Source organism: Lepidochelys olivacea, assembly GCF_965140295.1.
Source record: "Lepidochelys olivacea isolate rLepOli2 genome assembly, chromosome: 20".
Lineage (NCBI taxonomy): Eukaryota > Metazoa > Chordata > Testudines > Cheloniidae > Lepidochelys > Lepidochelys olivacea.
Window position 1 is genome coordinate 21,319,641 of NC_140430.1, and position 133,318 is coordinate 21,452,958.

The 133,318-nt window shown below is 64.6% G+C and overlaps 7 protein-coding genes across 11 annotated transcripts in view; 4 read left to right on the top strand and 3 right to left on the bottom strand.

Moving 5' to 3' along the window:
• Positions 1-8,097, top strand: part of S1PR2 (sphingosine-1-phosphate receptor 2) — a 10,260-nt gene extending 2,163 nt beyond the window's left edge. Inside the window, exon 2 of the mRNA XM_084609866.1 lies at positions 5,071-8,097. Coding sequence (XP_084465992.1) covers positions 5,168-6,220 — 1,053 coding nt within the window. The 5' untranslated portion in view covers positions 5,071-5,167 and the 3' untranslated portion in view covers positions 6,221-8,097. The remainder of the gene's footprint in view (positions 1-5,070) is intronic.
• A 13,835-nt stretch (positions 8,098-21,932) lies between these two features.
• On the top strand, positions 21,933-54,827 carry DNMT1 (DNA methyltransferase 1). Of its 4 annotated transcripts, none has more exons than XM_084610360.1 (34): positions 21,933-21,986; positions 28,947-28,989; positions 31,185-31,292; positions 31,748-32,012; positions 33,213-33,285; positions 34,274-34,361; positions 34,525-34,565; positions 35,670-35,721; positions 36,154-36,237; positions 36,320-36,429; positions 36,798-36,916; positions 37,463-37,555; positions 38,075-38,226; positions 38,927-39,114; positions 39,842-40,031; positions 40,689-40,786; positions 41,752-41,899; positions 42,976-43,091; positions 43,616-43,817; positions 44,458-44,591; positions 45,230-45,403; positions 46,469-46,690; positions 47,455-47,647; positions 48,321-48,411; positions 48,991-49,119; positions 49,887-50,169; positions 50,887-51,028; positions 51,342-51,508; positions 51,723-51,900; positions 52,260-52,455; positions 52,860-53,023; positions 53,371-53,487; positions 53,897-53,987; positions 54,444-54,827. In XM_084610360.1, the coding sequence occupies exons 1-34, from the start codon at positions 21,940-21,942 to the stop codon at positions 54,479-54,481; spliced, it is 4,536 nt and encodes a 1,511-aa protein (XP_084466486.1). In that variant the 5' UTR covers positions 21,933-21,939; the 3' UTR covers positions 54,482-54,827. The 4 variants fall into 4 exon arrangements, with proteins under 4 accessions (XP_084466486.1, XP_084466485.1, XP_084466487.1 ...); XM_084610359.1 differs by lacking the exon at positions 21,933-21,986 and adding an exon at positions 22,117-22,184; XM_084610361.1 differs by lacking the exon at positions 21,933-21,986 and adding an exon at positions 26,233-26,292.
• Positions 54,828-58,083: 3,256 nt separating this feature from the next.
• On the top strand, positions 58,084-64,667 carry EIF3G (eukaryotic translation initiation factor 3 subunit G; the record flags this gene model as incomplete). 2 transcript variants are annotated; one of them, XM_084610693.1, is made up of 11 exons in its annotated part: positions 58,084-58,217; positions 58,901-58,947; positions 59,922-60,083; positions 60,166-60,254; positions 60,711-60,770; positions 61,249-61,353; positions 61,632-61,821; positions 63,643-63,750; positions 64,026-64,162; positions 64,284-64,390; positions 64,570-64,667. In XM_084610693.1, the coding sequence occupies exons 1-11, from the start codon at positions 58,198-58,200 to the stop codon at positions 64,583-64,585; spliced, it is 1,041 nt and encodes a 346-aa protein (XP_084466819.1). In that variant the 5' UTR covers positions 58,084-58,197. The 2 variants fall into 2 exon arrangements, with proteins under 2 accessions (XP_084466819.1, XP_084466820.1); XM_084610694.1 differs by lacking the exon at positions 64,570-64,667 and having other exon boundaries at positions 64,284-64,394.
• A 313-nt stretch (positions 64,668-64,980) lies between these two features.
• On the bottom strand, positions 64,981-74,793 carry LOC311510468 (uncharacterized protein). Its single transcript, XM_084610130.1, has 14 exons — positions 74,665-74,793; positions 72,182-72,352; positions 71,777-71,878; positions 71,244-71,294; positions 70,727-70,897; positions 70,487-70,563; positions 69,655-69,762; positions 69,079-69,202; positions 68,773-68,851; positions 68,521-68,650; positions 68,194-68,357; positions 67,284-67,705; positions 66,858-66,985; positions 64,981-66,134 (listed from the first exon to the last, which is right to left on the bottom strand). The coding sequence occupies exons 1-14, from the start codon at positions 74,680-74,682 to the stop codon at positions 65,180-65,182; spliced, it is 2,700 nt and encodes an 899-aa protein (XP_084466256.1). The 5' UTR covers positions 74,683-74,793; the 3' UTR covers positions 64,981-65,179.
• A 3,933-nt stretch (positions 74,794-78,726) lies between these two features.
• ANGPTL6 (angiopoietin like 6) lies at positions 78,727-85,287 on the top strand (the record flags this gene model as incomplete). Its single annotated transcript, XM_084610131.1, has 8 exons — positions 78,727-78,934; positions 79,516-79,572; positions 81,779-82,407; positions 82,526-82,661; positions 83,336-83,529; positions 83,983-84,304; positions 84,475-84,706; positions 84,969-85,287. The coding sequence occupies exons 2-8, from the start codon at positions 79,554-79,556 to the stop codon at positions 85,285-85,287; spliced, it is 1,851 nt and encodes a 616-aa protein (XP_084466257.1). The 5' UTR covers positions 78,727-78,934; positions 79,516-79,553.
• A 1,357-nt stretch (positions 85,288-86,644) lies between these two features.
• Positions 86,645-93,785, bottom strand: SHFL (shiftless antiviral inhibitor of ribosomal frameshifting). The gene is given in 10 exon segments (XM_084609985.1): positions 86,645-87,556; positions 88,222-88,277; positions 88,279-88,362; positions 88,494-88,647; positions 88,650-88,839; positions 90,866-90,904; positions 91,120-91,164; positions 91,461-91,510; positions 91,838-91,979; positions 93,633-93,785. Coding segments are annotated over 10 exon segments (993 nt in total). The 5' UTR covers positions 93,660-93,785; the 3' UTR covers positions 86,645-87,350.
• An 8,535-nt stretch (positions 93,786-102,320) lies between these two features.
• The window catches only part of LOC311510758 (complement C3-like), a 35,262-nt gene continuing 4,264 nt past the window's right edge, over positions 102,321-133,318 (bottom strand). The window contains exons 6-41 of the mRNA XM_084610727.1: positions 132,134-132,216; positions 131,890-131,977; positions 131,492-131,594; positions 130,047-130,164; positions 129,279-129,394; positions 128,419-128,556; positions 127,452-127,652; positions 126,255-126,452; positions 125,912-126,076; positions 125,520-125,649; positions 124,909-124,983; positions 124,376-124,570; positions 121,686-121,809; positions 121,274-121,359; positions 120,719-120,864; positions 120,161-120,373; positions 119,727-119,778; positions 118,834-118,920; positions 118,094-118,297; positions 117,886-117,961; positions 117,293-117,455; positions 116,003-116,098; positions 115,111-115,264; positions 114,503-114,675; positions 113,442-113,606; positions 113,000-113,059; positions 111,702-111,792; positions 111,461-111,512; positions 110,747-110,834; positions 110,323-110,409; positions 108,047-108,152; positions 106,751-106,840; positions 106,221-106,304; positions 104,554-104,637; positions 103,742-103,877; positions 102,321-103,162 (exon numbers count right to left, since the gene is read on the bottom strand). Coding sequence (XP_084466853.1) covers positions 103,027-103,162; positions 103,742-103,877; positions 104,554-104,637; positions 106,221-106,304; positions 106,751-106,840; positions 108,047-108,152; positions 110,323-110,409; positions 110,747-110,834; positions 111,461-111,512; positions 111,702-111,792; positions 113,000-113,059; positions 113,442-113,606; positions 114,503-114,675; positions 115,111-115,264; positions 116,003-116,098; positions 117,293-117,455; positions 117,886-117,961; positions 118,094-118,297; positions 118,834-118,920; positions 119,727-119,778; positions 120,161-120,373; positions 120,719-120,864; positions 121,274-121,359; positions 121,686-121,809; positions 124,376-124,570; positions 124,909-124,983; positions 125,520-125,649; positions 125,912-126,076; positions 126,255-126,452; positions 127,452-127,652; positions 128,419-128,556; positions 129,279-129,394; positions 130,047-130,164; positions 131,492-131,594; positions 131,890-131,977; positions 132,134-132,216 — 4,363 coding nt within the window. The 3' untranslated portion in view covers positions 102,321-103,026. The remainder of the gene's footprint in view (positions 103,163-103,741; positions 103,878-104,553; positions 104,638-106,220; positions 106,305-106,750; positions 106,841-108,046; positions 108,153-110,322; positions 110,410-110,746; positions 110,835-111,460; positions 111,513-111,701; positions 111,793-112,999; positions 113,060-113,441; positions 113,607-114,502; positions 114,676-115,110; positions 115,265-116,002; positions 116,099-117,292; positions 117,456-117,885; positions 117,962-118,093; positions 118,298-118,833; positions 118,921-119,726; positions 119,779-120,160; positions 120,374-120,718; positions 120,865-121,273; positions 121,360-121,685; positions 121,810-124,375; positions 124,571-124,908; positions 124,984-125,519; positions 125,650-125,911; positions 126,077-126,254; positions 126,453-127,451; positions 127,653-128,418; positions 128,557-129,278; positions 129,395-130,046; positions 130,165-131,491; positions 131,595-131,889; positions 131,978-132,133; positions 132,217-133,318) is intronic.

Below are 133,318 nucleotides of genomic sequence, written 5' to 3' on the forward strand. Positions count from 1 at the left end.
TGAAGGGGATTCTCTATTTCCTAGTACCGAGGAGAGGATAGAAGTTGATGAAGTGCAGGTAGGAGGAGAAGAGAAACAGTCAAATGAAAACGAGTCCCAGTCGGTTACATCCCCTGAAGGCAGATGCCTTTAGTTAGACTTCTAGCACTTGTACACAAGCGTCTATAAAATGTGTCAATATTCCGGCATCACAGACTCTCGGTGGAACAATGATAATCAGTGGGACATGGGAACACCAGGGTGCCAATAGATGGAATGACAGAGCAGGCTCGATGTCTAGTTGGCAGCCGCTATCAAGCGGAGTGCCCAGGGGTCGGTCCTGGGGTTGGTTTTGTTCAACATCTTTATTAATGATCTGGAGGATGGTGTGGATTGCACCCTCAGCAAGTTCACGGATGACACTAAGCTGGTGGGAGAGGTAGATACGCTGGAGGGTAGGGATAGGGTCCAGAGTGACCTAGGGAAATTAGAGGATTGGGCCAAAAGAAATCTGAGGAGGTTCAACAAGGACAAGTGCGGAGTCCTGCACTTAGGACGGAAGAATCCCATGCACCGCTACAGACTGGGGACCGACCAGCTAAGCGGCAGTTCTGCGGAAAAGGACCTAGGGGTGACAGTGGACGAGAAGCTGGATATGAGTCAACAGTGTGCCCTCGTTGCCAAGAAGGCTAATGGCATATTGGGCTGTATTAGTAGGGGCATTGCCAGCAGATCGAGGGACGTGATCGTTCCCCTCTATTCGACATTGGTGAGGCCGCATCTGGAGTACTGTGTCCAGTTTTGGGCCCCCACTACACAAGGGATGTGGACAAATTAGAGCGAGTCCAGCGGAGGGCAATGAAAATGACTATGGGCTGGGGAGCATGACTTACGAGGAGAGGCTGAGGGAACTGGGCTTGTTTAGTCTTCAGAAGAGAAGAATGAGGGGGGATTTGATAGCAGCCTCCAACTACCTGAAAGGGGGTTCAAAGAGGATGGATCTAGACTGTTCTCAGTGGTAACAGATGACAGAACGAGGAGTAATGGTTTCAAGTTGCAGTGGGGGAGGTTTAGGTTGGATATTAGGAAAAGCTTTTTCACGAGGAGGGTGGTGAAGCACTGGAATGCGTTACCTAGGGAGGTGGTGGAATCTCCTTCCTTAGAGGTTTTTAAGATCAGGCTTGACAAAGCCCTGGCTGGGATGATTTAGTTGGGGTTGGTCCTGCTTTGAGCAGGGGGTTGCACTAGATGACCTTCTGGGGTCCCTTCCAACCCTAATCTTCTGTGATTCTCTGTGTGGCTCTATATGTGAGCGAAAGCATACAGTCAAATATAGTAAAAATCTTAAATGAATCTAACGGTACCATAGAAAATTGCCTGCTTGAATAATAAGAGTCTAGCAGCAGGAATGTACTTCTGACCCCCGACCAGCATGGCCACGGTGATTGTGAAACAGCAGGGAGAGCAGAGAGGCTACAGAAATAGAAAACTCAGTAATAATGAGGGATTGCAACTATCCCCATATGGACTGGGAACGTCCCCTCAGGATGGGATACAGAGATAAAATTTCTAGACCCCATTAATGGCTGCTTCTTGGAGGGGCAATTCTTGTTTTAGTCCTAAGTGGCGAACAGGATCTGGTCCAAGAGGTGAACGTAGCTGAACGGCTCAGTCATAGCAGCCATGATGAATTAAATTTAACATCCTTGCAGTGGGGGAAATACCAAAACAACCCACTGCAGTAGCATTTGACTTCAAAAAGGGGAACTACACATATTTGAAGACACCTGTTGAAAGGAACAGTCCCAAGAGTGAAATGCCTGCAAGCTGCATGGAAACGTCTGAAAATCACCATAATAGAGGCTCAAATGAGCGAGATACAGCCCAAATAAATGCCACCATGGCTAAACAGCAGAGTAAGAGAGGTGGTTCGAGGTAAAGAGGTGTCCTTTAAAAAGGGGAAGTCAAATCCTACCGAGGAAAATAGAAAGGAGCGTGGCCTCGGGCCCGTCAGCGAGTGCCCAGCTACAATCAGCCAGGCCAAAAAAGAATTTGAAGAGCAACTAGCAAAAGACACAGAAACTGACAGCAAATTTTTTTAAGTGCATCATCAGCAGGAAGCCGCCAAACAGTCAGTGGGGCCCCTGGACGACCGAGGTGCTGAAGGAGCCCTCGAGGAAGCCAGGGCTGTTGCAGAGAAGCGACATGAATTCTTTGCATGGGTCTTCACTGCAGAGGATGTAAGGGAGACTCTCACATCTCAGCCATTCTGGTTAGGTGGCGGATCTGAGGACCTGGCCCAGACTGAGGTGTCAGTAGAGGAGGTTTTGAAACAACTTGATACGTTAAATAGTAATAAGTCACCAGGACCAGATGCATTCGCCCAGGAGTTCCGAGGGAACTCCAGTGTGAAACTGCCGAGCTACTAACAATGGTGTGTCACCTCTGGCTTAAATCCGCCTCTGGACCAGGTGCCTGGAGGGGAGCTAATGTGATGTGGATTTGTAAAAAAAGGCTCCAGGGGCAATCCTGGCAATTCCAGGCTGGTAAGTCTGACTTCGGTACCGAGCCAATTGGTTGAAACTACAGCAAAGAACCAAATTATGAGGCATAGAGATGAACTCGGTATGTTGGGAAAGAGTTAAGACAGGAAGTCAGGCCTTACCAATCTATTAGAGTTCTTGGAGGGGGTCAACAAATGCGGACAAGGGGGATCCAGTGGATACAGTGTACTTAGATTTTCAGAAAGCCTTTGACAAGGTCCCTCACCAAAGGCTCATAAGCAAAGTCAGCTGTCACGGGATAAGAGGGAAGGCCCTCTCATGGATCAGTAACTGGTTAAAAGACAGGAAACAAAGAGTAGGAATAAGTGGTCAGTTTTCACGGTGGAGAGAGGTAAATAGTGGTGTCCCCCAGGGGTCTGTACTGGGACCAGGGCTGTTCAACATATTCATAAATGATCTGGAAAAAGGAGTAAACAGTGAGTTGGCAAAGTTTGCAGAGGATACAAAATTACTCAAGATAGTTAAGTCCAAAGCAGACTGTGAAGAACTACAAAAGAGATCTCACAAAACGGGGTGACTGGTAGATGAGATTCAGGCCTGATAAAGACAACGAGGGGTCCTTGTGGCACCTTAGAGACTAACGAATTTATTTGGGCATAAGCTTTCATGAGCTATAACCCACTTGATCAGATGCATGGAGTGGAACATACAGTAGGCAGGTATAAATACACAGCACATGAAAAGATGGAAGTTGCCTTACCAAGTGGGGGGTCAGTTCTAATGAGGCCAATTCAATTAGGGTGCATGTGACCTATTTCCAACAGTTGACAAGAAGGGGTGAATATCAACAGAGGGAAGATTACTTTTTGTAGTGCTAACAAGGCGAATTCAATCATGGAATTGAATTGCACTTGAAAAAGTAATTTTCCCTCTGACTGGGACTATTCAGCTTGGAACAGAGAGAACTAAGGGGGGATCTGAGAGAGGTCTATAAAATTATGAATGGGGTGGAGAAAGTGAAGAAGGAAGTGTTGTTTACCCTTCTCGTAACAAAAGAACCAGGAGTCACCCAATGAAATTAATAATCAGCAGGTTTAAAACAAACAAAATGAAGTATTTCTTCACACAATGCAGTCAACCTGTGGAACTCACTGCCAGGGGATGTTGTGAAGGCCAAAAGTATAACTGGGTTCAAAAAAGTATTAACTATATTCCTGGAGGAAAGGTCCATCAATGGCTTTTAGCCAGGGTGGACAGGGATGCAACTCCATGCTCTGGGTGTCCCTAGCTTCTGCTTGCCAAAAGCCGGGACTGGATGACATGGGATGGGATACTCTATAATTGCTCTGTTCTGTTCATTCCCTCTGGGGCACCTGGCACCGGCACAGCCCAGAGACAGGACACTGGGCTAGATGGACCATTGCTCTGACCCAATCTCGCTGTTTTTATGGGCTCTGCCCAGACCCCAGCCGAGATCTGGGCCCCATTGTGCCGGGCGTGCACAGACCCACAGGGAGAGACGACCCCCTGCCCTGAAGAGCTCACACTCTAAGTAGATGGGAGGAGGGGAAGAGGTTCAGAGAGGGGCAGGGACCCCCCCAAGGTCAATAGCGGAGCTGGGACTAGAACCCAGGTGTCCTGACTCTCAGCCCATCCCCCCTCCCCTGCCAGATGGAAAGGCTCCTCCCCTCACTGGGGTCACCAGCCCAGCTCTGGTGCAGGGGATGTGATGCTGGTTGACCCCAGCTGAGAGCCTGGCCCCTTACTGAAAGGGAGCAGCGGGGCGTCACTGTGACGGGGGGGGCAGCTCTACCATGGCCCCCCCTCCCCACTCGTGCATGGCTGCTGCAGCTGCCTGGGGCTGGCAGGAGGCGGGGCTGAGTGTAGGGAGTGCAGAGCTGGCTGCCAGATGTGTGCTGGACGGGGCGTCCCTGCTCAGGGGGACGGGACCCGCCCTGGGACAGGAGCTCCGGTAGCAAAGGCAAACAGGCGTCCCCCGGGGGCGACGGGACAGTCGTTTCGGTCCCAGCCGAATGCCCGGCCTCAGTGCCGGGATGGCAGTGCCGCCTGCGGGAAGATGCACCATGGCTGGGGGGAGAATGTGCCTGGTCCCTCGCGAGCCAGCCAGGCCACTGCCCGGCAGTCGGAGAACTGGGAGGGGTGGGGGTGAAACGAAGGTGGAATGCACTGTACGTGGGGGAAGGAAACTCATGCTACCCAGTGGGCTGTTAACCTGCAGGACTCACCTCCGCAGGGTGACGTTCCTCGGGCGAGGGACTCCGTGAGTTTGGACAGGTGAGGTGTCCTGTGCCCTCCGCCCCCTTTCCGCGGCTGGCGCCCAGCTGGGGCGTGGAGCTGTCGGCAGCGCAGGACGGATGGACGGAGGAGGGAGATGGAAAGAGATTGGGGGAGACGGACAGGGAGGAGGCGGCATGCCGGAGGGCAGGATGGCTGGCTGGCTGGCTGGACAGCCAGCGGGGGGTCAGTCCCTCCCCTGTTCTTGCTCTTACTGCGCCGCTCATTGTCTCGGAGCCGCTTTGCCCCCCACCCCAGTCAGCGCTGACGCCGTCTCTGCCTTTGCCTCCAGGTGCACCCGCCCCCAGTGACGATGCCATGGCCTGCGCCCCGTGACGCCGAGCTCCGGGGCCGGGCCGCGCTGTGACCGGGGCGGCCCACGGGCAGCCATGGGGAGCATCTACAAGGATTACTTCAACCCGCTGAAGATCCGGGAGCACTACAACTACACCAAGGGGCTGACCGAGAGCCAGCTGACCCCGGGGCGCAACCCCGTCTCCGTCGCCATTGTCGTCCTGTGCTGCCTGATCGTGCTGGAGAACCTGCTCGTGCTGCTCTCCGTCTACCGCAACAAGAAGTTCCACTCGGCCATGTTCATCTTCATCGGCAACTTGGCCTTCTCCGACCTGCTGGCCGGCCTGGCCTTCATGGCCAACGTCCTGCTCTCGGGGCCCTACACCTTCTCGCTGACGCCGGTCCAGTGGTTCGTGCGGGAGGGCACGGCCTTTGCCACCCTGGCGGCCTCGGTCCTCAGCCTGTTGGCTATCGCCATTGAGCGGCACGTGGCCATCACCAAGGTGAAGCTGTACGGCAGCGACAAGAACTGCCGCATGGTGCTGCTGATCGGGGCCTGCTGGGTGATCTCGGTGGCCATCGGGGGCCTGCCCATCATGGGCTGGAACTGCATGGGGCAGCTGGAGGACTGCTCCACCGTCCTGCCCCTCTACTCCAAGCGCTACATCCTCTTCGTGGTCACCGTCTTCACCGCCATCCTGCTCTCCATCGTGGTGCTGTACGGCCACATCTACTGCATCGTCCGCTCCAGCCACGCCGAGATCGCCGGCACGCAGACCCTGGCCCTGCTCAAGACAGTCACCATTGTGCTGGGGGCCTTCATCATCTGCTGGCTGCCAGCCTTCATCATCCTCCTGCTGGACACCTTGTGCGCCATCAAGGCTTGCCCCGTCCTCTACAAGGCGGACTATTTCTTCAGCTTCGCCACCCTCAACTCGGCCGTCAACCCCGTGATCTACACGCTGCGCAGCAAGGACATGCGCAAGGAGTTCCTGCGGGTTCTCTGCTGCTGGGGCGGGGCAGGGCGCGGCAAGCCGGCCAAGCGCTGCATGGTGCCACTCCGCGGCTCCAGCTCCCTGGAGCACGGCACCCAGAAGCAAGAGCTGCCCACCTCGCCCATCCTGCGGGAATGCACCACCTCGGTGTGAGGCGCTGCAGAGCCGGCTGATCGGTACGACGGGAGCCGGCCCGGAGCCGGCCGTCCCACGGGCCGTGGGAGGCTGCAGAGCGTGGCTCTGCCGGGGCCAGGGGGGCGGGGACTCTCCGGTTACTGGCAATCTGGTTCGCATGATGCCGTCTTCCCGAGCGCCGCCCACTCCTGCCGGGATCCCGCCTGCTCCCAGCACGGCCTCACCCGAGCCGCACGCCCACGCTCACCCGGCGTGCGCCCGGGGGCTGGGCGGAGGCTGCCTGGGTCCATGCCCGCTGGCCCAGGGGCCTTTCCGGCGGCTGCCCTGCCCTGCTGGGAGCTCAGCTCCGCCCTGGTCTGCCTGTGGGGTGGAACTGCCACCTGCCCTGCTGGGGAGGAAGCCCTGGGGCGGGAGGAGGGGTTTGCTGCCCTGAGCCCGGCCCGGGGGGCGTGGGGGGGTCTGTGCACAGTCAGGACCAAAGCCTCACTGCCCATATTTTCCCTGGCCAGCTGGCAGCATCGGGGCACCAGGTACCCTCGGCATGGCGCCCAGCCCTGAGTGGCAAGCAGTCGCTGTCCTGGGCAGGATGAACTGGGGTCCTGCTGCAGCGCTGTCCCCGATGCTCCTCTCCCCCCGGGACGTGCAATTGAAACCCGTTGGGGCGGCCTCGCCCGCCGACCTGGGGGTGGGATGGGCTCTTGCAGGGGCCAGGAGCGCTGCTGGGCTGTCCATCGGCCCCTCCCCATCTGTCTCTCCCCCTCCCTGCAATCCATGGGCCTTTTCGTCCCTGGCTGCCTCTCTGTCCCTCCGTCCAGCCCAGACCTCGCTTCGACAACAGGGTCTGTTTGCTGGTTGTCTTCAGGTCTGTGTAGCTGTCTGTCCGTCCCTACAGTACCTAGCCGTCCGCCTGCCTGTCTGTCTGGGGTCCCCTAGGGCCCCGCTCGCCGCAGCCTCGGAGCCCCCAGCTGCAGTCGGAACAGGCTGGGTGGGGAGCGGGGCAAGAACCCTCCAGGGCCCACGCCTGGTTAGAGCGAGTGTCTGTCTGTCTGTCTGTGTGGTGCAGTGTGTGTCTGTGTTGTGTGTGTGGGGGTGTGTGTGTGGCAGGGGGTGCAGCTCTCACGTGCCCCCCGCTAGGCCTGGCCCAGGTCTCTGCTCCGCCTGGCGCTGGCAGCCCAGGGGCACAGGCCTCTCCTGGCTTGGGGCTTCGCTGGGTGCCCTCGGCGGGGGCCGCTGGGCGGGCGGGCGTGTCCCCGGCCTGACTGGGAGAATGAATCACGGTCCGATGTGCAGCAACGTGCCCGTGAGGCGCGGGGGTGTGGGGTTGTTTTGTGAATGAGAATGGAAGGCGGGCGTGGGAACGTCAGCCCTACCCAGCACGTGGGGCGGGGGGGTTAAGGTTTTTAAAATAACCCGCTGCCCCCGCCCTGTCCCGGGCACAGCCTGCCCCCCCGGCCCCCTCCGGACGTGGTGCCGGCAGGGACCTGGCCAGTGGGTCTGGGGTGTGCGTCCTTGTGTCCCGGCGTGTCCCCAGGTCTGCTGGAACCGTTTGTGCAGTGGGGGGCTGAGAGCCAGTGAAGTGATCGAAACCGCTGCAAGCCAGGGGTTGCAGGGCTTCCCCCCCCCCATTCCAGCACCTCTGCCTTCCGCTTTCACGCCTGTCTGTCCGCTTCTCCAGCCTCGGGGTGCTCTGGCCGAGGGGGAGGCCCAGTGTCACGTGAGTGCGGGGTCGGGACCTGGTTCTTTAGTGCGCACGCAGCGCCGTTGGGGTGGGGGGCAGGGAGGACGCACCCCGTCCCTGGCAAACACTACAGGAGCCCCCAGGTCTGGGCCGCACGAGCCACCTCTGGACAAATGGCCCTTGGCACCAGTGGGATTAAAAGTTTGCTTCTGTAGTGGCCACTTGTCCGTGTGATTCCTCCTCCCACCCCGGCCACGTCATTGCCCCCTGCACCTGCTGCCCACACACGCTGTGGGGTCCGGTGCTCTGAACCCGCCCCCGGGCCGTGAGAGCAGCACCCTGGGGTGGGGAGTGTTCATGGGGATCAAGGAGAGGTGTCTCATTGTAGAACCAGGACCCAAAGGGTGGGGGGAGGGAGGCCCCGGGGGGAGGGGGGTCCTGGGGCAGACGGTCGGGGGCAGGGATTGGTTCTGGGGGCAGCAGGGTGTTGGGGGGAGTCCATGGTATTGGGGGGGCAGGGCCCGGGGATGAGTGGGAGGTTGGCTGGCAGGGGCCGCCCATGGCGCGGGGGAATCGGGAACCTGTGGTCAGGCCACTTCCCCTCCCACTTTGTTTCGGGGCTGACAGATGCTGTTCTGCTTGCCATGGGACCTAGTCTCAACCCCCCAGGCTGCTGCAGCGAGTTGGGGGGACAGGCTGGGCCCCAAATCCCCTCATGTCAGAAGCCAGGGCTGGGCTAGCAGGGGCTGCGGGTCAGGAGTGAGGGGCACCGGCAGGGCTGGGCTAGCAGGGGCTGCAGGGCTGGGCTAGCAGGGGTTGCGGGTCGGGAGTGAGGGGCACCGGCAGAGCTGCGGGGGGCTGGGGGGGGCAGGGCTGGGCTAGCAGGGGCTGCGGGTCGGGAGTGAGGGGCACCGGCAGAGCTGCGGGGGGAGCCCAGGGCTGGGAGAGCAGGGGCTGCAGGTCGGGGGTGGGGGGCTCGTGTTAAGTTGCCCCTTTGGCCGCAGTGAGTTTCCAAATAGCGCCCGTGGCTGGAGCCGGCTGGGCCCCTGTCGCTCTGGGTTTCCCGGGGCTCCGGGCAGGGCAGGTTTTCCAGGCCCGGGGCCGGCTCAGCACTTGGCCTGCTCTGGCCTGTCCCGCTCTCATGGCTCCTTTCGCTGCGCCGACTGGCGGGAGGGGTGGCTGCGTTGCTGGGGCCGTGACCGGGCCGGCTGGGGCTGCTGGCTCCGAGTCCATCCTCTGCTTTCTCAGAACAGGACGTTTCAGACGGAGCATCGCTTCCTGTTGATGCCTCGGGGACCCGCTGGGCAAGGAGCGAGACGGGGAGGTGCAGCTGGGCCGATGGACTCGGCGTCTGCACCCGCTTCCCGGGGCTCTGCATGGCCCCCGGCCCCCTCTGCTCCAGGAACGGCAGCCCGGGCTTCCCCGGCTGGCCCTGCCCCAGAGCTGCTCTCCTCACCCCCGAGTCGCTCCCTCTGCCCTGGGAAAACGCCTCCACCCATCCTGTAGCGCTAGCAGGAGGCTGGGGGCGCCTGGCCAGAGAGGAAAGGGGTATGGGCAGGGCTGGGGGCCCTAGCTGGAGAGGGAGGGGGGCATGGGACAGGGCTCGGGGTGTTAGCGAGGCCAGCCGGGCTCAGCAATTGCTGATGTCTTACGTCATCTTCTCTCTATGAACAGCCCCCTGCCCCCCTCCCTGGGCCCACGTCGGCTCCTGCCAGGAATCGTGCGGAGCTCCGTGTTTTCCACGCCCCGGGAAGGCTCCGTGGAGCAGCTGGGGCAGGGGAAGGCAGGATTCGCGCCGCTGGCTCCACCCTCACTCCCGCTGGGGCGAAGCAGGATTCAAGCCCGTGGGGTCTCATGCTCCCCCTGCCCCCCCCAAGTCCATCAGCGCCTGATTTACCCAAGACAGGGCTCAGGGAGACGGTGCCTATGGGGCTGGGGTTGTGACCTGGAGGGAGGGACCCCGGGAGCTGCTGGCCAGGAACGGGGGCTCGCAGGACTGGGTGGGGGGAAAGCCAGCGGCTCAGATCCCCGGACACCCCTAGCGTGGCGCAAAGAATCAGCCCCTCAAGCCTCCTGGCCTCACTTGCAAGCATCTCTCTGGGGAACAGGGGTCTCCGGCCCTGTTGCTGGCAGCCCCGGGATGGATTTGACCCAGGGTGCGAGATGCTGGCACCCTGTCTGGGGGAGGGGGGTGTATGGGAGATGGGGCCCCGGGACCGAGGGTCTTTGCTGTCAGTGACAGGAGCCGGGCCCCTGGGACCGAGGGAAGGTATCTGCAGGGTTTTACCCGGCCCTGGTGTGTCGGCTGCATTAGAGCCCCCGGGGCTGGTGGGTTCCTCCGGCACTGGGGTGGGGGGTGTCACCCTGCTCAGGGCGTCTCTAACCCCCGCCCCCACTCCTAATGCTGCCCTGGCAAGGGGGTCTGGCGTTCCCTCTGCTCGCAGCCAGGCTGCGCCCCCTTGCCCTCAGGACTCTGCTTCCCCACCGAAGCCCAGGGCCCTCGCAGCCCGTGGCGGGGTGGGGGGTCAGTTGGAGCCATCAGGGGCCTGGTGCCAGCAGTTCACAGCCGGGTGCAGCTTGTCCCCGGCCAGGCCACTGGCTGTGGTTCACACCCTGGCTTCGCACAAGGGTTAGCGGCTGCAGCTAGAGCCCTTGGCCAGGGGTGTGCCAGGCACTGGTGGGGGGCATTTCCATGGGTGCTGTGCACCAGACGGGGCCGGGCCCCCAGGGCAGAGGGTCTTTGCTGTCCGCTGGGTCTGCAGGGGCTGGGGGACTCTGGGGCTGGAGCTGCGACTTCTCCTGCTGCTTTCGTTTCCTCCCAGGCTCGCTCCCCAGCCATGGCGTGGCCCAGGGCCCCATGTGCTGAGTGACAGAAACAAGTGGAAACACCCCCCTCCCCCCACCAGCTGGTCTCCGGTTCTGGGTGAGCATTGACAGCTCCGGCCCCAGGCAGCAGGACAGTTGGACCTTGCCAGGTAGCAAGGGGGGGGCAGGTAGGGGGGTGACAGCCTGGCTTGGGGCTGGCCCTTGGGGGTGGGGGGCAGGCAGGCAGGTGCCAGCCTGGCTGGGGGTGGCCCTTGGGGGTGGTGCAGAGCCAGGGGAAAAGCAGAGGCTCAGGGAAGCCGCGGACGTGCATCCTTGCTCCATCTGCCTGCTTTCCCGGGGCTGGGGGACAGCACTGCCTGGAGCCCTGCGAGGAGCCGCTGGCCCTGCCCGTGGCCCTGGGAATGGCTTTCAGTGGGGTTGGGGTCTCGGCTGCTCTCAGCGTCCTGACGCTGAACTTTAAATAGCCGCAGGCAGGGCCCTGCTTCCTCTGGCAGGGTCCCCAGCAGCTGCCGGCCTTCGGTGGGGGGCCCAGGCGGGTCTGGGGGCCCTGCCTGCTCCAGCCTGGGGACGGCCGGGGACGCCGCCCCCGCATGGGCGTTCGAGCGGCTGGGGCGGCGTTGCCAGCGTGCCCAGCACCCGAGGCCGCTTCTGCCAGCAAATGTGGCCCGTTAGCCCCGGCCACCCTCCTCAGTCTGGTCAGCAGCTGAACCCTGCTGGCAAAAGGCTGGTTCCCCTCCTCGGTTAGAGCCAAGCGTGTGCCAGCCGCGGTCAGGGAAAGGCCGGAGGGTTTTGTCGTTGTGTGAAAGCAGCCCGAGGGTGAGATCAGGGCCACGTCATGGCGGGCGCTGCACTGACCCCTCCCGTGGCCAGGCCCCCGCAGGGCCGGGCGCTGCCCAACACACAGGGCGAGATGCTCCCTGTTCCAAAGACCTCCCAGTGTGAATGAAGAAAGGGTGCAGGGGAAAGAAAGGGTGCAGTGTGAATGAAGAAAGGGTGCAGAGAGGGACAGGGCCGTGGCAGAGCTCCGACTAGAGAACCAGGTGTCCTGACTCCACCCCAGGGCCCTCCCCACTAGCCCATGCCTCCGGTCGGGAAAGGGCTGTTCCAGCGGGTGGGGTCAGCCCCTGCCAGCGCAGCCTGGTGCTGACTCACAGTAGCGGAGACCCTGGCCCCGCGAGCGTTTCCCTCCGGGGGGTGGCAGGACGCGGACCCCCTCGGGGGGGGTCCCCTGCAGCAAGAGGGAAGCACGCTGAGTGCCTTGGTCACACGGAGTGCAACCCGCCGATGCTACTGAGCCAGCATCCTTCCTGTCTGTGCTGGGGATATTGCGGTGATCCTGATCAGCGTGGGCGGGGGGCGGGGAGCGATCCCTGCCGGGGGCATTAATAACACGCAGAACACGCTTCCCCCGGCTCCTCGCCCTTGGGGAGCTGAAATCCTGGCTCTGGCCCAAGTGCTGAGCTCACGAGGGCTCAGCAAAGCACCATGGCCCAGGGGCTGCGAAAACCTGGGGTCCGTGTCATGGCAGGAGCTGGGCACTTCGGCAGCTGGGAGCTGTTCTAAAATGGCCCCTCCCTGGGGGGCTCTGCCCTGGGCCCCATTTCCCGGGGTTCAGTTCCCACACGCTCACTCGCCCCAGCGACGGCAAACGGCTCAGCCAGAGAGGAGGTGACAGCGCGGTCCCCACGCTGTGGCAGGAGCCTGCAGCGTGGTGCATTTCCTGTTTTCTGCATGGCTGACTGATCTGGGTCCCTCTTTTCTGGGCCTGTGCAGTTCCTCACATCTCACAGCTGGGCCGCGGCAGGGCCACCCGGGAGCCAGCGCCTGGCGAGACAGACAGTGAAACTCGCTGGAGGGCCTGCGCTCCCGCTATGAGTCGACGCGTGGGCCCGGGGCAGTCTGCCGCGTGGGGTTTGGGTATGACTCCAGCGGTTAAAGAATTCTCTTTTTAAAACCTGCTATGAACAGTTAATAAAGCTTTTAAGCTGCAGGCCAGAGGATCTGCTGGTCTGAACTCTCCTCGACCCATTTACACCAGACCTGGAGCCTCACCGCCGGTCTGGCTCTCGGCCCTTCCCTGTCCTTGCCCGGGGCTGCCGGGTGATTTGGATTTTTTGTTTTATTCAACCCCGAGTCAAACACAAACTGGGCTCGTTCCACTAGAAGAGGGAACAGCCTGTTGTCTGCCTGGGACACGGAGCGTCTCCTTCACTGCCCTGTCTGTCCAGCCCCCAGAGCAGGGGCTCACGGTCATGGCTGTGAGGGCTGCGGGGCAGGGCATACACTGAACTTCCATCATCCTCCCTCGCTGCTGCTGGGTTCTGACAGGGAGAACAGACAAGGACGCTTTCAGGCCAGGGTTAGCAGAGGACCTGAGGGGTTCCTTGATTTTCGGTCTCTAGTTCTCTCGGGGCCACCTTTACTCAGGTTTTTCTGCACCTCACACTGCAGAGCACCCCCCCCCCCCGTCCCAGGGCCTCAATGCAGGTGCCTAACTCACCTAAGTTCTTTGTAAACCCCACCAGGCGCCTAGCTGCTCCCCTTTGCACATCTGGCCCTCTGGCCCCTTCGTGAGCCCCCCTTCCCTCCCCCGGGACGTGCAGAAAGCGCAGTTCGGGGACAGCCAGGCAAGCGGCGTTATTCCTGCCCAGTTTGATCCTCCAGCCCGTGGAGCAGGGCTCTCTCCCGGCCCCTGAAATCAGGGCTGCAGGGTGCGTGGGCCCAGCAGAACAGCCTTCATCCCCACACCCCGCAACCACATCCGGGAGGGTCCCCAGAAGGAGTGCAAAGCAATTCCTCCCGCCCACACCCCCGCCAGCTCCTGCTGGGCCGGAGAGGGAAGTGGTCGGGGCCTCTTGCTCTGTCAAAGTGCAACTGGCTGGAGTCTGGACTCCGTTTAATAGCGGGAGGCCTTCGCAATGCACCCCTCCCCCCCAGTGTCTTAATTTAAACAGCCGTCACCCCACCTCCCCCCCCCTGCTGCAGTCAGCACACAGCTCCAGGAAATTAAAAACCACTCCGCATTCCAGCTCTTGCCACTCATCTCCTGCGCCTGGTCAATGTCCTGAACCTCCCCCCAGAGCGCAGGGCGGGTTTGGGGGGCGCAGCTGGCAGTGCCCGGGTCTCGGAAGGGCGTGGAAATCAGGCCCTGTGAGGGCGAAGTGGGTTGGGAGCCTGGAAAAGGAGTCACCCCAAAGCGCCAGGAACTTGGAAACACAGATCTCGAATCTGCAGGCCAGATTCCCCGGGAGGCCACCGGGCAGACGGTCCTGGCTGCTTTCCTTACTTGAGCCTGGCTTTTTGAGCTAATGGGAGAGAAGCAGCTGAATGGAAGGCCAAGCTGTGATGGCAGGGGCTGAGGAAGGGACCAGCTGTTGGAAGAGCAGATGGGACCATGGGCAGGGAACGAGAACCAGGGCATGGAGGAGGGGGTTTGCAAACCCTGGGTTCTGGCTTCTCACTCTCTTCCTCTGCGTTCCTGGATCCGGCCAGGACAAGGCACGGAGCTCCCAGAATAGCCTGAGAAAGGCTATTCTTGGGGCTTGGGCCTGGCACCCCAGGGAAGCAGGAAGTTCTGGGACTCCTGTGGGAAAGGTTGCTCTAATGAGACCTCTTGCTCCAAATCAGAACCCACAGGGTCAAATTCATCCCAGATGCAGCTCCAGAGTGTGACAGACCTGGGGCTGAGTCACCCTGGGAGGAGGTGGCTCTGAACCACCTTTGTGCTCCCTGTGTCCTGACACCACACCGGGGCCTGGTGTCAGAGCAGCCTTGGGGCTGCTCTAACTTACACTCGGCCCTGGGGAGCAGACAATGACCAGGTCCCCCCACCATCACACTTCATAGCCCCTTTGTGCAATCCGCCGTGGGCTTACAGCATGTGTAGACGCATTGCAGCATAGACAAACCGTGGGGAAGGAGTGATGCTCCCTGCGCCCTGGCCAGCTCGGGAGAAGTACGTTGTCCCTGGTGTGGACACTGGCCTGTGGGATTGTTCTGAAATCCTGCTGCTCTGACGCACCCCTTGACTTACTGCCTCCCACTGCTGCCTTTTCGGATCCTCCCCCAGTTCCCCAGTCATTCCATCCCTCGCGCCCACATGCAGATTCTGACTGGAAATTACTCATGGCCCTTGCGAGCAGCTGCAGACACGAGTGGTGTGTGTGTGATGCCAGGGTCACGAGGCTGGCTGTGGAAAGTTGGGCAGGCAGGGCCCTTGGGAAGGCTGCTAGCCCAGCCCCCAGCGCTGAGGCAGGGCCAAGTTACACCTAGCCCAGCCCTTGCCAGGCATTTGGCCACCTGCTCTTAAACCCACTGGTGACGGGGATCCCGCAACCGCCCCGGGGAGCCTGGCCCACAGCGTCACCACCCTGAGCGTTGGATCGTTTCCCCGGATCTCTAACGAACCCTCCCCGGCTGCAGACAGAGCCCCAGACTCCTTGTCCTGCCCCAGTGGCCCTGGAGAACAGACCCTCTCCCTGCCCCAGCCCTGCGCGTGTGAGGCCAGTTCTCAGGGCCCCCCCAGGCTTCTCCTCTCCGGACCAAACAGGCCCAGGGTTTGTAACGTTCCTCGCACGCGGGCTGGCCGAACCTTCGCTCAGTCCGGCCGCTCTCCTCTGGGTGCTCTCCAGCGTGTGTTAGAATCACGACACATTGAGATAGAAGGCCAGAGCCAACAGCCGTAACGTCACCTACCCAAACGACACACACACACAGACAGCATCCTCATACCCAGCAACTCACAACCGCTTCATAGACCCCGCCCTGGACTCCTTTGTACAAGATTTGGTGCAACTACAGGACCTTGGTTGCAACAATGATCTATACGGTCCCAGTTCATGTCAATAACGTCACACCCTTCCCACGTGCAGGACTCTGCACTGGTCTTTATTGAATTTCAGCTTGTTGATCTCAGACCAATTCTCCAGTTTGTCACGGTCGTTTTGAATCCCAAACCTGCCTCCCGAGTGCTCCCAGCCCCTCCCACCCGGGTGTCATCCGCCCATTTCTAAGCGCGCTCTGCACTCCACGATCCACGTCGTTAATGAACATATTGGATAGTCCCAGACCCAGGACTGACCCGTGCAGGCCCCCGCTGGATACATCCCCCTGTTTGACAGGGCCCTGTTGAGAACTGCTCCTTGAGAACGTCACACGGGACAGTGTCAGATCCAGATTGTTCCCGTCTGCTGCTCCCCGCTGTCTGCTAGGCCAGGAACCCTGCCCACGGCTAGACCCACTCCCCTCCGTAGTGCAGCCATGTCACGCCAGGGCCAGCCGCACCCTGTGGAGTCCCCGGCAAGCGACTGGCCATGTGGTAAGACAGCGAGGCCTCTTTGATTAACCCTTCCGAGAGCGGAGCGTGGCCCTTTGAGCTCGCTGGGCTAAGATCACTCGCTCCCTGGACTCCGGGGGCAGAGCGAGCACTACGATGAGGGAGAAGAGCTGCTCCCCTCAAAGCGCAACGGGCCGTGTCTGCGGCCAGCCTGGGCTCTGGTCAGTAATAACCCCCTGAAGTCAACGGGGTGGTTTGTGGGGCAGAGGAGGGCGACTGGCCGAAGAAGGGCCCTGCACTGAGACCTGGCCACTTCTGGGGTGGAGCACGGCCACTGAAGAGCGCACCGTGCTGCCGTGGGGGAGGGGGTGACATTTTGCCTGGAGATGCTTGGGCAAAACCTTGACTCTTGAGCAAAAAAACCAAAGCAGGAGCTTGGTTCGAAGGCGTCTCCCAGAGGCCCAGGCATGCTCCAGGGCGTGACCCAGCCTCTAGCTATCTGGGGTCAGGAGGGAACCTCTCCAAGAGGCAGCTTATCCCTTGGCTGCCTCCTGCAGGGCTTCACGCCCCTGCCTCGGAAGCGGCCGGTGCTGCCCCTGCCAGCGATGGGACGGGGGGCGAGATGGGCCCGGACAGTCCCGCATTTGGAGCGCCCGGTGTCGGCATGCGCATGGCTCTCCCCTCGAGAAGGATGAAAACTTGAGCCCCAGAGGACCCCCCCCCCGGAGCAGCCGCTGACGGCAACGTGGAGCCACAGCCCCCAGGGCGGCCCCGGCACGGTCCCTGCAGGGCGCTCGCACCTGGGGCTCTAAGGACGGGGATGGGGCGCGAGCCCTTAGCCGCCGGAACTCAGGCGCTAGTGAACGCAGAGCACGGCTGCATGCCAGGGAGCACGGCACCAGGGCCCGCCCCTCGTGCAAACCTCATGCTGCCACAAGGATGCGCCCACCCCTCATACACCCCAGGCCCATGCCCACTCCCCGGGCAGGTTTGTCTGGGGGGGGGCGGGGGACATTACTTGCTCTCCCTAGTGGCATCGCACGTCGCCCCCCTCCATCTGTTCGCTGCGATGCCCCCAGCCTTCGGGAACTGCGGAGGATCGCGGACAACGAATGTCTCCCCCTCCACCGGCACCATCACAACAGCCCTCGCCACCGCCAGGAGCCGCGGGAGCCCTTTCGGACACAGGCGTTTCACCTTCCACCCGGCGGATGCTGGGAAAGCCAAGTGGCGTTCACAAGAAGTTGCAAATCAACCCCTCGTGAAAGGCCCCACGCAGAGGATCCCCGGGTTCCATCTCCCACTAATCTCGGCCCTGAACCACAGCCACACGAGCCGTGCCGGATGCGGACGCTTGCTGCACGGAGAGAACCTCGGAGACTCCCCAGTGTGCAGCTGTGGCCGCGGAGCACAGAGTGGCTCAGCGCCGGGGTCACAAATACGCAGGAGGCATCCCAGGGCTTCTCTCCGCGGCTCCAGACGCGGGTCCCTGGCTGCGCCACCCCAGGGCAAGATTAGCTGCTGCTCCCCGCTACGTCCGCCACACGAAGAAGAAGGAGAAGAAGAGGAAGGAGGGTCTAGGCCTCCGTTTCTCCGGGCTTCCAGTCCTACAGCCCGTCCTGGGGTTCAGGTAGCTTGGGGTCTTTCCCAGCTCCAGACGGGTCCAGGTCAGGTCTCTCTGGTTCCCCGCCTCCACCATGGCTGGGGTGCAGGGCTGCCACCTCTGAGGCGCAAAAGAAACAGGACATCCAGGATGGTCCTGGGGCCATAAAATTGTCCAGCCCCCTGTGTGCATTGAGCACCCGGGCAGATTCCTCAACAAAGGGACGCTCCTGGGGAAACCTGGCCGGGTGGCAGCTCCCGGTGGCACAACCCCTGCGTAGCGGAGCCAGGGCCTTTCCTTCACCCAAGGTTCAAGCCCAGAAATGCTCTCACTGTGAAGAGGCAGATCCCCGCTCTCAGCATCCTGCTCTGCTCCTGGGGCACTTCGTACAGCCCTCAGCCTCTCCCCAGCTCCACACCAGCCTCCGCCATCCTAGCCCAGGACTCTGTGGTCACAACACCCCCACCCAGCACCTCCTGCCCCCACCCGCTGCACCTTATGGATCTGATCTGGGGCTCATGGGTCCCCTCTTAGTCAGCTGTGCTGGGGTGACACCTGCCACCAGTCCCTCCTGGGACATCAGACCCCCTCCAGAAAGGACTGAGCAGGGCCGTGGGTCTGCGCCCCAGGAACTGGCCTCTAGGGCTTTGTCCAGAGAGAGCCACGTGTAACCGTGGCTGCGAAATGTGGCTGCGTTGGAGCCGGGGGCTGTTATCTTTGCCTGTGCGGACAGGAAAAGAAAAATGTTCAAATACATCTGGCCTGACCCTCAGCTACCCCATTCCTGGGCTTCGGGCAGGGCTGCGGGGGCTGTGAGGCCCTGCCTTAGTGTTAGTTAGAGCAGCCGCAGGGCTGCTCTAACACACGCTCTGCCCCCGTGGCCCTTGGGAGGCAGAGCATGGCCACAGAACAGTGGGCTCGGGCCATGCCCCTCATTCAGCCCCTACACCAGGGGCTGGGAGCAGGCCCTTTCTGCCAGCTCCACACCGGCCATGCAGGGGGACCCTTATGGGGTGGTTTGGCCATGCTGAGGCCCCTGTTACGTAGCCTGAAGGGGCCTGAGTGTTGCTACGAGCAGGGGCCATGCCAGGTAACCCTGGGAGGGTTGTGCCCCCGTAACATGGTTCTTGTGCCAAGCTAGTGCCCTGAGGGTGACCTCTGTCCTGGGCAGGGCCCCATAGCCCTCCTGACGGCAGGAGGCCTAGGCATCACGTCCGGCCCAGCTTAGGCCTCAGAACGAAGCCGACTGAGCCCTTCGTTTTCCCTGCAGCCGGCCCAGGTCGTGACGCTCGCCTCCCCGCTGCGCGATGCGTCCGTCAGGGTGCGCCCTGGTCTAAACACAGCAGGTGTCCCAGGAATGCCTCTGCCCTGCCACCAGAGCCAGCCTCTGCCCTAGCTCCGAGGGGCGGGCCGGGGCTGGGGGCTTGTGTCTGCAGCTGGCTCCTGCCCTTGGCGGGCACTGCCTGGGGGGGACGGGGAGGACGTGCTGGATACAATTGGCCCCTGCTGGGCCTGCGGCCGGTGAAAGCAGCCCGGCTGCTGGCTTTGCCCGCCCAGGGCCGCGCCTGGGATTTGGCACCCGCGGCTTGTGTGTCCTGTGATGGAGCTTGTGCTGGGGGACACCGAGGGCCCAGCCCCAGCCCCAGGGTTCGGGGAATTCCACCCCGGCCCCAGAAACCTGCCATCAGTTCGCAGCTTGTGGGAGTGAGTGTGGGCGGCCACGCGTCTATCTAAGGGACTTGTATGTGCACGCGTGCGTCTGGCGGTGCGTGGGTGCGTCCGTGTGGGAGTGTCACTCTGTGTGCACGTGTGTGTGTGTGTTTCACAGTGCATGTCTGTGTCCGTGTGTGACTGTCACTCTGTGTCACGGTCTGTGGACGTGTGCGCGCGTCTGGCGGTGCGCGTGTGTGTCCGTGTGTGTCACTCTGTGTCATGGTGGGTGCGTGTCTGGCGGTGCGTGTGCGAGCGTCACTCTGTGTCCCGGTGTGCGCGGGTGTCTGGTGGTGCGTGTCTGGCGGTGCGTGTGCGAGCGTCACTCTGTGTCCCGGTGTGCGCGTGTGTCTGGCGGTGCGTGTGCGAGCGTCACTCTGTGTCCCGGTGTGCGCGCGTGTCTGGCGGTGCGTATCTGGCGGTGCGTGTGCGAGCGTCTCTCTGTGTCCCGGTGTGCGCGCGTGTCTGGCGGTGCGTGTCTGGCGGTGCGTGTGCGAGCGTCTCTCTGTGTCCCGGTGTGCGCGTGTGTCTGGCGGTGCGTGTCTGGCGGTGCGTGTGCGAGCGTCACTCTGTGTCCCGGCGGGTGCGGGTGTCTGGCGGTGCGTGTCTGGCGGTGCGTGTGTGTCACTCTGTGTGCACGAGTGTGTGTGTGTTTCACAGTGCGTGTGTGTGTCCGTATGTGACTGTCACTCTGTGTCCCGGTGTGCGCGGGTGTCTGGCGGTGCGTGTCTGGCGGTGCGTGTGCGAGCGTCACTCTGTGTCCCGGCGGGTGCGGGTGTCTGGCGGTGCGTGTCTGGCGTTGCGTGTGCGAGCGTCACTCTGTGTCCCGGTGTGCGCGTGTGTCTGGCGGTGCGTGTGCGAGCGTCACTCTGTGTCCCGGCGGGTGCGGGTGTCTGGCGGTGCGTGTCTGGCGTTGCGTGTGCGAGCGTCACTCTGTGTCCCGGTGTGCGCGTGTGTCTGGCGGTGCGTGTGCGAGCGTCACTCTGTGTCCCGGCGGGTGCGGGTGTCTGGCGGTGCGTGTCTGGCGGTGCGTGTGCGAGCGTCACTCTGTGTCCCGGTGTGCGCGTGTGTCTGGCGGTGCGTGTGCGAGCGTCACTCTGTGTCACGGTGTGCGCGGGTGTCTGGCGGTGCGTGTCTGGCGGTGCGTGTGCGAGTGTCACTCTGTGTCCCGGTGTGCGCGTGTGTCTGGCGGTGCGTGTGCGAGTGTCACTCTGTGTCCCGGTGTGCGCGGGTGTCTGGCGGTGCGTGTGCGAGCGTCACTCTGTGTCCCGGTGTGTGCGTGTGTCTGGCGGTGCGTGTGCGAGCGTCACTCTGTGTCACGGTGTGCGCGGGTGTCTGGCGGTGCGTGTCTGGCGGTGCGTGTGCGAGTGTCACTCTGTGTCCCGGTGTGCGCGGGTGTCTGGCGGTGCGTGTGCGAGCGTCACTCTGTGTCCCGGTGTGTGCGTGTGTCTGGCGGTGTGTGTGCGAGCGTCACTCTGTGTCACGGTGTGCGCGGGTGTCTGGCGGTGCGTGTCTGGCGGTGCGTGTGCGAGCGTCACTCTGTGTCCCGGTGTGCGCGGGTGTCTGGCGGTGCGTGTCTGGCGGTGCGTGTGCGAGCGTCACTCTGTGTCCCGGTGTGCGCGTGTGTCTGGCGGTGCGTGTCTGGCGGTGCGTGTGCGAGCGTCACTCTGTGTCACGGTGTGCGCGGGTGTCTGGCGGTGCGTGTCTGGCGGTGCGTGTGCGAGCGTCACTCTGTGTCCCGGTGTGCGCGTGTGTCTGGCGGTGCGTGTCTGGCGGTGCGTGTGCGAGCGTCACTCTGTGTCACGGTGTGCGCGGGTGTCTGGCGGTGCGTGTCTGGCGGTGCGTGTGCGAGTGTCACTCTGTGTCCCGGTGTGCGCGTGTGTCTGGCGGTGCGTGTGCGAGCGTCACTCTGTGTCCCGGCGGGTGCGGGTGCGGGGGGTGCTGACGCCCAGGGGCAGGGCCATGGTGCAGCCCGGGATCGGGCGCCATCTCCCATCCCGGCCCGGGGGGCAGGAGCCTGGTTCCAGAGGTGGTACCCGCCCTGGCCCCTGCCAGGCCCCTCGAGGTGTCGCCAGCCGGGATCCCGCCGACGACATTTACCCCCACCCTCCTGTTGCCGAGCAACGGCCTGGGGCCCTGGGAGAGTGGTACCACCCCCCCATCCGCGTGGTACGCCCCAAAGGCCTTCCTCTACTATCCCCTTGATGGTATATCCCAGCTCCCCCTCTGCCTCAGTTTACATGGCACATTCTCTCCCCCCCGTAAAGGATGGTACATCCCAACTGTCACCCCTCTGCCCTAAGTGCACTTGGTACCCCCCACTCTCTCAGGTGTGGTACGTCCCGTTTCCCCGCAATATGGTACATCCCGTGTCACACACTTCCCTTCCGCGCATCGTTCTTCCCGCCCCCCGCCCATTATGGAAATTAGGGCGTCCCCTCCCTTTGCCCCCCTCCCCGGGGAGCACGTGTGCCATCCGGGTTCCTGTGGTGCCCCCCATCCCACCTCCAGGATGGTACATCCCGCCACTCACTTCCACCCCCTGCCCTGGGCGAACATGGTACATCCCACCCGCTCTGTCTCCGGGACCCGCCTGCCGAACCCCGGCTCCCCTCCCTCATGGTTTGTCCCACACCCCCCCATAGATGGTACCGCCCCCCCGCAAGTGGTACCTCCCAGCCCCGGACGGATGGTATGTCCCTGCCCCCGTAAATGGTACCGCCCGCCCCCCTCCCGGATGGTTTGTCCCGCCCCCTCCCCCCTCCCTCCCCCCGTGGCTGGTTTCCGCGCGAAATCGTCTCCCGGCCCCTGGCTCCCGCCCGCCGCCCCCGATGCCGGCCCGGGCCGCCCCGCTGCCCCCCGCCCCGCTGCCCGCCGAGCTGCGCAGGCGGTGAGTGCCGGCCCCGCCTCCGGTCCGCGTCCGGTCCGAGCCACCCCCCTCCGCGCCCCCGTCCGGTCCGCGTCCGGTCCGAGCCACCCCCCCCTCCGCGCCCCCGTCCGGTCCGAGCTCCCCCCTCCGCGCCACCGTCCGGTCCGCGTCCGGTCCGAGCCCCCCCCCTCCGCGCCCCCGTCCGGTCCGAGCCCCCCCCTCCGCGCCCCCGTCCGGTCCGAGCCCCCCCCTCCGCGCCACCGTCCGGTCCGCGTCCGGTCCGAGCCACCCCCCCCTCCGCGCCCCCGTCCGGTCCGAGCCCCCCCCTCCGCGCCCCCGTCCGGTCCGCGTCCGGTCCGCGCCACCCCCCCCTCCGCGCCCCCGTCCGGTCCGAGCCCCCCCCTCCGCGCCACCGTCCGGTCCGCGTCCGGTCCGCGCCCCCCCCCCCCGGTCCGCGCCCCCCCCCGGTCCGCGCCCGGTCCGAGCCACCCCCCCCCCTCCGCGCCCCCGTCCGGTACCCCGGTCCGAGCCACCCCCCCCGGTCCGCGCCCCCGTCCGGTCCGAGCCCCCCGCCCTCCGCGCCCCCGTCCGGTCCCCCGGTCCGCGCCCCCGTCCGCGTCCGGTCCGAGCCCCCCCCCTCCCCGCCCCCGTCCAGTCCCCCGGTCCGCGCCCCCGTCCGGTCCGAGCCACGCTCCCCCCTCCGCGCCCTCGTCCGGTCCGAGCCACGCCCCCCCCTCCGTGCCCCCGTCCGGTCCACGCCCGGTCCGAGACACCCCCTTCCGCACCCCTGTCCGGTCCGAGACACCCCCCGCGCGCCCCCGTCCATTCCCCCAGCCCCCGTCCGGTCCGAGACACCCCCCCGTGCGCCCCCGTCCATTCCCCCGGCCCCCGTCCGGTCCGAGACACCCCCCCGTGCGCCCCCGTCCATTCCCCCGGCCCCCGTCCGGTCCGAGACACCCCCCCGTGCGCCCCCGTCCATTCCCCCGGCCCCCGTCCGGTCCGAGACACCCCCCCGTGCGCCCCCGTCCATTCCCCCGTCCGGTCCGAGACACCCCCCCGTGCGCCCCCTGTCTGGTCCAAGGCACCCCCCCGCGTCCCCGTCCGGTCCGAGCTGCCCCCTGTCTGGTCCCCGTCCGGTCCGAGACACACAACCCCCCCATGCACCCCCTGGCCGGTCCCCGTCCGGTCCGAGCTGCCCCCTGGCCGGTCCCCGTCCGGTCCGAGACACCCTGGTCTGCCCCCCCGTCCGGTCCCCATCCAGTCCGAGCCGCCCCCCGTCCGGTCCGAGCTGCCCCCTGTCCGGTCCCCGTCCGGTCCGAGACACACAACCCCCCCCATGCACCCACTGTCCGGTCCCCGTCCGGTCCGAGCTGCCCCCTGTCCGGTCCCCGTCCGGTCCGAGCTGCCCCCTGTCCGGTCCCCGTCCGGTCCGAGACACCCTGGTCTGCCCCCCCGTCCGGTCCCCGTCCGGTCCGAGCCGCCCCCCGTCCGGTCCGAGCCGCCCCCTGTCCGGTCCCCGTCCGGTCCGAGACACACAACCCCCCCATGCATCCCCTGTCCGGTCCCCGTCCGGTCCGAGCTGCCCCCTGTCCGGTCCCCGTCCGGTCCGAGCTGCCCCTTGTCCGGTCCCCGTCCGGTCCGAGACACCCTGCTCTGCCCCCCCGTCCGCCCCCCGTCCGGTCCGAGCCGCCCCCCGTCCGGTCCGAGCCGCCCCCTGTCCGGTCCGAGCCACACACTGTGGGGACCAGATTCCAATGGGGGACCCCCGCACCCACCCCGGTCTGAGACACCTCGCGCCCCCGACTGGTCTCCGTCCGGTCCGAGACACACACACACCCCGTGCCCCTGTCCGGTCCGAGCCACTCCCCCATGCGCTCCCCGTCTGTTCCGAGCCACCCTCCCTCCGGTCCCCCGGTCCAAGCCCCCGTCCGGTCCGAGCCCCCTGCACCCCTGGTCCGGTACCCCCAGTCTGAGCTGGTCCCCCCCCCATCCGGTCCAAGGCCCCCTGGACCCCCATACAGTTCCCGTCTGGTCCGAGGCCCCACATCTGGTCCGAGACACCCCATCCGCACCCGCCATCCTGTCCGCGCGGTCTGTGACCCCACCACGCACCCCCTATCTGGTCCGAGGCACCCCCGTCCAGTCCCCCCGGTCCTAGACACCCCCCCAGTGCCCCTGTCCGGTCCCCCCCGTCCGAGACACCCCCTGCACCTCCCTGTCCGGTCCTCCCCCAGTCTAAGTGCCCCCCGGTCCGAGACCCCTCTCCTCCAGTCCCCGCCCGTGCGGCCACCCTAGTCAGGTTCTCCCCCACAGACCCCGCACATTGAGGTCTGATTCCCCCCTCAAGAGGGCAGTGGCCCCCTACAGACCGTTGCTGTGGGGAGGCTATTGGGGGGCTGGGGGTTCCCCCATTGGAGTCTGGTCCCCACAAACTTAGGCCACCCCTTGGGCTAGTGCATGGGGTGAGCCCTGCTGAGCTTTGCCCCCTGCGGCTGACAGACCCCGGGTTGGGGGGCCGGGTGTGTTTGCCCCCAGGGGCTGAGCCCCGGCCTGGGAGGGGGGAGCGGAGGCGGGGAGGGAAGCATGTGTCTCCCCCGAATGGGGTCCCCAATCACGTGGGGTGGCACGTCCCCCTGGGCTACGTCAGGGGGTCTTAGGAGTTATTTTATCTGGCCCTGCCTCCCCGCACCTTGTCCTTTGCTTGGGGCCCCCTGTCCTGCTGGGAGCCCCAGAGCCTATAACGGTGGATCCAGGAAATGGGAGGGGGGGTTAGACCCCATCCTGTTTTCCCCACCCCTGTATGGCACCAGGCTGCTTTGTCTTTCTCCTTCCCAGCACCGCGTCCCCCACACACGCAGCTGTTTAGGACAGGAAGTGAAGGAGAGCCCAGCATCCGATCAGAACGTGGGGGGCATGTGGTTGGGGGGCAGCAGGCAGCTGCCTGTGCTGTGCAGGAGGCCAGGGTAGGTGATCCTCCAGCTGCCCATGGACACCCATCCTTCTGCAAATGACGTGCCACGGGCCGGGCAGGACCGCCCTGCCCTCCATTAGGGCGCCTCTGGGCTGCCTGGGGCTCCCTGCTGCTCTGGCCAGGCCAATCTGCTCCCAAAGGAAATGTACCCTCCTGCCCGTCTGCAATTAACCTTCCTCGTTATTACCACCCTCACCCCTTAGGCAACTGCCTTTGTCTTGGCACGACCCTGATTCAGCAGGGGGCGGATCTGATATATGGGGCAGCCCCTTGGCGCCAAGAACCTGTTTCCTGTTAGCTGTTCGGCCTGACGGGGCAGAAGTCTGCTGGCTCTAGTGTATCCAAAGCCCTATAAAGCTCTTTTTATTTTCCCCAGGCCATTAGGGGAGAGGAGAGGGAACCAAAGAAAGTCCAGAAAACGCTCCCGCTCCCTCTCTGCACCCCCACCAAACAAGTAGGCATGGGGCTGAGTGGTTTAGAATTGCAGGTTGTTACTTCCTGAGATCAGAGACTCTGTTTTCCCCTTTGGGAGGGTCTGCCCGTGTGCAGGATATTAACTGCCCAGGCGGGTGTGTTCTGCTCTGGATCTGGGGTCAGACTGGACGCTCGTTCATTAAAATAAATGACTTCTCTTGATGCTGGTCAGATCCGCTGTGCTTCTCCTAGGCCCCTTAAATCTGCTTCCCTTTGTCACTCTCTGGGGCCCCAATCCTGCTGTCCAATCCACCCCTGCCTGTGTGCGGCTCTGGTTGCAGACTGGAGGGTGTGTGGTGGGGGTACAATATTCTAGTTAGCAAACCAGGCCAGGGATGTGCAATTAACATCAGCGGTGGCTGCAGAAGAGGGAATCTGTTTCCTTCTTAATTTTGCGTCGAGCTGCTTGCGGCCCGACCTCCTGTCTGGAAGAACGTAACTCTCCTGTTTTCCTCTGCAGCGAGCAGTAGCAGGGCCTGTGGCGGCGATTGTGTGTAGCACGTGGCGTGTGTGCACTTCCTGTGAGAATTTAACCCAGGTCCCTCACTGCTATTGTCCGTTCCGCTCGGCTTCTGTCTCCCCCCTTGTTCTTGCGGTGCCTCGTGCTTAGTAGAAGAGGAGACGGTTCAGAGGACTGCGTATGCTGGTCTTGTTGCTTCGCCAGCAGGCCACAAAGCGATCCAGGTGCACTCGGTGAATTGTGGGGGGGCTGCGCTGGCCCAGTTGTGACTCTTGGGTTAAAGGTTTGCTGTCCAGAGCAAACTGAGCCCGCTGAGCATGGCTGTGCAACCCTGAGAACAACCTTCCCTATCAATAGTGGGAGCAATTTTCCGAAGTATCTGGGAAGGGAGCAGAAATGTTGGAGTCAGACCCTTAACTAAAAAGATGGATCACAGGCAGCCTGAAGCTACTTTCCTCTGTTTAGCTACGGTGCCATTGGTCCGTCCTCCCCCCTCCCCTTAAAATACTGGTTAACGAAGCAAAGGGAATCGGGACTAGTTGCCTACAGTTAAGAGAAGCTGCAGGAAGAATGCGTAGTGAGGCTTTGCGGGGTGTGTGGGGGGAAATGAATGGCTTTGATTCCTGGTACTGCTGCTTAGCCTGGTGCTTTCAAAGCCCCTGTGCTTATGAGGCCTTTCGTTTGCATTCTGCTGTGGGGGGGGCTGGGGCGCCTTAGTGGGAGCAACAGCCAGCTGGCTTTCTTAGCAACTCAAACCATGGAGCGGGCACTGAGAGAAACTGACAGGCACTCAGTTACTCATGGTCTAGTAACAGTCCCTGTAACTTAAAGAAAACCCTGCCATACAATGCGCCGTGGGTGGGGCGCTGAAGCTGAAACAGTACCCTGAGGGCGCTGGATTGCGAGTCATCCAGAGCTTGCTGTAGGTGCACATGAGGTGAAGTTAGGGAGACAGGCTAGCTGCAGTGTCAGTAAATGCAGGATGGGCTTGGGTGGTGGGACCCCGCCACATGACGTGCCCAGAACCAGGAATAAACGCCCCATGTCTGCGTCTACGGGTCTTGTCGCTGAGCAGTAGTGTTCTGCAGGACGCGGGCCAGCCCTAGGTAACCAGGGAGTGGCTCTTGGCGGCGGTGCTCTGGGACGCTTCCAAGGGGCGAGATTGTTCCTCAATGGGGTTGGGGAATTATGCCATTCCCTGGTGTAGCTGCCCCTGTCCAGTCGTGTTCTTGCATGTGTATGTGACAGAAGCAATCCAAAGTTCGGGGAGGTTTGCGTGTCCTTCTGCAAGGCCTGTTTGTGCATGTGGAGGGAATGCTGGGGCACTGCTGAATTGCGGCTCCTCTCCTGGAAATGGTCTTTCCTTTGTTTTTGCTAATGGCTCCTGATAAGCCTCTCCCCTGTCTGGGCAGAGACCTGGTGTCTCCATTTCATTTCATTTGAACTCTGTGTGCGCCTGTAATGAGTCATTGACCTTAGGAATTAACTCTTAATTGATGAAAGGACAGCCAATGGCATTGCTTGGCAACTGATGCCCGGGCAGCAGCTAGAGGCGAAAGAGGAGAGTTGGGGTTGAAATACACATGTGCTGAGCCGTCCATTTGAAGGTTGCGAAGAACTGGCTGGGCCAGGGACCGGAGGCTGTTTCTGGTGTCTCTGGTGCGAAGGAATGTCCTGTAGGGTCAGTTGGTGGCCGGTGAGTGTATGGCCAAAGTCATCGCTGTTCTCCCTCCTCTAGAAAGTCACCATTGTTCCGGAAATCCGTGTCTTGTCACGGGCTCCATGCATCGTATTGAGAGAGACCCCTCTCTGCTCTGAAGCACTAAAAGGATTTCTTCTATCCACAGCTTGGCTCTGGCTCAGACGGAGAGCTTTCCCCAAGGGCCAGACGCTATCCTGCGTCCGTTCTGCTCTGTCCAGGCCCGTATCTGAGCCTCATCGCCACAGCGTCCACACAGCCAGGCTTGCCGAGGCAGGAGGAAGTGCTCCGACGGGGTCTCCTGAGTGTGTTCTCCTCTAGAGCATGGCCAAGGGATTTCTGATCCTTTGCCCTTAGCTGTTGGGTTTTGTGCAGTCCTTGGCAAGAGCTGCGATAAGGCGAGGCCTTGGCAGTGAGTCACGGCGTGGTCAGGGACGCAGCGATGTTGTCAGAGCATTGGGACAGCTATGTAAATAGTGAGATATCCATGCAGACCTGGAGCCAAAGCATGGCCCTCCGGTGCAGCATTCCCAGAGCGTTAGAAGAGTATCTCGGTGACAGATGCATATACCTTGTCCGTTGTGGGGCCTCACTCGCTGGATGGAAGTCTTGTGGCAGCCTTTGCTGCTTAGAACCAGGTCTGCCACATCTCATAAAGGAGAGGGTGATGAGACACCCCTTGCATTGGAGATTAGCGAGCATCCAGGGAGGCCAAGCCCCTTTCCCTTGCTTTTGTGTGGGCAGCTGAAGGGACCTTTCCATTTGTTGCTTGAGCTGGGATTTTCCCAGAAGCCAAGGGAAGTGAGGCATTGCAATCCCAGCCCTAGAATTTACTATCGCTCTTTGTTTTGCAGGGGAAAAGTTTGAAAAGCGGCTTAGACTCTCTAAGTTGTTCCGAGCCCTAACAGCTTTCCAAGAGATGCTGGCTTCCAAGGGCTCTGAAGTCACGCAGTGGCTTTTGAAAACTGTCCGCAAGCCGGTATCTGTTGAGCTTGCACTTCCAGTGTCACCATCCACTATGCCAGAGACCTTTCCCATCCCTTTCCTGCAGTGGGAGGCCATAGAAACTGTACCCCTTCCCCTGTTTCTAGTTGGGGACGCAAAGGAAATGTCCCAATGGTTACCTTGTTGCGTTGCAAGTGGGGAAAGAAACTATAACAAGTCACAATTCTCTTGCAGGCTCCAAGACTTGGAGAAGGAGGAAGATGGGCTGAGTGAGAAGGTAAGGTTCTCTTTCGATTCTTGGTGCACTGCCCATTTCTGCTGATCAACGCGTTTCCAAAGAGGCACCCACACTTTTATGGACTGTCTTGAATTGTAACTTTCATGAAAGGGGCTTTTGGTACTGCGCACACATGGCTTTTATTCTGGTGCTGCTCCCCAGTGCCCTTCTGTACAACAGTATTCCTGCTCTGCAGCCACGCAGTGGGTATTTCATAAGGTGTTTCTGTCCTCCTGAATTTGCCTGTGTATCTTAGTCAGGCCTGCCAAGCAGTGTTAATTTGCAGAAGTGACTTCAGTGGAGTTTAGCTGATTTCTCAGCTGTATCCTGCATACTTGGCCCAAGAGTCATGTCCTCTCTGAAGTCTGGCTTAAAAGTGTGATTCATTGGTGTGGCATGGCAGCTTCTGGGGCCTCAGTTGCATTGTCTGTTTGTATTACAGAAGGTCCCAGAGGCGCAACTGAGGTCAGGCCCTGTGTGCCTGGTGCTGCACAGACATAGTGAGAGAGGGTCCCTGCCCTGGGTCGCAACAAGGGTTTGGCTAGTCAGGCCTAGCGGTCAGGGCTGGTTTCGGAGACCAGGGGCCTATGTCAAGGGTCAGACCCGGGGCTGGCGCCTAAGAGTGCTAGCCGGAGTTCAGGACTGGGGTCAGGGTCCGAGTACTGATGCCAGCGGGTGGCAAGGAAGCCAGAGATGGAGGAGAAAAGTCAGGGTCCGAGTTCAAGTACCAAAACCTGGGGGCAAAGGTGATGTTAGAGTCCAAGTACCAAAGCCAGGGCTCGGGACCGGAGTCCCAAGTTCAGTAGTGGAAGCCGAGGGTCCTGCTCGTTGCACGGCTGCTTCCTGGAACTCCCCCGGACCAATCGGTACTGCAAGGGAAGCTGTCAGTCTGGTCTTCCGAGGCGGTATTTCCTGTAGTCTTCATCTCCGCAAGGTCCATGTGGTCATGTCCACAAGCAGATGGTGGCTGCCAGGTGGTGACATGGAGGCGCTGGCCTTCCTGCATCCCGCAGACCTGGGTTCTAGTCCCATCCCTGCAGAGCCTCGCACCTTGAAGAGCTCAGTCTAAGTAGACAAGGGCTGGGAGGGGAAGAGACTTGCCCAATGGCACCCAGCAGGTCAGTGGCAGGGCTAGGAAGAGAACCCAGGTGTCCTGAGTCCCAGGCCCATGCCCTCCCAGCTGGGTCGTACTGCTCACCCTGCCCTCGTACTGAAAATCAGCGTGATAAATGCCCCATTGCTGGGGGGCTGGCTCTGGAGTCCAACTTAATAAGGAGCTAGGAAAACTTGGTGAGAAGGGAAGCCGCCGATTGCCCCACCGGAGCAGAGCAGTGAACGCTGCAGACTTGTTTCGGTAAGAGCCTCTCTCGCTCATCCGCTCCCGGCTCCTCAGATACATGCTCCTGCAGTGAGGTCATAGCCTGTATTTATTCTATCAGTCCGTTTCCATAGAAACTGCTGTCATGTCACAAACTGGGCTTCGTGACTTCACTACAGAGCTGGGTAAGAGGAGGCTGGAAACTCGGCCTGCACCATTAATCCTGGGGATGCGCCACAGTGGCAAGAAGCTTGTAGGGGGCGGGAGGGTTCCCAGGAGGCTCAGATGAGGGTCGACATGCCCCAGGGCAGGGTGGATTTCGCAAAGGCGTGGCTGAGCAGAGAATATGCTGCCCACAGGTTGCGTCTGGAGGCTGCATTGGTAATGATCTCTGCATTAGGGATATTGCAGCTGTAAACCCCTGAGCAAGAGTAAATATTATTGGGATAACCAGGTGTTCTGGAAGGGCCATAAACGCTGCTGCTCAGAGCGTAGGTTTGGACCTCTTAACTACTGGGGTCAGGAGGGGAACCCCCCCCCTTACTGTCTCTCCCAGGGCTTCATGCACCATCTTCTGGCACAGCTGGTGCTGGCCTCTGCTCTGGCCCAGCCTAGCAACTCCTCTGGCAATATTGCTATGAAACACCAAGGCTGCTCTCCGCTATTGTAGTGAAGGAGGGTGTCCCTGCATACGGCAGTAAGGCAGCCCAGTTCTCAGTAATAGGCTGGCTCCTTCTCCTCCACCATGAGCTTCGGGTCGCAGAAGCTGCGTGTGCCCAGAAGGAAAGGCATGGGAGCAACCGGTGTCTGTGCGGCTGGGGGAACTGGCCGCAAGCTGGTTGCTTGTAGCACACGCTCCTGCTCCTTGTCCCCTCAGGAGTGCGTGAAGGAGAAGCTGAGTCTGGTCCATGGCTTCCTACAAGCAGATGCACAGAATCAGCTGAGTGACCTCGAGACCAAGCTGCACAGAGAGGAGCTGTCGGAGGTGGGGCATTGAACACAGCTTCTCTTCCTTCCATGTGTGTGCGTGCGTACACGCACCCCTGCCTGCCTGCATACATGGGAAGGAGGGACCAAGACATAGGCGCTCAAGGTTCCTGCCTGGGGGCCCTGGCTTCTGTAGTCAAGTGATGGCTCAGAATCTCTGATTTTATTTAAAAAAAAAAAAAAAAAAAAAAAAGGTAGATAAACCTGAAAATATGAACCGAGTATAACAGCTGTCTGTCTGAGTCTGCAGGCAGCCTGAAACAGCCAATAGCTACAAGGAGTGTGAATTGCCCCATTCATCTTAACTCTGAAGCCTGCTGCCACCCAAGCAGGGGCAGGACCGCGGCCTGTGGCCAGGGTGGGGTATGTGTTGGATTCAGCCCTTGGAGGGCCAAAGGGTAACTGGGGAGCTTTGTGGTAGTCCTGTGTTGTAACTGTGCCTTGCTCCTGTAGGAGGGGTACCTGGCCAGGGTGAAAGCCTTGCTCAGCAAAGAGCTGTCCGTGGAGAATGGGGACGCCTCAGCGCTCGGCCAGAAATCCAACGGGTGCTCTGAGAATGGCGCCTACGGCAGTGACGAGGACTCAGAGAGAGCTGGTCATGAGGGGGAAGAGGACAGCGCTATGGAGACGGAGGAAGCTGTGGCATCCTCCTCGTCATCGGCAACCATGTCAAAAACCCGCAAAGCCAGGAGGAGCAAATCCAATGGCGAGAACAAAAGTAATGAGCTGGCATTGTGCTGCCCTAGCAACCGAGACAGGGTCTGCGGGTTCTGCCCCTCGAGCCTCGCTTCGCAGTGGAGTTCCCTTGCTGATTCAGGGCAGCCTTACTGAATCCTTTCTAGACCCTCAGCTGAGATGGGGCTGCCCCTCACCCAACGCTCCTCAGTGCTTCACCTGAGTACGACTGGCTCACCACTTCCCTTGGGGAGGCTTAGAGGGAATGGCTTGGCTAGCAAACTCCCCTTTGTGGCTGCCTGGGCGGGATGGCCAGCTAGTTTGCATGCTCGCCGCGCCCCTTGGGAGCTCTTCCTTGGGCTCATGTAAAAGCCTGCTTGGCTGTAGGCACCTCTCGGTGTAGAAGTGGGTACAAATTTCTCCTTGGCATCCAATAGCAACCTCACCCCACTTGCTGTACCCTGCTGCAATGCAGAGGGTCAGACTCCTGGGGGCAAGAGACATGCTGCCCTGTAATGTTTGGTTTCATAACCTCCTGGTCTTGCTCTGTTCACTCCTAAAGCAAATAAAAAATAAGCAGAAATCTCTGTTGCGCAGGAGCTTTGGAAGCAAACTGCTCCGATTAAATGCTGGGTGGTATATTGCCAGAGCTCTTTAGCACAGCAGAGGCGCTTATCCCTGCCAGTTAAAGAATGGGAGGCGGGCAGGAGCTGTGCTCCGGTTTGATGTGTCGGAAGGAATGTGGCATAGCCGCATTTCTCCACTTGGGCACAGGGGAGTGCTCGAGCACATGGCGCAGGAATGGCTGGTGTCAGACGTTGATGGCCAAATTCTCAGCTATGCTGAGGCCCTTCTGTGCGGCTCTGGCTTCAGAGCAGGTGGAAGCAGACCTCTAGTATCCCCCCTGCGCACAGGGTCCTCCCTGGTTGGTGTGGAGCTGGTATCTGTCCAGTTCCCAGAGGTGGGGGCTGGTTGGGGGCATGGCTGGAGTGCACAGCCCTGTGACTATTCTGTCCATCCCCGGGGCCCGTGGGAAGCAAAGTGTGAGCTAGAACAGCCTCGAGGTGGGGAGTGACCCAAATCTGCTGCTGCCCCATAGGCTGGTATGGAGTAAAGGAAAATCGGGCCCTCAGGGTCGTTGGTGAGTATGCTTGAGTGACGCAGGGCCTGGGCTTTTCTCGAGCTATGAATGACAACAGTTCTTCTCCCTGCAAAGTAATGATTGCTCTTTTTCTTCGGACAGAATCCCCAGCCAGCTCAAGAGTTACCCGGAGCTCTGGCAGGCAACCAACCATCCTCGCCCTGTTTTCCAAAGGGTCAGTACATCCTGCAGCTCCTGGTTGTGCAATCCTGGTGCAGCTGGACTTTCACAAGCGATTTTTGTTGGTTTTGAGATGTATACGTGTTTTTTTAATCTCTTAACAGTTCATTGGCGTCCTCCCTCTTCTTCGTTATTCTCTTTGCATGGTGGCTCATTGAGTAGTTGGTACGAGTTCTTGTGAAAGATTCCCAGTGGGCTAACAAGGTGGATCCTAATATTTGCAGGTCCATGACAATCTAACAGCCTCTAATTTGCACATCCTGTAACCAGCAGGGGAATGACCTGAAGCTCAGAAAGGGACACCTCACCCAACAGATTCTCAAGATATCTTAGCACAGTGGGGTCCCAGTCCTCGATGGGCACGTCTCTAATACACCCAGTGTGCAGTGCCTGACACCCCAGGGTCCTGGTCCATGGCTGGGGTGATGGTAATATCAGCTGATAAATGTTTCATTTTGATAGACTAAGTTACGTTTATTAGGGTGAGAAGGAAGCTGATGTTCTCTCTATGAAGGTCAGAGGTGTGGTGTGGGCTAGTGGGTAGGTCTCCGGGCTGGGACTTGGCAGAACTGGCTTATGTCCTGGCTCTTCCACTGGTCAAAGTCACCTCCCCTCTCTGCCTCTTTCCCCTCCTACCCATTGTCTGTGTAGATTGTTGAGTGTGTTTGGGCAGGAATTGTCTCATGTATTCGTGTAGAGCTTGGGCCAGTGCGGCCCGATTTTAGATGCTACTAAAATGCAAACAGTTAAGAAAACCAAGGTGTAGTGGATCAGAACAGCTTAGCTGTAGCTTGTTCCACGATCAGTTTTGTAACAGCAGCTGCTGCTATTGGCAGTGCCTAGACAGCCCATTAAAGCTCCTTTCACAAACTTCAGGCAGACTGTGCTGTTTGGGTCTATTTTGCCATGGTCTTCTCTGAAAAGCCATTTGCTCCTTTCAAAGAATTGATCTTTCTGTTGGTTTTCACCTTTAAATCCAACAGATCCAACAAACGCAAATCGGATGAGGTGAACGGAGAAGTGAAGCAGGAAACGAATCCAGAAAAGGAGGAAGAAGAGCTAGAAGAGAGGGTACGTCTGGTGCATGTTTGAAAACAAATTCTTAAACAGACATCTCATTAGGCTGTCAAGGAAGAATAGTCAGGCATATTATTTCTGCTGCGACTCCCATTTCCTTAGTTTGTAAAGCTGATGGGCTCTTACATGCATTTCTTTCTTTTACCTCTACTTCAAGGAGCAAGATGAAAAGAGAATTAAAATTGAAACCAAAGAAGGGTAAGAGCAGCTAAAATTTCTTTAATCGGGTGTTAGAATGTTCTGGCTTGTGTGTGCATGGACTAGATGACCTCTCGAGGTCCCTTCCAGTGCTACGATCTGTGTATGTGCGTGTGTGTTTCTCTTTGCAGAAGTTTGTCACGGGGTCTGTTGTGGCAAAAGACCAAACAAAAAATCAAAAAGATTTCTCGCTGAGTTTTCGTGTTCGTGTTGGACTTCATCACCCTAAACGTGGGGAGGCAGAGAAAATGCTAAAGAAATGGAAGCAATTTAGTGTCTGAAAGAAAAAATGTTACTCTGATAGTTTACTAATTTATAAAGCGTCTGAAAATAGAGATGAGTGATTGGGTCTGGCTCCGTGAATCCCTTTTTTGTGCTTCCAACTGTGAAGTGTTGCTGTGAAAGGGCCTCATGGGGACCGTTTTCAGCAATGCCCAGGTGTCCTGTTAAGCAGGAAACTTCGGGCTTGTCTGTATGCAAAAGTTGTATTTCTTTGTGCCTCAGTTTCCCTGTCTACATACTGATGATGATGAGATTGAGCTGTTTAGTAAAGTGCTTTGAGATCTGCGGATGCAAAGCACTCAAGAAGAGCGAGGGATTATTATTATTTAACTCTACGGGTATAGTTAAAGCAGTACAGCAGCCCCCTCCCCAAGCGTGAATGCGGTATTCTGGCATAGCTTTCCTTGTACGGGGATTGTTTACACTGGTGTAAAGGCTTGCCTGCACTTGGAAACCAGCCGGAACATCTCTCTGTGTGGATGGTTTTATTCCAGAATAAGAGTGCCTTTTTCCGGTTTAATCTGCTTTCAAAGTGGGCTAAGCGGAACCAGAAAAAGGGCTTCTTCTGCTTCCTGGGCCGAGGGCTGGCATGCTGGAATCTGTGAGCGGATGGTGTGTGAGGAGTTCAGTGCTTTCCTGTAGCACAAAACCGCTTCAGCTAGAACGGCACATTTGTTTTGTGGGGCATCGGCAATGAAACATTTGCGTGTATTCAGGTCTCTCGAACAGCTGAGAGCACTAGGTGTGCGGGTGGTGGAATAGCCTCGGTTGGCTTTTTTGCCCTATACCTTCATTCCTTGTCTTGATGTATTTTGTGCCCAGGTCTGAGATAAAAGAGGAAGCTACGCAGGTTAAAACCGCACCGCCTGCTAAAGTAAGTGGTTTTCCCTGTTCTTGTCAGCACTTGGGCCCTGTCCGAGCACTGCTGACAGCTTTTCGACTGCCCGGAGTGGCAGCGAGTCCAGAAAAAATACTCCCTAGCGCACATGTCACTCACGGCTCCGCGTGATCTTTAAATGCAGCATTTACAGCACAAACAAAACGTACCAAGAGGGCATGTGTGTGTTGTCGGTGCAGCGAGCCCTTCCTCATGCCACGCCTGGCCAGGTCAGAGAAGTTGCTAAACACCTGGTCCTAGACACCGTGTGAGGCGCTGGGGACTGTTTTACTGCTCCAGATTCCTGGTAGATAAGGACTGGCCGTCAGCGTGGGAACATACAGTGATTCTTACGGAGGGCTGAGGCTGGTAAATGGCAGAACTGTTAATGGGGAAAGCTCCTGATGTCTTGTGGTGTTTCCCTTGCAGACCACTCCTCCCAAGTGTGTTGACTGCAGACAGTACCTGGATGATCCCGATCTCAAGTTCTTCCAGGGGGATCCCGACAATGCGGTAAGCGGCTCGTCGCTTGGGTTTAGAAACGTGGCCATGCCGCTGGGCGTGCGGGTCCAACGTGCCCCTCTCTCTTTCTCAGCTGGAGGAGCCGGAGATGCTGACGGATGAGCGCTTGTCCATTTTCGATGCCAACGAAGACGGGTTTGAAAGTTACGAGGATTTGCCCCAGCACAAAGTGACCTCCTTCAGGTAAAGGCTTCTTGCGCTGTTGCAGCATCAGTAGTTTGGCAGTGCTGCGTTTGTAACCCCTGGGGCAAATCAGACCCCTGGGGAGGGGCGGCGCGCGCTCTCTTCTGCACAACGTGGAGAGGCTTTGTTCTGCCCTGAGCACTACTCTGGACGGTGAGACTGCTTCCCCGGGCATGTAGCCAGGAGCTTGGTTCACGGGCCTGCAGTTCCTGCTTGGTCAAGGGAAGCGTGTTCGACACAGGATGTGTAAATGCAGAGCTGTTTGCAGGGAGCCCTGGGTGCTGGTTTAGGCTGAATATTAAGTGTGACATCCTTGAGGTGTTGAACAGCGAGCAATCGGGAAACCTCCTTTCTCTTCTCTCGCACAGCGTCTACGACAAAAAGGGTCACTTGTGCCCGTTTGACACCGGCCTCATAGAGAGGAATATAGAACTGTACTTCAGTGGTGCTGTGAAACCGATATACGACGACAACCCTTGTCTAGATGGTAAGTGTCTTTCGGCGCAGAGCTGGGGGCAGACACCGGCCTGCCTGGCACCCTGGGACTTTCTCAGTCTGTGTCCTGAGGATCAGTCCAAAGGCCTTTGTGCTGTCAGTGGAGTCCTGGCAGAGCGAGGAACAACCTCTCCTCTCAGGTGACGTTGCTCGCGCTGGGTTACTGCCGTGGAGGACGTTGCTCAGTTATGCTTGGGGTGGGGTCCACATGGCAGGGCTGACTCTGAACAGAAGTTCAACAGCCTGTTAATGGCAAGTGTTTTAAAAGCAGCTGTCTTCTGATCTGGGCCAGTAACTCAGTGTGAGGGCCTGGTTCCCCAGGGATCTGCAGTGGGTGCAGTTCGCTCCCACAGTGAGCCGGTCGCACTTCTCACCCACTCTGCTCTGGTGCCAAGGGCTGCATGGTGTGCGGCAATGGAGAATCTGGCCTCTGGGCAGCAAAATCCGAACCCTTGTGGTGTGTTCCTGGGTGGGGGTGGGTGGGTGTATGTGTGAGAGAGAGAGAGAGAAAGAAACATCCTTGCTCTTTCCCGCTCAGGTGGTGTCCGAGCCAAGAAACTGGGTCCCATAAACGCTTGGTGGATCACTGGGTTTGACGGAGGAGAAAGAGCCTTGATTGGCTTCACTACAGGTAGATCCGCAAACTGGGGGTTGTCAGGGGGCTTCTCCCTTGCGGGGCTGGTGAGATCCCTGTGTTCTGAGGGTTAAAGACTCGAGTACCCATGAGGGTACGAAGCTGTGGGGTGGGGAGTGGGAGCCAAGGCACTCGATAACCACCGAAGCGGGTTGCTGCAAATTAATTGCTGATGCTGGGGGGTCCCTCCTGTTACGCGAGCCACGCAATGCTGATTTTACTCTGGGCTTGTCCATACGCAGCTGCCCCAGTGTAACTTGAGAGGGGTTTTTAACTCTTGCCAAAGATCATGTGGATGCTCCCGATTAGGAACAGGGTGATGCTAAACAGAGCTAAGCCACTCTTGAATTGAAGTGTGCATAGATGCTTGCGGGACTGACAGGACTCTGCTCCTGAGAGTCCTTTACACTTTTCCCATCGCACGTTCCTTAGCTTATTTGGGCCTTTCAGCTGTTTGCTAACCTGTTCCGTAAAGCCCCTGCGGTCACTGTCTCTGGCAATCTCTCTCTGCTTCAGCCTTTGCGGATTACATTCTCATGGATCCCAGCGAGGAATACGCTCCCACCTTTGCGTTAATGCAGGAGAAGATCTACATGAGTAAAATAGTTGTGGAATTCCTCCAGAACAATCCCGATGTCAGCTATGAGGACTTGCTGAACAAGATCGAGGTGAGACATGGCCTGCCCGTCCTCTGACTCGCAGGGTCTCACCGTTAGGTTCCCAGCCCCCGGGGCACTGCGGACAGGAGCCGAGGGGTCACGGCCGTGTAAATGGCAGGGTGTGCTTGGCGAAGTGACAGAAAGATTCCAGGATGTGTCCTGCTATGGGAACTGCTGGACTAGTTGACTCTGAACTCTTGGGCCTTTGACACTGTCTGTCCTAGGGTGTGTCCATCTGCTCCTCCCCCTTGAACGGGGTGTGGGTGAGAGGCGAGGAGATCGACTTTTATTCTACTTGTGGTTTGTCTCTCTTTACTAACCCCTCTGGCGGGTGGCGCTCTGCCTCCGGTTCTTACCCTCTGCTCCACCGTACGGTGAGGGTGAATGCCGCTTGTCCGCGCAACTCTCCTACAAGGCCTCGGCCGTGCTCAGGCCTAGTCTGAGAGCTGATGTGACCTGTGGTGTTGCCCTATCCCCACTGCATGAGGGTGACACTGGGCCTCGCGGAGAGAGTGAGAGGCCTGCCTTTTCAGTCGCTATTGGCGAGTTTGGGGGTCCGCCCTGAGTGGCCTGCGCCCCTGCGTCTGAGAACCAGGGACCCGAGGCGCTGGCTACCTGTGAAAACGTCCGTGCCGTTGTGCGTAGAGCTGCAGTGCTCTCGGGTGCTGTATGTGGGGATGTCCCATGACCCTCCGCTGCGTCTCTCCAGACAACGGTGCCGCCCGCTGGGCTGAACTTCAACCGCTTCACGGAGGACTCTCTGCTGCGGCATGCCCAGTTTGTGGTGGAGCAGGTGGAGAGCTACGACGAGGCCGGAGACAGCGACGAGCCGCCCGTCCTCATCACGCCCTGCATGAGAGACCTGATTAAACTCGCGGGGGTCACCCTGGGGAAGAGGTAGGCGGGTGGGAGCACAGCGAGGCGTCCTCCAGCTGCTGCCACCCTTGGCCCATGCTCTGTTGGGGCTTATGCAGGCACTGCATCTCAGGCCTTGCCTCGGCCCAGCGCTATTCCACTTTGAATTCACGCCCTACCTTGTTCCGGGGTAACTTCCCTGTCTCTAGACAGACCCTCAGGGATCTATATGCCTGCGCGGGGTGAGTTGCCGTAAGGGGCTTGGTTAGAAAGGAGAAATACTCAGCTTCCTAAGCCAGTCTAGTCTGGTGCAAAGAAAATCCCCTCTGCGTTGCTGTTTAGGGAGCCAGGGCGGTCTGGTGGTTAAAACAATGGGCCGGGACCCAGGAGTCCTGGTGTCCATTCCCAGCCCTGCCACCGGCCCCCCCATGCAACCCTGCATCTCTGGGCCTCAGTTCCCCATGCGATCCTTCTGTCATCAGTCTGGATTGTGCGGACCCTCTCTTATGAGTGCGTTTTCAGTGCCTGTTAGGGGCTTTTACTGCCAAGCCAACAGTTACAACACGGTTTATCATGAGATGCTGTAGCATGTATTGTGCCGGCTTGCTGCAGCTGGCAGAAGTGTGCGGGAGTGTGTGTGTGAGGAGAGTGGTCAGTGGCGTTGCACGTAGCCAGAATTTTTCTGTCCCGGTCTGTGGCGGGAGGGGGTAATGCCACCAGTGTGGGACCCTGCTGCAGAGGATAGTGTCTGAGCTGCTCTCCGTTCCAGGCGAGCCGCGAGGAGACAGGCCATTCGGCATCCCACCAAGATAGACAAGGACAAAGGGCCCACCAAGGCCACCACAACCAAGCTGGTGTACCTGATCTTCGACACCTTCTTCTCGGAGCAGATCGAGAAGAACGAGAGAGAGGAAGACAAGGAGAACACCATGAAGCGCCGGCGTTGCGGCGTGTGTGAGGTAACCAGCAGGTTGGGTCAGAGCTGAGCTGTGTCTGACCCCTGGCTTTGGGACTCTGGATGCTGGGAATCAGTCTTGTCTAGCTCTGGGGAGAGTGCTGGGGAATGGGCAAGGCTGGCTGGCTTCCCTCTGCCCCTTGGGCTGTGTGGCTGGCTGGAAGTGGTGTCCCGAGGGGAAAGGCTTAGCGGGGTGAAGTTCCCCTTTCTGGGGGCAAAGCGTCCATTTCCCTGCAGCCTGAGAAATGGCAGCATGCTAAGGGCGAGAATTGTCTGGGGAAAGGAAGGAAGCTGTGCTGTGTCAGGGCAGGCTCTGCTGCACTTTCAGGGTGGCCAAGCAATTTTCCTTCAGGCCTGGTTCTCCCGGAGGCCCCTTTGGCACCTCCTAAGCCAGACAGGGCTGCTCCGTGGCAGGAGGATACTAAGGAGCAACATGTGGCTCTCCCTCTTGGCTCCAAAGCCTCTTCTAGTCAATGTGAGTCTTTCCACGGGTTTTGCTCATGCCCACAGTCTCCTGTTGGCTGTGGTCAGGAGCAAGCCATGACGGAGCTGAGCTCCTGCTTCCTCTTGAGAGCGCCACGTCCTCGGGGACAAGTTACTCCTACGGCTCCTCCACTGTTCACAGGCACTCAGCCTTCTCCTTTCTCTCCTCCTCCTGCAGGTTTGTCAGCAGCCCGAGTGTGGGAAGTGCAAAGCCTGCCAGAACATGATCAAGTTTGGCGGTAGTGGCCGGAGCAAACAGGCCTGCCTGCAGAGGAGGTAACTGTCCCAGAAGGTGGTTCTGAGCGCCTGGGGGCAGTGCAGAGCCCAGGGGTATAGGTGCTTGGGGCCAAGCAGGGGGTTCCTCTACTCCTGGGGGCAGTGGACTTGACTGTGCAGGGAGTCAGCAGTCTCCTGGCAGGAAAGAATCAAGAGCTGATCCTGTCTGGTCATTCCAATCCCGGGTAGTATCAGAGGAGGGGCCCGTCTGGTCTGGTCTCCTGTCTCCAGCAGGGCCAGCACCGGCTGTGTCAGACAATAGTGCAAGATCCCCTGCAGCAGACAGCGATGGGATAACCTGCCCCTGGGGGAAATTCCCTCCCGACCCCCAGTCACTAGAGTTCAGCTCATGCCCTGAATCACTAGAGTTTATGGCCCTTCCAAAATGCTCGGTAGTTTGAGAGCTTTCCCGGTGTAAGTCTGGATACTCGTTAGCCATTCAAATGTGCTCTCATTACATTGAACCCGCTGTGCTCTGTGTCGATGTGACGAAGGGATGTAATACGCACGCTAATCTCGGTGACAGGTCCTTTCTGTATCAAGCCAGACCAGACCCAGATAGTGATGTGTATGTAAAACCGGAACAGAAGGGAGTGAAATTCCCTCCTCTCCCACTTCAGAACTGGCAGTGGACTGAGTGGGGCAGGGAGGGGACAATCTGCCCGTCTCCAAAGGGGGTGAGCGTGGAGGACGCAGCAGACTTGCTTCGGCAGCGTGTCACAGTGCGGGCTGGGCTGGAGCTGGGAATAATGGTCGGAGTCTCGGGGTGCGGGGGTGGAATCTGGGGCTGCAGCAGCATCTCCGACGGGAGACGGTGGAAGCCCCGGTGTTGGGATGGGCTGGACAAAGCACTGGGGAGCCTGTTGAAGGAGCCGACCCTGCCCTGGCGAGCCGTGAGGACCGAGTGTGTGGCCCAAGAAGGCCCTGTCAGTCACCAGGTGCACGGACTGTCACTCCCACCCTAGGTGCCCCAATCTGGCCGTCCGAGAAGCAGATGAAGACGAGGAGGTGGACGATAACATTCCCGAAATGCCGTCACCTAAAAAAATGCTACAGGGAAGGAAGAAGAAGCAGAATAAAAGCAGGATTTCCTGGGTGGGCGAGCCAATCAAGGTAGGGCTGGAGGAGACGTCTCACTGGCAATGCATGTTTCCACCCCAGTAACAGGGCTCGTTGTCTGGCATCGATGTCGTGAGCAGATCTCCCCAGCGGGTGTACCCTAGGCTTGTGGTAACCTGCCAGCTGGGAAACTGCAGGGTTCTCGCTGGTGCCCCATTGCTGGGCCTTTAACTCAGCACTGACAAACAGCCCTCACTTTCCTGCTTTCCTTGATCGACGTGGATCTGCTGCCCTGTGTGTTTGCACAGCTAACGCCACTTGCATGCTGCTTAGGGAAGGTGCAGAGAGAGCTGACGTGCAGGTCTAATGCCTTTTCTCTGTGACGAGCGCGAGAGCGTTTTCGATGTACGGGCCGCCTGGGGGAATTGTGGCTTTTTAGCTGCACCTCTTTTGTCCACGCTAGTATGTTTGTTTTGCCAGCACACTGTACTGGGAGCAGATTTGAGTGGGAGTTTGTGGGCCTGTCAAGGTTAACCCTAAATCTGAACCTTTCCTTGTCTCTGCGAGGCTCAAGGCCTTTAAAACCTAGCGTCACGCAGGAAGTGTCGAGTCCCTGTTGTTTGCGGGCTGGGGTGGTGGCTTGCGTGATGGTTGGGCTGTAGCCAAGGAGTAGCTACAATGCGGGGGCCAGAACCCCCTGTCTCTGGGAACAGATGAGGCTCAGGGTTCATGGCTTCTCCAGCCCCACCAGCCAGGAGCTCTGCTGCGGTCATAGTGGGGATGCTCAGTGAGGCTGCCTAGAGCGGAAGGCTAATGAAAGCCCTCCACCTCCCTCAAACGCGCATGCGATGGCTGCCCTCATGGCCAGCACACCAGGGACTGAGCCAGGGACCTCTATAGCTAAAAGCAGGAGCTGCTGGAGCCAGAGCGCTAAGGCTCCTTAGCCGGGGCTGTCCACTCATAGGCTCTGTGGGAGGGCATGGAGAGGGGCCCGTAGCACGCTCACCCTTGGGTTCCAGGCGCTGTCCAGCAGGGAGGGGGAGGGTCTCTAGCTACATGCCACGAGAGAAATGAGAAAACACTGGGTAATGGGGTTTCTGCCGGTTTTAATAACCAGCCTTTGTCCGCAGCGCGACGGGAAGAAGGACTATTATCAGAAGGTGTGCATTGATTCCGAGACCCTGGAGGTGGGGGACTGCGTGTCCGTCAGCCCCGACGAGCCCTCCAAGCCTCTGTACCTAGCCAGGTTTGTGGCGGTCCGGGGATGAACGTGCAGTATGTGCCGGAAGGGGCCGGTGCGTGTCCTGCAGCAATCACACAGGGGTGTTTCCTGCATTGATTTTGGGGGGTCCCTGTCTGAGTGGGGCTGTTTCTGCTGTTACTGATTTGTGCGATGGTGGGTCCTACAGGCCCCAGCCTAGAACAGGGTCCCCTTGTGCTGGCAGCTGCATGTATGGACATGTGGTAAGAGACGTGCCCCGAGGAGCTCGGTCTAAATACACGGGACAGACAGGTGGGAGGGGAAACCCAGGCTCTGATAAGGGAGGTGACTTGCCCACGGTCATCCAGCAGGGCAGTGGCAGAGTTGGGAAGAGAACCCAGGTCTCCGGAGTCCCAGTCCAGAGCTCTCCCCTGAACCTTCTCTGCCTGGGGTCTTGTTAGCCCCGGCCTGCTCAGGGTGAAGCTTTTGTAGTCCGTCCAGCGATTAGGAAAGCTTCTTTCCCTTGGAAGCCTGGGGGTGGTGCTAAAACATAAGCCCTTCCCTTGCAGAGTCACTGCGCTGTGGGAAGACAGCAGTGGGCAAATGTTCCATGCCCACTGGTTCTGCCAGGGCATCGACACTGTCCTGGGAAAGACCTCGGACTCATTGGAACTCTTCCTGGTGGACGAGTGCGAAGACATGCAGCTGTCCTACATCCACGGCAAAGTGAACGTCGTCTACAAGGCTCCCTCGGAGAACTGGGCCTTGGAGGTGGGTGGTGCCGTCCTCTTGGCGGGCCTCCTGTGGGAAAGCTAGCCTAGCGGGAGAGCTCTGCGTGGATCGGTACCGAATGTAGGCAAGCAGGGCCTAGTTTGTTTATCTTGGGGCATCTGCAAGTGGCAAATGCTTCAAGTGCACTGCTGGTCATTGAGCTAGTGTCCCCTTGTATAATTCCTGCTTGGAGAAAACAGCTGTCTGATGAAACTGACTAGATTGCTTGTGTCCTAGTGGCTCTCAGTGGCCCCAGATGAGGTCGAGGTGCTGTATGCCCAGCCAGTGAGAGATGGTCCCTCTTCTGAGGAGCTTGCAGTGTAAACAGATGAGAGAGATGAAGGGTAGGAGGGGAAACAGAGGCACAGAGAGAGGAAGTGCCTTGCCGAATGGCACGCAGCAGGGAATAGAACCCAGGCGTCCTGGCTCCTCTCGTTCTCGGAATTCTACACAGGCTCCGTTTGTGTAACTTCCTTCAGAGAAGTTTGCAAGGGGAAAGGTTCTTCCCTTCTCCCACGTGTGATGCTACTTTTGGTTGTTAAGTATCCTGGGTATGTCACAAGGTTCTGTCTGGCGGCGGGATCCGGCCAGCTGCTCGACCCCTGGCTGCGGGGCCCCTACAGTTTGTCTTTCCCCACAGGGGGGGCTGGACATGGAGATTAAGATGGTGGAAGATGATGGCAGAACCTATTTCTACCAAATGTGGTATGATCAAGAGTATGCCAGGTTCGAGTCTCCTCCAAAGACCCAGCCCTCGGAAGACAACAAGTACAAGTGAGTGCGTGAGGCTGGCTGGCTGGCAGGAGCTTCTAGCTGGGCTGGAGCAAAAGGCTCCATCTTCTCTCTGGAGATGGGTTTAGATTCACCTGAGCTCTGGTTTATCTGTACTCGGTTTATTGCCCAGCTGAAGGCAGGCAGATTTTGCTCATGGAGAGTAGCTTCAAAAGAACTGGGGTGAACTGGCTGGTTCCTGTTTTCTCTGCTCAGCTCAGCGGTCTGGGGGACTGTGCTAACAGTAACTTGGAGTTTATTGGAAGAATGTTGTGGGCTAATACACAGGGAAAGAATGATTTTATCTAGTAGTATTTTCAACTTCTCTCTTGGCTCAAATAGGAGTGCTGATTAAATCACTCTCCCTCTCCCCCTCCCCCTCACCCCCCAACAACTCTCCCCCACAGCGGTTTGTTTAAGCCCGTGGGGGATATGTGTGAAAACCAGCAGGTGTGGTGCTTGTCTTGCAGGGATCAGGCCCCCATTGTGTTAGGTGCTGTGTATACAACAGAGGCAGCCCCTGCCCCCAAGAGCTTGGAGGCCAAACAAATGGCAATTTACAGCAGATGGGCCCATGCAACCTCTGCTCGTGGTCCAGCCGCCTTTTGCATCCAGCTCCAAGCTCTCTCCTTTCCCCACAGGTTCTGTATGAGCTGCGCTCGCTTGGACGAGGTGAGGCAGAAGGAAATACTCAAAGTCATGGAGCCTCAAGAAGAGGTGGACGGGAAGATGTTTTACGGCCTGGCGACAAAGAACGGAGTGCAGTACAGGATAGGAGATGGTGTCTTCCTGCTGCCAGAGGCTTTCTCCTTCAGGTTGGTTCTTGCCAAGTGGGCAGGGGGTGTCCCTTCTCAGCAGGGTTTATTCACAGCCCCCATGGCAGAGTCATCTTCAGTATCTCCCATAACGGAGAACACGCCAGTCTGCTTCAGCTATAAATTAAGTACCAAACAAGCCAGTTGTAAATGGATTCCTAGATTTTTAAGACCAGAATGGACTGTGATGATCATCTGGTCCGACCTCCCGCAGAGATCCTTCCCTGAGTTTGGGCTAGAGCAGTCTCTACAGAAAGAAACTTGGTCTTGATTTAAGAGCATATGTGATGGAATATCCACCCTGTCCTTGGGCAAGTTGTTCCCATGGTTAATCGCCCTCCCTGTTTAAAAAAACAAATTTGCACCTTAGTTCTAGTCTGACTTTTGTCTGGATTCAACTTTTGGCCGCTGGGTCTCATTCTGCCTTTTTTTACTAGACTAAGGAGCCCTCCACTGTCCTAATCTCTCCCCAAGTAGCCACTTGTAGCCTGGGATCAGGTCACCTCTTAATCTTTTCTTGGGTAAACTCCATAGGTTGAGCTTCTTTAGTTGGCTTATGGATGTATAAACCCACTACAATTGCAGGGTGAGTTGGAATAAAATTCCTTTTGGGGGCGGGGGGATATAGTAGCCAGACACGGTGCTGGTTTGGCTGACACTCGGGTAACCTGGTTCTGTAGACTGACTGGCACAAGTCTTGCACCTTCCTGTGAAGCACCTGGTCAGAGACGGGACGCTGGGCTAGAGAGCGTGCTGCACCTGAGACACGCTGGCAATTCAGGAGACGCGTATCCCGGCAGCATCGGGGCTTTGCCGCGCCTCAGAAAATGCAGGGGCCGCACATGCAGGGGATCGCGTACCTCCCTGCTGCAGGCAGGCTCTCTGCCTTGTCGGAGGGGCTCCTGAATTGGAGAACAGCCCCCTGGTTCAGAAAGCAGAGTCGCTGCCAGGCCGGGGGCGCTTCGGGGGGTTGCGTTGGGTTGTCCCCTGAAGGGTGGGTCGGTGGGCAGCCCGGGCGTCCGTGTTAGCACCTCTTACCCCCTGCTCCGCTCCCCCCAACCCCAGCATGAAGCTGGCCAGCCCAGCCAAGCGCCCCAAGAAGGAGGCGGTGGATGAGGAGCTGTACCCAGAGCACTACCGCAAGTCCTCCGAGTACATCAAGGGCAGCAACCAGGACGCCCCGGAGCCATACCGCGTGGGCCGCATCAAGGAGATCTTTTGCAGCATGCGCAGCAATGGCAAGCCCAACGAAGCCGACATCAAGCTTCGGCTCTACAAGTTCTACAGGTGAGCTGGGGCTGGGCGCGGGCGGAGCCTCCGTAAGGTCCGTTTGGGGAGAAGCCGCAGGAGCAGGGGCCTTCTCCACCCTGTCCCCAAAGCAAAGCCAGTGTGCCGCGCAGACAAAGGGGAACTTTCCCTGGGGTCCGTCTGCACTCAGCTAGGAGGCTGCTCCCTAGCTCGGCCAGACAGACGCGCTAGCTCTGCGGCCAGGGATAGCTTGGGCGGGCGGCTGCCCGCGTCCAAACCTCCCCAGGGCACGTACTCCAGTGGCTAGCCCGAGCCGCTCCTATGCTACGCCCAGCGACGCGGCTGTTTTTAGCATGCTAGTCTGAGCAAAGCTAGCGTCTGTCTGTCTGTCTGTCGGAGGTGGGAAGCACTCTCCCAGCTGCAGTGTAGACATACCCTAACCCGATGCTCCATTCAGGCCTACCCAGCTCTGCAGTGTTCCTCGCTTTCCTCTCAGCCCACACTCTGGTCATCCATCAAGAGCTACTCCCACCTCCTTGTGTGTCCTGCTGGGATAACAAACCAGCTGCTTTGTTTATCAGAACGAATCTAACTTCTCCAGCAGGATGAGCTACGGGGTAGGAGAGATTTGGGTGAGCGTTCCTGTCTGTCTTCTCTAAGGGGACAGGCTTAACGCAGTGGATGTTGGGATGCAGGCAGTGTGCGAGGGGGAAGCAAGGGTATAATGCACAGTCTCTTTCCTATTCCCCCCCCCCCCGACCCCCCAAGCATGCTCCCTAGTGAAAGTGATCTGTCTGCTGCAGGCCTGAGAACACCCACAAGTCCATGAAAGCAAGTTACCACTCGGACATCAACCTGCTGTACTGGAGTGATGAAGAAGTGACACTGGACTTCAAGGCCGTGCAGGGACGCTGTGCGGTGGAGTACGGAGAGGACCTGACGGAATGTATTCAGGACTATTCTGCCAGCGGGTCGGACCGTTTCTACTTCCTTGAGGTAACCGCTCGTGGTGGGCACAGCTCTGCTTGGAGACGCACTGGGGCGGGGTGGGTGGCTGTAGCTAACCGAGCAGGTGACGTGAGGCGTTGCTAGAACTGACTTGCACGTCGTAAACATCAGTATCCAAGTTCTGGGACACATGCTCCAAATCATTCTTCATCACAAGTCTCAGGAACTCTTTCTACCTGCCAGGGGAGCGTGGTGCTGGGTACAATGAGCGTCTCTTGCAGTGGTGACAGGCACTTACCAAACACTGCGCTGCTTGACTCTGCCAAGCTTTTCTGAAAGGGAAGCGGCCCCGTCTGTCCTGAGCAGGCCAGCGAGGCACGTGAGCTGTTCTCGGGGGAGTCTAGAGAGAAGCATAAGAGAGCCCTCTCTCCAAGAGCCGGCAGAAGCGCGTCACAGTTCCCGAAGAGGATTGCTTCGCTGTGGAGATGAGGGCCCGATCTGCTTACAGTGGGCAGTTTGCAGGATCACATGGGGGCTTGCGACCACCAGGTTTTGACAAAGGGGGTGGGTGGATTCTGGCTCTGCCCTACATGAAGTGAAGCAACGTAGTCCTCACGAAGGCAGCGTCCCCTGAAACTCGCGAACACCAGCTGTACCCGTGGCCTATAGGGCACGTGGGAGCCTTACGTCCGTGTGCCGGATTAACCCCTTCTCTTTGCAGGCTTACAATGCAAAAACCAAGAGCTTTGAAGACCCTCCGAACCATGCCCGTAGATCTGGGAATAAGGGCAAGGGGAAAGGGAAAGGCAAAGGTAAGTCTAAATCCTGGTGCTTTTGTCTCTTGCAAATTTTGTAGCTGCTTCTGCTCCATATTATCCCCCAGCTTGCCCGGAACTTTGCAGGGAAAACAGAGCATTGGCCTGTTGTGAAAGCTGCATTGTACATTAACCAGACACTGGAAATGCCGGTTTGAACTAAGCCATGCAGGGTACAGGTGTGTCTCCCGCAGCATTTTAAAGGGCCAGCGATGTGAAACCGTAACCCACTTCCCAAAGCTTAGAGTAGTTTCCTGTATCAGACGCCCGCGTCATGGCCCAGGCCCCCCGGGGCTGGGCACTGCGCAGACTCTGAGTCGAGGCGCTGTCTGCCCCAAGGAGCTCAGCCTGGCATCTGCCCAAGCTGTTGTGCTGGTTTCGTGTTTCTTCTCTCCCCTGTTGCGGCTTGGGTGCCAGCCCGCCCTTTAGAGAGAAGCCCCTTAACCCTTTCTGCTCGTCTTAAGATCCATGCGTGCCTGCTAGAGAGTGACTGACCCGGAGTTCTTGCCCCCTCCTGACTGCGGCTGGAGAGGCTGCCGGGTGCCGGCACAAACGGTCTCTCCTTTCTCCACACAGGCAAAGGGAAGTCGGTGTCTGCCTTGGAGCAAAGCAAACAGGAGGCTGCCGAGGTGAAGCTGCCCAAACTGCGCACCCTCGATGTGTTCTCGGGCTGTGGGGGCCTGTCTGAGGGATTCCACCAAGCAGGCAAGGAGAGGGGGTGGGGGCAGGTCCAGGGGTAGATCCAGGGCACTGGGGGACCCTTCGTTCTTGCCTCTCTTTGGTGTGAATTATTTCTAGTACTGTGGTGCCTGGAGGTCCCGGCACGGGTGAGTCCCAGAGGGGCCCCCTGTTCCTTGGCTTTTGCAGGTGGGCAGCCCCTTTTTTGAAAGCAAAACGTGTCTCACCCCCTTAAGTTTACCGTAACAGTGGCAAGTAACCGATGGCATGTATGTGCATTTCCCGAGGGTGGCGGAGAATACGGGACCTCGAAGCAGGGGGAGGGAACGGGGTGGGCAAGATTTGCTTTACTTTATAGTAGATTGTAGCACTCACCGACCACGACCACCTGGGGGTCACAAGCCACTAGTCTAGGCTGCCCTCCTGCGAGCAGGCCCTGGAGTGCCATGGCTGATTTCCTGCCTCCGGACACAACCCCCACGCTCTCCTGCTGGGCGCTGCACAGATGCTCGTATGAATCAGTCCCTGGCCAAAGAGCTCACAGCCCAGATAGACCCGGGGGCTGGAGGGAAACTGAGGCACAAGGGAGGGAAAGGGACTTGCCCAAGGTCAGTGGCAGAGGTGGGAATTGAACTCAGGTGTCCTGAGTCCCTGTCCAATGCTCCGCTCACTAGACCACACCACCTCTCGCAGCCACACACACATGCTCCCTGAAAATGACAGAGCTGAGTTGGGTGGAACTGGTGAGAGGCGCCTGCCGGGTCTAACGCCCTCTGCTCCCCTTCCGTCCCCAGGAATCTCAGAGACACTGTGGGCCATCGAGATGTGGGAGCCAGCCGCCCAGGCCTTCCGCCTCAATAACCCCGGCACCACAGTGTTCACTGAGGACTGCAACGTGCTGCTGAAGCTGGTCATGTCTGGCGAGAAGACCAACTCACTGGGCCAGAAGCTCCCGCAGAAGGGGGACGTGGAGATGCTGTGTGGTGGCCCGCCCTGCCAGGGCTTCAGTGGCATGAACCGCTTCAACTCCCGCACCTACTCCAAGTTCAAGAACTCCCTGGTGGTCTCCTTTCTCAGGTGAGGGGCCAGGCGTTCCCGCTGGCTGCCCGTCCCCTGATGCCTGGGTGCTGCTGGCGCACCTGAGAAGCCCCCTGCGTATGTTTATCGGAGCAGGTGGGCTCTGGCCGGGCGTGCCCCGCCAGGGAAATGCAAACTGGGTCTGCAGGTGCTGCCAGGGCTCTGGGCCCCACCTCTCCTCCCAAAGAGGCTTCCCGGGGCCTCGTGTGACCTGTGCTTGGCGGGCTCTGACCTTAGGGTAAGGACTAGACATTCATGGGAAACTGAGGCACAACAGTGTGGGGCTGGTTCTTGCCCCAAGCTCAGAGCCCAGGAACCCTAGCCCTCTGCTCTAATGACTGAACTGTCCACCAGGAGGGAGCGAGGGTAGAAGGGGCTGCTGAGGACTCTCTCAAAGGCCATGTAACCATCAGTGGGGTAGGGCGGGAGGAGCAGGGGTAGGGCACTGGACTGGGATTCAGCTGGTCGCTTCGTCTACCCGTGGACTCGACTCTCTCTTTCCCCCACCCCCCTGAACCTCGGGAGACTCGCATGGCCCTGTGCCCTCCCTCTGAGAGGGGCTTGAAAGCTCTGGGCGTTTTGGCATGAGAGAGTCACCAGAATTGTGGCAAACCTCCAGTGGGGGAGGGTTAGTTTGTGGCACTGGCTCCAGGGGTCTGTCTGCTAGCCCGGCAGGAGCCCCTGTCTCTAATCTCGCTTGTCCCCCGCCCCGTGCAGTTACTGTGACTACTACAGGCCCAGGTTTTTCCTCCTGGAGAACGTGAGGAACTTTGTCTCCTTCAAGCGCTCCATGGTGCTGAAGCTCACCCTGCGGTGCCTTGTGCGAATGGGTTACCAGTGCACCTTCGGGGTGCTGCAGGTAGGAGCCAGGCGCCGGCCGGGATCTGGGGGGGTGGGGTGGGTGCCCCACTCCGATGGCCAGAGACTCTGCCAAGCTAACCCTCCCTCCCCCCGCCAAACTCATTCCCCTCTGGGCCAGAATTGCAGCAGGGACTCCACGGCTGGAACACTGCCCCACTGAGCCCTTTGGCTCTGCTCCCCAGCAGCTGTTCCCACCCTGCCGCTCTCCCGGCAGCTGGTGCGTTCAGGCTCAGGATGCCATGGTCCTGTCTGGGCTGCAGGGGATGCAAGCCCACGTTCACGTTTGCTCAGGACGCTCTCCCTCGGTCCAGGCGGGCCAGTACGGCGTGGCCCAGACACGCCGAAGGGCCATCGTCCTCGCTGCGGCTCCTGGAGAGAAGCTGCCCATGTTCCCTGAGCCCCTGCACGTGTTCGCGCCCCGGGCCTGCCAGCTGAGCGTCGTGGTGGACGACAAGAAGTTTGTCAGCAATATAACCAGGTGAGCGCGTCCTTGGCAGTGCCGCACCAGGCCTGGAGTGTGGACGGGGCCCCCGGAGCGACGGCTCTAAACGCCCGGGAGAGGAACAAGCTGCTCTGAGACATGCCAGGTGTTCCCCTGTGTGAAGTGGGTTGGTCAGTGAGAAGGGGCGCGGGCAGTGCCGCGAGGGGCGAGCTGTGACTGGCTAGGTGACAGCTTCCTTTATTCCTCCTAGAACGTACTCGGGGCCCTTCCGAACCATCACGGTCCGGGACACCATGTCCGACCTGCCGGAGATCAGGAACGGCGCCTCGGCCCTCGAGATCTCTTACAACGGGGAGCCCCAGTCCTGGTTCCAGAGGCAGATCAGGGGCTCGCAGTATCAGCCCATCCTCAGGGATCACATCTGCAAGGTGAGGGCTTTCGCGGTGGGCCAGTGTCACCCAGACGCCCCAACGGGGATCAAGCCCCTGTTGGGCCGGGCCCTCACAGACAGCGCGAGGGACCAGCCCTGCCCGCAGCCACGGGTGGAGTTATTACCCCTTCTTACCGACGGGGGACCTGAGACCCAGAGAGATGCCATGACAGAGGAGAGCATGGAACCCAGGGCCTCGTGTCCTGGCCCCCAGCTTTTACCCCAGGCTAACCTGCCTCTACCTGCCCCTGGGTACCCAGCAGCAGCAGTGCCCTGTGTGCCGAGACCCGGCCGTGGGGCGGCAGCGGGTGAGCTGCGGTGGAAGGGTAATGCTGGATGCCGGGCTTGACCTTGCAGGATATGAGCGCGCTGGTAGCTGCTCGGATGAGACACATTCCCCTGGCCCCGGGCTCGGACTGGCGCGACCTGCCCAACATCGAGGTGCGGCTGTCGGACGGCCCCGCCACCCGGAAGCTGCGGTACACTCACCACGAGAAGAAGAACGGGCGCAGCAGCACCGGAGCGTTGCGGGGGGTGTGCTCCTGCGCGGAAGGTACAGGGGGGTGCCCGCTGGGGGCTGCTGCAGGGTCTGTCACCCTGTGGGCGCCAGCGCTGGCGGGCGGGAGGGAGAGGGGGGCTGCTAATTAGTTCCTCCCTCGAAGTCTGAGAGCCCTCCTCATTCTAAGGAGCACAGACTGCAGCTGCTCTTCTCAGACCCATGTCTCGTCCTTGTTCTCAGTTTCCATCTTGTGGCAATGAGTTCCACAGGATAAACACTGGGGATGGAAAATGTGTCAGTTCTGTGCTGCTTAAATTCATAGGGCCCATTGCACTGGGTACTGGGATGGGACGTAAGGGAACCAGGCTATCCGCCCAGCTTCCTAGCCATCCTCCCCTCGAGTCTGCTCCTTGGCCCGTAGCTCAGAGGAAATCCCTGTGCTCTGTTCCCTCCCGCAGGTAAACCGTGCGACCCTGCAGACCGACAGTTCAACACCCTCATCCCCTGGTGCCTGCCCCACACCGGCAACCGGCACAACCACTGGGCCGGGCTGTACGGCAGGCTAGAGTGGGATGGCTTCTTCAGCACCACCGTCACCAACCCAGAGCCCATGGGCAAACAGGTGCGTGAGCGTGTCCCCGACAGCAGCTGGTAAGCCCTGTGGGTGGGCTGGGGCTCAGCCGTGGCTGCCGCTGCGTTTTGGGAGGGGCATGAATGTGGGGGCTCCGTTGTTCGGGTGCAGAGAGGGGGCAGGGAGATGTCTGCACAGCTGGTCGCTGTGGGCTAAATCACCCGTGAGCCAGATCCACTCTTGTGCTGAGTCTAAACTCAACGGCCCTTGGGGGCGTGTGCAGCAGGGTCCGGTGCAGCACCTACCGCAGCACCCCTTCTCGCTGCCGTCCGACCGACCTTTGGCCTTTGCGGGCTGGGAACTCACAGCTGCCTCAGTGTCCCCGTTCCCTTTCCCAGGGCCGAGTGCTTCATCCGGAGCAGCACCGGGTGGTGAGCGTGCGGGAGTGCGCGCGATCCCAGGGCTTCCCGGACACCTACAGGCTCTTCGGCAACGTCCTGGACAAACACAGACAGGTGGGTGACTGCGGAGCAAGGTGCTGGGCGAGCCCGGTTTCCCCTGCACCTGGTAGGTATGGTGCAGCAGGGCCAGTCCTCCATCCCCACTCCTCTGTTCACATCGGCTTGTAGACGTGCTCCCATGGGGCCAGTGTGAATTACGGCACAAAGTGCAGTCTGATGGAGGGTCAGAGCCCCGGTCTTTAACGCAAGGCTGAGGTAAGGATCTTTCGCCAGGGAATCGGCAGCTACTCTGGGTTCCTGTTTGCAAGCAGGATGCCCAGATAAGGAAGGAGAGAGGCTGGCTCAGAATGGGGTCATTGGGTGGGTGATTGCAGCAGAGGCCGTGAAAGCCGTGCTGCTCTTTCCCGATGTAACGTGGCCCGGATCTGCACAGAGCTCATGGCTCCCCTGCCTCTCTTCTCAGGTTGGTAACGCCGTGCCTCCGCCTCTGGCGAAATCCATCGGGCTGGAGATCAAGTCGTGTGTGTTGGCGAAAGTGAAAGAGGAGGCCACAGGTATCTCGGGGCACGTGGACTCTAGCTGGTGTGTGCTCACTACTATACGCTCCAATGCAGCTGCCCTCCTGCGGGCCCAAACCAGCCAGGGCATGAGCCACTTTGCCTGGCGCATCTCGGTTATCGAGGGGAGCTTCAGTTCTGTAACTTACAGCTGACTGCTCTCAGTAACTACTGCCCCCTTTGTGTTCAAGGCACGCTGGGCTTTGACGCCGTACCAAGCTGGAATTGCCTTTTAATAACTGGCCCTTTTTGGGACCATTTCATTCCCGGGATCAAGTCTTACTCTCCAGCTGGTGCTGGCGTTTGCCCCTCGTGTCCATCAGAGCAGCTCTAGGTGGGGAGGTCACATTGGTGGCAACTTTTGGAAGGCAGGGGATGAACATCCCTTAGCGTGACTGGCTGAATGTAACAGGAGGGGCTGCTAGGCCAATGGTGTCTCTTGTTCCTTCACAGATAACAGCAAACCAGAAAAGATGGAAATTATGGACTAGCGTGTAAATCTCCCACCTGGCCCCTGGACTCCCAAACATGCACTGATTTTTGTTTGTTTTGTTTGATGACATGATGAGGTCTGTCTCCGTTCAGCTGCACTCATGACCAGTCTTCATCTCCTTGGCTGACCTTGGAAGCTGTATGTGATGGTCAAATTATCAACTAATAATCATTTTAGTGATCGGCTGTGCAGTGCCCCCACCGTGCATTCTGGATTTTAAGGATGATGTTTTTATTATGCATTGTATTGAAAATAATCAACCACTTTATACAAGTGGAAATTAATACTTTATGTAGTTTTTATATGTTGTAATATTTCTTCAAATAAATCTCTCCTATAAATTATACCCTGGGTGTCTCTCCTGCTTCCCCTTCCTGGCATCGGAGGCTGTGCAGCGAGGGGCAGCCTTGGCTCTGTGCGTGTTAAGAACCAGGAGAGCCTAGGTAGTGACTAGAAGCCGCTGCTTGGCTGGAGTGTGCGTGGCTGAGGAGCCCCTCCTTCACGACTTCCATGCCGCCACCTCTCCTCCAGACACGCCTGCGTGCGACCGTCCGTGAGTAATGCCCCGCCTCTGCCCCACGCAGCGCTGAGGTTCCCGACAGGCGGCGTTCCTGGGGATGAGGTCCCCACGGTGTCTGTGTGGCGCGTGGGGGCTGCTCCTGGGAGAAGGGGCCTGACCATGTAGGACATCCCATAGAATGCTGGGGAGGGAAGCCTCTGAGCAGCGAGATGTGCCTGTAAGGAGACCAGGCGCTGTAAATCTCCAGTTCGTGTCTCTAAAGCTTTCCACTGGACTCCAGCGGGACTGCTTGCTCGTGGGGCTGTCTACACAGGTGAGGGTGGGAGATAGTCGGCCCTTGGCTGGGCGCTCGCTAGGCCTCCCACACGGACACAGAGAAGAGCCCCAGGGTCAAGGGGATATGTGGTTTAACAGGAGCAAAGTCCAGCACCGTTTGCTACGGGTCTGGCAGACTCTCAGGACTGATGTCTGACTAGCTCCTCTTGGGGGTTGGTCACACACACGTAGCATTCACCTGTTGTTTGCCACCCGGAGGCTGTGCTGTGTCCACAAAGGGAGGAATGACGGGGTTTGGCTAACTGAAGCTGGCTGTTGCCGTGGCGTTGTGCATCCTTAAACCACGTCTCACGTGCACAATGTGCTGAGACACACCGGTGAGTGTGTGGTGCACGTCCCCACGCCTGGGCTGGCCTGCGCCTGTTCCGGCCGGACTCTTGTGCACGCTGTAGCAGCTCCTGCTTCTTGCTCTCCAGCTCCTCCGCTGTGTCGGCCACGAAGGCGGCTGTCAGAGCGGCACAGTCAGAAAAACTTCCCTTTACACCCGATCCACTTTACCCCCGCTGAGAATCTGGCCCTGACCCCCCCATGTCCTGGGATGATTGAACCCCTGTATCCTAGCTACATTACACGATCTGTAGGGTTGTGGTGCATTTCTTAATAGCTGCCGAAAGGAAACTGGACACTAACCTGCTTCAGAACATGGGAGCCGGGCTCCCTGGATCTTCCTCATTTAGAAACATCCCTCGAGTGTTTGTTCAAACAACGCTCTTGTCTGTCTTAGTCTCGTCAATAAACCTGCCCAGTGGGATGCTAGGGTTACAGAGCCTGGTTAGCTACAGGGGGAAATGTAGTGTCCTTTTATTTCCAAGGGACGTTGCAGATCAGCACTCAGCTGTCCCAGAGAGCTTCAGAGTTTGACATCCAGACTGGAAATAAGATGTACATTTTTCACAATGAGTAATTAACCCCAGACCAACTTCCCAAGGTTTGGGGTGGACTTTCCATCACCGAACGCTTTTTTAAAATCAGGACCGCCTGGTTTTCTAAAAGCTCTGCTGGAGGAAATGCCCTGCACAGGGTGGTTCAGGCTCCTTAGATGATCACAGTGATCCGTTTGGGCCTTGCAAGCGATTAATCCAGAACTCTCATGGTGCCTTCTATGCAAGTCTTGATCCAAAAGGGGTCAGGAGCGAAGGGCAGACTGCTGTGTGGTAGGTAGCTTGTGGGTGTGGTGTGGGCAGTATAGGCCACGCAGGCTGGGATTCTCAGAGGGGCTCTGCTGGGTGTGAAGGACTCATCCCAGTGAAAATCAGTGGGAAGTGGGTGCCTCACTCTTCAGTTCCCTTTCAAACTCCCCATCGGTGCAGAAGGAAAGGTTCTGCCCTTTTCCACGCCGCTTTAGCGAGTCCCAGAAAGCAGCAGACGCTCTGCACGGCAGCATGACGACTTACGCATGTTCTGCTGCCATCTACCCTTCAAAGGAAAGAGAAAAATAGTTACATTCGTGTTGTAAAGAGAGAAAGTATCCTGGTCCAAGAGAGGCTGGTCACACCTCCATTGGCTTCCCGCTTCCCAGGGGGAAGGAGCGGCTGGGTGGAGGTTAGTGGGTGGCTGGGCTCTAAACACTTAATGAGAGTTGGAGAGACTCATCCAGCTTCCTGCAGTGAATTGACAAAAGCCAGCGCTCCTGCTCGTGCTGCCTGTGTAACGTTGTGTGTGGTAGGACAGGTTATCAACTGCCTCAGCGACCGAAAGCTCCCCTAAGGCCTATTCTCAGCCTGGGGCAGAGCTGTCCCTGCACTAGACTCGTACCCCTGGGGAGGGGTTGCAGGTGCAGCACCAGGCTGCAGCTAGGCAGCTCCCGAGGGGTCTCAGCAAAGTTGTTTTTCAGCTGCTCACTTTCTCTCAGATGCATTTTCCCTGCCCCTGGGTTCCCAGCGGTTCTCGTGTCCGTTTCTGCCCCTGCTGGGAGAACTCCTGGGGCTGCGGGGCCTGTGTGCTGGAGCAGCCTGGGCCGCGCGTCAGGGCTCGGCTCTAGCACCCCCAGCCCGCGTCCCTACTGCCCTGGCTACGCGCCGCATGGTGGAGGCTGGATCCAGGGGCGCCGGCCCCCGGGACTGTCCGGGGCTCTCCACGAATTAGCGACCGTGGGGATGAAACCTCCAGGAATGCGCCCAGCCGAAGCTGGCACCCCAAGCGGGATCCAGCCAGGAGCCCTTCCCGGGGCGTCTCCCCATTTCGGCTGCGGGGCGGGGGGCTGGGGGTTGGAAGTGCCCAGACCAGCCGCATGGCAGCACAAGCCCAGCTCTGCAGGGGGCGCCCCACCTGTGCTCCCTCCCCTCCCCCCGGCCAGGTGCGGCTCCCAGCATGCAATGCGGCTCCCATCCCCCCGGCCAGGTGCGGCTCCCAGCATGCAATGCGGCTCCCTCTCCCCTCCCCCCGGCCAGGTGCGGCTCCCAGCATGCAATGCGGCTCCCTCTCCCCTCCCCCCGGCCAGGTGCGGCTCCCAGCATGCAGTGCGGCTCCCTCTCCCCTCCCCCCTCGCCATGTGCGGCTCCCAGCATGCAGTGCGGCTCCCTCTCCCCTCCCCCCGGCCAGGTGCGGCTCCCAGCATGCAGTGCGGCTCCCTTTCCCCCCCCGGGGGCCAGGTGCGGCTCCCAGCATGCAGTGCGCCCCGGTGCCGGGCTAACGGCCCGCGGGACTCCATGTCCCAGCAGGCTCCGCGGCTCACGCCGTGCGTCGCGGCCACCCCGCTCCCAGCATGCACCGCGGCGATTCCCCTTCCGGTCGCCAGGGCTGCTTGCTGGGCCCTGCTTCCGGCGACGCTCTAGCCTGGGACTCGCTGCCCCGCGCGGCCTTCCGCTTCCGGTCTGCGCGAGCGAACCAAGTCGGGTCCTGCTGCGCGAGGCGCCGCGATGCCGACGGGGGACTACGAGTGAGGGGGCTGGGGGGGGCCCGGGGGGCGGGGTGAGGAGGGGGCGGGGGGACTTGGGGGGCAGGGTGAGGAGGGGGTCGGGGGGGCCCCGGGGGGCGTGGTGAGGAGGGGGTCGGGGGGGCTGGGGGGGACTTGGGGGGCAGGGTGAGGAGGGGGTCGGGGGGTCCCCGGGGGGCGGCAGGGTGAGGAGGGGGGCGGGGGGGGACTTGGGGGGCAGGGTGAGGAGGGGGTCGGGGGGTCCCCGGGGGGCGGCAGGGTGAGGAGGGGCTCCGGGGGGCGGGGTGAGGAGGGGGCGGGGGGGCCCCGGGGGGCGGGGTGAGGAGGGGATCGGGGGGGCTAGGGGGGACTTGGGGGGCGGGGTGAGGAGGGGATCGGGGGGGACTTGGGGGGCGGGGTGAGGAGGGGGTCGGGGGGGCCCCGGGGGGCGGGGTGAGGAGGGGGGCTCCAGGGGCGGGGTGAGGAGGGGGCGGGGGGGCGGGGTGAGGAGGGGGTGGGGGGGGACTTGGGGGGCGGGGTGAGGAGGGGGTCGGGGGGGCCGGGAGGAGGGGGCGGGGGGGCTCCAGGGGCGGGGTGAGGAGGGGGCGGGGGGCCCCGGGGGGGCCCCGGGGGGCGTGGTGGGGGGGGGCCCCGGGGGGCAGGGTGAGGAGGGGGCTGGCGGCCTCTGACTCTCTCTGTCTCCGCAGCTCGAAGCCCAGCTGGGCCGACCAGGTGGAGGAGGAGGGAGATGACGGTGAGAAGCCCCGAAGCCCCGCCCCCAGCACGGAGCCCCGCCCCCAGCACGGAGCCCCCGGCCCAGGCCTTGGTGCCCCCCCACGCCCCCAGCACATTGTTCTGCCCCCCGCCCCGGCTCTAGTGCTGGGGTGGAGCCGGTAAATCACTGGGGGAGGCTGGTCCCCCCGTCCACCCCCATTAACACTTCACTTGTTGGCCTGTTTAACCCTAAGTTTCCTTTAAGTTGCGTGGCCCGGGAGAGGCGCCTCGGCCCCAGGCTGCTGGGGGGAGAGAGCTGGGGAGGGGGTCCAGTCTCCCTGCCAAAGCCCCAGGGCAGCCTGCACCCCAAAACCGTCTTCCCTCCCCCGCCCAGAGCCCACCCCCACCCAAACCCTCTGGCTCTGAGCCCCCCGCCACACCCCAAACTCCTCATCCGTGGCCCCACCTGACCCTTCTCCCCTAGCCAGAGCCATCACCCCAACTAAGCCTCTACCCCAGCCCTGAGGTCCCCCCACACTCTGAACCCATGGGCCCCACCCCTGCCACACATCACCTCCATATTGGTGCACGTAACACAATTCATTTCGCACGTGGTTGTAAAAAAATTAGAGAGGAACATTAGTTTAACCTGGGCGGGGCGGGGATTAGACACGTTGCTGGTTACGCTGAGATGCTGTAGGGATGAGTACAAGGTCAGCGCCTGCTCAGGGGGCTTTCCCCCACCCCCCAGGGCAGCTCTGCTCCTTGGGCCCCCTTCATGGGGACCTGGTGATTCCCCATTGGCCCCCCACACCCTGTTGGGATGTGAGATTCATGCCCATGCAGTCCCCCAGGGGCTCAGTTGCAGGACTTGAGTGTGCCCTGTACCAGGATGGCAGTGCAGCCTCTCCGATCCCCAGGGTGGGGGGGGGACTTCATTCCCAGCCCTCCACCCCTATTGTTAGCTCAGCTCTGAGACCGCGCAGTGGCATAACAGCCGCTTCCCCTCCTCAGACAAATGCATCACCAGCGAGCTGCTGAAGGACCTCCCCTTGAGCGGGGGGCTGAAGGACACCCCCTTGAGCGGGGGGCTGAAGGACACCCCCTTGAGCGGGGGGCTGAAGGACACCCTCCTGAGCGGGGACCTGAGTGCAGATGTTGAGCTGCTGAAAGCAGGTAAGAGTCGGGACGTGGGACCCTATGCTGGGAACACCCAGTCACGCAGCTGTCTCACCAGCCTCCCCACTTCCCTCTGCAGGTCCCCTCCCATCCCCAAAAGAGCTCATCAACGGGAACATCAAAACCATCACAGAGTACCGGGAGGAGGAGGATGGGCGCAAGGTGAAGGTAAGTGGTGGGACTGGGGAGCGGGCCCCACAGTGCACCGGGCTTCAGGCTGGAATCCTCCCCAGCTCCCGCTGGAAAATCCACTTGGTCCAAGCCAGCCTGTTCCCGTCCTGGGGGCAGGATCGCTCCCCACAGCCCCTTCCCCGGGGCAGGGCCGTATATCCTAAGCAGTGGAGCTCCCCTGACTGGGTGGCTTTGTCTGCTTTTCCCTTCCCCTCCGCTTTCTCCTAATTGCAAGGCCTAGCCCCCAAGGAATACCCCAATTGTAGAGCACCCACGTGTGGTGTTCCACCCCATTGGAATGCAGGCGCGGCTGGAGCCGGAGCGAAGCAGCCAAGCATGTCTCCAACTGGAGCATCTGGTTGCGGGCCCAGCTTCAGCACCACTCCCCTTGGCACTCCATGACCCCGCCTGCCCCCATGGCACTCAGCGACTGGTACTGTTGTTCCTCTGCAGATCATCCGCACCTTCCGAATTGAGACCAGGAAGGCCTCCAAGGCTGTGGCGCGGCGGAAGGTGAGTGGGCTCCGCACTGGGATAGCAGGGCCACGAGGCGTTAATCCGCATAGGCTGTTCGCCTTGGGGGTAGCTTAGCAGATGTCTATGCAGGGAGCTGGGAAATCCTTCCCAGCCCTGCCAGCTCACCCCAGGGCTCTGCCTCATCCCTCATCTTGCTGCCAGGTCTCCCTTGTCCCTCCAGTTCTGTGTCCCTCCTTCCATCCCCACTGCGCTCCTGGAAGCCCTTTGCCCTTACCCTGGCTTAACCCTCTGCTGGGCAGTGGGGGCTGCTGAGCCGGGGCAGGGGGTCAGAGACAGTGGGGCTTTCCTGGGGCTACTAGGGGCTGGCCTTGCTGGGGCTCCCATGCCTGTGGGGCACTTGATGTCAGGTCCTGCGAGAGGGGGCAAGGCCCAGGGAAGTGTGTGTGTGCGGGGGGGGGAGAGCATGGCCCCATCAGCTCCTCAACACCCACTGTGACCATTGGCTCTCGCCCAGAACTGGAAGAAATTCGGCAACTCTGAGTTTGATGCTCCGGGCCCCAATGTGGCCACAACCACAGTGAGCGATGATGTCTTCATGACCTTCATCACCAGCAAGGAGGTGAGTGCGGGGGTGGGGGCTGGGCTGGCCAGGGGTCTGGGGGGTGAAGTAGGTCTCTGGGTGGCTAATGGGATCTCGAGGGGACCCAGCGGGGGTGAGGGGCACAGGGCTCTGACAGCATCCGACAGGTCTGTCTGCCCTGGGCTACTCTGAGACGGCGGGGGGGAGCCTTGGCTCGCCGGCTTTGGGGTAGTGGGGTGGGGAATGGGCAGGAGGATGTGGGAGTCCCAGGTGGCGAGGGCTTCCTGGGGCTGACGGCCCTGCCCCGTCTGCTGCAGGACCTGAACTGCCAGGAGGAGGAGGACCCCATGAACAAGCTGAAGGGGCAGAAGATCGTGTCATGCCGGATCTGCAAGGGTGACCACTGGACGACGCGCTGCCCCTACAAGGACACGCTGGGCCCCATGCAGAAGGAGCTGGCTGAGCAGCTGGGCCTGTCCACGGGCGAGAAGGAGAAGCTTCCAGGAGGTGCGGGTGGACCCATTCCCCGGGGAGGGCAGAGTCCCTGCACGGGGGTTGAACAGGGCAGGTGGGAGCCCGGGAGTACAGTGGGGGCACTCTGGATTAATCAAGGGGATGGGCAGGGGGAGCAGCAGGGTCTCCCCAATGGAGGCTGAGGGGTAGGCAGGTCCCTGGAGGAGGGGGATGGGTGGGGAGAGCCGGTGGAGGGGGGCGCAGCGGGGGCGTGACTCTGCCCCTTTGCCTGTCTCTTGGTTAAATCGCCCGCCCTACGCACACTCTGACTCAGCTGGGGCTTTGGGGGGTTTGGAGTCTGTTGGAAATCTCGGCTCATGCGTGTATTTCAAAGCCTGTCTGCGCCCTCTCGCTAAGTACGCCAAATGGGTCACCCAGCGTGGGGACTCCCTTGTGCTGGATTCTCAGTATCAGAAAGGCTGATGGATTCTTCTAACCCCCCCGCCCAGTTCCAGTTTGGTCCACTGGGGCGTGCCATGGGGATAGGGAATACCTGGGAGCCGTGCCCCCTCGTTCAGCTTGGCTGCCTTTCCTTCTCTGGGGCTGCTGCTGCTTGCAGTCCATATTTCGCTGGTGGGCAGCTGTTTCCTGCCTCCCCGGCTCCGCTCTCCTTTCAGCTCCTGCAGCCCCCGCCTGGCCAGCTCCAGCTTTGGGGCAGTTTCGCCGCTGCTCGTTTTTATACTTTTTTCGTTTTACTGCCTCACCCAAAATCACCAGAAACCCCCAAGCTGAGGCCAGCTCTGCTCTGAGTCACTTCAAAGCCAGTGCTTGAAGCGTGAGCCCCAGCCCCAGGTGTGTAAATCCTGCGACGGCAGCATGCCGCTCTCCTTGGGGAGCCCAGACCCAGACGCCCTGTGTTACCCCGCAGCTGGAGTGCAGAGGCTCCCTGCTGCCCCAGCCCGCCTGCCTCTCCAGCAGACGTCCTATTCTGCCACTCCAAACCTTGCCTGCCCAGAAGCATTCACTGCAGCCAAGGATCCAGGGGTTGCAGAGCCAGAGGGTGCTGACCCCTTTGTCCCCTTGGATGGATACTGCGGGGCCCCCCTTGTCCCCTTCCATCATCCCGAAAACCTCTGAAAAGTGAACCCAGGCAAAGCCCCTCTGCCAGCTGCTTATCCTTTGGGGGCAAGCCCCAAGCCTTGGGTTCCTTTGCCCTCTCCGCTGGCTTGGTTACTTCGGTTGCCTTCGAGGCACATGTCCTTCTGTTGTCCTTTGCTTGTCAGCAAGCTATGGAGCTTTCTCCTCCGCTTGTTAGCCTGGTCCCTGCAGACAGGGCAGTGCCCACCCCTTGGCCTCGGGCAGGCGGGTTGATCTGCTGCCTCCACGGGAGATTTTAAGAACGTCTTTTCAGTGCACACAACTCATCCTATGCAGCCCGACCAGCCAGCGGGTCGCTGGTGATTGTAGAGGTTACAAATGCCGTTTGGGTGCTCCTCTGCCAACTGGCTTCAAGGGCTCTTAGTAGGGTGACCAGATAGCAACTTTGAAAAAACGGGACAGGGGGTGGGGGGTAATAGGTGCCTATGTAAGTCCAAAAGAATGAGACTGTCCCTATAAAAACGGGACATCTGGTCGGTCTTAGGGTCACAGGGTGTGTGCAGCAGGGCCACCCAGTGGTGGCTGAGGGGCAGGCAGGTCCCCAGGGAGGGGGTGCAGTGGGGGCTCCCCAGTGGTGGCTGAGGGGTGGGCAGGTCCCCGGGGAGAGGGTGCAGTGGGGGCTCCCCAGTGGGGTCTGAGGGGCAGGCAGGTCTCCGGAGGTGGGGGATGGGTGGGGTCTGGGCACTGCTCAAAGCCCCATGTTTCCGGCTTTCCCAGAACCGGAGCCGGTCCAGGCCCAGCAGAACAAGACTGGGAAGTACGTCCCGCCCAGTCTGCGGGATGGAGCCAGCCGCCGCGGGGAATCCATGCAGCCTAACCGCAGGGGTAAGTGCTGGGGCCTGGTGCCCACCATGGGGCAGGGCTGAGCTGCAGACCAGCAGCCTTTCCACTTCTCACTGCTAGCTTGGAGGGCAGCCTGGACTCAAGGTCCCACCCCCAGCTCTGTGCCTCAGTTTCCCCATGTGCAGTGGGGCCGACGGCACCTCCTGCACGGTGCGTGTGACTCGTGCCGGACAGTTCCCCGCTTGCCCAGCCTGTGGTCCCCAGGGCTCCGGCAGCACCACCCTGCTGGCTGCCCTGACCTGCCCCCCTCTCTCCAGCCGATGACAATGCCACCATCCGGGTCACCAACCTGTCAGAGGACACGCGGGAGACCGACCTGCAGGAGCTGTTCCGCCCCTTCGGCTCCATCTCCAGGATCTACCTGGCCAAGGACAAGACCACGGGGCAGTCCAAGGTGAGGGCGAGGGGGGAGAACCAGGCCGTGCCAGGCACTGTCCCACAGTCCCTTTTTTCTGGGGGTTCCAGGGACTGGAGTGAGCCCCCACCCTGATCTCACCACCTGCTTCCTCCCCCAGGGCTTTGCCTTCATCAGCTTCCACCGGCGCGAGGATGCTGCCCGTGCCATTGCCGGTGTCTCCGGCTTTGGCTACGACCACCTCATCCTCAACGTGGAGTGGGCCAAGTGAGTGCCAGGCCTGGGACGGATGCCGGGGGTCCCCTTGTCGCTACCCCCCTCGGGATCCTCTCTGGCTGCTGCCCCATCTGGGGCGGGGCGGAGGGAGGTTGGAGGGCGTGGGGAGGGGGAGGTTAGAGCTGACCCCTGGCTTCATTCCCATTCTAACCCCGCTCTTCCCCACACAGACCCTCCACCAACTGAGGCCAGCGCCCTGCCAGCTGCTGCTCCAGGAATGGCTGCTGCTGTTGAGAGACTTGGTTGGTAATAAAGGTTCATCCCCGCCGGGCGTGTGGCGGTCTCACTTCCTCCCCGGCCTGCGAGGGGCTGGCAGGAAGCTTGGGGTTGCAGGGGCTGCGCTGAGCTGCACGGCTTTATGCGATGCAGCTGGCGGGAGTGGGGGCTGGGCTGGGCCCTTGTCCTGACTCAGCCTCCAGCACCCTGTGGCCATATGATGGGAGCAGAGCGGGGGGGGGGGGGGGGGGGGCGTGGTGACATACACAGGAACCAGGCGGCTCTGGGCCTGCTTCCCAGCCCTTGCAGGGGGGTTGCGGCTGCAGCCGGCCCCAGGACCTATAAGAGAGTGACAGGACACGGAGCAGGGGGCTCAGACTCTGCTTTAATGGCTGATCTCAAAGGAGCCCAGCCCAGCCCCCCCTCGTGGGGGCAGGGTGTGTCTCCCAGGCTGGAGCAGCTGCTGTTACCCCGCTGCTCTGCATGGTCGGCTGGCCCCAGGGGGGCAAAGCTCGTCCTGTGGGCCTGCAGCACAATGGTGGGGGGCTGGTTCCATCCCCGGGGTCAGCCACAGGCCTTTAGCGCCATGTTCTCTGCGGGCTGGGCCCTGTCCTGCCCGCAGGGGGCCCTGCACCAGGCCCGCATGCTGTCGGCCAGGGCGGCGTAGAGCAGCGGGTGGGTGCAGATGTTGAGGGTGACCAGGAGCTTGCTGAGCTGGTAGGCGGAGTGGATGAGCAGCACGTGCTGCTTGTCCTGCCTCTTGGCCTGCCGCTGCCGCAGGCCCAGGTTGAGGTTGCGCAGGGTGTGGTAGGGCAGGTAGGAGACGGCGTAGAGAGCCACCCCCACGCTCACCAGCCACCCCACCTGGCGCTTCTCCAGCGGTGTCAGGTGGGGGTTGCGGCAGACGGTGCGGAAGATGGCCCCGTAGGAGAAGAGCGTGAGCAGGAAGGGCAGCCCGCAGCCGAAGGCCGCCAGGAAGAGGCTGTAGGGCAGGTAGCGGGGCAGCTGCTCGTCCGTGGCGCTGCCCAGGCACTCGGTGCAGTTCCCCTGGGGCTGCAGCTCCGAGAAGTAGAGGGTGGGGGCGGAGAGGCCGGCCACCAGCAGCCAGCCGGCGCCGCTCAGGAGCTTGGCGTGGCGGGGCTCCAGCCGGCCGTGCACCAGGAAGGGGTGCACCACGCCCAGGTAGCGGTTCAGGCTGATGCAGGTGAGGAAGAAGATGCTGCCGTACAGGTTGCAGCTGAAGAGGAAGCGCTCGAGTTTGCAGAGGGCCAGGCCGTAGGACCAGTGCTTGGGCGGGTAGTAGTAGGCGGCCAGGAAGGGTAGGGAGAGGGCGTAGAGCAGGTCGCTGACGGCCAGGTTGAAGGAGTACACGATGCCCGGGTGCCAGGTGCGCTCGTGGGCCATGAAGTGGTAGATGGCAAAGGCGTTGCCGGCGAAGGCCAGGAAGAACTCGACCACCAGCGCAGGCCACATCTGCTGCTGGAACGAACTGAGGGAAGCGTTGCCTGGTGCTGCCATCCTGGGGCAGAGGAAGCGGGAGGCTGAGTTTGAGGCTCCCTGCCTGCCTCCCCTCCCCCCTTCAGGCTGGATGCTGGCGCAGTGTGGTGCGAAGTGGCCCTAGGGTCCCGGCCTAGGCTGGGAGAGGGGGGAATTTCACAGCTGGGGGGCAAGACCAGGCTGCACCTGCCACATCTGTTCCCCTGCTTGCTGCTGCTGGGGGGGCCCTGGACCTCCTGCCCGCTGGCAGCCAGTGCAGCTTGAACAAAGGTGGTGGGACTGGCCACATGGTGCACCCAGCGCAGCTGCCGTAGCCGGCCCCCCGGATCGTGTTCCCTACCCCCAGGCTGCTGCAGGGCTACTGGGAGCAGGAGCCAACTGCCCCCCCTGGTTTTCTCTGCCATGTCCCTGGGGGAGAGGCGCTGTCATGGTTGAGAACCCCTTCCCAGCATGTGCTTCCCTGGGCCTGCTGCCTGCCACAGAGCCAGAATTGCTCCCCCCACCCCCAAGAAGGCAACTCTGGGCCACCAGCCTAGGGGCCAGTGCCCCCAGCTGCTACACGGCCAGCCCCCGCGAAGTGTCTCCACGCCCACCCCAGCATCCTGCTTTGCTTCCCCCACAGCTGGTCGCTCACGCTGCAACGGAGGGCTCAGGGACAGAACCATTCCCCTTCCCGCCCCTGACCCCATACGCTATGCTATGAATTGCAGCCGTGGCTAGTTGCCTCCCCCTGCCCGCACCTCACCTGGCACTGCCCTGGCCCAGCTCGGTGCTGCTGCCCAGCTGGGGGCAGGAAGCAGTGGCAAGTTCCTTCCTGCTCGCAGCAGAAGCTGCTCCTCCCCTTCCCCCACAGCAGGAGGGCCTTGCGCCACCCTTTCAGGGAGGGTGGGGTAACCACCCACAGATCCCATCCTGCCCCCAGAGAAGCTCCGAAGTTAGCAGCAGTGGGCTTGTGCCTGAGTAGGGTCCACAAGAGATCAGGCTGGGAGGGGAGGGCACCCGCATCTTGGCTCAGAGCAGGGGCCCCCCCCAAACACAGGACCAGCACAGACAGACGAGAGGAATGCAGTGGTGTATTGCCCAGCCAGCCAGCACAGGGCCAAGAGCCCAGGAAATCCAGCACCCACCCCCCAGTCTAGGGACAAGGTTGAGAGTCCTGGAGGGGCTAGTGCCACCCCTTTTTGGGGGCCCTGGGCCTCTGGAGCACCCCCTTCCCCCGGGCTGCCTGCTTCCTCTGCAGTCCTGGCTTCCCTGGCCCTTTGAACTTGGAGCCAGGGACCCTAAGGCCCCGCTTGGTTCCCTGCTGTGTGGGTCCTTTTGGCTTCAGACTCCGTGCTCCTTCCTGCCGCCTGTGGGCCTTGGGGCTCCGTGGGTCCTTCTGCTGGCCAGGCCTCTGTGAGATCCCCGGCTCCCTGGGGCTGCGCTCACCCCTCTGCTGCTGGCCAGGGAGTCTCCTGTGCTTCACCTTGCGGCTGGCTCTGCCTGGCTGGGGGCTGGCAGGCTGCCCCCCAGCCTGGCTGGTTCGGAGTCTCTTGCTGGGCTGCGGGGAGCGCTGGGGCCCGTGTTTCCTCTTAGCACTTTTAGGGAACAGATCTAGAGACAGGGGAGAACCAGAGAGGAGAGTCACAATCCAGGACCGGCAAGGCCCTTTGTGTGGGGAATGGGAACAGCCATAGGGCAGGGGAGATAGGGTGCCGGGGCTGTGAGATGGCCCCAGGCTGGGTTACCAGAACCACCCACCAAGGGATCCGTGCTCCAGAGGTCAGAGCTGGCTGAAGATGGGACCCCAAAACTAGGCTTCAATACCAGCCTAAGCTAGACCCAGTGCAAGGCCACTGCTGCCAGGGGCCAGGCACTGCAATGCCGGGGGGCTAGGCGCAGTCCATGCGGCAGGGCTGGGGCTCTGCTGGGGGCCGGGTGCATCAGTGCGTTTACTTTGAACTGAAATCACAGCACACGCTCAGGAAGATTCGCATCATCAGCTGCTCCCGGCATGGAGACTCGGGGGCCCTGGCTCCCCTGTCCCGGGGCCGGTGCCAGCAGCCCAGCTCCAAGCACAGATCATCTGGGTCACGACTCACCTTGGTCGGGCTCCTCGCCCACCTCCTGCCGGTAATATTCCACGTCGTCATCTGACTGGTCGGCCGGGTCCTGGTCCTCCGGCATCCCAGGATCCTCAGCACCGCTGTCACCATCCTCCCCCTGCTGCTGCTGCTTCCTCTTGATCCCTGCCAGGCTCTGCTTCCTGCACCCCAAAGCACCAGCGTCGGGCCCCGAGGGGACTACAACTCCCAGCATGCACCACACCGCAGGGAACAGGGCCAGCCCAGACCCATGCTGGGGTTCCTGGCCCGTCTCCCTCAAGCCCACCCCCATCCTGCCCCAGCGATGGGGGGCCTCCCGCTCACCTGTGGGCCTCCCGCTGCGCCTCCTTGCGCTGCACATCGGCCTCCTGCCGGCAGCGCCGCTCTGCCTTCAGCCGCAGCCGCTCCTCCCTCCGGGCCAGGGCCACCTGGAGCTGCTCCTCCGTCTTGAGAACTGGGGGGGAAGGGGGAGGAGCTCAGTGGGGATGGACCCCAGGGATTCGAGCTTGCCACTCAAGGGCAGGAACGGGAGTCACGTGGGGCCCGGAGGGGGGCCGGGTCGGGCAGGGCACTTACTGAAGCTGTGGTAAAGCACGTTGCCCTGGCTCAACCCTTCCTCCACCTTGATGAGCTGCAGGGTCATTCGGGGACCAATCTGCGAGGAAGGCGACAGAACCCATCAGACCAGGGCCGGCCCCAGGCCCCTGCCCGGTTACAGCTGGGGGCAGAGCAGGCAGGGGGTGTGGAGCCCTCCCAGCCTCCCACGCAGCCCCATGGCCGGATCAGAACGTTTACTTTGAAGATCACGGTTCTATCAAGGTCTCTGTGTTCATCACGCCCTGCCAGCCGGGTCCACCCCCTGCCCCTGGCTGCAGCCCACACCTCAGTGAGACGCACAGCACTCTGCTGGGCCTTCATGTTCCCCCGGCCCGCGTAGGCCTGGGGCAGCTCCAGGATATTGTGGGTCCCGTCCTGCTCGGCCTCACTCTCCGACAGGTTAATGTCCCTGCAGAGAAAACCCAGCCAGTCACAGGACACAACGTGGCAGAGCCCTGCACTGACCCACTAGACACCGTTCCCCTCCCAGAGCCGGGGAGAGAATCCAGGAGTCCTGGCTCCCAGCATCCCCTACTCTCACCACTAGACTCCCACTCCCCTCCCAGAGCTGGAGCAGAACCCAGGAGTCCTGGCTCCCAACTGCCCACCCCGGCTCTAAGCCAATCTCTGCTCCATTGCAGAAGTGCAGCCTCAGAGGCCCCTCCCCTAGCTCCGGCCTGGTGGGCAAGTCCCCAAGCCCCGGGCACTCAGCTCCTGGTTCCCAAGCTCAAGAAGGGCGACGTGGGGTGAGCTGCCAGTGGGAGCAGTGGGCAGGGCCGACTCCGAGCCGCCAAGCACTGCACGCAGCTGCAGTGTCTCAGATCCCAGCCCGGCCCCCGGCGCGCAGGGCCCAGCGCTCACTTGGCCAGCAGCTCACTGATGTCCTCCAGCCGGCTCATGTTGGGGAACTTCTCCTGCAGCAGCTTCTTGAGGCCTTTGCTCGCCCCCACAGGCACCACCTTCAGGCTGCTGGGGGAGAGGAGACGGGAGGGGTCATGCACCAGTTCAGCAGGCAGGGGGTCTCTGGGAGCAGGAGGGGCTGAGAGGGACCCAGCTCGTGCACCAGAAGGGGCTCAGGAAGGAATCACGGGGCTCAAGGGCAGACAGGACTGAGCAGCTTAGCCGGTCTGCCAGCCAGGGTAGCCTGGCAATGGCAGGGAACTGACTGAGGGAGACAGCGCCAGAGGAACTGCAGTGGGATTCGAACCCAGCGCTCCGCAGCTGCTCCCGGGCTGGCACTTCGCCACGCACTGCACGGCTCTGGTCAGGCCGTAGAGATGAGGGGTTGGAGCCAGCAGAGCAAGGAGCACAGCCCACCCCCGCACACCCTGCTCTCCCCCGCTGCTGGGACGGGGCCGAGTTCTACGCCAGGCGCTCAGCACCATGCTCTGAGCTGCTGGGGATGCAGGTGACCCCCGGGAAGGAGGAGGTACCACTGTCTGTCAGCCACCCCTGCCGGTTCCCGCTCGCTGGATGCCTCAGAGCGTTTACTGTAGGATGAAATCACCGAACCATCAGCAGACTATACCCTCATTGCCAGCATCCAGAGGCGTAGGGGTCACCTGCCGAGACAGAGCCTCCCTTCCCCTCTCACACAGCCCAGTTGATCTCCCTTGGTGCCCAGCCATGGAACCAGGGAGCCCGGAGAAGCCGTGGTGCTTGGCCCCTGATGGTCCCCAGCGCAGACCCTTACTAGTGCCGGAAGTCCAGGAGCTGGGTGTCGGCGTTGTAGCTGATCAGCAGGCACCGCTTGATGGCATTGAGGTTGACCTGGGGGCAGAGCCGCACGGCGGTGAGCACCAGAGATGAGCACTAGCCACAGCGGGGCTTCCCCCTACCCCTGCCAGCCCCCAGGGAACCCCATGCTTCCTGCAGCACGGGCTGGGGGGCCTCAATCCTGCTCCCCAAGTGCCTCCTCCCCCCACGCACCCACCTTGTGCACGTTGATGGAGGGGAACATGTTCTGGAACATGGTGGCCATCAGCTTGACGTGCATCTGCTGCAGCCCGAAGCTGTTGAGCACCAGGAGCGGGTGGTGCGTGAACTGCTGCTCGTGCATGCGGTGGTGCTTGAGTGACGACACCACGTCCTTGATGAGCGAGTACTGGAGGGCGGAGGGAGCGGGAGGTTGGGGCGCTGGCGAGAGGCAAGGGGGGCTCTCGGCTGACTAGCTGGACCAGGGAGGGGGCCTCACCCCTTGGCATCCCCGGCTTGTGCTCAACAGCGCACGGGGAAGCCAGGGCAGCAGCGTGATCGCTGCGCGGGTAGCATCCCCTCCCCCAGAGGGGACACACGCCCAGCTCTGGCCAGGGACAGACTTGGACACCCACAACCCACACAAGTTGAGCTGGCCTGAGATTTAAGGAGGCAGGAGTAACTGGCCCGCACTAATCCCAAACTAACGGGCGGGGGCAGCTCTGGACCCCCGGCCCAGCGTGCCCAGCACCCACCTGCGTGACTTTGAAGGTCAGTGTTGGGCCTCCGGGGAGACGGACAAGTTTCTGCGGGAGAGAGACAGAGAGACACAAGAGTCAGGGCTGGGCCCGGTGCTGAGCAGGCTGCCGTGTCTGCTTCTCTCGCTCTGCCCAGCGGGACGGAGGCATCAGTGCGTTTACTTTGGAACTGAAATCACAGAGCTTGCTCAGTAAGATTTGCTTCATCAGCTGCATCCGCCAAAGGAGACCCCAGGGGAAGGAATGTCACTGGGACTAGAAAGAGGGGCACCCAGCCAAGCACAAGCCTCCCTGCACCCCAGCTCGGTGCAGTGCCGGACAGTGCCGGCTCTGTGCTCTGGACCGGGCTGTAGGGGAAGGTGGTGGCAGGCACAAAGAGGCTCAAGCAATCAGCAAAGGCCCCAGTAAGACCTTTCCTAGCCATGGGGAGAGGCCTGCCCCTTACTGAACCCAGGGAGGTGTTCCAGCCTGACCAGGCACGGAGCTGGGGGACTGAGGGCTTTCCCTCCGGCCCCCATCGCACCACTTACGAAGTTGACATTGGTGGGGGATTTGGTGAAGACCAGGAAGTGTGTCACGCCCAGAGGCCCCGCCACCGCCACAAAATCCTTCAGGGAGTTCTTCTTCCGCACCTGGAAGACAGCAAGTGTCGCGCTACGCTCACCTCGGGGCTTGCGGCCTGCACTTGGGGGGCTAAAAAGGGGTGTTCCCAGAGACTCTGCTCCCCTCCCAGAGCCAGGAGAGAACCCCGGGGTCCTGGCTCCCACCCCACCTCCTCCCTAACACACGAGACCCCGCGGCCCTCCTGGAGCCGGGACAGAACCCAAGCGTCCTGCCCGCACAGCCTTGAATTCAAAGCCCAGCCTCCGTGGACCGGCAGGCTTCGCGGGACCCCGGGGCGGGGGGCGGCCGGGACCCCGGGGCGGGGGGCTCACCTGTAGGGTGCTGGCCGTGAACGGCTCCATCACCCGCCGCACGTCCAGGATGAGCTGCTGCAGGCTCCGGCCCACGCGCCCGCGGTGGAAGACGAAGGAGTGAGGGACGTTGGCGAACTGGTCCTGAGCCCGCTGCTGGGCGGCCGCCCGTGCCCGCTTCTGGTTCTTGGTCTGCGGGGGAGGGGCAGGGGGTCAGCAGGGCCCCCCACGTCCAGCCCCCCTCGCTCCCCTCCCCCCCACCTTCCCCCCTCGCTCCCCTCCCCCCCACGTCCAGCCCTCCCCACCTTCCCCCCTCGCTCCCCTCCCCCCACGTCCAGCCCCCCACCTTCCCCCCTCGCTCCCCTCCCCCCACATCCAGCCCCCCCACCTCCCCCCTCGCTCCCCTCCCCCCACATCCAGCCCCCCCGCTCCCCTCCCCCCCACGTCCAGCCCCCCACCTTCCCCCCTCGCTCCCCTCCCCCCACGTCCAGCCCCCCACCTTCCCCCCTCGCTCCCCTCCCCCCCGTCCTGTCCCCCCGCTCCCCTCCCCCCCACGTCCAGCCCCCCCACCTTCCCCCCCCGCCCTGCCCCCCCGCTCCCCTCCCCCCCACGTCCAGCCCCCCCACCTTCCCCCCCCGCTCCCCTCCCCCCCGTCCTGCCACCCCGCTCCCCTCCCCCCCACGTCCAGCCCCCCCACCTGCCCCCTCGCTCCCCTCCCCCCACGTCCAGCCCCCCCACCTGCCCCCTCGCTCCCCTCCCCCCACGTCCAGCCCCCCACACTCCCCCCCACGTCCCTTCCCCCCACGTCCAGCCCCCCCACCTTCCCCCCCGCTCCCCTCCCCCCCACGTCCAGCCCCCCCACCTTCCCCCCTCGCTCCCCTCCCCCCACGTCCAGCCCCCCACCTTCCCCCCTCGCTCCCCTCCCCCCCGTCCTGTCCCCCCGCTCCCCTCCCCCCCACGTCCAGCCCCCCCACCTTCCCCCCCCGCCCTGCCCCCCCGCTCCCCTCCCCCCCACGTCCAGCCCCCCCACCTTCCCCCCCCGCTCCCCTCCCCCCCGTCCTGCCCCCCCGCTCCCCTCCCCCCCACGTCCAGCCCCCCCACCTGCCCCCTCGCTCCCCTCCCCCCACGTCCAGCCCCCCCACCTGCCCCCTCGCTCCCCTCCCCCCACGTCCAGCCCCCCACACTCCCCCCCACGTCCCTTCCCCCCACGTCCAGCCCCCCCACCTTCCCCCCCCGCTCCCCTCCCCCCCACGTCCAGCCCCCCCACCTTCCCCCCTCGCTCCCCTCCCCCCACGTCCAGCCCCCCACCTTCCCCCCTCGCTCCCCTCCCCCCCGTCCTGTCCCCCCGCTCCCCTCCCCCCCACGTCCAGCCCCCCCACCTTCCCCCCCCGCCCTGCCCCCCCGCTCCCCTCCCCCCCACGTCCAGCCCCCCCACCTTCCCCCCCCGCTCCCCTCCCCCCCGTCCTGCCCCCCCGCTCCCCTCCCCCCCACGTCCAGCCCCCCCACCTGCCCCCTCGCTCCCCTCCCCCCACGTCCAGCCCCCCCACCTGCCCCCTCGCTCCCCTCCCCCCACGTCCAGCCCCCCACACTCCCCCCCACGTCCCTTCCCCCCACGTCCAGCCCCCCCACCTTCCCCCCCCGCTCCCCTCCCCCCCACGTCCAGCCCCCCACCTTCCCCCCTCGCTCCCCTCCCCCCACGTCCAGCCCCCCACCTTCCCCCCTCGCTCCCCTCCCCCCCGTCCTGTCCCCCCGCTCCCCTCCCCCCCACGTCCAGCCCCCCCACCTTCCCCCCCCGCCCTGCCCCCCCGCTCCCCTCCCCCCCACGTCCAGCCCCCCCACCTTCCCCCCCCGCTCCCCTCCCCCCCGTCCTGCCCCCCCGCTCCCCTCCCCCCCACGTCCAGCCCCCCCACCTGCCCCCTCGCTCCCCTCCCCCCACGTCCAGCCCCCCCACCTGCCCCCTCGCTCCCCTCCCCCCACGTCCAGCCCCCCACACTCCCCCCCACGTCCCTTCCCCCCACGTCCAGCCCCCCCACCTTCCCCCCCCGCTCCCCTCCCCCCCACGTCCAGCCCCCCCACCTTCCCCCCTCGCTCCCCTCCCCCCACGTCCAGCCCCCCACCTTCCCCCCTCGCTCCCCTCCCCCCCGTCCTGTCCCCCCGCTCCCCTCCCCCCCACGTCCAGCCCCCCACCTTCCCCCCCCGCCCTGCCCCCCCGCTCCCCTCCCCCCCACGTCCAGCCCCCCCACCTTCCCCCCCCGCTCCCCTCCCCCCCGTCCTGCCCCCCCGCTCCCCTCCCCCCCACGTCCAGCCCCCCCACCTGCCCCCTCGCTCCCCTCCCCCCACGTCCAGCCCCCCCACCTGCCCCCTCGCTCCCCTCCCCCCACGTCCAGCCCCCCACACTCCCCCCCACGTCCCTTCCCCCCACGTCCAGCCCCCCACACTCCCCCACACGTCCCTTCCCCCCATCCTGGCCCCTGGTGCTCCCCGCCCCCCGCGGCCCCCCGCACCTTGCCCTCGCGCCCCATGGCTCCGCCGCCGCGTCCCCGTCCCCACGTGGACACACTTCCGGTCCAGCCCGTGCGGCAGCCTCTGCGCGCCGGGCACTTCCGGCCGGTGCCGCCCTCTAAAGGGTCCGGGCGCTTCCGGTACCTCAAGGGGGGCGGGGCTGACCGCCCTGTGCCCCACCCCCCAAGTATCCCTTGTGACCCTCCCCACACACCGGGACCCCCCTGTGCCCCCCACACACACTGCACCCCCCACACCTAACCCCCCGTGCCCCATACACCCCCTGTGCCCCATACACCCCCCGTGCCCCCCACATACACTGCACCCCCCACACCTAACCCCCGTGCCCCATACACCCCCCGTGCCCCCCACAAACACTGCACCCCCCACACCTAACCCCCGTGCCCCATACACCCCCCGTGCCCCCCACAAACACTGCACCCCCCACACCTAACCCCCCGTGCCCCATACACCCCCCGTGCCCCCCACAAACACTGCACCCCCCACACCTAACCCCCGTGCCCCATACACCCCCCGTGCCCCCCACAAACACTGCACCCCCCACACCTAACCCCCCGTGCCCCATACACCCCCCGTGCCCCCCACAAACACTGCACCCCCCATACCTAACCCCCGTGCCCCATACACCCCCCGTGCCCCCCACACACACTACACCCCCCACACCTAACCCCCCGTGCCCCATACACCCCCGTGCCCCCCACAAACACTGCACCCCCCACACCTAACCCCCCGTGCCCCATACACCCCCTGTGCCCCCCACATACACTGCACCCCCCATACCTAACCCCCGTGCCCCATACACCCCCTGTGCCCCCCACACACACTGCACCCCCCATACCTAACCCCCGTGCCCCATACACCCCCCGTGCCCCCCACAAACACTGCACCCCCCACACCTAACCCCCGTGCCCCATACACCCCCCGTGCCCCCCACAAACACTGCACCCCCCACACCTAACCCCCCGTGCCCCATACACCCCCCGTGCCCCCCACAAACACTGCACCCCCCACACCTAACCCCCCGTGCCCCATACACCCCTCGTGCCCTCCACATACACCGCACCCCCACACCTAACCCCCCGTGCCCCATACACCCCCTGTGCCCCCCGACCCATCTCCCTGTGCTGCAGGCAGCTCCCATTGTACGTTCCCATCTTCTCGTCCACACACTGCACCTGTCCCCCAGGTATCCCGTGTATCCCCACTTGCCCACTGACTATCCCCTGAGTGCCCCTCCGCTGTCTCCAGCCCCTGGGGGCCCCTCGTATTATCCACACCCAGTGAAACCTTTGCAGAGACGCTTGCAGGCCCCATCGTGCCTCAGGTTGGCAGGTGCCCAGAACGTAAAGCCACCGCTGACCGGGCCGTTAAGAGTCCGGTCGGCGGTGCAGCGGGGGCCCGGAGCTAAGACAGGCTCCCTGCCTGCCCTGGCTCCACGTGGCTACCGGAAGCGGCCGCCAGGTCCCTGCAGCCCCTCGGCACATGGGTGGCCAGGTAGGCTCCGCGCACTGCCCCTGCCCCGAGGGCCGGCTCCGCAGCTCCCATCGGCCGGGGACCACCGTGTGCCTAGGGGCTGCAGGGACCTGGCGGCCGCTTCTGGGATCCAAGGTACGCCACCGGGACCCCACACCCCGAGGCCCCTCCCACAGCCCAACCCCCTGTCCCAGCCCAGAGTCCCCTGCCGCCCCCAAACTCCCTTCCGGAGCCTCCAATACCCCAGCCCTCTCCTGCACCCCGAACTCCCCATCCCTGGCCCCACCCCAAAGCCCACACCCCCTCCCACACTCTGAGCCCCTCAGCTCCAGCCCCGGAGCCCCCTCCTGCATCCCAAACCCCTCATCTCCAGCCCCACCCCAGAACCTGCACCCCAGCCGGAGTCCTCACCCCCCTCCTGCACCCCAACCCCTGCCCCAGCCCGCTGAAAGTGAGGGTTGGGGAGAGCAAGCGAAGGAGGGAGGGGGATGGAGCGGGGGGGCGGGGCAGAGGCATTCGGTTTTGTGCGATTAGAAAGTTGGCCACCCTAATGTCCGGTCAGATGTACTGCCCAGCCCCTGCTCTAACCTGGGTCCCAGCCCGGCCCCAGAGAAGAGGGAGCCATGGGGCGGGAGACAATCCAGCCAGTGAGGGGAAAAGAGGTGGAAGAGCGAGCGATGGGGGCGGGGCCTTGGGGAAAGGGGCAGAACCTCGGGGGGCAACCCTAAGGTGCCCCCCATGCCCAGGGCTGGAGGGAAACAAAGGCGCCAAGAGGGGGGTGATTTACTGGGCCAGGACGAGAACCCAGCCCGGCGCCCGCCCGGGCCGTCTCCTCTTTGGGCCCGGCATTGCCAGGGGTCCCCAACGCGCAGGTCCCCTCGCAGTGGGGAGCCCAGCCTGGCCGGATCCCCCCGTCCTGGGAGCTCTGTTCTCCCCTCCACGGATCCCGGCCCCCCCGACCTGCCTCGCGCTCTGCTGGGCTCGCGCCTGGCTCTCCGGAGTGTGTCTTGGCCGGGCTACAGAGGCCAGGAAATTAAAAGCAGATTGTCCCCTTCCCTGCTTTGGAATGAGGTGGTTGGGGCCCTGGGCTCAGCTCCGCCCTGAGATCTGGCACAGCACCGTGGGGGGCTTCCCCTTTCCCAGGGTGCCTGCAGGGGCCGCGGTGGACACCAGCCCTCGCTTCCCCATACCCACCCTGCCGGGAGAGCCCCCATTCCCCTAATTCCCAGGATCTCTGTGCTGCTCGCAAGGCCCCTTAACCCTTTGTTTAATGGGTGGGCTCCACGCCCAGCCAGACGGCCCAGCGCTGAGGTGTCTGTGCCCGGCACTCCAGCCGCCTGTCCTGACAAACTTCGCCTGCCTTGTAACCAGCGTCCCAGCCCCCCCTCCCAGGCCATGCAGGGGCCGGGCAGAGGCCCGATGCTAAGCAGCAGCCGGATACGCTGCGTCCTGAGAGGCTCCATCGCAGCCCAGGGGATTGGCGAATCCTCCCCGGGGGCTCAGCCCCACCCACACTCGGCTTCCCTGATGTCCCCAGGGCTGCTACAGGCCAGGCCCGCACTCAGAATCGCCCCTGCTAAACCTCAGCAGGCTCTGTGGGTGCAAACCCCAGCTCGGCCATGTCTCGCTTAGGGGGCACTGCCCCACACCAGTGTGAGCACCCTGAGAGCACCAGCCCAGGGGCCCAAACCCGGCAGCCAGCTGCTACCACCAGTACAGCTGGGCGGGTTCTCCCCAGGGACGTGGGACCCCCAGGTTCAAGTCCCTGAGGATCCCAATCAGGCAGAGCAGGGACCTGACCTGGGTCTCCCAGGTGAGCGCCCGCACCACGGCCTATCCTGGGTGCCCCATGCTGGCCCCGAGAGCCTTTCCCGCAAAATGTCCTGGTGCCACGGAATCATTTTCCTCCAAAAAACATTTAGTTGAAAAATTCCCACCCGTCTGGGCCTGTGGAACGTGCCGGGGCCGCCCGCTCTCCGGCGTCCGCCAGCCCAGCACTTGGCCCGCACCGGGGCCGCCCGGGGCAGAGAGGCGTGTGGCCCGGGGGGGGGGGGGCACCAGACAAGCCTTGGGGGTTCTCTGTGCACTGCCCTGCTGGGCTGGCGCTCCGGGGATGGGCCTGGCATCTGCAGAGGGGTGTGTCTGCCTGGAATGCCAGCCCCGAATCCCACTGCTCGGCCTGCATGTGCATTGCTCGTTTAAAGCGGGCAGCATTGGCAGAGCAGGGCTGGCTCAGCGGAGCCGGCACCAGGTGCCCTGGGGGCCCTGATCTCGGTCAGATACCGTAATAGAAAGCATACCCGGGCTGTGCCCTGCGCTGCCAGGGCTCCGGGGTGTCCCGTGTGGTGACCCCCCCACCCCTTGGTCCCTGCCCTCTGGGCCGCTGCCAGGCACCATGCAGGGCTGTGACCAGGAGCCGGAATCTGCTCCCCCAGGTGCCACCCGCAGCCGGCCTGGGCTGGGCCCTGCTCGGAGCTGGGAGGGGAGGCGGAGGAGGCGGGGAGCAGTAGCTGGAGTTGCCACTGGCTGCCTGCCTGTCCGGGAGCGAGCGGCATTCCTAGGCAGGCGGCTGCAGAGCTCAGCCGGGGCCTGCAGCTGTCACTGGCATCTGCACCCTGGGCAGGGACCGGGGCTGGCCAGCAGCTCGTCTGCCCCATCCGCTGGCTGGGCAGAGGTGCCAGGGCGTTGGCATTCCACTGACCTGCCCTGGGGCCGGCAGCTGTGCGCTGTGGAGCTGGGGGATTGGACCCTTCTCCTGGGGGACAGATGGGGGTCAAGGTGGGTCCCAGGGGGCTGGAGGGGAACACGCTGGGTCGGGAGGACTGCTTGGGAGACTTTGGGGGAGTTTGTCCCAGCTCCTAGCTGCTGGGAGGGGCGTGGGGAGCAACAGCCCAGGGGGTGCCTGGCAGGATGGGGGGCGGGTGGGGTGAGCAGGCACAGAGTGGAGGAATGAGCAGGATGTAAATATTTACAGCTGGGCTCGGAGCGCTGCCCTCAGACCTGATTGCGGGGCCGGGGGTCAGGAAAGGCATTCCCATGCCCTGCTCCTGCTTAGCATCACGGGCCTTCTGCTGGGAGAGCCCTGCCCACACGGACGGCCTGGGCATGGGCTCTGGGCAGGCAGAGGGGCTGGGAGCCAGGACTCCTGGGGTCTATCCCAGTTCTGGGATGGGAGTGGGGGGCTAGTGGTTAGAGCTGGGGGCTGGGAGCCAGGACTCCTGGGTTCTGTTACTGGGTTGGGGACAGGAGTGGGGTTTAGGTGGTTGCTAACTGGGCTCTTCCACATCTAATGCGTCTGCTCCTACTTTGTCCCTTGCCCGGTGTGCGGGTCGGCGGTGGCCACCTCCTGCCCGCCCCAGCACTGACCGCACCGGAGCACCCTCTGCGGCCAAGGGAGATGCGCCAGGAGGTAACTGGTAAGTGGAGGCAGCCAAGCGGTGACCCCAGGGGCCAGGCCTGCCCCTCTAAGAGGGGACCTGCAAACCCAGGGGGGCAGCTGCACATGGCAGCCTCCCTGCCCACAGGGGCTGCAGCAAGCAGGGGGCTTGTGGGGGGCCATAGGACTGGGCCCTAGGAGCTCTGGGTTCAATTCCTGGCTCTGCCACTGAGTCCCTGTGTGCCCGGTGGCAGGTGCCTGCATCTCTCTGGGGCTGACACTCTGATGGGCAGCGCCTCGGGGCTCCACGAAGCGCCCCGCTCTCCTCTGGGACACTCGTAGCCCCATGGGGGTTCCCGAGCCTCTGGCCGGGGGGGTGCCCCCCGGTGACGGGCACTGCCATCGCCCATCCTCTGCTGTTTGGCCGTGCCCAGGGCCGCATTACCCTGCTGGAAGTGCCCTGCTCGTAGCCAGGCTGTCCAGCTGCCTGTGGGGCAAGAGGTCAGCCTCGGCAATCCCGACCCACGGGGGGCTTCAGTACCCCCCACCCCCGAGAGCTGCCAGGCTCTCAGCAGGGACCCTGGGGGGCTCTGGGACGGGTGGGTGTAGGCCAGGGTACCAACGCTGTGGGGTGCTGCAGGACTGTCCCCCCATCAGGTCTGTAGGGCCCTGATCTCAGCAGGGGTCTGGGCAGCATCCGGCACTTGGGGTGACCCTGGTGCCCACCTGCCGTCTTCACCCCCCAGCCTGTGAGCCGTACGTGCAGCGGGGACATTTCCTCCCTCCGCTCTGCCCGGGACAGCCACGCTGCTGGGCTCCGCTCCGCACCGGCCTGGCCGCGGGAGGCAGCCTGCCTCGCTCAGACCCAGGCACCGGGGTGCCCCGAGCCGCCCTGCTCTGGAGAGGGGCCAGCTAAGGGGGCTCTGGTGGGGGCAGGCGGGTGGAGCTTTGCGGTGCCGAGGGCCCGATTCCGCGCCCCCGGCATGTGGCTCCGCGGGGCTGGCTCGCGCTGTGTCCATGCGATAAACAGCCCTGGGAAAAGCCTTCGCTGGCAGCTGGAATAGTCACCTGATGCGCTGGGGGTTTGGCACCAGGGCCGGTCCCCTCCTTCCCGGCACTGGCTCTGCATGTGTGGGGCGGGGGGGCGAACGGCCCAGCTCCTGCCGCGTCTGCATGCCAGGGAGCGGCTGGAGAAGGGTTTCTGTGCTGGGGGACGCGGGGTTGGGTATTAAGACTGCTGGGTCCTGTCCCTAGCTCTGCCAGAGGAGTGGGGGCTAGTGGTTAGAGCTGGGGGGACGGGCTGGGAGCCAGGACGCTATCCCCACCTTCACCCGATTTGTGCAACTTGGGAGCAAAGCCTGTCCTCATTCTGTGCCTCAGTTTCCCCACTGGCAAATGGGGCTCGCACTGGTGCTGTGTGCGGGGGGGGGGGCAGGGCTCAGTTCTCTGCGGTGCTTGGAGCTCTTTGCACAGCCACGCCACTGATGGGCAGAGCCCGGCCCTCGTTGCAGCCAGGCTCTGTGCCCAGATCTAGCCAGGGAATGCCCCTTGTCCCATGGGGGGGCTGGGGATGGAGCTGGGTCAGCTTCTCCCCCCCCAGGAATCCAGGCATCCTCCACATTCCCCCCAGTGGGTGGGGCTCCGCTGCCCCGGGGGCAGCGTGGGAACGGGGTCAGGGGCCAGCCTTGTCTAGAGGCAGGGATAAGCCCAGCACAGGCCTGAGATGGGGCGGGTGGGGAGCAGCTGCCCAGGGGCCGCCAGGGAGCTGGTATCCAGGGACCCCCCTACCCCGCCAGGGAACTAACAGAGCCTGGGGCGGGAGTGGAGCAGGCTGCCTGGCCCCACTGAGGGGTGCTGGGGGGGTGAGGGGCAGCCGTCTCCAACAGAGATTACTTCACCAGGAAGCATTGGGGGTTAGAGTAGGGGGCTGGGAGCCAGGACTCCTGGGTTCTCCCCCCAGCTCTGGGAGCTGAGTGGGGTCTGGTGGTGAGAGCAAGGGGGTGCGTCCTGCCCCCCCCACAAGGGGGTTCGGTTAAGGTAGGGACCCTGTTCTATTAATTCTAGACCAGCAGCACCCAGCGGTGCTCCCCCGCCGCGCAGGCAGCCCCGGGGTGGGTGAGGAAACTGAGTCACGCAGAGGGGAAGGGACTTGCCCAAGGTCAGCCGGCAGGGCACAGGTGGGAACCGCTCCCTGTACCCCGGCTCCCAGCACGGAGCCCCCCTCTCAGCTCCGCTCTCCCCCCCAGAGCCCGGCGCCGTGGCCCCCTGGCCTGTGGCCCTGCTGCTCCTGAGCCTGGTGGGGCTGGCGCACTCGGAGAGCCGTGCGGAGGAGCCGGGGCGGAGCCGGGGGGGGCGGGCGGCCGAGCCCCCGCCCGGGGCCGAGTGCACCTACACCTTCGTCGTGCCGCGGCAGCAGTTCACGGGGGCCGTGTGCTGGAGCAGCGGGCGGGCGGCCCCCGCGCCGCCGGGGCCCGATGGCGGCGAGACGCGGGCGGAGCTGGGCCGGCAGCGGGCAGAGCTGGGCCGGCTGCGGGCGGAGCTGGGCCGGCTGCGGGGGCTGGCGGCGGTGGACGGCGCCCTGGTGAGCGAGGCGAAGGCCCTGCGGAAGGAGAGCCGCGCCCTGAACGCCCGCGTGGGCCAGCTCTACGCCCAGCTGCTGCACGAGATCCTGCAGCGGCGCCAGGGGCCCGGGCTGCGGGCCCAGCTCGAGGGGCGCGTGGCCAACGCCTCGGCCCAGGCCCTGCGGCTGGCCGCCGGCTACCGCCAGCTGGAGCTGCGCTACCAGGCGCTGGCCGCCCTCGTCAACAGCCAGAGCGCCCTCATCGCGCGGCTGGAGCGGCGGTGCCCGGGGGGCGCCGGGCCAGCCCCCCCGCAGGTAACGCCAGGGCAGGGGGGCAACGGGGCAGGGCGGGGGGTGCCCCACGCTGGGCAGTGGGGGGGTGGCGGTGCCCGGGGGGGTGCCCGGCTCAGGGCCCCGTCTCGTCTCCTCGCAGCCCCCCCTGGTGCCGGTGGTGCCCCTCCGCCCGTCCGGCGTCGCCAACGAGAGCCGGGCGCATTTCGACGCTGCCGCCGAGCTGCAGATGGACCAGACGGAGCCGGCGCCCCCCACGCTGCCCCCCAGGGCCCCGGGTGAGTCGGGCGGCCGGAGCCACGGGGGGAGGGGGGGGACACCCAGATTGCAGCCCCCCCCCGAGCCTGTTCCCTGCTGTGGTCACGGTGCTGGCAGCAGCGTCTGCAGCCCGAGCCAGGCGGGGGGAAGGGGGGCCTGGCCCACGGCCACCCCCTCCATGCCTGGGACGTGCCATCGCCCCCCACCGGCTTTGGCTGAACATCCATGGGTCGGGGGAGTGGGGCCAGGTTTCGCCGCAGGCTTTACAGGCTGACAGGGCCATAAAATAAAGTTCACGCTCACCCCTAACCCACCACCTCACCCCCCCCCTCCAGCCTGGGGTGCCCTCCCCACCCAGGGCCTCCCACCCCCTACCTCTCCCCCTCCCCAATGCACCACCTTGCCCCCCTCAGCCCCCTGGCAGGGGTCTCTCCCCCCCCCCCACAGATGGGTTAGGAGGTTCACGACCGGGAGGGGGGAAAACCACCCATTCCGCTCGCCTCTCCCCCCATCCCAGCCCCAGGGACCAAAGGGCATCTCTGGCTGGGGGTGGCCAGCAGCAAAGGGGGCAGGAAAGGGGGAGCCCAGAGGGGGCGGGGAGCCCAGACATCCCCACCCAGGGGGGGTATGGTGGGCAGGGGCGGCCTGCCTGGCCCGGCCCCCCTGTCCCTCTGACGCGGCTCCCGGGGCGCAGGGCCCTGGCGCGACTGCCTGGAGGCGCGGCACAGCGGGCACCAGGCCAGCGGGGTCTATGTGGTGCAGCCGGCGGGCGCAGGACAGTCCCTGCAGGTCTGGTGCGAGCAGGAGCTCGAGGGCGGGGGCTGGACCGTGATCCAACGGCGCCAGGACGGCTCCGTCAGCTTCTTCACCACCTGGCACCACTACAAGGTATGGGGGGGCCGCTGGGGGGCACAAGGCATGGGGGGCCGCCCTGGGTAGCCTGGGGTTCCACACCCAGGGGTGGGGCGGGGGCTCCAAGGCCGTGGGGGCGCCAGGTCCCCGTTAGGCCTGGGGGTGGGGTGCAGCTTAGAACCAGGGGAGGGGGTCAGACCCCACGAAGGGGATGATGCAACGATGGGGCTGGTGGTGAGGGGGGTGGGTGGGGCCTGGGCTCCAAACGGCCCCACGGGACCCCACAGCAGGGGGCTGAGGGCTGAACTGGCCATGGAGCCCAGGGGGGTGGGGGAAGGGGATTTGAGGGAGGGTCCCCACTCACCTTCCTGGGGCCAGAGACTGTCCCCCTTCCCTAGGAGCCCCTGGACATTACCCACCCCCCACTCACCTCCCAGGGCCCCCCAGCCCTGTCTCTTCCCTCACTCCCCCTGCACCCCCCACCCCCAGCACGGCTTCGGGACGCTGGACGGCGAGCACTGGCTGGGGCTGGAGAACACCCGCCAGGTGACGGGGCAGGGCCCGGGGCCCTACGCGCTGCGGGTGCTGCTGGAGGACTGGGCGGGGCGCCAGGCGTACGCCCACTACGCCCGCTTCGCCCTGGAGCCCGAGAGCGACTCCTACCGGCTGCGGCTGGGCCGGTACCGGGGCAGCGCCGGGGACTCGCTGGCCTGGCACGACGGCCGCCCCTTCAGCACCCTGGACCGGGACCACGACGCCTACAGCGGTGAGGGGGCTGCAGGGGGCGGGGGGCACCAGGGACCACAACTGGGTAAGCAGCGGGCAGGTTCTGCCCCGTTCCCTCTTACCCACCACGGCTCCAGAGAAAGGGGGCTGGTGGGGGGGCTGGCTGACTCCCGGGCCTAGGGGGCCATGGGGCTTGGCGTCGCCCCGGCCCCCACGGGACCCTCCCGGCCCTGACGCCGTCTCCCCTCCCCGCAGGGAGCTGTGCCCAGCACCAGAGGGGCGGCTGGTGGTACAATGCCTGCGCCCACGCCAACCTCAACGGGGTGTGGTACCAGGGCGGGCCCTACCGCAGCCGCTACCAGGACGGCGTCTACTGGGCCGAGTTCCACGGCAGCGCCTACTCCCTGCGCAAGGTGGTGATGATGGTCCGGCCCGCGCCGCCCGCCCCCGACGCCCCGCAGCCGCCCGCCCCCGACGCCCCGCAGCCGCCCGCCCCCGACGCCGCCTGAACCCCCGGAGCCGCCCGCCCCCGACGCCCAGCAGCCGCCCGCCCCCGACGCCCAGCAGCCGCCCGCCCCCGACGCCGCCTGAACCCCCGGAGCCGCCCAGCAGCCGCCCACCCCCGACGCCCAGCAGCCGCCCGCCCCCGACGCCACCTGAACCCCCGGAGCCGCCCGTCCCCGACGCCCAGCAGCCGCCCGCCCCCGACGCCGCCTGAACCCCCGGAGCCGCCCGCCCCCGACGCCCAGCAGCCGCCCGCCCCCGACGCCGCCTGAACCCCCGGAGCCGCCCGCCCCCGACGCCCAGCTGCCGCCCAGCAGCCGCCTGCCCCCGACGCCCAGCAGCCGCCCGCCCCCGACGCCGCCTGAACCCCCGGAGCCGCCCAGCAGCCGCCCGCCCCCGACGCCCCGCAGCCGCCCGCCCCCGACGCCCCGCAGCCGCCCGCCCCTGACGCCGCCTGAACCTCCGGAGCCGCCCGCCCCCGACGACCAGCAGCCGCCCGCCCCCGACGACCAGCAGCCGCCCGCCCCCGACGCCCAGCAGCCGCCTGCCCCCGACGCCGCCTGAACCCCCGGAGCCGCCCAGCAGCCGCCCACCCCCGATGCCCAGCAGCCGCCCGCCCCCGACGCCACCTGAACCCCCGGAGCCACCCGTCCCCGACGCCCAGCAGCCGCCCGCCCCCGACGCCGCCTGAACCCCCGGAGCCGCCCGCCCCCGACGCCCAGCAGCCGCCCGCCCCCGACGCCGCCTGAACCCCCGGAGCCGCCCGCCCCCGCCGCCCAGCTGCCGCCCAGCAGCCTCCCGCCCCCGACGCCCAGCAGCCGCCCGCCCCCGACGCCGCCTGAACCCCCGGAGCCGCCCACCACCGACGCCGCCTGAACCCCCGGAGCCGCCCGCCCCCGACGCCCAGCAGCCGCCCGCCCCCGACGCCGCCTGAACCCCCGGAGCCGCCCAGCAGCCGCCCGCCCCCGACGCCGCCTGAACCCCCACAGCCGCCCGCCCGAACCCCCGGAGCCGCCCGCTCCCGACGCCCAGCAGCCGCCCACCCCCGACGCCCCAGAGCCGCCCGCCCCCGACGCCGCCTGAACCCCCGACGCCTGCAGCCGCCCGCCCCCAACGCCGCCAGAACCCCCACAGCCGCCCGCCCCCGACGCCCCGGAGCCGCCCGCCCCCGACGCCGCCTGAACCCCCACAGCCGCCCGCCCCGCAGCCGCCCGCCCCCGACGCCGCGGAGCCGCCCGCCCCTGACGCCGCCTGAACCCCCGCAGCCGCCCGCCCCCGACGCCCCGGAGCCGCCCACCCCCGACGCTGCCTGAACCCCCGACGCCGCCCGCCCCGGAGCCGCCCGCCCCCGACGCCGCCTGAACCCCCGACGCCTGCAGCCGCCCGCCCCCGACGCCGCCAGAACCCCCACAGCCGCCCGCCCCCGACGCCCTGGAGCCGCCCGCCCCGGAGCCACCCGCCCCCGACGCCGCCTGAACCCCCGGAGCCGCTCGAACCCCTGACGCCTGCAGCCGCCCGCCCCTGACGCCGCCTGAATCCCCGGAGCCGCCCGAACCCCCGGAGCCTGCAGCCGCCCGCCCCCAACGCCGCCTGAACCCCCGGAGCCGCCCGCCCCCCCGACGCCTGCAGCCGCACGCCCCTGACGCCGCCTGAACCCCCGGAGCCGCCCGAACCCCCGATGCCTGCAGCCGCCCGCCCCCGACGCCGCCTGAACCCCCGGAGCCGCCCGCCCCCGACGCCCCGCAGCTGCCCGCCCCCGACGCCGCCTGAACCCCCGGAGCCGCCCACCCCCGACGCCGTCTGAACCCCCGGAGCCGCCCACCCCCGACGCCCCGCAGCTGCCCGCCCCCGACGCCGCCTGAACCCCCGGAGCCACCTGCCCCGGAGCCGCCCGAACCCCCGACGCCCCGGAGTCGCCAGCTGTGACAAACCTTCTTTATTCTGAATCAATTTAAAAAACGGTGGCTGCTAAGAAACTGTAACCACGGTGATGGGCGTCTCCCAGCAACCCCCAGGCCCAGGGTGGCAGGAGGGGATGGGCACTTCGGGGTTAAAGCTTGGGACTTGCCCCCGGTGCAGACAGACACAGGACAGACGGGCCGGCCCAGCCGAGCCTGCCACGGAAAGGGGCGAGGGCAGCGGCTCTGGCAGGGCCATGGGGAGAATAGCCCCCCATGCCCGCCCTGGTTTGGTCCCAGGGGCAGCCGGCCCTGCCCCGTCCAGCCACTCGGCTTTGGTCAATGCTGCAAGCCCAGGGCCTGAGCCAGCAAAGAGAGAGAAACAAAAGAGCCGGAATTCAGCCTGAAATCCAGGCCCTGACTCCATCCCCACAGCCCCCCCGGATCGGGGAGGGGACCCCGGGGCCCTCCAGACCCTGGTTCTGTAAGAGTTACGTGGAATAATTAAGGGGGACGCAAAGATCCAGTGCCAGGCCCAGCAACCGCAGGGCCCCAGCAGCACCAGGCTGGCTTGCGGCTTCCACCAGGGCTGGGCAGAGACGGGCCCCAGCCCTGCCCCAGAGAGGACCCCCACCTGCTCCGAGGAGCGGGGTCGGCCTGGCCAGGCGAGAAAAGCCGAGAGAAGGATAAAGTGCAAACAGAGCCCTGGGCACAGGGGCCCCAGGGGCGCTAGTCCCCGGAGCCCTCGCTCTCCTCCGCCAGGTCGTCGAGGAGGAGCTCGTCCAGGTCGCAGTGGGCCAGGCTGCCCTGGCTCAGGCAGGTGGCCACGGTGGAGCCGGTGCTCTGGTGCTCCAGGCTGGCGAACAGCACCTTGGGCAGCCTGTTCTTGGAGCGGCTGCGGGGGTGGACGCAGTGGGTGCCGGGCACATGGGGCTCTGTGGGGGGGGGAGGGAGCAGTGTCAAATGGGGCAGTAGCCGGGGCTCGCAGGGCGCTGCTCCCAAGTTACCAAGGGGAAACTGAGGCACAGAGCAAGGAAGGGACTTGAGTCGGTGGCAAAGCCAGGGATGGTGGGACGCAGCAGGGAGGGGGGAGTGTTGACCTGGAATGTGGCAGGGGAGTTTCCCTGGGAGACCTGAGAGCCTGTAACCTGAGCCGGGAGGGAGAGGGGGAGGTGACACCTCTGCCCAGGAATGTGGACAGAGGCTGCAGGAGGGAGCATGCTGGTGGGGGGGGGGGTTAGTTTCGGTTCGGGGCTGGGTGGAGGAACGCAGGGAACCCCAGGGTTGGGGTCTAAGCTCCCTGCTCTCCCAGAAGGACTTGACTGAGGGGTCCTGGTTGTACCCACAAGCTCTGTTGTGGACTGTGTTCCTGTTGTCCAATAAACCTTCCGTTTTCCTGGCTGGCTGAGAGTCTCAGTGAATCCCAGGAAGAGGGGTGCAGGGCCCGGACTCCCCCCGACTCCGTGACAGATGGAAACCACGTGTCCGAACTCCCAGCTCCCCCCTGCTCTGACCCACCAGACCCCACTGCCCTCCCCGAGCTGGGGATAGAACCCAGGAGTCCTGGCTCCCAGCCCCCCCTCCCCAAGCAGCCCCTCACCTCGGCGGTTGTAGCAGTCCTCAGCGTAGCAGGAGTGGGGGTTACGGCTCCGGGACCTGGCGCGGCAAGAGGATGCGGCTGGGCAGCACGCGGGTGCCGCAGATGAAGCAGGGAGAGGCCATGCCCATCTGTGCTGAGCCCCTGGCAGGAGGAGAGAGGGTGGCTGTGAGTCACGCTCCCCCCCGCCCCCCAGCCGCTGGCTGGAGCCTGCCTGTGCTCCCCCTCCCTCCCCCCCCATGGCAGGGGCAGGCCGTGGGGAGACCCCCCCTCACCTGAAGCTGCGGTTGCAGGCGGGGCAGAGGAACTCGGCAGTGCCCCACATCCTGTCGTAGGGCACCGGGTCATAGCGCTTCCCGCACAGCCGGCACCGGGACACCTGTGGGGGGCACCAGAGAGCGCGAGTGTCCTGGGCCACGGCCCCGCCCGCCCCCACCGCCCGCCCGCCCCCACCGGCGGACGCACCTGCTTTCTCTCGGGCACGCGGCGCCACCAGGCGCTGTCGCAGGGCTGGCAGGCGAACTGCCGCTCGGCCGAGGGGATGAGGTTGCGGCTGGTGTGCTCGAACATGCGGAGGTTCCGCTCCGTCAGGGGCAGCACCCGCAGCTGCTGGGCGATGGCCTGGGGGGGCGGCACGGGGGCCTGGGGCTCAGGTCACCTGCGTTCTCCTCCCTCCTCTGCTGCTGAGGTGCTGGGCGAGCACGTCCCGTCCCCCCTCGGGGCCTCCTTCCCCTTCCCCCGGCCTGTGTTTAGATGGGGAGTTGCCCAGGGCGGGCTCGCTTGGGGTCTGGGCAGCGCCCGGCGCGACGGGGCCCTGGTCTTGCGGGGGGTCTGGGCAGCGCCCGGCGCGACGGGGCCCTGGTCTCGGGTGGGGTCTGGGCAGCGCCCGGCGCGACGGGGCCCTGGTCTCGGGTGGGGTCTGGGCAGCGCCCGGCGCGACGGGGCCCTGGTCTCGGGTGGGGTCTGGGCAGCGCCCGGCGCGACGGGGCCCTGGTCTCGGGTGGGGTCTGGGCAGCGCCCGGCGCGACGGGGCCCTGGTCTCGGGTGGGGTCTGGGCAGCGCCCGGCGCGACGGGGCCCTGGTCTCGGGTGGGGTCTGGGCAGCGCCCGGCGCGACGGGGCCCTGGTCTCGGGTGGGGTCTGGGCAGCGCCCGGCGCGACGGGGCCCTGGTCTCGGGTGGGGTCTGGGCAGCGCCCGGCGCGACGGGGCCCTGGTCTCGGGTGGGGTCTGGGCAGCGCCCGGCGCGACGGGGCCCTGGTCTCGGGTGGGGTCTGGGCAGCGCCCGGCGCGACGGGGCCCTGGTCTCGGGTGGGGTCTGGGCAGCGCCCGGCGCGACGGGGCCCTGGTCTCGGGTGGGGTCTGGGCAGCGCCCGGCGCGACGGGGCCCTGGTCTCGGGTGGGGTCTGGGCAGCGCCCGGCGCGACGGGGCCCTGGTCTCGGGTGGGGTCTGGGCAGCGCCCGGCGCGACGGGGCCCTGGTCTCGGGTGGGGTCTGGGCAGCGCCCGGCGCGACGGGGCCCTGGTCTCGGGTGGGGTCTGGGCAGCGCCCGGCGCGACGGGGCCCTGGTCTCGGGTGGGGTCTGGGCAGCGCCCGGCGCGACGGGGCCCTGGTCTCGGGTGGGGTCTGGGCAGCGCCCGGCGCGACGGGGCCCTGGTCTCGGGTGGGGTCTGGGCGGCGCCCGGCGCGACGGGGCCCTGGTCTCGGGTGGGGTCTGGGCAGCGCCCGGCGCGACGGGGCCCTGGTCTCGGGTGGGGTCTGGGCAGCGCCCGGCGCGACGGGGCCCTGGTCTCGGGTGGGGTCTGGGCAGCGCCCGGCGCGACGGGGCCCTGGTCTCGGGTGGGGTCTGGGCAGCGCCCGGCGCGACGGGGCCCTGGTCTCGGGTGGGGTCTGGGCAGCGCCCGGCGCGACGGGGCCCTGGTCTCGGGTGGGGTCTGGGCAGCGCCCGGCGCGACGGGGCCCTGGTCTCGGGTGGGGTCTGGGCAGCGCCCGGCGCGACGGGGCCCTGGTCTCGGGTGGGGTCTGGGCGGCGCCCGGCGCGACGGGGCCCTGGTCTCGGGTGGGGTCTGGGCGGCGCCCGGCGCGACGGGGCCCTGGTCTCGGGTGGGGTCTGGGCAGCGCCTGGCCCAACGGGGCCCTGGTCTCGGGTGGGGTCTGGGCAGCGCCCGGCGTGATGGGGCCCTGGTCTCGGGTGGGGTCTGGGCAGCGCCTGGCCCAACGGGGCCCTGGTCTCGGGTGGGGTCTGGGCGGCGCCCGGCGTGATGGGGCCCTGGTCTCGGGTGGGGTCTGGGCAGCGCCCGGCGCGACGGGGCCCTGGTCTCGGGTGGGGTCTGGGCAGCGCCCGGCGCGACGGGGCCCTGGTCTCGGGTGGGGTCTGGGCGGCGCCCGGCGCGACGGGGCCCTGGTCTCGGCCGGGGTCTGGGCAGCGCCCGGCGTGATGGGGCCCTGGTCTCGGGTGGGGTCTGGGCAGCGCCTGGCCCAACGGGGCCCTGGTCTCGGCTGGGGTCTGGGCGGCGCCCGGCGCGACGGGGCCTCATCTCAAGCTAGGGCCTCTATTTGCCACAGTAGTAACAGCGAAGGGAAAGATCTGCCAGGAGCAGGGAAGCAAAGTCTCCGTCCCTGTGGGTCCCATGGGCCCGGCCCCCCTCACCTCGATGTCCTTGTCGTTCTCACAGTCGAGGCTGGGTTTCTGCACCGGTGGGGGCGAGAGTGGGGAGAGAAGAAATAAAAGTCAAATGCAAATAACGAGGTGTGTGAGACCAGTGACCCCAGTGCCAAGACAGGGGTGCATCCCCCTCCCCTGCCGGGCACCTCCCCTCCAGCCAGGGACACGGACACATGCAGACACACGCACAGATCCACCGGCACACCTGTGCACACGCACAGAGGGATCGGCACACACACCTGTTTCTGTTGCTCCTCTTCTTGCTTCAGTTTCTCCACCACTTTCTAGATGGGAAGCGAGAGGAGCCTGGCATGAGGGGACGGCTCAGCGAGACCCGGGGCTCCCCACCGGCTGGATGACCCAGCCCAGCCCCGGGCCCCAGGCTGCACAGACGCCCCCCTGCTCTCCGCCCGGCGAGCAGTGGGCCCCATGCAGCCTGGCTGGCCACCCCGTGAGACAGAGCCCAAGCAGTGTCCGGTCCAGTCTGCACCTCGGCCCAGGGTCTCCCAAATGCCGACCACAGCCCCCCCCTCCCCACGTCCCCCCTCCTACGGTGGGACGAGAATGGAGAGTGAACTACCTTCAGCACCGGGTCGTGCTCCAGAGTCCGGCGGTCCTCGGGGTCTGCGTCTAGGGCAGGACAGACCATGGTTACCCCCAGCCTGCCTCGCCCGGCTCCTCCGCCCCCCCCCGAGCCTGCCTCGCCCGGCTCCTCCGCCCCCCCCCGAGCCTGCCTCGCCGGCCCAGGCTCCTCCGCCCCCCCGCCCCGGCCCGGCCCGGCTCGGCTCAGCTCAGCTCAGCTCCTCCGCCCCGCCCCGGCCCGGCCCGGCTCAGCTCAGCTCAGCTCCTCCGCCCCGCCCCGGCCCGGCCCGGCTCGGCTCGGCTCAGCTCCTCCGCCCCGCCCCGGCCCGGCTCGGCTCGGCCCGGCTCATGCAGCCCTCGCTCCCCCGCACTCACCCCCCAGCTGCTCCCGGCGCAGCGCGGTGACCCCGCAGACCGTGGCGAGCTCGTTCCGGTAGCGGCGCATGAGCAGCGCGGCCTCCTCCACGGTCACCCGCCCGAAGAACTTCTCCCGCAGCCGCCGCACGCTCCTCTCCAGCTGCCAGACACGGGCCCTTACCGCGGACCCCCCTCACCGCGGCCGGCACGGCCCCCCCCCGGGCCCCCCTCACCGCGGCCGGCAGGGCACGGCGCCCCCCCCCGGGCCCCCCTCACCGCGGCCGGCAGGGCACGGCGCCCCCCCCCGGGCCCCCCTCACCGCGGCCGGCAGGGCACGGCGCCCCCCCCCGGGCCCCCCTCACCGCGGCCGGCAGGGCACGGCGCCCCCCCCCGGGCCCCCCTCACCGCGGCCGGCAGGGCACGGCGCCCCCCCCCGGGCCCCCCTCACCGCGGCCGGCAGGAGCACGGCCCCCCCCGGGCCCCCCTCACCGCGGCCGGCAGGAGCACGGCCCCCCCCCGGGCCCCCCTCACCGCGGCCGGCAGGAGCACGGCCCCCCCCCCGGCCCCCCTCACCGCGGCCGGCACGGCCCCCCCCCCGGGCCCCCCTCACCGCGGCCGGCAGGAGCACGGCCCCCCCCCCGGGCCCCCTCACCGCGGCCGGCCCCAGGCCCTTTCCCTGCCAGGGCCTGGCCACCCATCTGCAGGTTTGTTCTCTCCACCCCGGGAGGCCTGGCAGTGCCACGCGGTGGCTTGTTTGGGGAGAGAGTCTACCGGGGGGAGCGCGCCCCATTGGCTCAGCTCCCAGGCCTCTGCTCCCCAAGGGGGGCTCCATTTGCCGAGCACAAGGTGGGGTGGGCTGAGCTCATCTGCCGGCCTCTGCCCCCCGCCCACCTGGCCGGGAGGTGACTGCCCTCGGGGGCCTCCCCGCCTGGCTCGGGGCGCGGGGCCAGAGCAGACACCAGCAGCGAGCCCTTCTGGGGGGGCGGGCGGGGGGAGCTGAAACCACTTTGTCATCGCCCCCCAGTTCCTCTTTTCCTGCCAGATCCCTCCAGCTGGGCACTGCCTGGCTCATGTCTTCGCCCACCGCCCGCGAGCTTCTTCCGGCCAGCACAGGCCCCCTGCCCCCGGCAGACCCGCTGTGATCCAAAGCGCAGGGCCCGCTGGCTCTCTGCCCTGCTCCCTGCACGGGGCTGGCACCAGGCCGCAGGGTGAGGGGCACCAGAGCCCAGGGGAGCCGGCTCTGGCATGCCCAGCACCAGGGGGCCTCACGCAAACACCCCGCCGGGATGAGGCTCCTGCGTGCTTGGGTGTCCCAGAGGGGCCGGGCTCCCCCCGCCTGGTGCCATGCCGGGGGGCAGGCTGCCCTCCAGCCGGGGACCCCCCTCTAAAGATTCCCCTTGCCCCCGAAGCCCTGGGCTCTCCTGGCGCCCCCCACAGCCCCTGGCAGGGATCCTCCCCTGAGGCCCGCAGAAGCCCAGAGGCGTGAGCGGGCGAAGACCCCCAGCGGGCCCGGCAGCGCCGAGCCCCACACGGTCCCCGGGGCCTGCCGGGGAAGGGGGAGGCCAAACCGGGTCCGGGGTGCCCCGCAGCGGCTCGAGGCCCGGCAGAGGCTTCGGGGCCCGTGGGGCTGCGGGTCACACACCGCGGGGCGCCCCTGGGGGCCCCTTGGAGCGTGGGGCGGATGGGGCAGCAAACCCTGCGCTCCATGGATCGGCCCCTGCCTCCCTAGCGCACCCCACACTGCCCCCCAGCGTGTGCCCCAGGCCCCCCGAGATGCACGCGCCCCCCCCGGCCCCTCGCTCGGCGCCGGTACCTCCACCTCCTCCCCGCGGCGCCCCATGGTGCTGCCGGGCGGCTCCGCGGCGCGCAGCGACCGACCCGGCCGGGGCCTCCTGCGCCCGGACCCGCCCCCGCCCGGAGCCGCTTTCGATCGGCGCGGCCGGCGGGTGGGGGCAGCGCCCGGGGGCACCCGGGCTCCTCCCCCCTCCAGCGCCGGGCGCCCGGACCCCCCACAGCGCCCGGGGGCACCCGGGCTCCTCCCCCGTCCAGCGCCGGGCGCCCGGACCCCCACAGCGCCCGGGGGCACCCGGGCTCCTCCCCCCTCCAGCGCCGGGCGCCCGGACCCCCACAGCGCCCGGGGGCACCCGGGCTCCTCCCCCCTCCAGCGCCGGGCGCCCGGACCCCCACAGCGCCCGGGGGCACCCGGGCTCCTCCCCCCTCCAGCGCCGGGCGCCCGGACCCCCACAGCGCCCGGGGGCACCCGGGCTCCTCCCCCCTCCAGCGCCGGGCGCCCGGACCCCCACAGCGCCCGGGGGCACCCGGGCTCCTCCCCCCTCCAGCGCCGGGCGCCCGGACCCCCACAGCGCCCGGGGGCACCCGGGCTCCTCCCCCCTCCAGCCCCGGGGAAGCGTCTCTCCTATTCCCTGCTGGGCTCTGCCCGGTGTCTGAGACCTGATGGGGGGTCGGGCTGCTTTGCGGTGGGAGGAAGGCCCCTGGAAACGCCTTTGGCCCCAGAGGGGGCTCGTCCCGACCCCCAGGAGGGTCCCCAGCCCTTCCTCTGGGGTGCTGTTCCTGCCGGAGGCAGGGTACCAGGCTAGATGGGTCCTCGCCTGGCTGGTCCAAGGAGCCAAACCCCTGCCCCAGGCCTGATCCTTCCCCTTTGCCTTCTCAAAACAGGGTAGGTGTGAAAACGGGGGTGTAACACGCCTGCCTCAATCCTGGGGTGCCCCAGAGTAGCCTTCATCCCCCAGAGCAGGCCGGGCACCTGGCCGACCTCTCTGCAGTGCCAGCAGCTCCAACCCTCTTTGGAGGGAGCTGGGGCTCGATGGGGCAAGGGGCCGCCTGCGAGGACAGCAGGGAGGGGGAGTGTTGACCTGGGAATGTGGCAGGGGAGTTTCCCTGGGAGACCTGAGAGCCCCTATCCTGAGCCAGGCGGGGGAGGGGGAGGTGACACCTCTGCCCGGGAATGTGGACAGAGGCTGCAGGAGGGGGCCTGCTGGGGGGGTTTAGTTTCTGTTGGGTGCTGGGTGGAGGAACGCAGGGAACCCCAGGGCTGGGGTCTAAGCTCCCTGCTCCCCAGAAGGACGTGACTGAGGGGTCCTGGTTGTACCCACAAGCTCTGTTGTGGACTGTGTTCCTGTTGTCCAATAAACCTTCCACTTTACTGGCTGGCTGAGAGTCTCAGGGAATCCCAGGAAGAGGGGTGCAGGCCCCGGACTCCCCCCCACTCTGTGACAACTGCCCGGCCTGCGAGTGGCCAGCAGGGAGATGTACGCTAAACGCCTTAAGAGCGACCTGGTGGAGCTGTGCAGGCAGAGGGGGCTGCGCATCGGGAGGTCCACCAAGGAACAGCTGATTGCCCAGTTGGAGGAGGGGGATCGCTGATCCCTGTCCCACAGGGAAGCTGCCCGGGGGACGCAGCGTGGGCCCTGGGGCCTGACCGGGCTGGGAGGGGTCAGACTGCTGCCGAGGACATCCCGAGACCCTTCCTACCTAGGCCTGGGGAAGGGGTTGCGGGAAGCCCGGCGAATACCGAGGGCACCCTGACCCTGGCAGCCAGCAGGGGATCCTCCCGGCGGAGCTCCCCATCCCTGGAGCGGAGGCGGCTGGAATGGGAGAGGGAGATGAAAATGAGGGAGCTGGAGGATCCTGAAAAGCAGCGTCAGCATGAGCAGGAGGAGGAGAAACAGAGACAGCATGAGCTGGAGCTGGCCAGGCTGAGGAGCAGTGGGGTCCCGGCTGCGGTGAATGAGGGGGGACCCAAGACTGCAAGGAGCTTTGATAAGTGCTTCCTGGCCCAGCGTAAGGAGGGGGAGGACATAGATTGTCTGCGAGATGCACAGGGTTGACCCTGCCGACAGGCTCCAGTTTCTCACCCCCTTACTGGACCCCAAAGCCGTGGAGGTGTACAGCCGAATAACAGGGGCGGAGGCAGGGGACTGGTTCTGTGGATGAAGGGAAAGCAGTGGATGTATTGTTTCTTGACTTTAGCAAAGCTTTTGACACGGTCTCCCATAGTATTCTTGTCAGCAAGTTAAGGAAGTATGGGCTGGATGAATGCACTATAAGGTGGGTAGAAAGCTGGCTAAATTGTCGGGCTCAACGGGTAGTGATCAATGGCTCCATGTCTAGTTGGCAGCCGGTATCAAGTGGAGTGCCCCAAGGGTCGGTCCTGGGGCCGGTTTTATTCAATATCTTCATAAATGATCTGGAGGATGGTGTGGATTGCACTCTCAGCAAATTTGCGGATGATACTAAACTGGGAGGAGTGGTAGATACGCTGGAGGGGAGGGATAGGATACAGAAGGACCTAGACCAATTGGAAGATTGGGCCAAAAGGAATCTGATGAGGTTCAATAAGGATAAGTGCAGGGTCCTGCACTTAGGACGGAAGAACCCAATGCACAGCTACAGACTAGGGACCGAATGGCTAGGCAGCAGTTCTGCAGAAAAGGACCTAGGGGTGACAGTGGACGAGAAGCTGGATATGAGTCAGCAGTGTGCCCTTGTTGCCAAGAAGGCCAATGGCATTTTGGGATGTATAAGTAGGGGCATAGCGAGCAGATCGAGGGACGTGATCGTTCCCCTCTATTCGACATTGGTGAGGCCTCATCTGGAGTACTGTGTCCAGTTTTGGGCCCCACACTTCAAGAAGGATGTGGATAAATTGGAGAGAGTCCAGCGAAGGGCAACAAAAATGATTAGGGGACTGGAACACATGAGTTATGAGGAGAGGCTGAGGGAGCTGGGATTGTTTAGCCTGCAGAAGAGAAGAATGAGGGGGGATTTGATAGCTGCTTTCAACTACCTGAAAGGGGGTTCCAAAGAGGATGGCTCTAGACTGTTCTCAATGGTAGCAGATGACAGAACGAGGAGTAATGGTCTCAAGTTGCAGTGGGGAAGGTTTAGATTGGATATTAGGAAAAACTTTTTCACTAAGAGGGTGGTGAAACACTGGAATGCGTTACCTAGGGAGGTGGTAGAATCTCCTTCCTTAGAGGTTTTTAAGGTCAGGCTTGACAAAGCCCTGGCTGGGATGATTTAACTGGGAATTGGTCCTGCTTTGAGCAGGGGATTGGACTAGATGACCTTCTGGGGTCCCTTCCAACCCTGATATTCTATGATTCTATGATTCTATGACTACGAACTGTTCAAACAGGCCCTGCTCCGTGAGTTTGGGCTGACCCCCAAGATGTACCGGAGAAGGTTCCGGAGTCAGCGTAAAACGCCTGAGGTCACCTACCTACAACTGGCCAACCGGATGCAGGGGTATGCCCGCAAGTGGACAGCTGGGGCCCGAGCTAAAGAGGACCTGCTGGACCTAATCATACTGGAGCAACTGTATGATCAGTGCCCTTCCGACCTGAGGCTGTGGCTGGTGGACAAAAAGCTCGAGAACCCCCAGCACGCAGGGCAGCTGGCCGACGAGTTTGTGAACAGTCGGTCAGGGGTAGCCGGGAGGAGTCACAAAAGAACAGCCCCTCCCCCCCAATGTAGAGAGAGAGTCACCAGGGGACCTCCCAGCGGGGAAATAGGGAGAACCCCCTCCCAAGGGGAACGCCTGGCATCGGGCCCCTCCGACCTGCTCGAGGGGACCAACGTGACCTGAGCTGCTATCACTGTGGCCAGAGAGGCCACGTACAGACCCAGTGCCCCAGGCTCAGGGACAGACTGGGCAGAGCTGACAGAGAGGCCACCTACTCAGGAACCCAGCTGGACGAGGGGCAGATGGCCCAGGCAAGGGGAGCTGCCAGCTTACCACCTGACGGGGGTGGGTGGGACCCCATTCAAGGTGCCCGTGGCAAGGGTACACCTGAAATGGGGGGCCAAGGAGGGCCCCAAGAACATAGGGGTGCATCACCATTTGCCCACTGAGGTTTTGATGGGGGGAGACCTAGAGGACTGGTCAAGCAACCCCCAGACTGCCCTGGTTGTGACCCGTAGCCAGAGCCGGCAAGGGGCCCTGCGCCCTGACCTTGGGGAGGGTACCACGCTGGGGGTGCAGGACCCTACCCTGGTGGGGAGGGAGCGCCGAGGGGCACGGCTCAGAGAGGCTGTGGCCTCAGGCCTGGCCAGTGACAGGGAGCCGGTCCCCATCCCTTCCCCAGCCGCTGAGTTCCAGGCCGAGTTGAGGCAAGATCCCTCCTTGCGGAAGCTCAGGGACCTGGCCGACCTCAGTGTGGTACGGACCATGAGGAGAGGCTGCCAGGAGAGGTTCCTGTGGGAGAAGGGGTTCCTGTACCGAGAATGGGCTCCCACAAGGGAAGTAGAGTCCTGTGGGATCGGGAGGCAGCTGGTGGTCCCCCAGAAGTATCGCCGCAGGCTCCTGTACCTGGCCCATGACATCCCCCTCGCAGGGCACCAGGGAATCCGGCGCACCCGGCAGAGGTTGCTACAGAACTTTTACTGGCCCGGGGTCTTTACCACGGTCCGGCAGTATTGCCGATCCTGTGACCCCTGTCAGAGGGTGGGGAAGGCCCGGGACAAGGGGAAAGCGGCTTTGAGACCTTTGCCCATCATAGAGGAGCCTTTCCAGAAGGTGGCCATGGACATCGTGGGGCCTCTCAGCAGGACGACCCGGTCGGGGAAGAAATACATTCTGGTGGTGGTAGATTTTGCCACCCGCTACCCCGAGGCAGTGCCCTTAGCTTCCATTGAAGCAGACACCGTGGCCGATGCGCTCCTGACCATTTTCAGCCGAGTGGGGTTCCCCAAGGAAGTCTTGACAGACCAAGGCTCCAACTTCATGTCGGCCCTGCTCCGGTGCTTGTGGGAGAAATGTGGGGTCCGGCACGACTGGGCCTCAGCGTATCACCCCCAGTCCAATGGGCTGGTGGAGAGGTTTAACGGGACGCTAAAGATGATGCTGAAAACCTTTATGAACCAGCACCCGCAGGATTGGGACAAGTACTTACCTCACCTGCTGTTCGCGTACAGGGAGGTGCCCCAGGAGTCAACCGGATTTTCGCCTTTCGAACTGTTATATGGAAGGAGGGTGAGGGGCCCCCTGGACCTGATGAGAGACGAGTGGGAGGGGAAGGCCACTCCCGATGGAGAGTCAGTGGTGGAGTATGTCCTGATCTTCCGAGAGAGACTGGCTGAACTCATGGGTCTGGCCAGGGAGAATCTGGCCAGAGCCCAGAGGAAGCAGAAGGTCTGGTATGACCGCATGGCACGGGCCCGGGCCTACGCCACCGGGGATCCGGTGATGGTTCTCATCCCAGTGAGAAAGAACAAACTACAGGCCGCCTGGGAGGGCCCTTTCAAGGTCATCAAGCAGCTCAATGAGGTAAACTATGTGGTGGAGCTGTCGAACCGGGCGCACCACCGCCGGGTGTACCATGTGAATATGATGAAGCCATATTATGCCAGGGGAAATGTGGTGTTGGCCGTGTGTGGACAGTGGGAGGAGCAGGGAGATGACCCTTTAGTAGATCTATTCCCTGGGACCAGAGCTGGTTCCCCCCTGGAAACAATTCCCCTCTCGGATCAGCTAACCCCTGCCCAGCAAGCTGAGGTCAGGAGGGTGCTGCATCCGTACCGATAGCTGTTTTCCAACCAGCCTGGACGCACTAATCTGACTGTCCACCGGGTGCAGACAGGGTCGCACCCGCAGATAAGATGCTCCCCCTTCCGAGTCACAGGGAAAACTGCTCAGGACCTGGAAAGAGAAGTCCGGGACATGCTGGCTTTGGGGGTGATCCAGCCCTCTGCCAGCCCTTGGGCCTCGCAGGTGGTGCTGGTCCCCAAAAAGGATGGGTCGGTCCGGTTCTGTGTGGACTATCGGAAGCTCAATGCCATCACTGTATCTGATGCCTACCCCATGCCCAGGCCTGATGAGCTCCTAGACAAGCTGGGAGGAGCTCGGTACCTTACCACCATGGACCTTACAAAGGGCTACTGGCAAGTGCCGCTGGATGCAGATGCCCGACTGAAATCGGCCTTTATCACCCCTCTGGGGCTCTATGAGTTCCTGACCCTGCCTTTCGGCCTCAAGGGAGCACCGGCCACCTTCCAGCGCCTGGTGGATCAGCTACTGAGGGGGATGGAGAGTTTTGCCGTGGCGTATATTGATGACATCTGTGTCTTTAGCCAGACATGGGAGGACCACGTGTCCCAGGTTAGACAAGTGCTGGACCGACTCCAGGGGGCTGGGCTGACTGTAAAAGCGGAGAAGTGCAAGGTGGGGATGGCGGCCGTCGAGAAGGAGTGCCTGGCCATGGTGTGGGCCCTCAAGAAACTAGAGCCCTATCTCTTTGGGCGACACTTCACCGTGTACACCGACCACTCTCCCCTGACCTGGCTGCACCAGATGAAAGGAGCCAACGCCAAACTCCTGAGATGGAGCCTGCTCCTGCAGGATTACGACATGGACGTGGTCCACGTGAAGGGAAGGGCCAACCTGATAGCGGATGCGCTGTCCCGGAGAGGGGGCCCCGAACTTCCCCAGGTCACTGGTCACAGTGACCCCGCTCAGTTCAGTCTCGAAGTGGGGAGAGATGGGACACAGCAGGAAGGGGGGAGTGTTGACCTGGGAATGTGCCCTGGGGATGGGAGACCTGAGAGCCTGTCACCTGAGCCAGGAGGGGGAGGGGGAGGTGACACCTCTGCCCGGGAATGTGATCAGAGGCTGCAGAAGGGAGCCTGGTGGGGGGAGGGGGTTAGTTTTCAGTTTGGGGCTGGGTGGAGAAACGCAGGGAACCCCAGGGCTGGGGTCTAAGCTCCCTGCTCCCCCAGAAGGACTTGACTGAGGGGTCCTGGGTGTACCCACAAGCTCTGTTGTGGACTGTGTTCCTGTGGTCCAATAAACCTTCCACTTTACTGGCTGGCTGAGAGTCTCAGGGAATCCCAGGAAGAGGGGTGCAGGCCCCGGACTCCCCCACACTCCATGACAGTGCCTCACTCCCTCAGCACCCTGTTACTGACCCCACCCTGGGCAGCTTCAGGCGTGTTTCTATTTGCAGCTACTAGAGGCCTGATGTGATCACAGCCCCATCGTGCCAGGCGCTGCACAGACCCCGACCGAGATCAGGGCCCCATCATGCCAGGCGCTGCACAGACAGACAGTCCCTGCCCAAAGAGCTCACAGTCAAACTAGATGGGAGGGGAAACTGATGCCCAGGGAGGGGAAGGGACTCAACACAACACGCTAGGAGGGTCTCAGACCTCACTCTGAAGGGCCCCACTGCCCTGTCCAGCAGTGTGAGAGAACATAAGAGGGGCCATACTGGGTCAGACCAAAGGTCCATCCAGCCCAATATCCTGTCTACCGACAGTGGCCAATGCCAGGTGCCCCAGAGGGAGTGAACCTAACAAGTAATGATCAAGTGATCTCTCTCCTGCCATCCGTCTCCACCCTCTGACAAACAGGGGCTAGGGACACCATTCCTTACCCATCCTGGCTAATAGCCATTAATGGACTTAACCTCCATGAATTTATCCAGTTCTCTTTTAAACCCTGTTATAGTCCTCGCCTTCACAACCTCCTCAGGCAAGGAGTTCCATAGGTTGACTGTGTGCTGAGTGAAGAGGAACTTTAAACCTGCTGCCCATTAATTTCATTTGGTGGCCCCTAGTTCTTATATTATGGGAACAAGTAAATAACTTTTCCTTATTCACTTTCTCCAACCACTCATGATTTTATAGACCGCTATCGTACCCCCCCCCTTAGTCTCCTCTTTTCCAAGCTGAAAAGTCCTAGCCTCTTTAATCTTTCCTCATATGGGACCTGTTCCAACCCCTGAATCATTTTAGTTGCCCTTTTCTGAACCTTTTCTAATGCCAGTCTATCTTTTTTGAGACGAGGGGGACCACATCTGTAAGCAGTGTTCAAGATGTGGGCGCACCATGGATTTATATAAGGACAATAAGATATTCTTTGTCTTATTCTCTATCCCTTTTTAAATGATTCCTAACATCCCGTTTGCTTTTTTGACGGCCACTGCCCACTGCCTGGACGTCTTCAGAGAACTATCCACGATGACTCCAAGATCTTTCTCCTGATTAGTTGTAGCTAAATTAGCCCCCATCATATTGTATGTATCGTTGGGGTTATTTTTTCCAGTGTGCATTACTTGACATTTATCCACATTAAATGGAGACGGCGCAGTGGGAGAATCTTTCTCTGCACCCAGAGCAGCTGTGGCTGAAGCGGAGCCTGGTGCCCTGTGCAGGGTCCTGGGGGCGGCTCTCCGGCCGGTGCTAGGCAGGGGGCCGACTGGGTGACCCTAACCATCCCTTTGTCATGGCGTTCCCGAGCGATGCTCTGGAACTGCTCCATCTGAAGCCAGGCAGGACTCTGGGGAAGTCTCCTCTCGGGGAGCAGCCTGTCTGCAGGACACACAGCTCACCCGGCTTCCACCTTCCTGGGTCTGACCTCGGAGCATTCAGCCTCCTCTGCCCCTCTGTGCGCCTCCCCCAGTGAGTCCGCTCAGGCGGGGTCCTGGGGGGGCCAGAGGGTCCTGCCCCCCAACTCCGCAATCAGACGTGACTCTCAGCCAGCTGGGAAAACAGAAGGTTTATTAGACAACAGGGACATGGTCTAACACAGAGCTTGTAGGTGCAGAGAACAGGACCCCTCAGCTGGGTCCATTTTGGGGGGCAGTGAGCCAGACCACCACTTCTCTCTTCACTCCATGTCCCAGCCAGCCCCCAAACTGAAACTCTCCAAGCCCCTCCTCCTCTGGGCTTTGTCTCTTTCCCGGGCCAGGAGGTCACCGGATTCCTTTGTTCTCCAACCCTTTAGCTCTCACCTTGCAGGGGGGAAGGGCCCAGGCCATCAGTGGCCAGGAAACAGGGTGTCGGCCATTCTCTGTGTCCAGACCCCTGCCCACACCTGCCCTCTAGGGGTCTGCAATGATCATACACCCTTATCCCACCACCTAGATACTTAAGAACTTCATAGGGGAAACTGAGGCACCCCCACACTATTCAGAGGAAACATTAAGAACAGTCCCACTTCGTCACACCCCCCTTGCCTATGTTGACTGGCTTATACACTGCAGCAGCGGGTCCAAGCTTCCTGCCTGCAACTGCACAGGTGAGGAGAGTCCAGGGGTGGGGGCACCATGGCAGAGGGAATGGGGGGGGTCCTGCAGGAACAGTGGGGGCAGGGGGAAGAGCCCTGCAGGGTGTGTGGCAGCAGCTGTGGGGATGGGGGTGGGGGTCTTGCAGGGACCTTGGGGGTGGGGCTGGGGGTCCTGCAGGATCTAGGTGTCACAGCCCTCAAAGTTGGCGAAGTTTTCGAGGGTTTGCAGGAACCTTCTCATTCTCCTGTCGGTTCCGGCTTCCTCCGGGCTCAGCCAGGGCACGATGAAGCTCGTCTTCCCCAGGACGTAGGTGTAGCTGGTTACAAGGATGGGAGAAGGTGCCTGTCAGTGCCGGGGGGCGCAGAACATGGGAACGGGCCCACATGCCCCTGTCCAGGCCGGGTGCCCCCCTAGCTGGCCACGTACCAGCCAAGAGACCAGGGAGCCTCAGCCGGGGGCAGGGGGGGCTGGGGCTGCTTTGAGCCCATTCTGGCCGAGGGAGCAGGGACAGCTGGGCCCAGCACCAAGCGGGCAGAGCTCTCTGCTCCCCATCAGCCCTGCTGGAAGTGTGTGACCCCCAGGCGCGCAGAGCTGGGCACGTGCCAGGGCTCCAGCACATCGAGCCAGGGCCCGTCCAGAGCCGACCTCCAGACCCCGCAGCTTCGTGCGGCCAGTCGCCCCCAGCGGATCAGCCCCTTATGGCTGCCTAGGGGCTCCTTGGCTCTGGCCAGGGCTGCCCCGGGCGCTGCAAACGGACTCCTGCTCGGTCGGGCACACCAGGGAGCTCCCAGCTGCCGAGACCCCCTGTGGCGCCAACCCCCAGCTGGGCTCATGCTGAGCCATGCCACAGCCCCCGGCTCCGGTACGCGCCAGCCACAGGGGAGGGGACACGCACCTGTCTTTGGACAGCCAGAGATCCCGCGTCCGGCCCATCACCAGGTACTGACCCTGCTCTCGCAGGTCCAGGGCGGCCTCGCAGGTCGCGTGGGAGACAAATCTCCTCACTTTCCCGTTCACCTCCGCGTCTGTCCCTGGGGGAAGGGATCGTGGGTCAGGCTAACGGTGGGGGGCACCTCCCTGCCGGCGGGGCGCTGCCCACAGCAAGGGAAGGGCACCTCTTTCCCCCAGGGCATCCGCTTCCCAGCTGGAAACGGCTCAGGACAGTGGCAAGAGCTCCTGGCATCCCTGAGGGGCCTGTGCCCCCAAGTGACCCCCCCCAGCTCCCTAGAGGGCAGAGGGGGGCGGGACCCCTGCCCAGGCTGCTCGTCAGCTCCCACTCCATAGGGCAGGGGAGGAATTGGCAAAATGAAACCCATTGACCCTGCCGGGAAATGTCGGGGGGGGTGGAGTGTAACTACCCTGGGGGATCTGGCCAGGCCGGGGGACCCCACTAGTCCTGCAAAGACCCACAGCAAGTTTCCATGGGTGCCAGGGGGCAGGGCCTCACAGTTTGACTTTGAACCTGACAGAAGTTTGAGCAGCACAGCGCCCCCTAGCGCCGCACTGGGCCCAGCACTGACTGAGGGGAGCGTGCCCCCCGCTGAGCCCCTGCCCCGCTCCCTCCAGCGCCCCCTGCCGAGCCCCCCATTCCCTGCAGCCCAGTGGGGCAGTGGGGCCAGCACTGACAGGGAAAAGCCCCCTGCTGTTCCCTCCCCCGTGGACCCTCGGGGGTCTCCGCTCACAGCCCAGCCTGCCCGCGGCGCTCACCAGACTTGATGACGGCCAGGACCCTCATGCTGTAAGAGACGGTGCCGTTGAGCGGCTCCCGCTGCTCCAGCTGCAGCTTGTAGACTGAGGCAGAGGAGAGGAGCCAGCGGTGAGCCGTGTCCCAGGGACCCCGCGTGCCGCGCAGGCCCGGACCTTTCAGCCAAGGGGGCGAGGGCAGAGCCAGAACCCCCCGCTCCAGGGGCCCCCTGCTTGTCTCCAGGGTCTGTTACGTCCATGCATTGCCCTGGCCCCGGAACCGCCTGCCGCGTTTACACCTCACACTGCAGGGCTGAGCAGGCAAGGAGCCGGGTGGCCCCAGCTCGGCCTGGCAGAGGGGGGACGTTCAGCCGGGCTACGAGGGGGCCGAAGGCAAGGGGGGCAGACTGCCAGGGGTGGGAGCCAGCAGATGGGTTCTGACCCGAGCCCCATCCAGCCTGGTGTCCCGGGCCCAGCAGCAGCTGCTTCAGGAAGGGGCAAAACACCCGCAGGGCAGGAGGACGAGCTGCCCCCAGGAAGGTCTCGTCCTGACCCCGAGTAGTCAGAGGTTGGTTTAAGCCAGAAGCAGGTTTTCTCCCCCTCCCAAACTCTGTTCACAGTAACTGCCTGCTCTTGCTCTCCACTGAACGTCCGGTCACCCTGTGCCCCTTCGTGAGCTTTTGGGCCCATCCCATCCTGTGGCAGTGGGTTCCACAGGCTAACGACACCGCATGTCACTGGCTGGTTTGGAATTGCTGCCTTTCAACATCATTGGCCGGCGCCTTGTCAGGTGTGAGGAACTGGGGGATTTTCTTAGAATTTTGCAAGAACACTGTGTGTGCCTCAGTTTCCCTGTGTGCTGCATGTGTAATGAGGGGGTGGGAGAAGGAGTTTGTTGGTGCAGGGCACCAGGTGTGACCTCACCTAGCAGCCAGGACCCCAGATAGCTGCCTGGAGATGGGGGACCCTAGTGAGCAGTGACCTGGTGAGCAGAGGCCCACCCCAGCTCGGGAGTCTCAGCCGGGTCTGGCCAGTGGGAGGACAAAGGGCTGAGGAGGGAGGACACTGGTGACCTGACCAGCCGGTCCCAGCCAGAGGGGCCAGAGGACAGAGGCGAGGGGGCCCAGGCGGCCTGTTTACCTGGGAGGGAGGACAAAGGACAGGGGAGGTGCTGGTGGGGGAAGTGATATAAGATGATCGGCTGGAAGTGGGGGCTCGGGGCTGGAGGGAGGGGGCAGGCAGAGCCCCCCTGGGTGCAGGGGAGGCTGGGATGTGCTGGGCTGAGGGAGGCCAGGCCTGAGGCCGGAGAGTTTCCGGTGCTGGGTTCAGATGCTCAGTAAACCCTCCTGCGTTACGCTGGCCGAGAGTCGCTCCGGTCTAGAGAACAGGGGGCATCATCCCCTTTGGGGGGTGGAGGCCCCGGGGACCCAGAGCGAGGGGACTCCCTGAGGGCCCACAGCAGAGACAGGCGGGCTGAGGCTCCGCGAGGTGCGGCTCCAGCAGGTGGAGGGGCTGAACCCCCGAGAGGGGGATCCCCCAAGAAGGGCTGTCACACTGAAGGGGGTCCCGCCTAGGGGTCGGAGAGCCAGAGCCTGTGACAACTGGGACACATGCCGCAAGGTAACGCCCTCGATGGCAGCAGAGCAGCGCCGAGCGCTCTCAGCCCCCTCGTGAGCCCACCCGGGGCTTACCGTAGTCCATGCCAGTGTCGCAGGCTTTCTCGTAGAGATTGTCCTCCGTCAGGCCGTGGGGAGGGGTCAGCTGAAGGCAGTTGTCTAAGTGCATGGAAGGGGAGAGGTCTGAGGGGGCCCCGGCCTGCCCAGTAGCCCACAGGGACGTGGTGAGAGCCTCCCACGGCACATGGGGGCTCACGGTCTTGGTCCGAAGCCCAACAGACACCGAGGGGACGTGGGGCTCAGGGTCCGGCTCAGCCGGTGTGTTTCCGGGCACCGCTCAGCGAGCGTTAGCCCCAATGAGTTCTCGGCCCCGCAGGTGGCCTGGGCAGCGGGGAACGAGCCTCAGCACAGAGCCCGGCCGCGGGTAACTCCGCGGGGAAGTGCGAGGCCCGCACGCTGGCGGGTGACTGTCACGCCGAGCCGGCCGCTGTGGCCCGTTCCTGACGTCCAGCACCAGCGTCCCCCTCCCGGGGCGGCTGCGCCGTGAGCAGCGGGGCAGCGAGAGGGGCCGGCGAGGCCATGGACCGGGCGGGGCGCGGCTTTACCTTGGGCGCATTTGCACACCTCCTCCTGGCAGATCTTCCGCAGCAGCGCGCTCTGCGAGGGCATGTTGTAGAAGCGGCTGCATCGCCGGGCTGCGGAGGGGAAGAGACCCGGAGGCCGTGTTCTCCCCAGGCCAGCTGCTGAGGGGCAGCTCCTGCCACTGGAGACCCCCCCCGCCCCCAGGCTGCTCCACGTCCGTCCGTTCCTCATGGCGCAGGGCACCCGGACACCCACCGAGCGCCCCTCCCCTGGGTGCTAAGCCAGCGGGGTGGGCGCAGCTCTCCGGGGGCCTGAGGCCTGGGGAGACTCCATTCTCTCTCTCTCGCTCCGGCCTGGAGCCGGACCCCCACCCTGTGCCTGCGGGTAACCCTCCCCTCGCACCCTGCCCTGCAGCCACGGGCCCCCCATCGCCCAGCCTCTGCGCAGCTGCTGCCCTGGCTCCAGGCAGGGCATGGCGCTGGCCCTGTGCCCCTCGACCACTGCTCTCACCCGCCCTCTGCCCCCTTGGGCTCCCCCTGAGCAGGGAGCAGCCGGAGCGCCCCCCGACCCCCCACGCTGAGGCAGGGCCCTTCCGCCCACCCCGCGCCAGCCTGGGTGAGCAGGGAGGGGACGCTTGGAGAGGCGCAGCCTGGGCGTCACAGCAAATCTGGCCCATCAATCTCAGCCCTCCCGCGTTCGGGCCCACGATCGGGGCCGGCTCTACCCTGGTGGGCACCCGAATGAGGGGCAGGTTTGCAAAGCTGCCCTGCAGCCCCTCGGGCGCCTCCGTAGGGGCAGATTCCTAGGCCAGTGACCGGCCCCGAGCCCGTGTCCCCTCCCTCCCCCCGGAGCTTCCCACCGGCAGCCACCTGGCCTCCGAGTGGCGCTGGTCCCCCATGTGCCCGTCAGCCTATGGGCAGCTCTGCCTTGGGGCCCGGTTCGCCCCGACGCCCACTCGCCTGTGAGCTGTGCTCTGGGGGCACCGAGCAGTGCAGGGCCCCTGGCCCGCACTTGGCCCCGTGCCCTGGTATCGGCTCTTCCCCTTGCCAGGCATCGGGCAACCCCCTTTGCAGCGGGGGCTCTGCGTCCACACAAGGGGGGCAGTGCGGTGGGAGAAAGCCCCCAGGGGCTGCGCGGACAGGCCCAGGCCCCCTGCCCCGGCTGAGCCCCCCGTCCCGGCCCTCTCCCTCTCCCTCCGCGGGGAACTCCCAGACGTGGAAACGGGGTTCCAGTGCAGACGCTGATGCAGGGGCCTTCCCGGCAGCGTCGGTTGCCCCCAAGGTGCAGCCTCTGCACGGACCTCTAAGGCAGCCGCTCACCAGGCTCGTAATACTCATAGATGGTGGCCACGGCTGGCTGCAGCAGCCCCAGCTCCAGGCGCTGGTGAATCCGGAACCCGACTTCCGTGTCCGTCTGATTGGAAACCTGCAGAGCACGGGGAGAGACTGGCCGGCTCGGCCCTGGGCCCATCCAGCCTGGGGCGGGCCACAGGGCACCCGGCAGCAGCTGCTGGGGGGTAACCTGCCCCCTTGTGCCCCAGGCTGGCTGCAGCCCGGGACGGTCCTGCCCCAGACCTCTGCATGTGCCCCCCCATGGACAGACCCAGGTCCCTTTGAATCGCCGCAGCCCTGCTGAACCCCAGTGCCAGGCCAGACCCGCTCTGCCTGTGCCTCACTGCCCAGCACGTGGGGAACCCCCTCCCCGAGCCGAGAAATCCCTGCGGGAAGCGCTGCCAGGGCTCAGGGATGGGCGCCGGGGAAAAGCCCATTGGCCCAGCGGGGCTGCGGTGAGGGCAGGACACAGCCAGGGGCCAGCCTCTGACCAACCCCCTCGGGGCAGCTCCGGGGCCCCCTGCTCTGGGCACCGCTCAGCCCAGCTGGGCACGTGCTGGCTTGAGCCGTCTCAGCTGACCCCTGTGTGTGGGGCTGGGCCCGGCCCTGGTGAGAGGCCAGCAGGAAGCACTGGGCGCTCGCCCAGGGGGCCGGGGGGTGGGCGCTCAGGCAGCCCCGATCCTGGCATTGGCTCCCGCGCTCTTACCACAGGGTTGCGTGGCGCGGCAGGGCCCTTCCCGGGCGTCTCCGAGGTCAGCGCGGGCGCTGCCGGCATGGGGTGAACAGCCCCAGGTCTGCGCTGCACCCCCCGGGCAGGCTGCGCCATCCCCTCCTGGCTGCCTCCCCGGACTGCCAGGCAGCCGTGCCCTCAGACACCCTCGTGGGAACCCCATTCTCTGTCACGCTGGGGGCCAACACCCCTCAGTACAGCCCGCAGGGTCCCCAGAGCCCCCAGTCACCCGGGGTTGCACCGTGAGAGGCCTTGGTTGGAGCATCTCAGGGGGAAGCAGACTTGTGGGGTAGGGGTACTGTGGTGAGGGGCAGGGTCCCTGGGTTGGGGAGGGGCAGGGTCCGACACAGGGAGGGAGGGGCAGGGTCGGACAGGGGGGGGAAGGAAGGAGAGGGTCCCACGTTGTGGGGGAGGGACAAGAGGCGGGGGGGGGCAGGGTCCCACATTGAGGGGGAGGGACGAGGGTCAGGGTCCCGGGGGGTGGGGGAGGAGCAGGGTCTCACAAGGGGAGGGTCCCACATTGAGGGGATGAGGGGCAGGGTCACATGTGGGGGGGAGGGACGAGGGGCAGGGTCCCGGGGCGCAGGGCAGGTGGGCGGCTGGACCGGGCCCCTCACCTGGCGGAAGTAGAGGAGGACGGAGTGGTGGGGGGGGACGAGGGGCAGGGTCCCACGTTGGTGGGGGACGAGGGGCAGGGTCCCGGGGCGCAGGGCAGGCGGGCAGCTGGGCCAGGCCCCTCACCTGGCGGAAGTAGAGGAGGACGGAGTGGTGGGGGGGACGAGGGGCAGGGTCCCGGGGGGTGGGGGAGGAGCAGGGTCTCACAAGGGGAGGGTCCCACATTGAGGGGATGAGGGGCAGGGTCACATGTGGGGGGGGGAGGGACGAGGGGCAGGGTCCCGGGGCGCAGGGCAGGCGGGCGGCTGGACCGGGCCCCTCACCTGGCGGAAGTAGAGGAGGACGGAGTGGTGGGGGGGACAAGGGGCAGGGTCCCACGTTGGGGGGGGACGAGGGGCAGGGTCCCGGGGCGCAGGGCAGGCGGGCGGCTGGGCCAGGCCCCTCACCTGGCGGAAGTAGAGGAGGACGGAGTGGTGGGGGGGACGAGGGGCAGGGTCCCACGTTGGGGGGGGACGAGGGGCAGGGTCCCACGTTGGGGGGGGACGAGGGGCAGGGTCCCGGGGCGCAGGGCAGGTGGGCGGCTGGACCGGGCCCCTCACCTGGCGGAAGTAGAGGAGGACGGAGTGGTGGGGGGGACGAGGGGCAGGGTCCCACGTTGGGGGGGGACGAGGGGCAGGGTCCCGGGGCGCAGGGCAGGCGGGTGGCTGGGCCAGGCCCCTCACCTGGCGGAAGTAGAGGAGGACGGAGTGGTGGGGGGGACGAGGGGCAGGGTCCCGGGGGGTGGGGGAGGAGCAGGGTCTCACAAGGGGAGGGTCCCACATTGAGGGGATGAGGGGCAGGGTCACATGTGGGGGGGGGAGGGACGAGGGGCAGGGTCCCGGGGCGCAGGGCAGGCGGGCGGCTGGGCCAGGCCCCTCACCTGGCGGAAGTAGAGGAGGACGGAGTGGTTGCTGAACGTGGCCTTGCTCTCGAAGAGGAAGATGTACTGCTCCACGCTGTTGGTGAGCTGTGGGGCCAGGCAGACACGGCTGAGCTGGGGCTCTGGGGCTGCCCTGCCCCTGACAGGCCCAGCTGCCCCCTCAGCCAGCAGCACCCCCCAAGCTGCCCCCAGCTCCCAGGAGCCCGGCTGCGGGTCCGGTCTGTGGGGTGCCCCTGTCTCCACTCCCTCCCCTGCCAAGCCATGGGGTGGGCGCTGCAGGGACCCTGTCTCTGACCCCCAGGGCTAACAGGGCCACGCGCGGGGCTGGCTCCCCATGGCAGCCCCACAGAGCCTCAGGCCCGGAACCAGCAACCCTCTCGCCATGGGGCCTGGAGCCTCGGGCCAGCCCGTTACCCCGAGTCACCTGCTTCAGATCCTCCAGGTCAGGCTCGAAGCCCGTCAGCAAGGAGATGTCGATGATGGTCATTGTGGCATCCCGCAGCCCCAGGGACCTAGGGACCAGAGAGTGGCCTTCAGGTATGGGCAGGGGCAGGCCCCATGGGGCACAGGGAAGGGGCAGGGCTGTGAGGGCAGGGCCCATGGGGAACAGGGAACAAGCAGGGAGCAGGGCTGGTGGGTCAGGGCCCCACCGGTCTCACAGAGCGGGCAGGGGGCAGGCCCCATGGGACACAGGGAAGGGGCAGGGCTGTGAGGGCAGGCCCCATGGGGAAGAGGGAACAAGCAGGGATCAGGGCTGGTGGGTCAGGGCCCCACCGGTCTCACAGAGCGGGCAGGGGGCAGGCCCCATGGGGCACAGGGAAGGGGCAGGGTTGTGAGGGCAAGGCCCCATGGGGCACACCCTGCCTTTCTCTGCTCATGTTCTTTGTACAGGGCTGTGAAGCAGAGTGGAGGGACCCGGGGGGCCGGACCCACGGCGGGGGCAGAATCTCCGCGGGGGACGGCTGGGGCTGACTCCCCGCCCTGCTAGGCAGCGGGAGGCGCGAAGGCACTGCCCTGGAAGTGCCCTACCCCGCAGGGACCCTGGAGCAAGCCCCCTGCCCCGGGCGTGACACAAGACTCAGCCAGCCCTGGCTCAGCCGTCGACCGGGTTCTGCCCTCGCCAGGGCCGGGTCGTTACCTGGCGTGGAGCCGGAGCCGGAAGGTGTCGATGTATTCGTGCTTCTTCTTGTCTGCGAACCCAAAGGGCAGGATTAGGGCAGGGCCGAGCTATGGGGCTGGGCCCCAGGGGGCGTCTCCTCCTGTCAGGCAGAGGGGCCCCGTTTCTGTCAACCCGGGGCTCGGGGACATGGACTGGGGCAGCTGGGCCACAGGCGCAGCCGGGCCGGCTCCCAGGGGAGCCGACGACAGCCCCGCTGTACCTTCGGGGACGTCCTCCACGGTCACAGCCAGCTGGAAGGCCTGGCACTCGTGCTCGCGGGCCGGCGGCAGCGTGTGGTACACGGTCAGGAGCTGGGAATGAAGCCGAGCGCGTGCGTGAGGGGGTCACCCCCGCCAGCCAGCCTGTGGGCAAGGTGCACCATGGCACAGCAAGGTGGGGCCAGCATCAGGAGCAGAACCCAGGAGTCCTCCTGGCTCCCAGCCCCCCTAGTCTCACCACTAACCCCCACTCCCCTCCTAGAGCTGGGGAGAGAACCCAGGAGTCCTGGCTCCCAGCCCCCCCGCTCTAACCACTAACCCCACTCTCCTCCTAGAGCTGGGGAGAGAACTCAGGAGTCCTGGCTCCCAGCCCCCCTGCTCTAACCACTAACCCCACTCTCCTCCTAGAGCTGGGGAGAGAACCCAGGAGTCCTGGCTCCCAGTCCCCCCTGCTCTAACCACTAACCCCACTCTCCTCCTAGAGCTGGGGAGAGAACCCAGGAGTCCTGGCTCCCAGTCCCCCCTGCTCTAACCACTAACCCCCACTCCCCTCCTAGAGCTGGGGAGAGAACCCAGGAGTCCTGGCTCCCAGTCCCCCCTGCTCTAACCACTAACCCCCACTCCCCTCCTAGAGCTGGGGAGAGAACTCAGGAGTCCTGGCTCCCAGCCCCCCCGCTCTAACCACTAACCCCACTCTCCTCCTAGAGCTGGGGAGAGAACCCAGGAGTCCTGGCTCCCAGTCCCCCCTGCTCTAACCACTAACCCCACTCTCCTCCTAGAGCTGGGGAGAGAACCCAGGAGTCCTGGCTCCCAGTCCCCCCTGCTCTAACCACTAACCCCCACTCCCCTCCTAGAGCTGGGGAGAGAACCCAGGAGTCCTGGCTCCCAGCCCCCCCGCTCTAACCACTAACCCCCACTCCCCTCCTAGAGCTGGGGAGAGAACCCAGGAGTCCTGGCTCCCAGCCCCCCCGCTCTAACCACTAACCCCACTCTCCTCCTAGAGCTGGGGAGAGAACCCAGGAGTCCTGGCTCCCAGCCCCCCCGCTCTAACCACTAACCCCCACTCCCCTCCTAGAGCTGGGGAGAGAACCCAGGAGTCCTGGCTCTCAGCCCCCTCCCTCCCTGCTGTAACCACTAGACCCCACTCCCCTCCTAGAGCCAGGGAGAGAACCCAGGAGTCCTGGCCCCTGCTCCTCTCTAGTCTAGCCCACTGATGGGAGCCCCGGTCCCCGTGTTCCCCAGGAGGTGCAGGGCTGGGTTGGGCTGTGGGTCACCAGCCGGGCCCAGGCTTCACACTCACTGTCACCGTGCCGGTGCCCCTCCCCTGGGCGGTGATGTTCAGAGTGTCCTGGGCGTAGAACTGCAGGGGAAAGGGGGAGATGCTGAGGAGCTGTTAGGCTCTGCAGCACCCCGGAGCCCGCAGCCGCCTGCCCTGGCCGTGGAGCACAGGGTCCTTGGCGGGAGCTCTGCTCAGGTCTGCGAGCCCTGTACGCCAGGTGTGTTCCCAGGGGGTGTGGCTTTGTGCCATGGGTGTGGCTGCATGCCAGGGGGTGGGGCCCAAGGGCAGGGGGCGGGACCTGAGGGGAGGGGGTGGAGATCAAGGGCAGGGGGTGGGTTTGCATGCTAGGGGCGGGGCCTGAGCGCAGAGTCCAAGGGCAGGGGGCGGAACCCGAGGGAAGGGGCGGGGCTGCGGGGCAGGGGCGGGGCAGGGGCGGAGCCTGAGGCCAGGGGGCGGGGCTGACCTTTTTGGAGTTGGACCGCTGCAGGTAGGCGTTGTTGTTGTTGATGTCCCAGAGCTCGGCCAGGTTGCGCGTGGGCGCAGTGACCCGCACCTTCAGGTCGACGACCTTCTCGGCGGGGACGGTGGCCCGGTACTGCGCCAGGGCCTGCATGCCGATCACCGTGGTCTGGGGAGCAGGCAGAGGCTGGCAGCAGGGGCCGCGAGGGGCCGGGCTGTGGCTGCGGGGGGAGCGCGCTGGGGAAGGTCCCACCCGGGCGAGGGGCATGGAGGCACCAGTTCAGCGAAGCTCCGGAGCACGTGCTCGAGCCCCGTGTGCGGAGAGGCACCAGCCGCGGCGGGCGCCTGGCCAGGGGGAGGCTGCTCCAAAGCCCCTCACGCGCCACAGCCAGTCTGGTGGGCAGGGCAGCCCCGCGAGCACCCCCGGGCAGGGCAGGAGGAGCGGGTCCGGCTCCCGTCGCGCCAGGTTGCTGCTGGCTGGGTGCACTGGGACTGGCTCCCTCCCGTCGCCACCCCGAGGGGCAGTGCGGGCAGGGCCTGCCTGGGACCTCCACCCCTGGCCAGCCCCTCCCCACCCCACCCCACCCCCACAGGGACTGCTAGGGACGTGGCACCAGCTGAGTCTCCCCGGTGGAGACCTCTGGGTCTGGGGATGGTGGACACAGGCTTGTGGTGTGCGGAGGGGTGTGTTCACTTGCAGCGTGGGGGGTCGTGGAGGCGGTCAGTCGGCAGCCAGCCAGCCAGGGGCAGTTGGGCCTCCCTGCCACAGGGAGCAGCCTGCTTTGTCTCTCTCTGGTTTGGGTTCCTGCATGTTCTCGGGCACTAAAGCCGTGGCATGTGGCGGCCTCCCAGCAGACGGATCCATGTTTTCATCCAGTGGCTCTGTGTGCTGTGAGCACGCCAAGGCTGAGATCCCAGGGGGGCACTGACTGGCCACCAGCTGGGAACCAAGCCCCCAAAGCGGTGGGAGGGACCCCCATGTGGGGCGGGAGGGAGGGCTGGCCATGCTCAGGCCCATGCACGATCCCGCCTCCTGGCGCTCAGGGCCCCCACGCCAGCTCTCACCTGGGTGCTGTCATACCCCCCGCCGAACCCCCTGCTCTCGACCAGCCACCGCACAATGGGGTGGGTCTCCTCAAAGCGCCCGAGTGTCAGCTTCTGCAGGAGGCCGTAGGCCGTGGCTTCGATGCTGTACAGAGCACGGTCCGTGTGCTGGTCCACGGGCCAGTGTGTCTTGTCTGTGGAGAGCGGCGCTACCGTCAGCAGGGGACCAACGGGACACAGCACATGCATCGCACACGCAGCTCACGTGCATCGCATGCGCAGCTCACATGCATCGCACACGCATCGCACGCGCAGCTCACATGCATCGCACACGCATCGCACGCGCAGCTCACATGCATCGCACACGCATCGCACGCGCAGCTCACCCAGGCAGAGCCCACCGCACTCACACACAGGTGCAGAGTCACTTGCCATTGCATGCACACGGCACACACACAGTCACGTGTGCCCCCCCCCCAGCGTTTGGCACAGCCCCCTCCTCTCTGCCTTCCTGCCCCACTTCACCAGCCCAGCCCCGCCCCGCACTCAGCACCCGCCTTGCTCTGAGCCCCCAGCCCCGGGCGGTGCCGAGCGCCGGTCCCAGCCCCCTGCCCCGGCTCTGCACTCACTGTGGGCGGCGAAGCTGTCCAGGACAGCGTTGGCCAGGGAGCTGTTCACCAGGGCCAGGGCGTAGGAGCTGATGGCCACACTGTAGGGGTTCTGCAGGCTCCGGAGGCGGCTCTCCAGGTAGCCCTGGGCGCTCCGCAGGCCGTCGGGAAGCTCCTGTCACCGGGACAGAAGGAAAACAGACTGCGGGCAGGACCTGTGGGATTCAGCGCCCACGAAAGGTGCCGCAGAATGGGGACCAGCTGGGACCTTTCCCCCACGCTCCCCCCAGGTACTGGGTCCCTGCCCCAGAGACAAGCTTGCGGGATGCCCATGGGAACACTGGCCCCCGGCGCCAGGATCGCAATGGGCTGGGCCGGTCCTGCATTGGCTGCTGGTTTGGGGACTCTCGGAAGCCCATCACCAGGGCACCTGGGCTGCTTTGCAGAGGCCCGACGTGACGCAGCAGGGAGGGGGGAGTGTTGACCTGGGAATGTGGCAGGGGAGTTTCACTGGGGATGGGAGACCGGAGAGCCGGTCACCTGAGCCGGGAGGGGGCTGGGGCCAGGGGACACTTTTGCCCGGGAAACTGGACAAAGGCTGGAGGAGGAGCTGGGGGGAGGCTGGGTGGGACGCAGGGGGGTTTTTCTTTCAGTTTGGAGTGGGCTAGGGAAGAGGGGGGAGGCCCAGAGCGGGGGTCTAAGCTCTCTACCCCCCAGAAGGGCCGGACTAAGGGGTCCTGCTCAAGCCCTCAAGCTCCGGTGTGGACGGTGTTCCTGTTCTGCGCGCTGGCTGAGCGTCACGGGGAACGTGACTCGCAGGAAGCGGGGGCTGCAGGACCCTGCCCAGCACTGCCGCTGAGGGGGACCGCGCCGGGCGCCCGGGACAGGACCGCGCCGCCCGCCCTCCACCTACGTTCACGTGGTTCCTGCAGATGGACTCAGCCCCCTTCAGCGCCACGAGCACGAAGGCTGTGAGGGAGGCGTCTGCGTCGGAGCCGCGGTACCCGCCCTGCGGAGGAAGAGCAGAGGGGGATGGGCGAGCCGCATGGGAGCCGGGTGGGACCCCCAACCCCAGAGCCCTGCCCGGGGCAGGGGCAGAGCTGAGCAGCAGCCGGGCAGGGAGGGGAGGCGCCAAAGGAGCCTGCCCGTGCGCCCCGCGGAGCCAGCTGCCAGGGGGCCACGTGCCCAGGGCACTCAGGCAAAGGGTGTCCCGGAGCCCTCCCAGGGGTGAGAGCATGAAGCGAGCCTGAGACAAGGGCTGCAGGGGTGGAGGGCGAACTGCCCCTCTTGCCCCAATGGGCTGTTGACTCTGAAGCCTGAGGATGCCACTAGCAACGTTGGCTCTGTTTGCTGCAGATCATCTTAGCAGACAAATTCAGCTAACGCACTGCTCCCCAGTCCCGGACTCACTCCCGCATCTCCCTGAGGAGGAATTTATATCCAGGAAGTACCCCTGGGGGAAGCAACTGGACTAGCTGGATCTGTTGTTCTCTGATGCAACAAACCCCACCCGGGGCCCGTCGCCCTGCACCCGCGCCCCATCCCCAGCCTTGCCAGCAGCGGGAGGGAATGCAGAGGGTGGGGCTCGGGGTGCTGATCCCTGAGCTATCACTGGCTCCCTGGTGTGACCGCGGGCGAGGGACGGAGCTTTGCCAGGACAGCTTTGCCCAGTGCCCCGTGATCAGAGAGCCTTGCCGATCAGGCTAGCCCGGGATACCACGCCAGCAGAGAGCTCCTAGCGTGGACAGTGCTCGCCGGTCCCGGGGCAGCCTTGCCGGCATGCCCACGGCCGCACTAGAGACTTTGCTGGCCCAGCTTTGCCGGCCAGGGCATACAGCTTAGCCCTGGCGTTCGCGGCCGCCTAACCGCGGCTGCACCGCCCAGCTCGTCGGAAAATCACCCCCTCCCCCTGGCTGGGACAGCCCATCCAGTGCAGCAGGGAGGAATGCCAGGTGCCCAGACACCGTGGGGATGGGCACCAGAGAAGTGGCTAGGCCAAGCAGTGAGTGCAGATCCTGCTGTAGGCGAGGGCCAGCAGCAGGCGCAGGGCCCTTGTTCTGTAACGTGAAAGGGAGCTGCAGGGGAACGTCCGGCAGGGCCCAACCTGGCACGGCCGGGGGCCTGGGGCTGGCGTCCATCGCACCATCTGTCGGGCCTGCGTTTCCCGCCCAGCCTCCCCTCTGGCCAATGGAGCGACCGGTACCTGCATCGCGGGCGTATAAATCGCAGCGTCCTCACGGAAACACCCGGACGCTTCCTGCCTCTGGCCGATCAGCCACCGGGTGCTGGCACACAGCTGGCTGGGGTCGACGGGGGCGCCCAGTGGCAAGGCCATGGCAAACACCTTGAGGATGTAGGCGGTCAGCCTGCCGGGAGTGGGGGTCGCATGAGTCTGCAGGGCTGGAGGGCAGGGGAGTGCCGAGGCCATGGGAGAGCTTTGGCCAGACCTGGCAGCAGGCGGCACCGTGCCCAAGGGAGCTGCTGCGAACACGTCACTGCGGGGAGCTGAGCCGGGAGGCGGCACTGCCCCCTTGCGGGGCTCTGTGTGGACGGGGCCCTGCCCCCTTCGCGGCACCACAGCCAGGCCTTCCCCCACACCAGCACAGACCCCAGCTCCCGCTGCCCCTGCCCAGACAGCCGAGCAAATGGAGAATCCCCACTTGGTGTGAGCTGTATAGGGTGTATGACACACAGCCCGAGCAGCTCTAATCTTGCCTGGGGAGGGCAGCATTGCACGCGCACTCTGCCCAGCTCACCATCCCCAGCCCCGCCGCCCCCACGAGGCAGGTGCCTTACCAGGTGCTGCCGGTGCTTCCCGCATAGGGCCTGTAGGAACCATCACGCTCTCTGTAACGCAGCTGGTGCACGTAGCCTGTGGGAGAGACCAGACAGACACACAGTCGGGGCTGGGCTGTCGGAGCCCCAGGGCAGGGGCTGCATGGAAACCCCCCCCACATTGCAAACCCGCCCTCCCACCCCGCTGGCCTGGCTGGGCCCCGCTCACCTTGGACGATGTTCTGGATGGCCCGGTCCCGGAGCTCCACCCCGATCTGGTCCCACTGCTTGGTGGTGTCCAGGTAGTGGGTGAGGATGATGTTCGGGGTGACCCGGAAGATGTTCTGCTCCACGCACCCCCCCGGCAGCGTGATCAGCTTCTGCAGCGTGGAGCTCTGCAGCCCCCCCACCAGCGTCTCGCCGAGCAGGTCCCCTGCCGAGAGCCCTGCAGTGATGCCCACTCGCGCCCCAGCTTGCCCCTTCCCCCCAGCCCCGGCTAGCTGCGGGCAGCCTGGCCACGCCAAGTGTGCTCCTGAGAACCTGGTGCTCCTGGGACAGGGAAGGGCAGTGGCATTGTACCCCAGCTCTGGGAGGGGAGTGGGGGCTAGTGGTTAGACAGGGGGCTGGGAGCCAGGACTCCTGGGTTCTCTCCCTGGCTCTGGGAGGGGAGTGGGGGCTAGTGGTTAGAGCAGGGGGGCTGGGAGCCAGGACTCCTGGGTTCTCTCCCTGGCTCTGGGAGGGGCGTGTTTCTTGGGGCAGAGCAGGGTGATTTACAGCAGCGTGGGCGAGAGCAGAGTGTGTCCCATGCGATGCACTGGGGCCAGGGAGGCCCCTGGAGCTCAGAGGGCAGGGAAACGGGGGAGGGGAGCCCTGGGGGGACGTTTATGGGCCCAGCAGCTGCTCAAAGGCCGAGCCGCAGGTGCTGCCTGGTGCCCCTGCGGAGCTGGGCCCGGCTGGCGCCCCGCGTACCTTGCACGCTAATGAAGACCTCAGAGTCTGTGTCGGGCACCAGGTTTTCGAGGTGATGGCTTCGGACCAGCTCCTGCTGCAGTTGCCCTGCCAGGGGAGGACGGAGCATTCGCGGTGAGGGAGGGGTGGTGCCCTGACACTCAGATTGGCCTTAAACGAGCTCCTGCCATGGGGCTGCAGGGGGTGGGGCGCTGAATGCTGCAGGGGAGGGTGTGGGGCAGGGAGATGCCTGTTGCGGGGCAGCCTAGGCCAGGAGAGCCAGCACCAGGTGCCTGGTCCCTGTAGCCTGGAAGGTGTTAGCGGCCCTTCGATCTACAGACAATCGCAGACCTGGGTGTGCTAAGCACCCCTCTCCTCCTCAATGGAAGGAGCAATTAAACCTCCGTATGTAGCGAGAGCTGGAAAACGAGGAGCCACCGCCCAAGGCTGGGCCAGGCAGCACAGCTTGTGAGAGGCTCAGCCACATGGGTGGAGGGGCTGCCCTGGGCACGGGCTGTGACGTGCCGGGGCCGAGCAGCTGAGGGCATCTGTGCCCCAGCACAGAGGGCCGCAGTGGGACCATGGCTGTGACAGTGTGGGAGGAAGCTAACGGACAGAGCTCTGCCGGGCACAGGACTGCCTTGGAAATCGTGAGCAAGGAAACTCCCTGTGGCTGCTTATTCCTGCTGCGCCCAGGGGAGCGGGGTTCTGGCCATGCTCAGGAACCGGGATTGCACCAGGGACCACCTGCCTGGCACCTGCTACTTCTTCTCCTCATGGAAAGGGCCCGGCAAGGCCCCGACCGGAGGGAGCTGCTCGGGCCCCGGGACCCCTGCCTGGGGCGGACGGTACAGGCCGTGAGAGTGCAGAGCCCGGCTGCGTGGCCGGGGCGACCAGCAAGTTCCTGCACGAACCTTTGGGGTTCAGGATGATGCTCCGTGAAAGCCGCCGGATTTCACCCCCCGCCTGCAACGCGAGGAGCCGAGAGCGGGTCTGAGGGATGGGGCTTCAGGGGGAGCCCTTCCATCCTGAGCCCGGCCCCCTACTCTCCTGGAGCCTGCCCATCCCCCACTGCCCCCAGCCCCTTCCAGCCCCCCCAGAGCCACTCAGACCCCCTGGCTCCCGCTCTGACCCCAGGCTCCCAGCCCCCTACTCCCCCAGAGCCTGCCCATCCCCCACTGCCCCCAGCCCCTTCCAGCCCCCCCAGAGCCACCCAGACCCCCCCCAGCTCCCCTCCCAACCCCAGATCTCCGCAGAGCCGCCCACTCCCCCAGAGCCCGCCCATGCCCCCACTGCCCCCAGCCCCTTCCAACCGCCCAGCCCCCAGCCCCTTGGCAGCGTCCGTTACCTGGACGTTGAGCATCCTCCGCACGGTGTCACGGAAGCCCAGGCCCTGGGCCGAGGCCCGAACCTCCACCATGATGGGGCCCAGCTCCAGGGGCACCACCACGATGCGCACGGCCCGGGACGAGCCCCGGGGCACCCGCAGCCTCTGTCGGAAGCTTGTCCCCTTGGTGGCTGGGCTGCACAGCGGCTCCTGGTAGGGGAACTCCACCAGCACCTGGCCCGGCACGCGGCGCCGCTGAGCCAGGCAGCAGGGGGCAGTGAGAGCGCCCCCCAGAACTGACCCCCCCCCTGGGGCTGGGGCCCCCCAGCACTCAGAGCTCCCCACCGGGGCCCCCCAGAACCGAGCCCCCCCACCAGGGCCCCCCCCGCACTCAGAGCCCCCCCCCCAGAACCGAGCCCCCCCTACCAGGGATCCTCCCAGCACTCAGAGCCCCCCCCCCCAGAACCGAGCCCCCCCTACCAGGGATCCTCCCAGCACTCAGAGCTCCCGCTGGGGCCAGGGCCCCCCAGAACTCAGACCCGCCCACCGGGGCCCCCCAGGACTCAGAGCCCCCCTCACCTGGAGCACGTCATCGTCCTCGTAGTAGTTGTAGACCACGGCCCGCACCTCCACCTGTTCGTTCCGCACCACGGAGAAGGGCAGCCGCAGATCAATGAAGAACGGGACCTTCACCGTCACCTCGTAGGGCTCAGAGATGCAGAGCCCTGGGGGGCCGGGGGGTCAGCCGGACGCATCCCCTGGGACACTGGGGCCATTGCTGCACCCCTCGCTCCCAACCCACAGCCCCTGCTAGCCCAGCCCTGGGCCCCCAGCCCTGCCGGTGCCCCTCGCTCCCGACCCACAGCCCCTGCTAGCCCAGCCCTGGGCCCCCAGCTCTGTCGGTGCCCCTCACTCCCGACCCGCAGCCCCTGCTAGCCCAGCCCTGAGCCCCCAGCCCTGCCTGTGCCCCTCACTCCCGACCCGCAGCCCCTGCTAGCCCAGCCCTGGGCCTCCAGCCCTGCCGGTGCCCCTCACTCCCGACCCGCAGCCCCTGCTAGCCCAGCCCTGCGCCCCCCACCCCAAGCTCTCCTGGGGCCCTCACTCCCGCCCTGCAGGCCCCAGAGGCTGGATTACCTTTGTCTTTCCTCAGGCTGACGGCCAGGATGTGCCAGGTGGTGATGGAGTCGGGGAGGAATTTGCTGATCAGGTGTCTGGCCAGGCTGTGGGGAGGGAGGCGAGTTCGAATCAGGGGCATTCACTGAACACTGCGGCTGGTGCCAGCAGCAGGATCCTGGCCGGGGGTTTGGACCAGGCCCTGGGGCATCTTCTGGGCTGGAGTTGAGACGACACAGGGGGCCATGGGGGCCGCTGGGAACCCAGAAATCCCCACCCAGGGGCCTGGCCCGGTCTCCCGGCTGCGACCGGGGCCAGCCCCGGCAGGGGAAGCTGCACAGTGCCCTGACGTGCGGGACACCCCACCTTCTCCCCGCCCTGTGGGGCTGGCCGGGTTACGGCCCCCCCGTGCCCCAGGCCCAGCCCCCCTCACCCCGGCTGGAGCGGGGCGGCCTTGGTCAGGACGAACTTCTCCCACAGCCAGCTCTCCGGGAAGTAGCTCCTCACCACGGCACTGCCAGCGCAGTCCTCGTCCTCGCAGCCCTCGTCCTCGCTGGCTGCAGGGCGTTCGGGGGCGGTCAGCGCGGGCCTGATGGCAGGGGCCCCCCTGAGCCCCCCACAGGCCGGGCCCCTCCCCCACAGTCAGCCCCCCCGCAGGGTGGCCCACTTTCTAATCGCACAAAACCCAACACCCTTTCAGCACCCCTGCCCCTCCCCTTCCCCAAAGCCCCCCCTTCCCTCCCTCCGTCTCTCGCTCTCCCCCACCCTCCCTCACTTTCACTGGGCTGGGGGAGGGGGTTGGGGTGCGGGGGCGGGGTGCAGAGCGAGGGCTCTGGGAGGGGCTTGGGGTGCGGGAGGGGGCTCAGAGCTGGGGGAGGGGGTTAGGGTGCGGGGGGGTGCGGAGCGAGGGCTCTGGGAGGGGCTTGGGGTGCGGAAGGGGGCTCAGAGCTGGGGGAGGGGGTTGGGGTGCGGGGGGGTGCGGAGCGAGGGCTCTGGGAGGGGGTTGGGGTGCGGGAGGGGGCTCAGAGCTGGGGGAGGGGGTTGGGGTGCGGAGCGAGGGCTCTGGGAGGGGCTTGGGGTGCGGGAGGGGGCTCAGAGCTGGGGGAGGGGGTTGGGGTGCGGGGGGGTGCGGAGCGAGGGCTCTGGGAGGGGGTTGGGGTGCGGGAGGGGGCTCAGAGCTGGGGGAGGGGGTTGGGGTGCGGGGGGGTGCGGAGCGAGGGCTCTGGGAGGGGGTTGGGGTGCGGGAGGGGGCTCAGAGCTGGGGGAGGGCGTTGGGGTGCGGGGGGGTGCGGAGCGAGGGCTCTGGGAGGGGCTTGGGGTGCGGGAGGGGGCTCAGAGCTGGGGGAGGGGGTTGGGGTGCGGGGGGGGTGCGGAGCGAGGGCTCTGGGAGGGGGTTGGGGTGCGGGAGGGGGCTCAGAGCTGGGGGAGGGGGTTGGGGTGCGGGGGGGTGCGGAGCGAGGGCTCTGGGAGGGGCTTGGGGTGCGGGAGGGGGCTCAGAGCTGGGGGAGGGGGTTGGGGTGCGGGGGGGTGCGGAGCGAGGGCTCTGGGAGGGGCTTGGGGTGCGGGAGGGGGCTCAGAGCTGGGGGAGGGGGTTGGGGTGCGGGAGGGGGCTCAGAGCTGGGGGAGGGGGTTGGGGTGCGGGGGGGTGCGGAGCGAGGGCTCTGGGAGGGGGTTGGGGTGCGGGAGGGGGCTCAGAGCTGGGGGAGGGGGTTGGGGTGCGGGGGGGTGCGGAGCGAGGGCTCTGGGAGGGGGTTGGGGTGCGGGAGGGGGCTCAGAGCTGGGGGAGGGGGTTGGGGTGCGGGGGGGTGCGGAGCGAGGGCTCTGGGAGGGGGTTGGGGTGCGGGAGGGGGCTCAGAGCTGGGGGAGGGGGTTGGGGTGCGGGGGGGTGCGGAGCGAGGGCTCTGGGAGGGGGTTGGGGTGCGGGAGGGGGCTCAGAGCTGGGGGAGGGGGTTGGGGTGCGGGGGGGTGCGGAGCGAGGGCTCTGGGAGGGGGTTGGGGTGCGGGAGGGGGCTCAGAGCTGGGGGAGGGGGTTGGGGTGCGGGGGGGTGCGGAGCGAGGGCTCTGGGAGGGGGTTGGGGTGCGGGAGGGGGCTCAGAGCTGGGGGAGGGGGTTGGGGTGCGGGGGGGTGCGGAGCGAGGGCTCTGGGAGGGGCTTGGGGTGCGGGAGGGGGCTCAGAGCTGGGGGAGGGGGTTGGGGTGCGGGAGGGGGTTCCAACCTAGGGCAGGGGGTTTGGGGTGCAGGCTCTGGCCGGGCAGCACTTACCAACCGCTTACTGCGGTTCCCGGCCAATGGGAGCTGCGGAGCCGGCACTGGGGGCGGGACCAGGGCACGGAGCTTCCCTGATCGCCCCGGCGCCGTGGGGCTGAACCTGCCGGCAGCTTCCGGGAACGGCGCGGAGCCAGGGCAGGCTGGGAGCCGGCCTTAGCCCCACTGTGCTGCCGACTGGACTGTTAATGGCCCCGTGAGTGGTGCCGTCCCTGGGGATTCCCCTTGAAAACCGGACACCTGGGACCCTAGCCCCCCCCCTCCCCAGCCTGGGCCCCCTCCCCTGGCAACCACCTCCATAGACCAGCGGCCCACCCCCCGGTCTGCTGCCCCAAATCAGACCAAACTCTAGGCCGGCTGGTGCTGCCCCAGCCCTGATGGGCATCTCCCCTCCTGGCTTGGTTCTCTGCCCCCGCACCCCCCCGGGCTCTCTCTGCCCCCCCCGGGCTCTCTCTGCCCCCCCCCCGCTGGGCTCTCTCTGCCCCCCCCGATGGGCTCTCTCTGCCCCCCCCGCTGGGCTCTCTCTTTCCCCCCCCCCGGCTCTCTCTTTCCCCCCCCCCGCTGGGCTCTCTCTGCCCCCTCCCCCCACTGGGCTCTCTCTTTCCCCCCCGCAAGGCTCTCTCTGCCCCCCCCCGGGCTCTCTCTTCCCCCCCCCCCCGCTGGGCTCTCTCTTTCCCCCCCCCCGCTGGGCTCTCTCTGCCCCCTCCCCCCACTGGGCTCTCTCTTTCCCCCCCGCAAGGCTCTCTCTGCCCCCCCCCGCTGGGCTCTCTCTGCCCCCCCCCCGCTGGGCTCTCTCTTTCCCCCCCGCTAGGCTCTCTCTGTCCCCCCGGGCTCTCTCTGCCTCCCCGGCGCGGTTACTTTTCCCCAGCAGCAGCTTGGCGCGGTCCTCGCGGGTCAGGGCCCGGGCGTAGCGGCAGCAGTCCAGGAAGGCGGCCACGCAGGGGGGGCCCAGGTGCACGCGGCTCGTCCTCTGCTCGCACGAGTGCCCCATGGGGTTCTCCCGGATCCCGGCCTCGCAGCACCGTCTCTCCAGGGCCGTCGGGTACTGGTCCACTGGGGCAACAGTGCAGGCAGGGCTGGAACCCAGGCATCCGGGCCAGGGGAGGGGAGACGAGCACGGGGCGAGGGCCTTGGGCCGGGAGCCGGCGAGCACCCAGAGCCGGCGGGGGTGAGCGGGGCGTAAGGACCGGGCACACGCCAGCAGGGCAGTGCCACGCTGGGCGGGCAGAGAGCCGGGGCCGGCCTGAGGCCTGTGATGGGCTCCATGCATCCTGGGTGGTGGCGAGGGCCGTGGTGGCTCCGTGGGGCAGGGCGCTCTGGGTGGGGCACGTGTGGGGCACGGGGAGCCTGGCATGATGAAGCAGGACCCCCCCCCCGAAAACCCTCCTGACCTTTGAGCTGCTTCTTCTGCAGCGTCTGCAGGGAGCTTCGCCGGCGCCTGGCAGCCGGCTGGGGGCAGCGCAGATCTGCAAGGTCAGGGGGCCGTTAGGGGCGGTGGGGGGGCCTCCCCCACCTCCAGAGACCCCCCCCCCCGGAGACCAGGCCTGGCTGCTGTGCCAAATGGTGCCAGGTTTGCAAAGGGGGCAGTGGGGGGCTGGGACCAGTTCAGTCACAGGCCGTGTGGACGCTCCGGCCCTGGTTTGAACCAGGCTGCTGGGACCAGGGTGAAGCGAAAGCGAAATCGGAGCGTCGCCCCGGGGGGATGTACCCCTCTCCCGTGTGTGCGGACGAGGCGTCAGGCCGGGAAAGGGATGTACCCAGGCCAGGCTGCAGCCTGGAGGGGACAGGCCCCATGTCCCATTCCCTGGGCCAGCCAGGCCCCACCCTGCGGCAGGGCGGGAGCCGGCGCCCCCCGAGGGGACAGGCCCTGTGGCCCGTTCCCTGCCCCGAGCTGTCCTGCCCCCGTGTCCATTCTATGCAGAATGTGCTGGCCGGGGCCCTGCCGGGGCCGCGAGCTGGGATCTCTGCCCCCCGTGGGAGGCCCTGTCCGTCCGTGCCTTACCTGTCCTTGCTGTGGTGGAGATCCCCAGGCTGGTGGCCACGTCCAGCCCCGCATCCGTGAACACCCCCATGTGGTTCCTCCCACTGCCCGCTGTACAGGCGATGTCGTGTTCCTCCACCATGTCCCAGACCTGCCCGGGGGGGGTGGGGGTGGGAACAGGACACAGAGAGACAGGTGACCCCTGCCACAACCCAGGAGTCCTGGCTCCCAGCCCCCTGCTCCAACCACTACACCCCACTCCCCTCCCAGAGCCAGGAGAGAACCCAGGAGTCCTGGCTCTCAGCCCTCTGCTCCAACCACTACACTCCCCTCCCAGAGCCAGGAGAGAACCCAGGAGTCCTAACTCCTAGGCTGCCCCCTCCCCCCCTCCCATGGTCAGCGCCTTCTCTCACCTTCTTCTGCGTCAGTTTGTTTTTCTTGGTGAGCGTGACCAGGGCCTTGTCCACGGCCACCAGCCCCACCATGGCCTGGGGGTCCCCAGTCACCTCCAGCTTGAGTTCCCGCTGGGGCTTGAACTCCTTCTTCTTGTCATCCTTGCTCTGGGGGCCAACCCGCAGCTGGACGGGACGAGGAGACGGGGTGAGACGAGAACCCGGCCCCTGGCGCCCTCCCCACCCCAGGGCAGGGGGCCTGGGCTGCCCCTGACGTGGAGGGGGCAGGGAGCGGAACCGGGGGGCCAAGCAGGGAAAGGCCCGTCGGGCCGCAGCCGCCCCACCCGGCGCCCCAGGGACTCACGGTGCCCATGCAGCCGTCCGCCACGTCCACCCACACCGAGTCGGCCACCAGCTCCGCAGGCCCCGGCAGGTAGTAAAAGGCCACGATGCGGAAGGAGGGCAGCAGCTGGGGCTCCACGTCCAGCGTCCTGGCTGTCACGACGGTGCCAGGGTTGCGGGGTTGGGTCCAGGCCCGGACGATCCTGCCCTTGCTCAGCAGCTGGGGGAGGGAGGCAGCTGGGTGAGGTGCCAGGGGCCCGGGCAGCCCCATGGGAGCAGGGCCTGGCTCTCGGCACTCGCAGACCAGGGCTCTGAGGCTGCAGAGCCGAGGGCTGGGCAGCGCCCGGGCACCACCCAGGAGCCATTAATGTGGGCGCCCACGTCCACCACGCGGGAGCAGCCCCCTCTGCGGCGAGGTGACGCCATGCCAGGGCGGTGGGAGCGTGATAGCACTGGGGGGATATGGGGCAAGACGGACCTATGGGGGGAGAGACGGATCAGGGGGCATGTGGGACAGACAGACCCGGGGTGGGGGGACAGACCGATCCATGCGGGGGCATGGAGGGGCAGACAGACCCGGAAGGTGGGCATGTGGGGACAGACAGACCCCGGGGGGGACGGACAGACGGATCCATGGGGGGGCATGTGGGGACAGACAGACCCCGGGGGGGACGGACAGACGGATCCATGGGGGGGCATGTGGGGACAGACAGAGCCCGGCGGGGACGGACAGACGGATCCATGGGGGGGCATGTGGGGACAGACAGACCCCGGGGGGGACGGACAGACGGATCCATGGGGGGGCATGTGGGGACAGACAGAGCCCGGCGGGGACGGACAGACGGATCCATGCGGGGGCATGGGGGGACAGACAGACCCCGGGGGGGACGGACAGACGGATCCATGGGGGGGCATGTGGGGACAGACAGACCCCGGGGGGGACGGACAGACGGATCCATGGGGGGCATGGGGGGGCAGACAGACCCAGCAGGCCGAACGCCAGCCCAGGGCCGGCTCCTCAGACAGACGGTTGCGGTTCCCGACACGCAGGGGCGCTCGCGTTTCCCGGCTCCCGGGGCCTGTCCAGCCCCACCAGCCCCGTGGGTTCTGGGCCCCGGACGCTGCTGCTGAAGCCGGGGGGTGCCCAGCGCAGGCTGTGCCGGGGGCTGGCCGCGTCCCCGGCAGCGGATCCCAGGCTGGCCGCCGGCCTGGCGCTCACCAGGATGGTGAACTGCTTGGCCTCTGAGCTCCGGTGCTCCGTGTTGAGCATGACGCTCAGCGGGGTCCCCACTTGAGCCGCCTCCGTCTCCACCCCGATGTGCAGGAGGTGCCCAGAGCTGTTCGGCGTCTCGTAGGCCAGGATGGTTTTCGTGGCCGTGGCCTGCTGCGCTGGGGGTGCCAGAGGGCCGCAGGTCGCCACCTGCAATGGGGAACCGAGCCCTGGGCATCCCGCACAAACGCCTCCCGGGTCCATCTCTCCCCCCGCACCCTGGGACCCGACGCAGCCCGCGGGGTGCCCCTCTGCCACAGCCCCACTGCGCAAGAGAGGGGGAGTCGGAGGTGAGGATTAATCAGGGTGCATTGGAAAAACTCAGGGGAGGGGAGCCCAGGGCTGGAATATCAGGGGGCTCTGGGTGGGGATTGGGGGCACCGGCAGAGCTGGGGGGGCAGGGCTGGGCTAGCAGGGGCTGCGGGTTGGGAGTGAGGGGCACCGGCAGAGCTGGGGGGGCAGGGCTGGGCTAGCAGGGGCTCTGGGTGGGGATTGGGGGCACCGGCAGAGCTGGGGGGGCAGGGCTGGGCTAGCAGGGGCTGCGGGTTGGGAGTGAGGGGCACCGGCAGAGCTGGGGGGGCAGGGCTGGGCTAGCAGGGGCTGCGGGTCGGGAGTGAGGGGCACCGGCAGAGCTGGGGGGGCAGGTCTGGGCTAGCAGGGGCTGCGGGTCGGGAGTGAGGGGCACCGGCAGAGCTGGGGGCCCAGGGCTGGGTTAGCAGGGGCTGCGGGTCGGGAGTGAGGGGCACCGGCAGAGCTGGGGGGGCAGGTCTGGGCTAGCAGGGGCTGCGGGTCGGGAGTGAGGGGCACCAGCAGAGCTGGGGGGGCAGGGCTGGGCTAGCAGGGGGCTGCGGGTCGGGAGTGAGGGGCACCAGTGGGGCTCTGCACTTGCTCCCAGACAGCCCAGAGCAGCAGGTACCTGGACCTCCAGGGTTTTACTGCTGGGTTGGGTGTTGAGGACCATGGAGGCCAGGCCCTCCTTGGTCATTCCCTTCTGGTCCCTGCTACAAACAAGGACGTCGGTGGCCGGCGACCCGTCCGGGTTGGTGACGTAAACCTGGTGCAGGGGAGCAGAGCGGCAGACAGTGATGTGGAGCAGCGCAGGGGGGATGAGATTTATCTTTCCCCGGCTCTAATGAGCCATGTGGCTGCTGCTTGGGCCACAGCCCCTCCCCCGCCCACCCCGCGTCACAGGGCGAGTGTGGTGCTGCCCTGCCCGCAGAGGGATCGTGCGGGGCCCAGGGGCGTAGCAAGGCTGGGGCAGAACACAGACCTGGCCGTCCTGCCCCATGCTCTGATCCCAGCCCCAGATGGTCCCACTCCGCAAGCCAGACTTGACTCGTGTGTCCCACAGATAGGTCACCTGCCCCTCGGCTTGGATGAGCTTCCCACTCCCTTTCACCATTAACCTGTGGAACTCACTGCCACAAGATAGCTCTGAAGCAAAGAGCTGGGCAGGGTTGAGAAAAGGGACCAGCCGTTTCTGTGGCTAATGAGAACATCCCTAGTTAGAGCAGCGAGGGGCAGAACGGGTCCAAGAGGCCTGGCTGTGCCAGAGACCCCCTGCATCATGACGTCTAATTCCCCGGGGCTGGGAATCTCATCGCTGCGGCCTGCAGGGCTCCGGGCCCCTTCCTCCACAGCAGTGGTGCTGTCGGAGCCGGGATACCGGGCTAGATGGGCCCAGGGCCAGGCCGGGCTGACGACGGCTCTGCTCCAAGCCCTCCCCGCCCCCGGCGATTCCACACGGGGGGGATCTGACGCCGGTGCGTCCCTTACCCTGAAGTTAAAGGGCATCCCCGGCTTGAAGAACCCCGGTGTCCTGACGAACCGGATGCTGTAGGGGGTGCTGACGATCTTGACCTCCGAGTTCTCGGCCTGCATCATGTCACCGCCTGGGGGACGACATGGCGCGTCAGGAAAGGGGGAGTTGCTGCCGGAGTCACCCCGGCGGAGGGGCTTGGTGGGGGGAGAAGGAACACCCGGGGCCTGTCAGCCCTTCTCTACCCCAGGCTGGAGGCCGTGGTGCCTGGCGCCCCCGGCACAGGCCTGGTGCCCGCGTGCTCCCAGTGCTGGCGACGCTGGGCCGGGGAGGAGCCCAGAGCTGGCCCAGAACCCCAGGGCCTGAGCCGATGGCCACCTGTGTGCCACGCTTGGCCTACGGGGGGCGCTACAGAGCAGGGCCCAAGGGGTGGGGGTTGAGGGGCAACCTGGCCTAGCAGGGGGCTGGTTAAGGGCCCCGAGGGCTTGCAAAATGGCCCCCACGTGATGCCAGCAGAGCGTGGGCTCCTGCCCTTGGATGAGGTCCTGTGGGGCTGCCGTCCAGGGTGGGTGGGGAAGGGTCCTGGGTTCAAGTGCCTCGGAGACCGAGCTGACACCCGCCAGGCCTTCGTCCCTCCTGCCACACACGCTGCCCTCTCATCCAGCCCCTCCTGGAAGGAGCTGGCTCCAGGCCCTGCCACGAGCACCCCGCAGCACCCTGGCACGGACGCAGCTGCCTGGGCGGATCCCGCACGGCCCCCCCCCGCCCCCCGGCCCAGCGCTCACCGGAGGAGAAGACGGTGACGTTAACGAAGATGAAGGCGTTGAGCAGCTCCTCTGGATTGGCAAACTCTTCCCTGAGCACCTGCCCCGTCAGTGTTGCTTGGCCTTCGCCGTCATTTATCTGCAGGGAGAGTTACTATCTGGGCAGTGCCCGGCGCGACGGGGCCCTGATCTCAGTTGGGGTCTGGGCAGCGCCCGGCGCGACGGGGCCCTGATCTCAGTCAGGTTCTGGGCAGCACCCGGCGCGACGGGGCCCTGATCTCAGCTGGAGTCTGGGCAGCGCCCGGCGCGACGGGGCCCTGATCTCAGTCAGGTTCTGGGCAGCACCCGGCGCGACGGGGCCCTGATCTCAGCTGGAGTCTGGGCAGCGCCCGGCGCGACGGGGCCCTGATCTCAGTCAGGCTCTGGGCAGCACCCGGCGCGACGGGGCCCTGATCTCAGTCAGGCTCTGGGCAGCGCCCGGCGCGACGGGGCCCTGATCTCAGTTGGGGTCTGGGCAGCGCCTGGCACAACTGGCCCTGATCTCGGCTGGGGTCTGGGCAGCGCCCGGCGCGATGGGGCCCTGATCTCAGTTGGGGTCTGGGCAGCGCCTGGCGCGACGGGGCCCTGATCTTGGTTGGGGTCTGGGCAGCGCCCGGCACGACGGGGCCCTGATCTCAGCTGGAGTCTGGGCAGCGCCTGGCACAACTGGCCCTGATCTTGGTTGGGGTCTGGGCAGCGCCCGGCGCGACGGGGCCCTGATCTCAGTTGGGGTCTGGGCAGCGCCCGGCGCGACGGGGCCCTGATCTCAGTCAGGCTCTGGGCAGCACCCGGCGCGACGGGGCCCTGATCTCAGTCAGGCTCTGGGCAGCGCCCGGCGCGACGGGGCCCTGATCTCAGTCGGGGTCTGGGCAGCACCCGGCGCGACGGGGCCCTGATCTCGGCCGGGGTCTGGGCAGTGCCTGGCACAACTGGCCCTGTGTGACGATGTGACGCAGCAGGGAGGGGGGAGTGTTGACCTGGGGATGTGCCCTGGGGAGGGGAGACCTGAGAGCCTGTCCCCTGAGCCAGGAGGGGGAGGTAACACCTCTGCCCGGGAATGTGGACAGAGGCTGCAGGAGGGAGCCTGCTGGGGGGGTTCAGTTTCTGTTGGGTGCTGGGTGGAGGAACACAGGGAACCCCAGGGCTGGGGTCTAAGCTCCCTGCTCCCCCAGAAGGACGTGATTGAGGGGTCCTGGTTGTACCCACAAGCTCTGTTGTGGACTGTGTTCCTGTTGTCCAATAAACCTTCTGTTTTACTGGCTGGCTGAGAGTCTCAGTGGATCCCAGGAAGAGGGGTGCAGGGCCTGGACTCCCCCACACTCCGTGACACCCTGATCTCGGTGGGGGTCTGGCCAGCTCCCGGCACGTCGGGGCCCTGATATCAGGCAGGGCCTGTAGGTGCTGCCACAATCCATGTAATAACTCACCTCAACTCTCTGGAGGGACTTCTGGAGGCGGATTTTCTGAGTCTCTGTCTTGACCCCGAAGATCACCAGGGCATAGCCGTCCACGGGCTCATTGAACACGTACCTGAGTCACCAGGAAAGAAGAGGGGAGCGTTTAGCCCCTGGTGTCTCGCAGGGATGCCCCTGTGATTCCTCCTCAAAGTGCTGGGTAGCTGCCGTTCCTCCCCAGAAGTGGCTGCATGACAGCGCTGACAGGGCCAAATTCTGCTCCCTGGCTAGGGTTGCCCTGGTGGAAGCGGCAGCAGAAGCTGGTGCTTTGGGCTCGAGAGGGCCACAGGCCCAGGAGATGGTGCCCTGCCCCACGGCCTGAGCTGCCCCCCGCGAGACGCCCCAGGCAGGGCTGAGGGGCCCTGGCTCACCTGGATTCGATGGCGATGGTCAGGCTGTCGTCGCTGAGATAGAAGAACTTCTTGGTGGGTGTGAGCAGCACATCGAAGCTGGGCAGCTCTGGGGGGACAGGGGGGCCGGGGCTTAGACTGGGGGTGGGGGGAGGGAGCTGGTTGGCTTCCCCACCGGGCGGTGGGGGGCTCCGTGGGCCAGGCGGGCAGGGAGGGAGTGGCTGAGCCAGACGCCCCCTGGCCCCCCGTTCCAGCCGGCACTCACCGTACTCCTTCACCTCGAACTCGGTGCTGTGCGGCTGCCAGGGGCTGCTCTGGAACCGCGTCACGATCCGCCAGGAGCCCAGGCTGGAGGGAAACAAAACCCAGCGTGTGGCAACAGGCAGCCCCCCTGCACCTTGACCCGCTGCCCGGAGGAGGGGGACTCCTGCCTGAGTCCGGCCGGGGCACGAGCCACGACAGCCCCCTGCAGCAGCCTGCCCTGCAGGACATGCCCATGCTCAGTGAGCCCCCCTGCTGCCAGGGTGCCCATGGGGCTGTGCCCCCCCACTGCCCAGGTGCCCCTGGGGCTCTGTCCCCCGGGTGTCTATGGGGCTGTGCCCCCCCACTGCCCAGGTGCCCCTGGGGCTCTGTCCCCCAGGTGTCTATGGGGCTGTGCCCCCCCCCCACTGCCCAGGTGCCCATGGGGCTCTGTCCCCCGGGTGCCCATGGGGCTGTGCCCCCCCCACTGCCCAGGTGCCCCTGGGGCTCTGTCCCCCAGGTGTCTATGGGGCTGTGCCTCCCCCACTGCCCAGGTGCCCCTGGGGCTCTGTCCCCCGGGTGTCTATGGGGCTGTGCCCCCCCACTGCCCAGGTGCCCATGGGGCTCTGTCCCCCGGGTGCCCATGGGGCTGTGCCCCCCCCACTGCCCAGGTGCCCCTGGGGCTCTGTCCCCCGGGTGCCCATGGGGCTGTGCCCCCCCACTGCCCAGGTGCCCATGGGGCTCTGTCCCCCGGGTGTCTATGGGGCTGTGCCCCCCCACTGCCCAGGTGCCCATGGGGCTCTGTCCCCCGGGTGCCCATGGGGCTGTGCCCCCCCCACTGCCCAGGTGCCCCTGGGGCTCTGTCCCCCGGGTGTCTATGGGGCTGTGCCCCCCCACTGCCCAGGTGCCCCTGGGGCTCTGTCCCCCAGGTGTCTATGGGGCTGTGCCCCCCCCACTGCCCAGGTGCCCATGGGGCTCTGTCCCCCGGGTGCCCATGGGGCTGTGCCCCCCCCACTGCCCGGGTGCCCATGGGGCTCTGTCCCCCGGGTGCCCATGGGGCTGTGCCCCCCCCACTGCCCAGGTGCCCCTGGGGCTCTGTCCCCCGGGTGTCTATGGGGCTGTGCCCCCCCACTGCCCAGGTGCCCCTGGGGCTCTGTCCCCCAGGTGTCTATGGGGCTGTGCCCCCCCCCACTGCCCAGGTGCCCATGGG

Excerpts from the sequence above, each read along its gene's own strand:
- DNMT1 (XM_084610359.1), top strand. The coding sequence starts at position 22,126 with ATGCCGGCCCGGGCCGCCCCGCTGCCCCCCGCCCCGCTGCCCGCCGAG. Across the intron at positions 51,901-52,259 it reads TCAGGGATCACATCTGCAAG|GATATGAGCGCGCTGGTAGC; the intron begins GTGAGGGCTTTC and ends TTGACCTTGCAG. Across the intron at positions 53,488-53,896 it reads TCCTGGACAAACACAGACAG|GTTGGTAACGCCGTGCCTCC; the intron begins GTGGGTGACTGC and ends CTCTCTTCTCAG.
- LOC311510468 (XM_084610130.1), bottom strand. Across the intron at positions 70,898-71,243 it reads TGACCTTCAAAGTCACGCAG|TACTCGCTCATCAAGGACGT; the intron begins GTGGGTGCTGGG and ends TCCGCCCTCCAG. Across the intron at positions 67,706-68,193 it reads GGGCGAGGAGCCCGACCAAG|ATCTGTTCCCTAAAAGTGCT; the intron begins GTGAGTCGTGAC and ends CCCTGTCTCTAG.